The following is a 105,413-nucleotide window of genomic DNA, read 5'->3' as shown; positions in this document are numbered from 1 at the left end:
GAGGCCCGTGTGTCCTGTGGCTCCTCTGACAGGTTCCGCCTGACTCTACCCTGGAAAGTCCTTTTGAGGAAATGGCCCTGGTGAGGGGCGGCTGGCTGTGGAGACAGAGTGAGTGACCCTGGGCCAAGCCCTCATCTGTCCTGCACCTTGTCCAGGGGCAGGGATGAGGAAAGTGGCCTGTTGGACCTGCACAGTGAACCCTTCTCCCAAGAAATCATGCCCTTTTTATCCTCCCCTCCTTTGTCCATACTCTTGTCTCTGTCCGGAATGTCCTTCACATTCCTGACTGCTTGGTAAACTACTTATTTTTCAAGACCCAGCTCAGATGTCCCCTTCTGTGAGGAGCCTTCTCTGCCTTTTCTCTCCTCACCACCCCAGCCCCTGCTGTAGCACCAAGCTGGGTTAGTGGCCCCCTTCTTCGTGCCCAGTGCCTCATACATACCCCTGTTATAGCCCTGATAAATATATAACCATCTTTACCTGTGGGCCTCACCACTCCCCCACCTCATACTGGCTTCAGACTGTGAGCACCTCAAGTGCAGGGACTGGGTTTAATTCTCTGTGTGTCCATAGCACCCATACCCAGGGCTGGCCACAGAACAAGGTGCAGAACAAAATGAAAAATGCCTCTGTGCTTTGGAATTTGTAAAGCTCTAGGAAGATCTCTTATGTCTTTACCCTTTTCTGTAAAGATTTCCAGTCACAAAATGTCTAAAGCTAGGGCTCAGGTTTCCAGACCCACCTCTGACCAGAGTCATGATCTGAATCAGAGCTGTCCCGGGCTAGGAGCTCCCCACACCCTATGACCCGTACTCGCTCCATTCAGTTCAGCAAACACCGAGTCTAGGTCCTGCTGGGTGCCGGGACAGGTGAGGTGAGCTATGGCCAATCCCTCTGCTCCCCATTTGGTGGAAGAGGCAGACACTACACAAATGACTGTCACCTGGGGCTTGGCCTTTTTTTCAAGTATGCTCACAATTATAAGCAATAATTGTACACCCCTCAGCAGAATGGATGCAATGGAAATTAAGTGTTTCCTTAAGGCAAGCACTTGATGACTAATTGTTTTCTGTTAATTCTTGCATAAACCATATTCTGCATTCATACAAAAACAACGCTTTTTCTCCGACAAACTGTACATATAGAAACATGTTCAATTGGACATGAATTTAAATTTGTGGAGGTGCTCCATGTCTTGTGACACTTAAAAAAAAAAAAAAAAAAGATTTCCAGCTTCCCCCCAGGAAAGAATCTGATCATTTATTTACCATTCAGCACATTTATGGAGCCCTGACTATGTGTCAGGCCCAGTGGGAGGCAATGGGTGAGCAAGACAGAGAGAGGCCCTGCCATCATTTCAGGGAGTAGACGGGCAAGGACGGGGTGGTTATGACACTGGGGGCTGGGGGTAAGGGGACTCTGGGAACCCACCCAGGGCTCCTGCCCCCCCAGCAGGCTCTGTGATCAGCCTGCCTGGCGGGTCTGGAATATCGCACAGGCTCCATCCTCCGCCGCTGGAAGCGGAATTGGTTCGCCCTGTGGCTGGATGGAACCCTGGGCTACTACCACGACGAGACTGCGCAGGATGAGGAGGACCGCGTGCTCATCCGCTTCAACGTCCGAGACATAAAGATAGGCCAGGAGTGCCACGGTGAGCAGAGCCCCTTTCTCTCTGGCACTGTGACTATGCCCGCCCCCCCAACAGTGTCTGTCTGAGAACACCTGCTGTTCTCAGGTGGAAGGCTCTTTGTGGCTTTCAGAGGCCTTCCATAGACATTGCTTCTGGGCCTCTATCACCTCCAATTCATGTGGGTGTGAATTAAGAAATCAGTTCCTTATTGAGTTCCTACTCTGTGCTGGACCTGGGCCCTATGCTGGGTCCACAGAGGTGAGTCAGACACCATTCCTGCCCTCTCCAGTGCTAGGAATGGAAAAAGATGAAATGAAATAAGGAGGCTCAGAGAAATTAAGTGACTGGCCCAAAGTCACACAGCAAAATCTCCTTGATCAAGGCTCAGGCCATAATTATATAGGGAAACTGGGAGATAGATATACCTAACTAGAGAAGCAGGCAATGTGGAAAGGTGGAAAGGTCTAAAGAGTTGAGCAGAATCCCAAGGAAAGTGTGTGGGATCAGACGAGGTTGGCAGTGGCCAGTAAAAAGGACTCAGAGAAGTCAGTTCCTATTCTTGTTTCTGGTTTACTGGGGAAACCTGGGGCCTGTGCCCTGTGGAAACCCCATATATGTGTGTCTGCCTTTAGATGTGCAGCCCCCAGAGGGCAAGAGCCGAGATGGCCTGCTGATCGTGAACCTACGAGAGGGCGGCCGCCTGCACCTGTGTGCAGAGACCCGGGATGATGCCATGTGAGTGGTTCCCAGGAGAGGATGGGGTGGGATCTTGGGGAATATGACCAGACGCCTCCTCCTCATTGGGCCTCTAGTTCCCTAAAGGTAGGTAAAGGGGACAAAGACCAGTGAGCATGGTAGTCTCAGTGGAAGCTGGGCAGAGTGGATTTGAATGGCACATGGTGATTGGTATGGTATCCAGTAAACTGATATGGTTAGGGATGAATTCAGGACTGTTGGGGGAGGGGTGTGCACCCCTACCTCAGGTGTGTGGTCCCTGATCACTTAGAGTTGGGTATCTAGCAACCTCTGAGGTGAGCCCTCGCTTGGGGGTGATACAAAGGAACAGGCAGCCCCATGGCATCCTCAGAGGCCCTCCTTCTCACTCCCTTCCTAGAAGATGGCCTGGGGCAGGGGGTACTCTGATCTGAGGGATAGACCCTAACCTGCCTAACAGAGGCAGCCCGTGGGCCCCCCATGTGAGATGCAGATCCACACTGAGAGACTGGGCGTGTCTTCCTCACTCACATTCTTGCCCTTCCCACTCTGGCGGAGGGTCAGTTGGCCTTTGTGCTATAGGAGAGTGAAAGAGATGGGATGTGTGGGAGTAGGGGAGGCTGAGCTCCGGGTAGACAAAGCACAGAGCCGCCTTGTCCACCCCAGCCAGGTGCCATGGCAACCAACAAAGGCTCAATTGTCCGGTGTCCACTGGGTGTTCCCGGGGCTCTGGGGTCAGAGCACTGGGGAACTGAGTTTGTAGGTTTGGGATGTGGAGGTGGCTGCAGCCAGAGAACCAGCCTAGGCATGTCAGAATCTGAACTCCTAAGGGACCACCCAAGCCCAGCTGTCTTTTGTCTAGATGGGGAAACTGGAATTTCTAGAGGGAAAAAGACTGGGGACTAAGAATGCATTAGGAGGCTGCAGCTCAACTGAGGGCTTGTCTATGTGACAGGAGCAGCAGAGGGGGTCACCTTTGTCTACCCAAGGGAGTCACGAGGATCTCCCCCTTCGCAAGAGACTAGGGCTAGAGGCTGGGTTGGGGAGGAAAGTCTAAAATGTGGGGCCCAATCTCCTTTCTCTTGAACTCCCTCTTCATGGTCTGGTGGGTTTGCATTGCAGAGCATGGAAGACGGCACTGCTGGAGGCGAACTCCACCCCGGTGAGCCCCCTTCCCCACCTGTCTCCTCCCCACCCCTACCTGCCATGGAATCATGGGTGACTCAGATTCGGTCTCTGCCAGCCAGCAGTTCTCAATTTCCATATATGTAGGTGACTGAGTCCCGAGTGGAAAAGGACAGAAGACATCCAACTGGTGCTTGGAGGAGGGAGAGGCCTCCAAGAAGCCTTGTTGAAGGGGGTGGCATGTGAGCAGGGGGAAAGGAACTATCTTTAATCCAGCAACATCAGGTGTGATGTAGTTACAATACCAGCTACTCCCCTCAACCGTCCTGTGAGGTTGGGATTATTGTTCTCTCTCTGCAGATGATAAGATTGAGTTTTATTCATCCACACAACAAATATTTACTGAGTTCCTACTATGTGCCAGGCACTGTGCCAAGGACCAGGGATCAGAGGGTAGCTAAGGAGATGTGGGCCCTGCTTTCCTGGACTCAGCCTAATGGGGAGCTAGACGTGAAGTCACAAATTACAGAGTTAGTGATTCCATTGCAGTGGTGGTAACTTCTCTGACAGAGACAGGCAAGGCGCATTCAATGTGCATCCACCTTGATGGCCTGATCCAGGTGGGAGTCCAGACAAGGCTTAAGATGAGACCTGAAGGATAACAGAAATCAACTGGGTGAAAGGGCTGGGGTGGGGTGAAGGGAAGAGCTTTCCAGGCAGAGGGAACTGCAGGTGCAAATGCCCTGAGAGGGGTTATGATGCTGGCAAGTTGAAGAACAGAAGGAAGGTTGGGGTGGCTGGATCTCAGGGAGAGAGAGAGCCGTGGGGGAAGGAGGGTTAGCAGAGCCAGGCATTAAAAGCTCTGTTAAGGATAGTGGTTTCTGCTAAGAACACTGGGAAGTCATTGAAAGTTTTTAAGCAGAGGAACGGCATGAGCAGATCAGACCAGACTTGTAGTTTTAAAAAGATAGTCTGGCTGGTAGGTAGGGAATGGATTGTAGAGGGTAAGAGTGGATGCCCGGAGACCTGTTAGAAGGCTGGGACAGTGTGCAGGTGACCGCCTGGGGGTCTGGACTAAGGCCTTGCTGGTAGAGACAAGCTGATGAGGATAAGACACACTTAAGAGGTAGAATCAACAGAACTTAGTGATTGATGGAGGTATGGTTTTGAGGAGCTGCCCAAAGGCGTGGCCAAGCTTGGCCTCAACCCCCATCTGCCTGACCCCAGATTCTGTGCTTGCTCCTTCTACCTGTGGCACGGTGGAGCTCCTTCTCATCTAGAAAAAAAAAGTCCGCTGGGAAGTAGCAGGGAAGACTGGGATGCATTTAGAAACTCCCTCAGGCATTCACCTGCTGAGGGCCAGGCATTGTGCTTGACCACCTGGCATTGGTTGTATCATTTAATCTTCAATAAGAAGGGGTAGGGGTTGGTATTTTTAGTTCCATTTTATAGCTGGGGAGCTGAGGTTCAGAGGGGAATTGACTCATCCAAAGTCTCATCATCTTAAGTCAGTGGAAGAGCCTGCACTGAAACCTAGGTCAGTGTGTCTAAAGGCCAGGAGTCTGGCCTGGCTGGAGGGTAAGGTGTGGAGGGAAAGAAGTAGGAGACATGACCTCTGAGGAGCCATGTCACAAACGGCCTTTAAGTCCAGGTGAAGGAACTGAACTTTATCCTGAGGGTTGTGGGGAGCAATAAAGGGCATTAAGCAGGGGGGCTGTGGTCAGGCTTTGGAGCAGACTCAGGCTTCTGGGTGGAGGCTGTGTAAGAGGAGGCTGGGGCAGTGGTCAGCAGGGTGGAGGAACCTGGCTCTGAGCTCCAAACACACTTATGCAGGGCAGATCAGTCCCACCCAAGAGGGGCAGGAGGAAGGAGGTGAGGGCTGACCGTTCTGCACTCTGTGACTCTATGAAGCTGCCTTGTGTCTTCTCTGCCTATCCACCTTCCTGCTGCTCTGCTTCCTAAATCTCTCTACTCTGACCCTCCACTCCACCTCCCCCTGCTCTACACACACACACACACACACACACACACATGCATACACATACGCGCATCCCTCTGGTCCCTAGGCTGGCTCGAACTGGGTGTGTTTGTACTTCTGTGTCTTTGTACTAGTGTCTGCCCATCTCTGAGTGTTCATGCCTGTGTCTGTCTGTCCTGTGCCTAATAGGAGTGACCTGTGCTTTGTCCCTCCACATCCTGCAGGTTTATACCCCACTCTGGGTGGAGGCTCCAGGAGGAGCCCCTGACCCTGGCTGTTCCAGGGAACACAGGGCCGGGGGCACAGTCAGGAGCAAGGCTGTGGGGCCAGTGATGGGTGCAGGTGGGTGGGCAGGCAGATCAGAGCTGTACTGTCCTCCCTGGAGACTGGGAGCCTCAGCAGCCTGAAACAGGCAAAGGTGGGCTAATTCTGGAGAGACACTACTGATCCGTCTTCTCTGTGTAACTTCGGCAAAATCACCACCCCTTCTGAGCTTCCCACCATTACCATGGGCTGAGGAAGAAGAGGATACCCCCTTCCCTTGCCCAGCTGGCAGAGGGCTCTGCTAGGGCCTGTGAAGAGCTCCGAGTCTCTCCAGATGTAGAGGGCTTCTGACACCCCCCTCCCTCCCCTTCTTGGGTTTCTGTGGCTTGAGCAGGCCCCAGCTGGAGCCACCGTCCCTCCCAGGAGCCGCCGGGTTTGCCCCAAGGTCAGGTGTGTGACCCGCTCGTGGAGCCCCTGTAAGTTTGAGAGGCGGATCTGGGTAAGTGCTGGCTCAGCCCTCCCGGCCTCCATTCTGGCACCAGGATGTGCCTCCAACAGTGGGCCCAGTCACATCCCTTCCCTGCTCACAAACATTCCATGGCTCCCGATCGTTCATAGGACACCAACCACAGCCCTGCTTTCAAGGTCTTCGGAATCTGGCCTGGGCCAGACTTGCCCACCTCATCCCCCTCATCCCCTGCGCTCCAACGGCTCTGCTCAACCCCCTGCTCCCAGCTATGCCCAACCTTTTCTGTCTCTCCAGCCTTTGCATGTGCTGCTCTATCTGCTGCAAAGACCCTTAATTTCCTTACTCACCTGACAAAATGATGCTTATCCTCTAAGATGCACCTCAAAGGCTGCCACCTCCTCAGGGAGGACTTCCCAGACCTCCAGGCATTGTCACTCCCTCCCACAACCCACTGCATTAGTGCTTAGTCCTGTCTTCATTCTGCCTGATTTCTAGTTCCTTTATTTTTTTGTTTTGTTTTGTTTTGTTTTTTTCCGTACGCGGGCCTCTCACTGTTGTGGCCTCTCCCGCTGCGGAGCACAGGCTCCGGACGCGCAGGCTCAGCGGCCATGGCTCACGGGCCCAGCCGCTCCGCGGCATATGGGATCCTCCCAGACCGGGGCACGAACCCGTATCCCCTGCATCGGCAGGCGGACTCCCAACCACCGCGCCACCAGGGAGGCCCTAGTTCCTTTATTTTTGTCTCTATTCTCCCAGGAGACCTGGAACTTCCTTCAAGGCAAGGATCAGGTTAGGTCAGCTCTGCCCCTGTGGAACCCCCTTTTATTTCCTGGCCAAGGCCCAGGCCGCCCTCTCCATAACCAGGAGAGTAGAGAAGTCCATTGGGTTTCTCCAAGTGTCATCACTGGAGAGCTGCTAGCAAATATTAGACTATCTATCAAAGGAAGTAGGGAGCCATGGAGAAGTTTTGATCAGGGGAGTGCTAGGTAGGAAGCCAGGGCAGGAAAATGGCATCGTTGGGAGCTGGATGGAGGGGCTCAAGTATTAGAGGACAAGGGCCTTGTGGGGAGGTAGGGTCTTTCTTCAGGAGCTTGCTGGTATCTGGGGACCCATTTGTAAACTTGGTGTGGTGGCTCTGTGGGCCCAGAAGGGCCTGAACCAGGTGTTGGGGGGAGGGGACAAAATCCGGGCCCAGCTCTCCGGCAGCTGACCAGGCAGGGCTCCCCAGGTGCGCATCTACAGCCCGTACCAGGACTACTATGAGGTGGTGCCCCCCAATGCTCATGAGGCCACATATGTCCGCAGCTACTATGGACCGACATATGGTAAGTCTCCGGCCCACCCCTCCCCCTGCCTCAATTCCCGCCCCTGGTCTATCAGTAGGGGCCAGGCCCCACCCTTTTAGTGACCATGGATTTTCCCAGGTGGGACCCTCCGCAAGGCCCCCTCCCCATCCCATGACTCAGAACGGTTCTTGAACCAGAGCCCCTCCCCACTCCAGAGCTGACCTCTTCTCTAGGCCGGCCCAGCAATACCCATTCTTGAGCTGGTAGCGACCCCTGGTGGCTAATGCGGGAAAGGCTACCTCCTCTCACTCCAGGGTCTGGCGGTTGGGAAGGCCCATCCATCATCAGGTGCAGTCTGGAGTTTCTTAGAGACCCCGGGGTTTCCTTGCCAGTCCATCCTAGCCCCACGGTCCCAGAACGTCCGTAGCAGATCCAGGGCATAGAAGCCGTGGGAACAGAGCGCGCGTCCTTCCCGCATCAAGCCCTCAGTGTCTCCCACTGAGGAGCGGGAGAGTGGGCTCAGCGCCTTATCATGGTTTGGGCTGGAGTCTAGCAGAAGGAGGCAGAGGATCTCTTTGCTCCCTCCTCTTAAGTCCCTGGCCCTCACGGGCTCTCTCTCCGCAGGCCCTGGCGTGACGCACGTAGTGGTCCGGGAGGATCCTTGCTACAGCGCGGGCGCCCCCCTGGCCATGAGCATGCTTGCGGGAGCCGCCACAGGTGCAGCACTCGGCTCGCTCATGTGGTCGCCCTGCTGGTTCTGAGCCCTGGATCCTGCGCGTAGACCAGAAAGACCCCTTTCCTGCTTGGTCCCACCCTCCACCATCCAAGCCCTGTCCCACTTGGCCCCTTAGTTTCCATTAGCCCCTTCTGGGCTCGGATCGTTCCTCCCACTCCCCACCCTCACCTTGCACATCAGAAGAAGCTATCATCCCAGGCACAAACATAGCTCAAAATTCTTTTGTCTACTGCTAGACACCCCAGAAATCCGTTATAGACACATATGGGTATGTTTCGCCCAAACACGCCAGGACACAGAAAATGCAACTCATGGGTCTTCAAGTTGCCCAGGCACTGGAGACACAGGAATCAGGTTCTTTCCTCTGGCAGCTCCAAGCTTGGTGGGGCAGACTGGAGTAAACAAACACTTTACAAGGTGGAATTATCAGTCTTTTGACGGTATGATGGCAAAGAGTGAGGAAGGTAGGCTAGGAGTAAAGTTGTTGGCAAGAGTGCAGAGCCGTGAACATAACGGCACATCCAAAGAATTGAATGGGAGTTCATTTGGGCTGTGGTGTGGGCAGGGGTCAGCTCATGATGGCCCTCCAGGCTAAGGAGGTTGCTGGCTAAGGGGGAGGTGTGAGCTTTTTGGAGGGACGTTTCATGATTGCACCATAATGAATATATTGCCTGTTTTAATACCCAAACACAAAACACTCCCTGAGTTTAGCCCCATCCTTCCCAGCTACCAGATTCCTGGGTCCTTTGTTCCTTCAGTGTTCAGAAAGCACCTGTTTTCCATGTCAAGATGCCTGGGGCAGCAATTGAGCTGAACCTGGGGTCCTCTTCCTGGGGGGCAGGTGAGCTCTCTTTGTGACTCGCCCTAGGTTGGTGCCTCCATCAAGAAATGCATTTCTGTTCCCCAAAAGCTTGGCCCTCTATCCATAGCTGTGGCTATCACCATCTCCATCACCATCAAAGAGGCTTTGTCTCTTCCTTCACTCTGGGGGAGATGGCAGTGTTCACCTCTGGGACCTGGTCCACCTTTGTCTCAGTCCTGAAGGCCCCACATGTGCCTCCCTGCAGGAGGGAGGCCCAGCAGTCTCCCCATTTGGTCCCCTTCTAGTCTCCTCCCCCATCCTGTCCCAATCACTAGTAGAAATGCTAACATCCCTGCCCAGTAGCCAGAGTAGCCTGCTAAAGTTCCCTTGTAGATAGGGGCTCCAGTTGCCCTGCTGCAGAGACTAATAAAGGTGTGGTTGGCTCTAGCCCTGACTCTGGCTTTGTTTGTTCCCCCAGGGGGGCCCTGTTTCCCTGGAACACCTCTATGACTCAGCACCTGCTAGTGCCTTCTCTGGTATAGTGAGAAGAGTGTGGATTCTGAGGTCAGGTAGAATTGGTGGCAGCATGTTAGCTGAGCAATTTAGGGCAAGTCACTTAACATTTCTGTATCTTGCTTTCCCCACCCATAAACTGGCAGGTTGAAGTTGGCTGTCCCTGAGGGCTTGAGAGGACAGGCTGCATCAGAATCTCTGTCATCTGAGCTGATGGATGATCCAGGTCATGCCCTGCCTGCTTTCTGAGAGCCCTGTGGTGTTGGGTGGGGTCTTTTCCAGTAGGTTCCCATCCTTCTAGAGTTGAATCAATGAGTTGGACTTGAGACAAAGGTGGCCAGGGAAGGAAACAACCATCTTACTTCAGGCCTTTTGAGGCTGCAAGTAACAGGAACCCCCATGCTCAAACTGATTTAATCCCAAGAAGGGAAAATATTGGGCCACATACCTGAGAAGTCCAGAAACTGCTTGGTCCAGGGACTCAAATATTATCACTTAGACTTTGCTTTGTTTCCATCTTTACAGCCACTGGGCTGGCTCATTCAGAGGTTGCAGTGATATTCAGCAGCTCTAGACTAATGCCCTCCTTGGTTCAAGTCTAGCCAAGAGAGCTTCTCTTCCTCCAATAGTATGAATGAAAGTCCTGGCATGAACTTTTATTCAAACTGTTGCACATTAGCCTGAATTGGGTCTTGTGGCCATCTCTGAATCTACTGTGATCTGGAAAAGATGGTCTAAAATAACAGAGCTTAGAGCAGGGGTGGGGTGGTGTCCCAAAAGAAATTTAGGGCACTGTTCCCAGAAGTAGGATGACTAGGTGAGAGCTGGGTGGCAAAGATATCAGGTATCCACCTCAGCCACATCCCCAGACACCAACTTAGAGGGATACATAAACAAAAAGCAATGATTCAATGAAGTTCGATAGGAACATGGTGCAGTGAGAGCTCTGAGGAAGAGGTATCCAACTGTGCCAAGGGGACTGAGGAAAGCTTTGGGACCGGAAGTGAAAATTTAGGGTGAGCCTCGAAGGATGAGTAGGAGTTTATCAAACAGAGAAAGGAGAAAGAACAGATGGAAGAAATGGCATGAACAGGCCTAAAAACATTTTGGTCTTGAGAGCACTGTGAAGTTCAGGAAACAGTCTGATGTCACAGCAAGTTGCATGGTGAGGAGTGGTAGTGGATGGACCAGTTTATAGAGAACCTCCCACAGCTGGGTTAAGGGCTCTTTTCTCTGGGCATCTATGGTCTTAAGGCTACATTTATCATGGTCCTGATGGTACCATGGTTATTTCCATTCACCCCACCAAACAGGGCAAGAAAGATGCAAATGGATGCTCCAGGTGCAGTTTGCTTTAAAATCTCTCCACTGATGGTTGTAGCATGAATTTTTTATCTTCCAGCTGTTCACTAGACAATTATTAAATTATTCACACACATATTAAGACAAACATTAATTCTCACAGACAACACAGTTTAATCTGGAGGTGGCCTATGGACCACATCTGGCCCACATATTGTGTTGTCTGGTCAGCACAGTGGTTTTTAAAAGTTTTGAATTAAAATGTGATATCACTACACACCCAACTAAATGGCTAAAGATAAAATAGATAACATTAAGTACTGATGTGAAACAACTGGAAATCTCATTTAAGTGTAAACTGGTACAACTGCTGAAAAGAATTAAGATATAAATAAATGCAAAGTTCTATGGTCTGAATGTTTGTATTCCCCAAATTTCATACATTAAAATCCCACGAGTGACTTCCCTGGTAGCGCAGTGGTTAAGACTCCGTGCTCCCAATGCAGGGGGCCCAGGTTCAATCCCTGGTCAGGGAACTAGATCCCACATGCATGCCACAACTAAGAGTTTGCATGCCACAACTAAGGAGCCTGCCTACTTCAACTAAGACCCGGTGCAATGAAATAAATAAACAAATATATAAAAGAAATAATCATTTAAAAAATAAATTAAAAAATAAAATCCCATGAGAAACTAACACAACATTGAAAATCAACTATACTTCAATTAAAAAAGTAAACTATAAAAATTGTTTAATAGTTAAAAAAATAAAGAAATCCTAATCCCCTAAAGGTGATGGTATTAATAGATGGGGCTTTGGGAGGTACTTAAATCATGAGGGTAGAACCCTTATGAATGGTATTAGTGCCTTGATAAAAGACACTCCAGAGAGATCTCTAGCCCCTTCTGCCATGTGAAGATACTACAAGAAGTCTGTGACCCAAAAGAGGACCCTCATCCCACCAACTATGCTGGCACCCTGATCTTGTCAGACTTCCAGTCTCCAGAACTGTGAGCAATAAATTTCTGCTGTTTATAAGCTACCCAGTCTGTGATATCTTTTTATAGCAGCCTAAACAGACTAAGAGAAATTAATACCGCGATGTGGGATTGCTGTCATAACAAATACCTAGAAATATGGAAGCAGCTTTGGAATTGGGTATGGGCAGAGGTTGGAGGAATTTGGAGGTACATGCTAGAAAAAGCCTATATTGTCATGAATGACTGTTAAGGGCAATTCTCATGAGGGCTCAGAAGGAGAAGAGCAGAGCTGTAAAGAGGGCCTCAATCTTTTTAGAGAATACTTAAGTGGTTGTGACCAGAATATTGGTAGAAATATGGATGGGAAAGACCATTCTAATGAGGTCTCAGTTGGAAATAAGGAATGTGTTACTGGAAACAGGAGAAAAGGCAATCCTTAATATGAAGTGGCAAAGAGCTTGGATGAACTGTGTTCGTGTCCTAGTTTTTGTAAAAGGTAGCACTTGTAAGTGATGAAATTGTTGTCTGGCTGAAGAAATTTCTAAAGCAAAATGTTGAAGGAGCAGCCTGGCTTCTCTTGAATGCTTATGGTAAAATGTGTATTAAGAAACAAAATTCAACTGAGTAAATTTGAAAATCTAATTGGCTTGGGAATTCCTTGGTGGTCCAGTGGTTAGGACTTGGCACTTTTACTGCTAGGGCCCAGGTTTAATCCCTGGTCAGGGAACTAAGGTCTGGCAAGCCACGTGGCATGGCCAAAAAAAACCACACAAAAAACCAAAAAATGAATTGGCTTTATTCAACAACTCATAAATTGGGCAGCATCTCACCTAGCAGATAGAAAGGACCTCTGAGCTATACAAAATGGAAGGCTTTTTTACAGACAGAAGAGGGCAGGAAAAGAAGTTTCTAGCAAAAAATGGATTGTTTCAGGCAAGGTGACTTTCCTGCGGGGGACAGATGGGGTCTATTGGGTGGATTACCTTACTAGTGCTGGCCAGGTAATTCCAGATTGACTGGTTAAAGGTCATATTCCAGGGAGAGGCTGAAACTCCAATTAGGTTAGGTATTAAGTCTTGGTTTGCTGACACAGGGCTTAGCACAAGTGACTCCATTTTGGATCTGCTGTTTCTTTTTTAACAATTCATCCTTTTTGATCAGACTTTTAGCCTGAGAGATACGATCAAAATTTAAGGTATTAGCATCATTCCTAGCTACTGTTCTGTAGTCTTGTAGCTTTTATTGAGCCTTTGTGTATATTCACAGGTCTTTTTTTTTTTTTTTTTTTTTGGCCATGCTGCACAGCATGCAGGATCTTAGTTCCCCAACCAGGGATCGAACCCATGCCCCCTGCAGTGGAAGCACAGAGTCTTAATCTCTGGACCACTAGGGAAGTCACCAGGCTCAGTTTTTAGCCAGTCATTTTCTTCATTCTTTTTCTGGCATTCCAGTCTTAGGGAGATCATTTGCTTGGTTGTAGGTGGCTGCAAACATGCATTTAAAGCTTTTGAGAGAATACAGCACACCAGGAGGACTCCTATGATTATTATATTCAGGATAATTCCCAATGTTTGGAGTGCACTTTGGAGCCATCGTCCCCAAGACCCAAACAAATCGAAATTTAAAAGTCAAAGAAAGATCACTTGGGGCTTCCCTGGTGGCGCACTGGTTGGGAGTCCGCCTGCTGATGCAGGGGACGTGGGTTCGTGCCCTGGTCTGGGAAGATCCCACATGCCGCGGAGCGGCTGGGCCCGTGAGCCATGGCCGCTGAGCCTGCGCATCCAGAGCCTATGCTCCGCAATGGGAGAGGCCACAACAGTGAGAGGCCCGCATACAGAAAAAAAAAAAAAAAAAAAGAAAGATCGCTTGAAGAAATCACTTTCTTATGTAGCTGAGTTTCAGCTTCCCCAGAATTGTTAATCCAGGTGCAGCAAGTAGTGCTAACCATAGCACAAACACCTCCTTGTTCAGCGAAGAGATAATCAAAGGCTGTCCTATTATCAAGGACAACTTCAGCCAGAGTTTGATTTTTGTTGGACAGCTATTGTTTTAGCAGCAGATTCTGCAATATGTTCATTGTTAAGGAGAGGTTCCTTATCATAGCCTTATCTGCATGTACCCTTAATTAGGAATTAGGGCTCTGCCAAAGGAAGCAAATCCTGAAACCGAGCGGGGGCGGGGGGGGCCCTGTGGGGCTTCTGGGCATGGAGGCCTTTTTGTCTCCCATTTCTTGTAGGCAAGACTCCGGCTTCCATGACCTTCCCTGAGTTCCAAAGGGCAGATTTGGAACAGTTGCTAATCACGGGAGGAATAGTCATGATCAAACTTGGGCCCTCGACAGTGAAAGTGCCCAGTCCTAACCACTGGACTGCCAGGGAATTCTGTTTGCTTTTTTATATATCAGGAAGATTTCCAGCTTAAATGTAAATCAAAAGATTTCTATGTTCTGGATTAGAGCTCTGTGTCTTTGGAATGTTTTAGTAAATCCTTCCACAAGGCTTTAAAATTTAAGGCTTTTCTTTCCCTCTGTTTACATAGTTTTATTTTAGCTTAAGGGAGAAGGCCTAAAAAACTCTCTTAAATATCTTGTTAGTTTCCAGCTGGGACAAACAGTAAATATTTCTGGTAGTATTGAACAACCCCTCCTTGGATGTAAGCGGAATCAAAAAGGGTACAAAGGATACTACCTTCCCAAGATCCAGAGTCACTCCCAAAAAGCAGCCAAAAGAAGGAAATGACAACCTGTATGTCCGAGGCAGGCAGAAAGCCAGGCCAAGTTCTTAAGACTCAAGACAAGCAAGAAGGCAATAACTATCCCTGGGATGGACTTCCCTGGCAGTTCAGTGGTTAGGACACGGTGTTTTCACTGCCGTGGACCCGGGTTCAATCCCTGGTTGGGGAACTAAGATCTTGCAAGCTGTGTGGCATGGCCAAAAAAAACCAAAAACAGGGCCTCCCTGGTGGCGCAGTGGTTGAGAGTCCGCCTGCCGATGCAGGGGATACGGGTTCGTGCCCCGGTCTGGGAGGATCCCATATGCCGCGGAGCGGCTGGGCCCGTGAGCCATGGCCGCTGGGCCTGCGCATCCGGAGCCTGTGCTCCGCAACGGGGGAGGCCACAACAGTGAGAGGCCCGCATACCGCAAAAAAAAAAAACAAAAAAAAAAACCAAAAACAAACCTATCCCTGGAAGAGAAAGAATCAATAACAAATGGGTCTGGATTTGGAAAGCAAGGGACAGTGTAAAAGTTAATTCTCCTCTCTCAACCGGGCACCACAGACAGAGATTTGGGAGAGCTGATCTGGTAAGAATTCTCACTCTTTGCTGGCTTCTGCCAGTTTTCCCAGGAGCTGCTATGTAGGCTCTGGTATCTATCAAAATTTGGCAAGATTCTTCATTAATTTAACTTTAAATTTTTCGCTGTTTAAGAGATTAATGTAGAAGTTTATCAGAAAAATCCCTCAGAGTCTTGTCAACTCAGGGAGGGGCCCATTTGGGGGCCCTCCTTCGAGGGTAGATATGGGGCCTTCAGCAAGCCTACTAGCTTGGCAGATTTTGTTTACAGTCATGCTTGTTTTTTTGTTTGTTTGTTTGTTTTTAAGGCTGCGCTGTGCATCATGCAGGATCTTAGTTCCCCGACCAGGGATCAAACCCGTGCCCTCTGCAGTGGAAGCAGTGTGGAGTTCTAGCCACTGGACCTCCAGGGAAGTCCCTTAAATGATCTTTTTGAATTGGAACATTTGTAATAATGGACTCGGTAATTCTAGGTTGTTTTCAATAAGATTTTTGCCTTTTTTGTAGATATCTATAGCTTGCGGGACCATAGTTCTTAGACATAAACTAAGCAGTTGTGCTGGAAGGTGGTGTGCTCAACACTTTGGAATTTAAGGATCCCATTTTTATTAAATAATTAATTAGCTAAGATTTGGGGTCTCTTGGACCCAAACTAATACCTTTTTTTAAAAATTTGGTTGTGCCGGGTCTTAGTTGTGGCTCATATGCTCCTTAGTTGTGGTATGTGAACTCTTAGTTGTGGCATGCATGTGGAATCTAGTTCCCTGACCAGGGATTGAACCCGGGCCCCCTGCATTGGGAGCATGGAGTCTTAACCACTGCACCACCTGGGAAGTCCCCCAAACTAATACTTGAAAGGGATGTGCAGCTGACTTGGGAATTGTGTGATGTTTTACAGTGTATCTTGTTGCATGGAAATTTTCTTGAGGTTGGCAGGTGGCCTAGTGTCAATCTAACCTGTTCCATAACCAGCTTATCCTAACAAAGGAGTCTTTGGGTCGGTGGCAAGTGCTCTATTAGCTTTTAAATGCTCAACACATGCCCACCAATTTTGTGGCTGCTTCTAAGATTTCCATTAGCAATAGCCTTTACCTACACAAAACACAATGGACCCAGTCCAGTTTAAGGCTGGATCCAGTCTGGTTTTTAAGTCAGACCCAGTGTGACTCTGGCCAGAAACCACCAATAGTCCCTGATGTGGAATCTGGGAATACAACCAAATCCTGGGGTTTTCCACTCAAAATGGGGAACAGTGGAAAGCCAATTAGATTGGGAGCTCGATGGAAAGAGAGCAGAGCTCAGAACTGAGGGGAACTTACCCACAATCTTTAGAAATGGCGAGAAAGAGACCTCAAAAGGGTTCGTGGGTACACCTGTGTTTCTTTTTGTCCCTAAAGCCATCAGAAGCATCCTTCCTCAGTCCAACGGCTGCCACCACATCTGTTAAAAAAAAAAATTCAGCTGAGTAAATTTGAAGATCTCATTGGTTTTATTCAATGATTCATGAATTGGGTAGCATCCCATCTAGCAGATAGAAAGGAACTCTGAGGAGCTGTATAAAATTGAAGGCTTTTACAGGCAGCAGGGGATGGGAAAAGGAAGTTTCTAGCAAAGAACAATTTTTTAGGCAAGGTGACCTTCCTACGGTGGGGGGGGTGACAGATGGGATCTATTGGGTGGGTTATCTCACTAGTGCTGACCAGGTAATTCAAAGTCAAGTGGTTAAAGGTCACATTCCAGGGACAGGCTGAAACTGCAATTAGGTTAAGTATTAAGTCTTGGTTTGTTGACATGGGGTTTAGCACAAGTGACTCCATTTTGGGTCTCTTGTTTCTTTCTTTTTTTTTTTTTTTGCGGTACGCGGGCCTCTCACTGTTGTGGCCTCTCCCGTTGCGGAGCACAGGCTCCGGATGCGCAGGCTCAGCGGCCATGGCTCACGGGCCCAGCCGCTCCGTGGCATGTGGGATCTTCCCAGACCGGGGCACGAACCCGTGTCCCCTGCATCGGCAGGCGGACTCTCAACCACTGCGCCACCAGGGAAGCCCTCTTGTTTCTTTTTTAACATGTGAGAAGGCAGAAATCATTTAAAGGTAGAATTCTTAATGAAAGGGAAAGCAGAAATTTAAAACTCGAAAAATTCTCAGCCTATCCATATTGAAAGAAATAAGAAAACTCATTTGAGAGAGAATACAAAATGTGTGGCAGGATCTGATAAGAAGATTGGTATGGATCTACCACTCCAACAGAAGCTGGGAGCTTTTCAAGACAATGGGGAGATTGCTTGGTCATCTAAAAGAAGACAGGACCTATTATCCAAGACAATAGAAGAATGACCCATCACAGTCCCAAACTGAAAGGGCATGTGGGGCAGAACAATTTCAAAGGAGGAGCTTCTGCTGCCTGGCACCCTCTCACATCCCAGGTTCTGCTCCCCCCTCCCCAAATTCTGGTACCTAGCACCTCAGCTACCCCAGGTGTAGTGCAGGCCATGGCGATGGTCCTCCCAGAGGGCACAGGTAGTAAATCTTGGCAGTGTCCACAGCACCAGATGTGGCTACCTCCACCCAGATTCCAAAGGATGGACTCTTCTGGAGCCTCTGATGTGCAACACAGAGGGCCGCTTTTGGGTGCAGTAGAGAGCTCCTGTTAGAGCAATGCCCAGCAGAGTTGTGGGGATGGGACTACCCTCAAACCCCCAAAGTGGTAGAGCCACTGGAATGAGATTCCATCTCTAGAGCCACAGGCACAGGACTCCAACCCATGAGAGCTGGGGTGGGGCCACCCGTTAGTCCAAAGTGCAGGTCCCTGCCCCAGCGTGCCTTAAGGTTTTGGACTTGCGTGGGACCTCTTATCCCTTTTTTCTTCTCTATTTCTCCTTTTTGGAATAGGAACATCTATCCTATGCCTGTCCCACCATTGTATTTTGGAAGCACATAACTTGTTTGATGTCATGGATTCATAGCTGGAAACCAACTGCCATAAGCTGAATCTACCCTGAATCTCACCCATGTAAAAAATTAATAGGGGGCTTCCCTGGTGGCGCAGTGGTTGAGAGTCCGCCTGCCAATGCAGGGGACACGGGTTCGTGCCCCGGTCCGGGAAGATCCCACATGCTGCGGAGCGGCTAAGCCCGTGAGCCATGGCCGCTGAGCCTGCGCATCCGGAGCCTGTGCTCCGCAACGGGAGAGGCCACGACAGTGAGAGGCCCGCGTACTGCAAAAAAAAAAAAAATTAATAGGTACTTCCCTGGTGGTCCAGTGGTTAAGACTTCGCCTTCTAACGCGGGGGGTGCAGGTTCCATCCCTGGTCAGGGAGCTAAGATCCCACATACCTCGTGGCCAAAAAAAACCCACATAAAACAGAAGCAATGTTGTAACAAATTCAATAAAGACTTAAAAATAATTAATAAACGGAAGCTTCAATTAAATAGTCAGGAGACCAGAAGAGGGAGCTCTCAAACCATGCAATGACAGCAGAGCCCAAAAAGAAGACAGACTAGTCTTCCTTCCTGGCAAGGACTCAGCCAATGAAAAGTCATGGGCTTTGTTCATAGTCCTCCCAACTTCCTTTTCCCCTCTATAAAAGCAGTCTCCTTCCCTTGCCTTGCAGGGACTTGCCACGGTTGCAGACCCCAAACTGCAATTCTCCACTGATTGTGAATAAACCCATATTTGCTGGAGGAATAACCTGGAGTCTATTTGTTTTAGGTCAACACGCATATGTAATTTAGATGAGAATTTGGACTTAGACTTTTTTTTTTTTTTTTTTGCGGTACGCAGGCCTCTCACTGTTGTGGCCTCTCCCGTTGCGGAGCACAGGCTCCAGACGCACAGGCTCAGCGGCCATGGCTCACGGGCCCAGCCGCTCCGCGGCATGTGGGATCCTCCCGGACCGGGGCACGAACCCGTGTCCCCTGCATCAGCAGGCGGACTCTCAACCACTGGGCCACCAAGGAAGTCCTAGACAGACTTATGAGTTGACACTGGAACAGGTTTAAGACTTTTGGGGTTACTGGGATGGAATGAATGTATTTTTCATGTGAGAAAGACATGAATTTTGAGTGGGCAGGGGCAGAATGCATGGTCTGAATGTTTGTGTCCCCCCAAAATTTACATACTGAATCCTCCAAAAGATGATGGTGTTAGTAGGTAGGCTTTGGGAGGTGCTTAAATCATGAGGTTGAAGCCTTCATGAAAGGGATTAGTGCCTTTATAAAAGGGGCTCCAGAGAGATCCCTCAGCCCTTCCACCCTCTGAGGACACAGCAAGAAGGTGCTCTCAACAAACTGGGAAGAGGGCCCTCACCAGGTGACTGTGCTGGTGTCTTGATCTTGGACTTCGAAGTCTTCAGAACTGTGCAATAAATTTTCTGTTCTTTATAAGTTGCCCAGTCTGTGTTATTTTGTTATAGCAGCCCGAATAGACTAATACAGAAAGACATCCTGTGTTTATGGATTGGAGGACTTAATATTAAGATGACAAACTACCCAAAGTGATCAGAACAAAGCAGCAAGACTCACACTTCCAGACTTCAAAACTTACCACAAAGCTACGGTAATGAAAACAGTGTAGTAATGGCATAAGGACAGACACATAGACAGATGGAACAGAACAGATAATCCAGAAATAAATCCTCACGTATATGGTCAGTTGATTTTCAACAAGAGTGTTAAGACCATTCAGTGAGGAAAGGACAGTCTTCAACAAATGTTGCTAGGAAAACAATATCCATATGCAAAAGAAGTTGGACCCCTACCTTATGCCATTTACAAAAGTAACTCAAAATGGATCAAAGACCCAAGCTTAAGAGCTAAAACTATAAAACTGTTAGAATAAAACACAGGAAAAAATGTTCATGACATCGGATTTGGCAATGATTTCTCCAATATGACACCAAAAGCATAATCAAAAAAGTAAAAAGATAATTGGACTTGATTAAAATTTAAAACTTTTGTGCATCAAAGGACACTCTTGGAGTGAAAAGAAAACCCACAGAATGGAGGAAATATTTGTAAATCCATGTATCTATCAAAGAATTAATAACTAGACTATATGAAGGACTCTTATAACAACAAAAAAGAAACAATCCACTTTAAAAATGGTTAAAGGACTGAACAGACATATCTCCAAAGTTTCTCAGTAAAACAGCCTGCAAGGAACTTAACAAAATAGACATCCTCCAAAGAATATATACAAATGCCAAGTAAAAAAGATGTTCAACATCATTAGTCATTAGGGAAATGTAAATCAAAACCACAATGAGATAGATACCACTACACGCCCATTAGGATGGCTATTATTTAAAAAATCAGAACATAAAAAGTATTGATGAGGACGTTGAGAAGTTAGAACCCTCATGCATTGCTGGTGAGAATGTAAAATGGTGCAGATGCTGTGCAAAGCAGTTTAGCATTTCTTCAAAAAGTTATCACATGATCCAGCAATTCTACTCCTAGGTTATATACTAATAAGTGAAAACAGGAACTCAGATGCTGGTACACTAATGTTCATAACAGCATTATTTAAAATAGCCAAAAGATAGAAACAACACAAGTGTCCATCAACAGATGAATGAATAAACAAAATATTGTATATACATACAATGGAATATTATTCAGCCACAAAAAGGAATCAAATCTGATACATGTTACAACATGAATGAACACTGAAAACATCATGCTGAGTGAAGGAAGTCAGACACAAAAGGACAAATATTGTATGACTCCAGTTATATGTGGTACCTAGAATAGGCAAATTCATAGTGACGGATAGCAGAATAGAGGTTACCAGGGACTGGAGAAAGGGAGAAAAGGAGGGTTATTGTTTAGTTTGCATTTCTTAGAATTTTATATAAATGAAAACATAAAATATATACTTTAGTCTTTTTTGTCCAACTTTTTTCACGAAGGATAATTTTCTAATATTCAGCTATGTTGTTGGTATCAACAGTTCATTCTGATTTATGGCATACTATTCCACAGTAAGCATGTACCATGATTTGTTTACATAGTCACCTTCTGATGGACATTTGGGTTATTTCAAGTTCTTGGCTAATACAAGTAAAACTGCTATGAACATTTGTGTGCAAGTCTTTGTATAGACACATGCTTTCATTTCTTGTGGGTAAATAGTTAGGTGTGGAATGGCTACTACACATAAATGTATATTTAACTTTTAAAGAAACTTCCAAACTGTTTTTCCAAAATCTCATGTAGCTGTGTATGAGAATTCCAAGTTGCTCCTCATCTTCACCACCTACACTTGGTATGGCCAATCTTTTAAATTTTAGCCTTTCTGATATGTATGTAGTAGTATTTCATTGTGGTTTTAATTTGCATTTCTATAATGACTAATGATATCAAGCATTTTCCATGTCTTTTCTATCAAGTTATGAGAGTTCTTCATATATTCTGAATACTTGTCCTTTATCAAGCATGCAATCTACAAATATTTTGTCTGTGACTTGTTTTTTGTTCAGTTCTTTGCAGGCTGTCTTATTAAGAAGAACCTCAGTTCCTCATTGGCTGGAGGCTGCCCTCAGCTCCTTGCTGCTGGGCCTCTCTACAGGCAGCTCAAACGTGGCAGATTGCTGCATAAAAGCAAATGAGTCAGATTGTGTGAACAAGACAAAAGCCACAGTCTTTCATAATCTAACCTTCAAAGTGATGTAACTTTTGCTGTGTCCTATTCCTTAGATGCAAGTCACCAGGTGTAGCTTATATTCAAGGGGAAAGGATAATGCAAACGTATGAGTACCAGGAGGCAGATACCATTTCAGAAACTGCATTCAGAAGATACACAGATGCCTGTCACAAATACTATCTTCAAAATTCTGTTTTCAGTACTTTAATTTTCCTGATTTTCATCTCCCTGGAATTTCTGAATGTTGCTATATATACTATTCTCCTCCTAATCTTTATTTTTCTATTTCTTTGCTTTCTAATGAAAGAGTTCAATTGAACGTTCTCACTAATTCAATGAATAGAATCCAGTCTACTACTTACCTGTGTTTTTTATTTCAACTATTATATTTTTCACTTAATATATTTGATTATTTTATGATTCTTGTTCCATACTGGTAGTATCTTACCTCTTTAATATTTATCATGCCATCTTTAAATTACTGGTTGTCTTTTCAAGTAGTTCTGCTTCAAATGGTATTCACTTTTTCTTTTGAGGCAGTTTTCAAGTATCCAACTGCTCTGACTTATGAGTCCAAATTCTCCTAGGGTATGGGTTATAACTCTGGGATGGTATACTGGGCAAGGGTCAAAGACTAGAATGTCAAGTTTTAAGATGGGGAAAGGACAAACCTTGGGACAGAGTTCTAGGTACCACAAGACCACATGTATTGTTCCCATTCAGTATCATCTCACCAAACCAAACTTTATTTCAGGGCCTTACCTTTAAACCCAGTTTAGGAAGCAGCTCTTGCAGGAGTCAGTCTCCCTAGATCACAGTCCACTAACTGATATTTTGAAAGGGTAAAGAGTGAGTGAAAGGCCTAAGGCAGGCAGGTTATTATTCCCCACCTAGTTTCATCAGCTCCTCACTTCTCAGGGATTTTTAATATTTTTTCTGTGCTGTGCGGCTTGCAGGATCTCAGTTCCCCAACCAGGGATTGAACTTGGGGCAACGGCAGTGAAAGCACAGAATCCTAATCACTAAGCCACCAGGAAATTCCCTCTCAGGGATTTTATACTGCCCTGACATTATGGCTGTGGATACCTGAGCCTATAGTCTGGGCTGTGGCCTCCATTTCTATAGTACAGGGGACAGCTGTGGTTTACCCTAAGGCCTGTTTCTACTACTCAACTCCATCTTTGCAGTGAGAAAGTATGGCTGAGGTCTAACAGAACTTAATTTAAGAACAGGTAGCAGGCTGGATTTGGTGCGAGGGCAGTTTGTCACCCCTGTCCAAAGGCAAAGGTGGAGTTAGGAGTGAGGATGCATAAGCAGAACTTAAACTGCTTTTCTTAACACATCCTATTATTGCCTCCACCAGTGGCCCTACCTTTCAAGTTGCAGCCACTTTCCCTCACCCTCAACAGTTGAAAAGAGTCTTGTGACTCCCCAGGGGTTTCTCAGTTTTGTTGTTGTTTTGCTATTTTTCTGGATTCCACATTCCCTTTATAGTCCTAGGGAGGAAGTAGCACATGGTAGTTCATCACTTTGGCAGGAATGGGAAACCAAATCAATAAGTGTTTTCTTTTGTGTTTATTTATACATTTTTTGGGCAGCAAAACTGTGTTTATTAAAAAAAGAAGTGCACTATGAACACACTTCACTGCTTCGGTTGAAGAACTCCAGCTAAATAAAAAGACCAATATTAAAAGCAGCATTAACTGGTTACTGCCTTAAATATACACTAAAAAGAATCAAATGCTACAGTGTAGGAACACAATCACCCCTATGTCAGAAATCACAACTTCTTCCAAATAAAGAATATGACCCATCGCCATATTGAATTGATATTTATTTCAGGACATGCCATGTCAAAATAAAACGAAAGAGTCAACCCTTGCCTTTAACAATAATATTGTATTATAAAAGCACTTTACAACTCCATCCCGTCTTTGAGTACAAGTTACTGGGGTATGTGGGCTAATGATTATCTGAAAGCATTTATCTATTCAGACCCATAATCCAAGTGCTCTCTGAATATTATAAGGTTGGACAATAAGTGGGGAGTGGAGGAGGAAGAGGAAAGAGAGGGGAAGGAATAAGGTTCTCCCAGTTAAGGGTTTTGTTGCAATGAGGGGATGAGGAAGTATGAAGATATTTTTGTTGTCTTTTCATCCTTATACTGTGTTAAGTAATGCTTACAACATAAATTCAGCAGGCTTTTCCTGAGCTGTAACTCAGAAATTTTCTTCTTGCAAACAATGTATTTACAAGTGTATTTATTAACTTACACAGCAATCTCACAATAACTAGTAAAGATTAAAATGGTGCACTCCTAGTATATTTGTTTGCAGTGTTTTAAGGGAAATACATATTGCCATTGTTATGAAGCTCTAAATAGACTGAATAAAACATCTAAAAATTGAAAGTAGTTTTAAAAAAGGCAAAGAAATAAATATCACCAAAGAAAAAAGATTAATTGTAGCTTAAATATAAAATTAAATCACTAGTTAATTAAGCAAACTATACAGATCTAATAAAAAGCAAAACCGGATTGAGAGAACCAACATAAAAAAATGCTGAAAAATAAGGCATAAATCTGCATAATATTAAGTTTTATTTTCATTCTCTCCTTTCCCTCTTCTATGTATGCTTTTTCAGATCTGCCTCTAGGGCTTATAAGAAAACTGTTTCCATTTTCAATTTGACCTCAACTGTCCTGGGCAAATTATTTGCTATTCTCTTGAGGATTCTTTAGTTGGTAAGCTTTAGATATTATTGTTTCTACTGGTTACAGTAGTTTCGATCAAAGTGCCAAATTTAAACTCTTCCACTGGTTCTTCTTAGAGGAATTTGATTTCTACAGTGCCTTGCCTGCACAACATTTCAAAAAAAAAGTAAGAAAGAAAGTAAGGAAGGAAGAAAGAAGGAAAGAAAGGAAGAAAGAAAAAAGAAAACTCGAGAAATCTATTGCCTAAAAAAGTTTAGTTTTGTTTTTTAAACAAACAGAAGAACTCGATTTTGACAAATTTAAAATCCTGGAAGAAATAGCTCTTAGAAGAATTAAATATTTAAAACCTGTTCTGAAGCACTTTTACTTTTCTCTCCTGGAGTCTAACATGTGAAAGAATCATTTGTTTTGGTCAGAAATATATTTTATGTTCATTTACTTGTAAGTACTCAGTATGTTCATTAGGACTCATTCTGAAGACGCACCAGAACCCTTTCCTTATTCCAGCACTGCCTACCACGACAGTTGAGTTTTGACCTCAATTAAGGTCTAAGTAATTTATGTCAGTGCTTAAGAATAATTTTGGATATCTTGAGAGCAAATGGTGTTGCTAAAACTGAAGGATAATTCCAATGGGCTTGGTCTGACTACTGCTTTGCCCCCTCTTGTTTGTTTTGACGGAGGGAGGATTGGAATAGGAAATGGGGTAAAGAACAGCAAGTAAAGCAGGGAGAGTAGGTAGGTAAGTGCTGCTGTGAACAACTGCTCCTTAACCAAGCCACATACTGTTGAGATTTCCATCATTTTGAAGTACATTCTCATAACATTAAAAAGGAAAAAAAAATGTTAAGAAAATGTATCTAATTTTTAAAGTTACCACTGGAATATGCTGGAATTGTTTGGCTTTTTGTAAAATATAAATAATGAAGACACTGACTTTTTTGTGCTTGTGAAGCTAATAGATCATCTCCAAGAGACAGGCAGCAATGCTGAATTGCAATACGTTATTACTGAAGGGAAAAGGTTCAAGCCAATATTCACACTGCAGTCAATGAAAGAGTAAGGGGGCCAAAGCAGTGAGCTTCTGGAGGAAAGTTGAAGATGCCATGGGGGATTAGCAGGAACAGCCTCCTTCGCTGACTGGTTGCTCCTGAGGCTTTTCCAGTTTTATGTCAATCACTGAAACAAAAGCTAAGGAACTATAAATGGGAAAGTACAATTCCAGTTCTGCTGAACATCGACAATTCTGCTAAGACCCCCTTCCATTCCTATTTGGCTTCAGAGACTACTCAGCCACTATTTTCTATATACCTCGCTCACCATATAAGGTGCTCATATGGAATAAACTTGCTTATATCTTCTATATGCAGCAAGGTTCAGAATAAGGTTAATTCCTACTCATGGAAATCTATCCTAAGGAAATTATTCTACAGGAGTAAGAAATCATATAAAGAAGATGTTCCTTAAAAAATTATCTATAATAAAAATCTGAAAATAGCCTATAAGAGAGTTCCACAACAGGGGGAGAATTTAATAAATAATGGGGCTTCAACTCTATAGATCACATTATGCTGCTAAAATAAAGGCTTACAAAACAAAAAACATTCAGAAGTGGGAAGAGCTGAATACAAAGTGCTATGAATTCTATGGCTTAATAAAACGGTCTGCATATGGAAAAAGACTAGAAGGTAAATATGAGACAAACAAGGAATATATCAAAATTCTTTTAAATAACTAATATTACATGTGCTTCATTCTGTCCCATTTTTGAAAGCAGAGGCCACGATAAAGCTCCAAACTTAGTTATCTCCTGCCTATGCCAAGTAGACAGTTCATATGATAGAAAAAGCAGGGGAAGGAAATATGATATATATTGTGGGGAAAAAGCCCAGAGCCAAGGGATGTCAAAATTAAGAAGCAGGAGGGTGGGATGTTAAGAGTTTCTTGTTCATTAGACATCAAGCAAGCAAACAAACACAAAACCTCTCACCGATTAATCGTAGTGAGCAGCAGCCTGCAAAGAATGCAATTGGATAACCAGATCTCATTTGTTATAGAAAAATTTTTTGCTCCTAAACCATCAATTCTTGGCTGTAAAAGGCAATGGCATAATATTCCTAAGCCAACCAAGTGGGGCTCTAAAGACTTGTAGTAACAATAAAATTTCCTGATGAAACAGAAAGGATACTGTCTTCTCTGCTTCTGTCCTGTGTGCTTTCCATTCCAGGTAGAGCTGCTGCAACACGTCGGAAGAGCTGTGGAAAAAGAGACGTGATAATTGGGAGGGAAAATTTAGCAAAAGGTATTAAGTAAAGGGATGACCACTGGATGGTTGAGTTAAAGGATATGGCTTCTGGGTTATTCCTTAGACCTTAGCACAATGAAAGCACATTAAAATGTCTATTTATTCTAAAAATGAATATCATGTGAAAACCAGCATGTCAAATACAAAGAGGATCCTTGCTTTCCAACGAGTGAGATTAGACATGAACAAACAGCTAAGAACTAAGCAGCAAAAATACCATTTGAGTCATAAAAACAAACTACTACAGAAACTCAGAGTAAGGACAGAATGTTCATTTAGTTACACTGTATAGTGGCATTCCTATCTTTTTAATGAGTTAGGTTCTAAAGTTAGTGTACATATGGAGAAAGTCAATCTAGTCAAAATTGCCCTTGATAACTCCTTAGGAAATCACTATGTTAGAAAGCACCATACCACACTCAATCCTGGTGAGATGTTCACTTTGAGAGGCATGTGGAAACAGAAACTGACTGAAGGAACAACAGATTCATACTCTCTACTTCATGTCCAATCCTAGCTATCCACTTACTGGGAAGAATGGCAGGTAAAACTGCAGATTATTTCAATCATTTCTTTTTGTTAGGCATGCAGTGTAAAATTCCTATAAATTAAAATGCACATATGATGTTAACTACCTTATACTAAGTACCTGCTTACTTGAGGCACTGTCTGAAGTTCTCCAGGGACACAAAAATGAACAAGATGTGCTTTTTAGATTCAAGGAGCTCACAGTTTTGCAAAGGAGATAGACTCAAACCATTCCTTGTGTTACAATGCAATGAGTGCTATGAACTAAGGAAGTAGAAAATGATATGACAATACAGATGTAAGAAGGCCCTACTCAAGAGGCTGAGTAAATTCCTCAGGCAATGACATTTGAGTTGGGATTTAAAGGCAGTTTTAAAGATTTCACATAGTTGAAAAACATACCATACAAAGCACTCAGAGTTTAAGCACTCCATAAATGTTGCTGAATTAAAATGAGAAGAAACAGAAAGAAGGCCAAAGATGAAAGAATGGAACTATATGTAATCTGTCTAGGGAAAGAAGTATAGAAAAGGAGCAAATTTTTATCTGTAGGCAATAAGTATGATGTGGTAGGATTAAGGAAGACCTGAATAAAAGTATAATTGTCTTGGTTCTGTAACGTTTAGTAGCATTTAGAGATGTGCCAAAGTTAGGCATTAGCCTCAATATTCAACCAAAATCAGCTATTAAGACTTAAAATTGCAGAATGCTTACTTGGAACATCAGAAACTGTGCATGATCAAAGATCATGTGGTTGTGTAAATTACCATCAATCAAATCAATGTAACATTAATTGTATAAAGGTGGGTCCATTTGGATTAATATATGAATACTCATTTTCAAATACAGATCAGCACTCTAGATCTAGATACAAGAATAAATGCTGCAATAATTAATGTCTGTGAAAGCTGTTAATTTTATGAACAAAAATAACTTAAAATTTACAAAGGCAAAATGAACACAGAAATAGGTTAATATAGTGCATTAGATAACTTTAGGAAGAATATTATGCCCTTTCAAAACTAGCAAGCGTTTATAATTAATTAATGCATGCAAAGTTGGACAATAATTCTAATCTTTTTGAAGTTTTTATATAATAGTATTAGATAATGAATTAAAAGCAGAATGTCAACTTTGTCAGCTCAAAATTTTATGCATCAGGAAAAGTCTAACACCCATTAAAAATCACTTTTCATCCAGAGATAAAGAATATAGAGTATGAAGGAAAAACATATTTTATAGACAATAAGAAAGCCTGAAAAAAAATGTGTTCCCCCTCCAACATCAACTGACAACAGCCATCTCTTTAGTACTGCAAACCAGCAATGAGTATAGTGACTACTGGAATAATCTAGCAGCTGACAATGTGTCACTAAACCAAATCTTGTATCCCAGAAATTCGTTCTATAATGGTGATATTCAGTTTTGGCTGCAATGATTTTCAAGAATGGTTAGGTAGTCCAGACCGACTGGAGCACACAATATTTAAAAGGATTAGAATGAAGCTACATATATATATTGAAAGCAAGACTAAGAAAGACCTGCAAAGAATATGGACTTCATCTGGCAAAGGAAGGCACTAAAAAAAGCAGTGTGCATAAAGACTTCTTTCAATAATTCCAGTGTATTACTATGACTACAAAGACATACAAATCACATATTGAAAGCAAAAGATATTAAGGTGAGATGGCTAAAACCTAAAAGGTGAAGTGTTTACATTCTGGGTAGGCCACTTATGTGACAGGCCATCTTTCTGTTTTTCAATTTTCTCACCTGTAAAATGGGCTTAAGACAACAGTACACTTAACTGACTAGATTACTGTGAAAATTAAGGGAAATCATTATGTAAACTGCTTAGGGCTGATCTTCTACATAGAAACTCTTTCATATACAGTAGCTCTCTTCCTATCAGAATTGAGTAGCACTCACAATAACCCATGGTCCTGTGGGCTAAGGGAACAGAATGTTTTGAAATTCTGCAAGAATTCTAGGACTACAGCAAAGTACCAATAGGCACAAAATCCTGCTTTAAGAAACTATGTAAAACTGACAGGAAAAATGTGGGGGGGTTGGGAGAGATCATCTGAAAATATTAAAGCAGAAGTGAAATGTTCTTACTTAGGAAAATCCAGAAATCTTCCCCAAGATCTCATAGCTTGCTCGGACATGAAATATTCATTAAACTGCCTACCTGTTCAAGATACATAATCTTTCTGGCTTCTAAGAATATTTTATTATGGGCTAGCTTAGAAATTGAAAATTTTTTTTCGTGGGGGAGGCATAGGGAAGGTCTGTTTACCTTCTGTGAAAATGGAATGAGGTTTACAAGTTTTGAGGCTTTTTAAAAAATTAAAGTAAGTTCTAGTTAGTGAAAAGTACATAACTAATGAGGTCTTTCAGGGAGGGTATTGTTAGAGTTACACCCATCTACCTATTCTCATAATATAACATAGGAATATCCTCCCCTGCTCCCAGCTCAATCTGTCTAGCTGATAGACCCTTCAGGATCCATTCCCTGATAACTCTGAGAAAAACCTCCCTAACCCATTCCCAGATTTCTTCAATCCCATCATCTTCCAATCTAATTAAACACTTCTATATATTCCAAGAGCACCGTGCATTTCTTCTTCTTTTTTTAATATATTTATTTGTTTGTTTGTTTGTTTGTTTGTTTATTTATTTATGGCTGCATTGGGTCTTCGTTGCTGCGTGCGGGCTTTCTCTAGTTGCAGCGAGCAGGGGCTACTCTTCCTTGCAGTGCACGGGCTTCTCATCACGGTGGCTTCTCTTGTAGCAGAGCACAGGCTCCAGGAGCGGGGGCTTCAGTAGTTGTGGCATGTGGACTCAGAAGTTGTGGCTCACAGGCTCTAGAGCGCAGGCTCAGTAGTTGTGGCACACGGGCTTTGCTGCTCTGTGGCATGTGGGATCTTCCTGGATCAGGGCTCGAACCAATGTCACCTGCACTGGCAGGCAGATTCTTAACCACTGCGCCACCAGGGAAGTCCCCTGCATTTCTTCTTTCAGAGCTTTTATTACACTGATTATAATGGTCTATTTACCTCCCAGTCTTTCCCTCTAGACTTTAACCACTGGAGGACAAGGCTCATATTTCATCTTTGTTATCCTAGTACCTGACATGCAGTAGATATTCTTTAAAATGTTAGTTTTAAGAATGGCTAATGCGTGTGAAAACACATCAGAAAGCACACAGTGCAGTACAAATAGTTGATTAGTGCCTTTACCCACTGGCTTTTTTGGGTTCACTTCCATCTGAATTCTCAGATAATTCTTAATTTTTTTTTGGCCGTGCTGCACAGTATATGGGATCTTAGTTCTCCAAAAAGGGATCAAACCTCGCCCCCTACATTGGAAGCATGGAGTCTTAACCACTGGACTTAGGGTCCAGGGAATTATCTAGGGAAGTCCCTCAGATAATTCTTTAGGCATGACTATCCATAATACTATTTAGCAGATGATCACAGATTTGAGAAAGCCTGTTTTTTAAAATCAAGTAAAAGAAAAATTATCAATACTTATGCCCACTGACTCCTCCCGACCCCAGAAAAAAGGAAACAAAAGAAATCAGTGTACTCAGTTTCTTGTAGAAAAAGGAATCATAAAAGGAATTTTAAATTTATATGCAGAGTGACAGTGAAGGAAAATGCTGATAAACTTCAACTAGATGGAAAAACAAATGCCACTGAATCTCTCCAATCAAATATGAAAAAGGATTTTTTAAAAACAAAGATTCAATTAACACAAGCAAATATAATGGGAGGAAATGACAATTAAGAGGGACCAGAACAGGGACTTCCCTGTTGGCGCAGTAGTTAAGAATCCGCCTGCCAGTTCAGAGCACACGGGTTCGATACCTGGTCAGGGAAGATCCCACATGCTGAAGAGCAACTAAGCCCATGCACCACAACTACTGAGTCTGCGCTCAAGAGCCCATGAGCCAAAAAAAAAAACTACTGAGCGCGCGTGCCACAACTACTGAAGCCCATGCGCCTAGAGCCCGTGCTCTGCAACGAGAAGCCACTGCAATGAAAAGCCCACGCACCACAACGAAGAGTAGCCCTGCTCACCACAACTAGAGAAAGTCTGCGTGCAGCAACGAAGACCCAATGCAGCCAAAAAATAAAATAAATACATAAATTAATTTTTAAAAAAAGAGGGACCAGAACATTAACTGGTAGATCTGAGAAATATACATTTTTTTTTTTTTTTTTGGCCACACTGCGTGGCTTGTGGGATCTTAGTTCCCAGACCAGGAATCTAACCAGTGCCTCCTGCAGTGGAAGTGCAGAGTCCTAACCACTGGATGGCCAGGGAATTCCCCAGAGAACTATACACTCAAAGAAAGCAACAGGCCTCCATTATCTACAAAATTAAATATATTCAGCACGGAAGAGTAAATAGGTTAACATGACCCCATAGGTCCTCCCACTCTTTTATTTTTACCTTTGAGAATAATTAGAACTAAATACTTCAGGAAAGCTTTCTTGAAAGGTTATGTGTGAAGTCCTTCCTTCAAGACCAGTTCTCAACACCTATGGTGCATCGGAATTACCTAGGAAACTTAAAACAAGCAAAACACCAGATGCTTGGGTCCCACCCCCAAAGACAGATTCAACTAGTGTGGGTGGGGCTAGGTCCTTAGTACGTTTCATTTAAAGTTCTCCAGATGAGGGGCTTCCCTGGTGGTCCAGTGGTTAAGATTCCGGGCTTCCCTGGTGGCGCAGTGGTTGAGAGTCCGCCTGCCGATGCAGGGGACACGGGTTCGTGCCCCGGTCTGGGAAGATCCCACATGCCGTGGAGCGGCTGGGCCTGTGAGCCATGGCCGCTGAGCCTGCGCGTCCGGAGCACACCGCAACGGGAGAGGCCACAACGGTGAGAGGCCCGCGTACCGCATAAAAAAAAAAAAAAAAAAGATTCCACGCTTCCACTGCAGGGGGCACAGGTCTGATCCCTGGTCGGGGAACTAAGATCCCTCAAGACCCGCGGCATGGCTAAAAACAACAACAAAACCCCCCAAAATCTCCAGATGATTCTAATGTGCTGTGAGGGTGCTGTAAGGCCAATGCTGTAACAATAATCTGTAAGGAGTGTGAAGTAATCAATCAAATTAAGTAGGCAAGAAAAAAGGTAATACTGAGTGCTTAACTTTACAGATTTTCTCATCATAATCCTTGCAGTAACTTGTGAGGAAGGTATTGATATCCCCATTTTATAGAAATCTAAGGCTAAAGAGAGTATTTGCCATCCACCAAATGAATAGCAGAGTCAAGATTCTAAAATTCATATTTTTCCTACTACCTTATGTTGCCTAGTATAAATGGAGGTTCTTTCTATATGGAAAGCACTGTGGAAAGGGCTGTGTGAAGAAACAGCTAACAATCTTGGGAAGAGGAATTTGCTTTGTGAAACACTATTATTATATACAAAAATCACAGACATAAAAATTTAATCAATGTATTTGAAAAATCCGGTGCTACCTCAAAATATTTCAATTAAATTATTGGGTTGGCCAAAGGTTTGTTCGTTTTCTTCCGTAAGATGGCTCTGGTAGAGCTCAGTTGTCTTTAACTCCATTCGAAATAATTTTGTTAGACTGTATATGACAGCTGTTATATCAGCATGAATTTAAAAAAAGACTTATCAAAATTGGTGAATTTTTGTGTAGTCATTTTAATATTGAAGATGGAAGGAAAAGAGCAATATTTTTGGCATGTTATGCTTTATTATTTCAAGAAAGGTAAAAATGCAACTGAAACGCAAAAAAAGATTTGTGCAGTGTATGGAGAAGGTGCTGTGACTGATCAAACATGTCAAAACTGGTTTGCGAAGTTTCGTGATAGAGATTTCTCCCTGGATGATGCTCCATGGTCGGGTAGACCAGTTGAAGTTGATAGCAATCAAATCGAGACATTAATTGAGAACAATCAATGTTACACCATGCAGGAGAGAGCCGACACACTGAAAATATCCAACTAAAGCACTGAAAATCATCTGCACCAGCTTGGTTATGTTCATCGCTTTGATGTTTGGGTTACACATAAGTTAAGCAAAAAAAACCTTCTTGACCGTATTTCTGCATGCAATTCTCTAGTGAAATGTAATGAAAACATTCCGTTTTTAAAATAAATTGTGACAGGCGATGAAAAGTGGATACTGTACAATAATGTGGAAAGGAAGAGATCATGGGGCAAGTGAAATAAACCACCACCAACCACACCAAAGGCTGGTCTTCATCCAAAGAAGGTGACGTTGTGTACATGGTGGGATTGGGAGTCCTCTATTATGAGCTCCTTCCGGAAAACCAAATGATTAATTCCAACGAGTACTGCTCCCAATTAGACCAACTGAAAGCAGCACTTGACGAAAAGTGTCCAGAATTAGTCAACAGAAAACGCATAATCTTCCATCAGGATAATGCAAGACCACATGTTTCTTTAATGACCAGACAAAAACTCTTACAGCTTGGCTGGGAAGTTCGGATTCATCCGCCGTATTTACCAGACATTGCACCTTCAGATTTCTATTTATTTTGGTCTTTCCAGAATTCTCTTAATGGAAAAAAAATCCCTGGAAGACTGTAAAAGGCACCGGGAACAGTTCTTTGCTCAAAAAGATAAAAAGTTTTGGGAAAACAGAATAATGAAGTTGCCTGAAAAATGGCAGAAGGTAGTGGAACAAAACGGTGAATACTTTGTTCAATAAAGTTCTTGGTGAGGGCTTCCCTGGTGGCGCAGTGGTTGAGAGTCCGCCTGCCGATGCAGGGGACACGGGTTCGTGCCCCGGTCCGGGAGGATCCCACATGCCGCGGAGCGGCTGGGCCCGTGAGCCATGGCCGCTGGGCCTGCGCGTCCGGAGCCTGTGCTCCGCAACGGGAGAGGCCACAACAGTGAGAGGCCCGCGTACCGCAAAAAAAAAAAAAAAAAAAAAAAAAAAGAATAAAGTTCTTGGTGAAAATGAAAAATGTGTCTTTTATTTTTACTTAACAACCAAAGGCACTTTTGGCCAACCCAATAAAAGAATCAATGTCACTAACTTATACTAAACTTAGGACATCCCAAAATAGGCCAAGAAAATGCTTTACAAAAGCCAAGTTCTATCCTTACATAAATATATGTAAGACAGGAAGGAGAAAACTCTAGGGGTTTAAGTTGTTTTAAATAATCATTAAAGGAAAATCCATATTTTAAATGCCAATGATATGCTAAAAGAGGCTTCTGCTATATTAGAAATGACAGAGGACTAACTATGGGGCCAGTACAGTTGGTAATGTTTTTTTTTAAATCCTCTCACTTGGATTAACAGAATATCCACTTCCTATAGGCATTCTGGCGCATCCTTCTCAGGATGCTTACCAGAATATTTTCTTTTCCTGGAAAAATGGTATCAATTCCACTCTAACCTCCAGGTGTATGGTATTTTACTTGTAATTTCTAGGGAGAAATGGCATATTTAAGTTGCAGTGACAGCTACAGGAATTAGCTCTGGGGATGATGACAAGCTGAATATTGGCTCTCCACAGAAACTTTCAAGCTGAATATTTTGGGCTATGATTTTAGGTATTTAATTTAAAGGGGTAAAATGAAGATTTCAAAGTAAAATAATTGTTGCTACCAGTTCTTACCTTTATTATAAGACTAACTAAGTACTTTATAAGCAAGAGGATATTCCATTCTTCAAAGAGTAAGCTAAGTTAATCAGTTCCATCAACATACAGAAAATTTTCCTTTATGAAAGTAATCTTTGTACTGTAAGGGCAGGGAGTGTTTTATACACCACAATTCTCATATGATGAGTGCTCAGTATCTGTTAACTTTGATTTTTTTTTTTTTTTTTGCGGTACTCGGGCCCCTCACTGCTGTGGCCTCTCCCGCCGCGGAGCACAGGCTCCGGACGCGCAGGCTCAGCGGCCGTGGCTCACGGGCCTAGCTGCTCCGCGGCATGCGGGATCCTCCCGGACCAGGGCACGAACCCGTGTCCCCTGCATCAGCAGGCGGACTCCCTACCACCGTGCCACCAGGGAAGCCCCTAACTTTGATTTTTTGCTAGATCTCTACTTTAATTTTGGTAGCCTAGCATTTCTTAAATGAAAGGTTATTTTATTACTGGTTTTTTCTTTTTTTTTTCCAATCAGCTCTTAATGGATCTTTTTGCTTTCCACACGTACCACCCTTACCCTTTTACAGTCTATTTTTCACAGAGCAGCCAGTGATTTCTTTTAAATCCTAAATCAGAACATGTCAAATCTCTGATTAAAACCTTCCAACAGCTTCCTATCTTACTCAGAATAAAAGCCTAGAGCCTAAATCGTTGCTACAGCCTACATGGACTTAGACCTCTGTCCCCTAGAACGATCCCTCTGTAAGCTTATTTCCTAACACTTGCCCCCCTCCCTCACTCCACTCTAACTGAACCAGCCGTACTATTCCTTAAACATGCCAAGTACCTTTGAACTTGTTGTTGCACTTGATGCTTGGAATGTTCTTCCCTAGATACATAAACAACTTACTTCCTCAATTCCTTTAGACCTCTGTTCAAATATCACCTTATCAGAAAGGCTTTTCCTGATTACCTTTTACAAAACATCAATATCTTAACCCTTTCACCAGTACTCTTTATCTCCCTGACCTTACTTTTACTTTTCTCCACAGCAGTTATAACCTCATGAAGTATTATATTTATGGCCTAATTTTCCATACTAGAATGTAAACTTCATAATGGTATGGACTTCTGATGAGTGAATTGACTTAATAAGAGCATGGTCAGGGACTTCCCTGGTGGTCCAGTGGGAAAGAATCTGTCTTACAATGCAGGGGATGTGGGTTCGATCCCAGGTCAGGAAACTAAGATCCCATATACCGCGGGGCAACTAAAGCCTGCGTGCCACAAATACTGAGCGTGCATGCCTCAACTAGAGCCTGCGTGCCTTAAACTACAGAGCCCATGCACCCTGGAGCCTGTGCGCCACAACTGGGAAGAGAAAACCCGCATGCCACAACTAGACAGAGGCCTGCGTGCCACAACGAAAAATCCTGCGTGCCTCAACGAAGATCCCGCGTGCTGCAACTAAGACCCGATGCAGCCAAAAATAAATGAGTAAATAAGTAAATAATAAATCTTTAAAAAATAAAATTAAAAAAGAGCGTGGTCAATATAATAATTTCTCATTCAACCAGTTCATGCTCACCATGTATATGGCTTCCTGACATTTAGTGATATTAAAGTCCTACTGTGTTAGGGATATAAAGCACAAAAGGATAAATTAGGGGTATAGATAAACATTACATATTGTATGTAAAGTGCCTGGTAGGAAGACAGCAAAGAAATATCTTAAAGTTAATATTTATGACGTAATATTTATACATTGCATAGTAGGTAGTCTTGTATTATATGTTAATTTCTCTTCTTCCTTGGAGTATCATCTTATCTATACAAATCAAATATACACCTCAAGGGTTTAGCTCTGTTTTTGTGGCTTTTTAAAAAAATAAATAATCTTTATTATTATTATTTTTAAATATTTATTTATTTGGTTGCATGGGGTCTTAGTTGCGGCAGGCAGGCTCCTTAGTTGTGGCTGGTCAGCTCCTTATTTGTGGCTTGCAGGCTCCTTATTTGTGGCATGCGAGCTCCTTAGTCGAGGCATGTGAACTCTTGGTTGCGGCACACATGTGGGATCTAGTTCCCTGACCAGGGATCGAACCCAGGCCTCCCGCACTGGGAGCAGAGAGTCTTATCCACTGCGCCACCAGGGAAGTCCCTTTTGCGGCATTTTTAAACAAAGCCTTCCTTGATCATCCTAACTGTGTATGATCTTCTTCATTTCTGCAACAAATATACCTCCTTGTGCCAGCATTCATTTTACATCTCAGTAATTACCGTGGATCTTACTATCTTGTAGCATTTGCTATGCATTTATCATGTACTACCTTTCACTGCATAGCTTTCATGAGAATGTAATTCTTCTCTTCAACTATAAGTTTTTTCTGAAGTCAAGAACCATATTTTACATAACTTTATGCTCTCCAAAGAACCTACAGTGGTCCTACATATTGTAGGCACTTGATACAGGTGGAATAAGGTATGTGATAAAGTATAAGAGTAAGACCTGCTATGAGCCAAGAACTGTGGTTGACATGGGATTCAGTGGTATAGGAAAGACACCATTCCTACCAATGCTTAAAATAAATATGTTTTCTCAGCAGGTATAAAATAATTTTCATTCACGCGCGTGCACATACACACACGACTCCACTGTGAATGGTACACAAGTTTTCACTGACTTGTTAGTGCTGATGCCCATCAGCTACCATTAATTTCTCACAAAGTCCTCCCTTCTCTTTCAAACGAATCTTTTTCTTCTGATAAGCACGGATGAGTCTAGAAGTTACAGATCAAGGAGTGTTTCAGTTCCTATTCCATTTTCCAGTACTGTAAAATTAGAGAATATAATAAGGAGGGTGACACCCACACACTAAATACTTCATTAAAAGAATGTACTAATTCTCAGATGAAAAATGAGGTGGAGCCTTAAATAATCACCTTATCATTACAATTTCCTTCAGCAATTTAAACACCAGACAACTTTCATAAAGAAAGCAATATTATTGCTTTTTTAAAAACAAATTTAGAAAAATAAAGGGTAAATTTTTCTTAGGCTGTCTTTTTATGAAATATTGAAAGGATAAAAATCACTATTTAAATATCCTATATACTACAAGTGATCATGTTAGATTATTATTATATATTCTAGTTCTAACCCTGATAGTTTTTATTTAAAAACTACAAAATATTCTTTAAGACAGAAACAAGGTGTTAGGGTTAAATGCTTAAACCAGACTAAAGGGCAAAAGGTTTTAAGCAAAGAACATCTTTAAATAAGAAGAAAAAGTAGCCATATTGGGTAGGAATAAATTTGTTTTATTTTAAGCCAAAGTTCTCAGGCATTAAGGTCCAATTACTTGAACCATGGTTAGACATTAAATGATGCATTAGTGAAATCTCTCCTAGAATTGTTTAAGAAGGAAAAAGAGCAATAGAGAAAGCCCATTTTAAGCTTTTATTATATATATTATAATCTAGTACATGAGTGAGTGGGGAGGAGGAATCCAATTAGCAGAAAATTAAAAAGACATTTCTGTACATGTAAAGTACAACTAGATGGTACCTTCGGTACTGATATACATGTCTTATATACAGAAAGACTTCTGTGTACCTCTTGGTGAACAGGCATGATTTTGTCAAATAAAATAAGTACAATGCACAATCATCAAAAGTAACTGCATTTTGCAAACACATGGCTGAACAAACATACACAATGCTTACTTAACAGCTCGTAAGACTGTGACTCTCAATGTTTTCCAAGAGTGTGACTGGACTGTAAATTTTACCTGGTAAATTTTTGAATACCAGCACCATTTCTGAATTATGACTGACCTACAATAAAAACTCAGAAGGAATTTGAGATTATTTCTTCATAGTCACTTCTGTTGATATGTGTTACTCACTGACCAAATAATTTAATTCAAAAACCTACTTACATTAACCTTAGATAAGCAATAACATACAGAATTCAGGAATTCTGTATGGAATTGTGGAACAAACTGGTCTTCTATATTAAATAAAACTAAGTATGTACATGCTAAATAGTCTCAGTTATTTCATTTATCAGATATTTTAATTTTTACCCCATAATTTCAATACAGACTCCAGTTTTGGTAACAGCAGAGTAGCTTATATAGGACTAACTCTCATGCAGATAGCATTTACTAACTGTGGACAACAACTATTTGAAGGCTCTCAAGAGCAACAAAAAGCAGATACAAACTAGGAGGAATTCACACTAGAAGGGAACCCACACTCACTGGGTGAGAGTCACCTTTATACAGGTTTTCTCAAGAGCCAATCCTAGTTTGAACAATATGGGGTGGTCAGAACTCAAGCAGAAAACTAGAGTTTTACAGGTTTGAGGTGTCAACTGACTACCAGAGTGGCTGTATTAAGGAAGAAAATAACAAAAAGGAGGGAGCCAAGAGTAGGAGCCCTAATATCTACACATAAAATTCCTGCAAATCATCAGTTAACTCTTTAACGGTACATATGTACGAGAGATTCCAAGGAGCTCACCTGAAAGCAGAAGGCTGAAAGAAACGAGCAGAGATTTCAGCTACTGCCTGCTCCAGGGATACAGTTTAGAGTTTCAATCCCACCAAGATAGAAAAGCTTGATAAACATCTCAGCCTTTCTATAGATCCACCCAAACAATGCATAACTTCAAGACTCCGCAAGTTCATGGTGATCAGCCAGCAATATAACAACCTGCTATAATACAACCCAGAATTTAGCAGAGAGAAATAACAGAAACCAGAGTTTCTACGCACACACAATGCCAACCATACAACCAAAAATTACTAGATACACATAAAAAAACAAAACAAAAAAACGCAGAAAAATCTAACCTAGAGGCAAGAGAAAAAGTAAATAGCCAATAGAAATAGACTCTGAATTGACCCAGATGTTGGAATTAGCAGACAAGAATTTCAAAGCAATTACTATAAATATGTTCAAGAACTCGAAGGTAACAATGACCATAATGATTGAACAGATGGGGAATTCCAACAGAGAAATGGAAGTTTTAAGAAATAAATGAAAAAAATGTAGGACTGAATTACAATATCTGAAATAATAAATTTACTGGATGGACTTAACAGTTTAAATATGGCAGAAAAAGGATCAGTGAACTTGAAGACACATCAATAATAATACCTAATCTGAAAAAAAAAAAAAGAGGGAAAAAATATCAAAATTAATGAGCAAAAGCCTCAGTGACCAGGGGGCGTGGGTAATATCAAGCCATCTAACAGATGTGCCACTGGTATTCCAGGAGAGAAAAGAAGAAAATGGGGCAGAAAAAATACTTTAAAACAACACATTACAGGGACTTCCCTGGTGGCGCAGTAGTTAAGAATCTGCCTGTCAATGCAGGGGACATGGGTTTGAGCCCTGGTCCAGGAAGATCGCACATGCCACGGAGCAACTAAGCCCGGGCGCCACAACTACCGAGCCTGCGCTTTAGAGCCCGCGACCCACAACTACTGAGCCTGCGTGCCACAGCTACTGAAGCCTGTGAGCCTAGAGCCTGTGCTCTGCAACAAGAGAAGCCACCGTGATGAGACGTCCACGCACCACAACAAAGATTAGCCCCCACTTGCCACAACTAGAGAAAGCCCATGCGCAACGAAGACCCAACGCAGCCAAAAATAAATAAATAAATTTATTTTAAAAAACCACAAAAAAACAAAAAACCACAACACATTACAAACAGAGAATGATATAAATTAGAGTTCCCTTCTCATTAAAATCAATGGAAGCCAGAAGACAATCGAAAGGCATCTTTAAAGTATTGGAAGAAAAAAATCTGTCAACCCCAAATTCAAAAACTAGCAAAATGTTCTTCAAGATTATTCTTCAAATGGCCTTATGGAGTATGTGAAAGCAGAGAGAATTTATCACCAGGATACCCCTATAAGAAACAGTAAAGAAAGTTATTTTGGCTAAAGAAAAATACCAGGTGAAACTCAGATCTATAATTAGGAATGAAGAGCACTGGAAATGATAAATATATGGATAAATAGAAAATATTATCTTTTTTCTTCTCTTAGTTACTGTTTAAAGGAAAAATTTAAACGTTTATTATGGAGGTTTATAATATATGTAAATATAAAATGTGACAATAACACGAAGGACAGTGTGCATAATTTCACATGAAATGGTATAATATTAACGCTAGTTTAACCCCTAAGCATCCACTAAAAAGGTTATGAAAAAATTTAGCTAAAGATCAAAAGAGGAATTAAAACACAATATAAAAATATTTGATTAAAACAAAAATGAAAGAGGGACAAGCAGAAAACAAAGAACAAATGGTAGACATAAGTCCTACTACATTAAATCTAAATAAACCAAACACTCCAAGTAAAAGGCAGAGATTTTCAGACTGGAGAAAAAAAAAGGGAGGTCCAACCGTATGCCATCTACAAGAGACCCACTTTACAAAGAAAAAGATATATCAAATGAACAATAAGCAATTAGAGAGCTGGTGCGGCCATATTAAGATCAGATAAAGAAAAGGAATATTATTAGAGATAAAGAGCAGTATTTCTTAACATTAAAAAAGTCAACACATTAGGAGGACAGTTAACAATGCTAATATATATGCACCCCAAAACAGAACTTCAAAACACATGAAGTAAAAGCTGACAGAACTAGGGAATTCCCTGGCGACCAGTGGTTAGGACTCCGTGCTCTCACTGCCAAGGCCCTGGGTTCAATCCCTGGTCCGGGAACTAAAATCCCGCATGGCGAAGGAAAAAAAGAAGAAAGCTGACTGAACTATATACAAAACACATGATACAAATATTGCTGTTGTAGATTTTAATAGCCCCTTCTCACTACCCTCCAAAATTACTAAGGCTATCTAAGATTTGAACAAGCCTATTAACTGTGCTATCTAAGATTTGACCTCATTTATATTATTTATGGAACGCTGTATCTGACAACTGCAGAAAGACATTCTTTTCCAGTGTACATGGAACATTCACCAAGACAGGCCACGTGTTAGGCCATAAAACAAGTCTCAATAAATTACAAATGACTAAAATGTTACAGAGTATATTCTCTGATCACAACAGAATTAAATTAGAAGCCATAACAATAAAATATCTAGAAATGTCCCAAATATTAAACAACATATTTAATTAAAAAAATTAAACAACATATTTCTATATCTTCATTAGTGTGGTCATTATATTTATATATACTTTTAACAAAATTCATCTAATTGTAAACTCAAGATGTGTGCATTTCACTATACATAAATGTTTATCTCAATAAACTAATGGAAAAAAAAGTTCAATAAAAGTATAGCTGAATTAAAAGAAACTCAATGTATCTATACCTAAGTTGCAGTCAAAATACTGAATGAAGCACAATTCCCCATGTAACCTAGATTCTCTAAGCTTGTTCAGTCCAGCTTAGAAAATTCTTAAGACAGACTCAAGCTCATTAAATAAATACAGTATATTATTCTTTCATTCAATGAACGTTTACTGAGTTCAGTCTGGGAGGCAGAATTGACAAAAAACTTCAATATTAAAAGTAAAAAAGGGTGCTACTACAACAGATAGGAAAAGCACTTAATCTAAATTTGATTATGTTTAAACTGAGTTTTTAATTACAAATAGCAGATGGAAGAAATAGTGTTTTAGAAAGAAGGACAATCACATACAATGGAAATGTGAGAACACAGTAAACTTGGGGCACTTTAAGAAGTATTGTATGGATATGTAGTGGCCAAAGAACAGGACAGTGATGTATGGAGGGGCCAGATCAAAGATTCTGAACAGCAGGGTGTAGCATACTAAGGAGTTTGCTTAAAATTCAGGATAAAACTCACAGATGTAACCTAAGCAGATCTGAGGCAGGAGATAGATGGGCTCCAGGCTAGGCATTTATAACTGGCCTCCTGTTTACGTTTCTTAGGGCAAGAAAAAGATGGGCTTCAGGCTGGACACTTACAATTAGCCTCCTATGTGCATTTCCTGAGACAGGAGATAGGTGGGCTCCAGGTTAGATATTTACAACCAGCCTCCTGTTTGTACTTCAAAATAGAAATAACAACAGAAACAGGGTAAATAGCCAGGCTTTGTCTCCTGAGGACACTTTAAGATAACAGTCATGGCAGGAACAGAGAGGGGCTAAACTCTGTCTGAGTAAAATTTCAAGAGGTCATATATTTCCCATCCTTGGGGCAAGGGAGACATTGCACATGTGTGGAAAGGCTCCTTGTGGGTCAAAAAGAAGGGGTCACCACTACAGAATAGGTGATGCCAAGGCCCCCCCATAGGCCTCTGGGCTGGAATCCATCTTGGAAAAAAGTTGCACAAACATGTTGGGGAGGGTCCTAGGGCAGGTCAGGTGTTGAAAAAGAAACCAGATAATTGGCCAAAGGTAAACAAAGACCCAGAAGAACTGCCCTATATAAATGACTTAAGCCCCTCTTTACTGCACTCCTTCTCATTAGGGAGGACATGCACATCCTTTCTCTCCGGGTATGTGTGTCTCTGCCCTGTTTCTGTCTTAACTAAACTGTTCCTCTGTGTGCTCTCCCACTTGTTGTGCTCTGCCTTTAATAATAAACTTTGCATCTTTTTTTTTTTAAGGCCTTATACATTTATTGCAAAATAGTTCTTGAGAAAGGCTGCACCAATAACTTAACATGAGGAATTAACTAAAATGAGGAAATTTCCTCATCTTCTTGCCAATTATGGGTTCTTGCAATTTTTATAATTTTTGCCAATTTTTTGGCCCAAATGAATATATCATCAACATTTAACTTGCTTTTGATTATTACAAGGGTACATTTTTTAGTAGATATTTATTGGAGTATAATTGCTTCACAATACTGTGTTAGCTTCTGTTGCACAACAACGCGAATCAGCCATATGCATACACATGTCCCCGTATCCCCTCCCTCTTGAGCCTCCCTCCCATCCTCCCTATCCCACCCCTCTAGGTCATTGCAAAGCACCTTTGCACCTGTTTTTACAGTTTTTGCCTCCTTGAAACATTCTTGCTTTCAAATGGAGGCAAGAACCAGGGGAACTCTGCTTCTAGCCTCTAGCCCCTGGTGGACTAGGATTCCTGGTTTTCACCCAGGTTACCCAGGTTCAATTCTTAGGCAGGGAACTCAGATCTCACTTCAAGACACAGCTCATTACTGCCTCTCCAAGATCAGATCTGCATTTTAAAACAATCACTCTGGTAGCAGGATGGAGAGTAAACTAAAGTAGTGCAAGGTTGGAGGCCGATACCAGTTAATAAGCTATGGTAGCAGGCAAGGCAATAGACAAGGGCCTTAATACAGCAATGGGAAAAGTAGAATCAATAAGACTTGGTATCTAAACGACTAGTTCTAAGTTGTGAATACGAGCAAATCACAAGAGCTTCCGGATTTCACTACATTTGTCCTGCTACTTTATGAAGACAAGAGTTTTTGACACTCAGATACATGACATTTAATTCCCTGTAATCTGAATTTGGCTTCTACAAAAGATTGAGCAGTTTGAGTGTAGTAAGCCTGTCTTCTGTATCTAGCAGGGGTACGGAATCAATACTCGTTCAAACAATTATCAAACTGAATAGATCTGACATACTTGCCAAACCATCTCTACGGCTTCCTGTGTCTTTTTACAAAGTACAGTTTGCATGAGAAATTCCCTGGGATTCTTATTAAAAATGTAGACTTTAGGACACTAGCCTAGACTTACTGATCAATATCCAGGAGTCATGCCTCAGGAACCAGTATATAAACTTTCAGATAACTATGCATACTAAAGTTGAGAACCATTAAACAATTCTCTAATCCTAGGAGATATTCCTAGGTACAATTTGCCATTCTGAAACCTCTATCCTTTCTTATCTTTGTTTGGATATAAGGTACTCTACTCTCTACCAAAGACAGCAAGGTGGAGGAAAAATACATTTAGCCTCAATGGTAAACTGTATGGGTTTCAAAAACATCTGTCTTGGAGAAAACTTGTCACATTTTTTTCCCCTATTGCCAAAGTTTCCAATGGCATGGTAAACATTAGATTTGCAAAATAAGCACTGAACTCCAACCACACAAGGTGCATTGTCCAGAGTCAAGAATTGGGCAATGGTTATTTGGCAGGTTTGATTTAGATTTTACTTAGGAAAATTTGAATTTTTCTATATAGCTAATATATCAAGTGGTATCAAAGGCTTTTTTTTTTTAAACACTGGAGTGATTTGTAGTGCAACTAAAAGAAAAAAGACAAACACTTCTTCCATTTCTGGTCATTTAAATAAGTTTTTTAATGATACTCTAGTTAATTAGTTCTTAAGCTCCTTTATAAAAACTGATTCAAGGAACAGACAATCTATAAAAAATATGATTTATTTCTTAGCTAATACTTAAAATCAGTAATTTTTGCACATGACAGAAATGTATTCACACATGACAGAAATGTATTCTATATGATGAACTATTGACAGTTAAAAGGGGAAGATTTTTAACCTGTTATTTAAATGTGCTTATTAACGTCAGATTTTGATTCTCTTTTGGTTTCATTATCTCATGGGAATGTGGGGGTCCCAGGATTTCTTTCTTCCTTAACTAAATTACATGAGTTGACAAAGCATAATTCTCTAAATATTGAAATAAAATTCGAATATACTGTGGTACTCTCTAGAAAATGAAAAGTAATGGTTTTTGTGAGTTAAGAAGGAAGCTACGGGACTTCCCTGGTGGCGCAGTGGTTAAGAATCTGCCTGCCAATGCAGGGGACACAGGTTTGAGCCCTGGTCCAGGAAGATCCCACATGCTGCGGAGCAACTAAGCCTGTGCGCCACAACTACTGAGCCTGTGCTCTAGAGCCCACATGCCACAACTACTGAAGCCTACGTGCCTAGAGCCCATGCTCCGCAACAAGAGAAGCCACCGCAGTGAGAAGCCCGTGCACCGCAACAAAGAGTAGCCCCTGCTTCCACAACTAGAGAAAGCCTGCGCACAGCAACAAAGACCCAATGCAGCCAAAATTTAAAATATAAATAAATAAATTTATTAAAAAAAAAAAAGAAGGAAACTACAAAAAATTAAAAGGCAGATCTATTCCAAAGTTTGAAAACAGTAATTTTGGTCACATTTATATTTAAAAAATAATAAAATCAAGTCCCAGTAGAATCAGGGACATGTTCAGACATATCATCTAAATAAGGAGAAATTAAAAAGTAGCAAATGGATTTTGAATTCAGGATAAGACTGTTTTGTAAAAGAAGTCTCTCTTCATTACCAATGGCTAGCAATATCTGTCTGTATGGGTCAGGCTTTTAGGAAAAATTACATGCCTAGTGATGAAAATGTTCTAAAATCGAATTATGATGATGGCTGCACAATGATGTAAACTCACTAAAAATAACTGAATCATACACTTAAAACAAGTGAATTTTGTGGTATGTAAATTATACCTCAATAAAGCTGCTAAAAAATTATGTGCTTATAAAATAACAAATGAATGATATACCCGATATTCTTAACATCCTAGGAGTTATCTAAACTTGGAAGCAATTAAATGTCATGAAGATACTGGTGCCTAGTGTATGCTGATGATTTCAGAGCTTCTAAACCTATGAGATTACTTAGGGTCAGGACTAGGGGGCCATAGTAACCCTTTCTTTAGACATTAACCCAGACTGAAAGATATCCTGAAGAAGCCCATATACTAATATATAAGCAACTATTTCATATCCTTATCAAAATGTCTATAATAGAGAAAGCTAGATGAAGCTACCATTGCTTTGTCTTAGAGCAGTGACATATGATAATATTATGGCAACTTCTATTTTTCAAACCCTTTTTTTTTTTTTTTTTTGCGGTATGCAGGCCTCTCACCGCTGTGGCCTCTCCCGTTGCGCAGCACAGGCTCCAGACGCACAGGCTCAGCGGCCATGGCTCACGGGCCCAGCCACTCCGCGGCATGTGGGATTTTCCCAGACCGGGGCACGAACCCGTGTCCCCTGCATCGGCAGGCGGACTCTCAACCACTGCGCTACCAGGGAAGCCCAAATCCTTCTTTTAAAATTAATTTTTATTGGAGTATAGTTGCTTTACAATGTTGTGTTAGTTTCTTGCTGTACAGCAAAGTTAATCAGTCATACATATACATATATCTACTCTTTTAGATTTCCTCCCCATTTAGGTCACAACAGAGCACTGAGTAGAGTTCCCTGTGCTATACAGTAGGTTCTCATTAGTTATCTATATTATACATAGTAGTGTATATATGTCAGTCCCAATCTTCTAATTCATCCTACCCTACTCAAACTCTTTAATAAATTCCAAATACATGGGCAGGTCTGAGAATATATAATTTTGATGGGAGAGCTATTTTCAATATAATGTGGTAAGTTCTATGACAGTGGTTTCACAGGAGTCAAGGATCTATGGAAACACAGAAGAGAGTCATGTATCACTAAATGATAATACCTAGATGATAATAACTGGAGGTATGGTGGAGAATGTCAGAGAAAATTTCTCTAAAGAGCTGACATCTAAACTGACACTTAAAAGGATGACTAGGTATCAGTCAGAAAAGAAGAAAATGAGTATTCTAAGCAAAGAGAACAAAGATATGGAGCCATGAAACAGTATACTAGGAGGAGGGAATTAGTGACAATTCAGTATTACTTACATATGTTTCAAGGCAAAGAGAGATGGGACAATCAAAAATGAAAACAATATAGAGAATTTTTCATAAAGCTCTACTTATTCAGTTTCAAGGATTTTACTTTATCCCTCTACTGATAATGTAGAATTTAAAAAATAATTTATTGGGAGGTAAATCCTATAAATCTGGGACCACTACTCATGACACATAGCCTTGAAGAATTAAGCAGGTAAGTTTTTGGTTACCCCATCTTTTAGAAAACAGTTTGACAATGTGAGATCTCCCCATATTTTCCTATCCCCAAAACACTCCTGTTATAAACTCTGTTAAAACACCAGCAGTTTATTAAGGACAAAGTAACCAGAATGTATTTTTACAACAACAAGCAAAATACCATGCCTGAAAGCAAATACCTGCTTTATCATAATCTTACTATCAAACACTAAAATAAGGAAAATTTACCTTGAAACAATGCAGTTGGGATTTAGTGAGTGTATGGTGAGTTTACAACCTAGCAATCATCTTATAATCATAATCTTGTAATCAAAATGAAATACGTGTCCTATGAACAATCTGAAAAGTTTGGCAAGTCTTTTCTCTTTTTCCCAAACTATGCCACATTTAGATTTTTCACTGTTCATTGTGATATGTCGCTAATTAATGAGGCCTGCTATTGCCAAATGGAAGAATATCTTACACTAGAGAATAGAAAACTCACACAATTATTTTATGTTTTTTCAATTTGATAACCTCAACTCGCCCATAATGAAAAAACACTTACCTGCTTTACATTATATCCTGCTTTTGCACTAGTTTCAATAAACATAACATTCAGCTCTTTGGCTTTCCTCTCTCCTTCCTCAATTGACACTTGCCTGTAGAAAATAAAAAAGATAAACTCATCTTTTTGAAAGATAATGATATAAAGATTATAAACAAGGTTCCGAAAAAAACTTTTCTTGATCTGGTGCTGGTTATACAGGCAAGACTAGTTTGAAAATTTATCAAGCTGCAATACACTTGAAATTTGTGCACTTAGGTCAGAAAGAGAAAGACAAACACCATACAACATCACTTATATGTGGAATTAAAATATGACACAAATGAACTTTTATGAAACAGAAACAGACTCACAGACATAGAGAACTTGTGGTTGCTGCGGGGAGGGAGGGATGAAGTGGGAGTTTGTTAGCAGATGCAAACTAGTATATAGAGAATGGATTAAACAACAAGGTCCTACTGTATGGCATAGGGAACTATATTTAATATTATGATAGACCATAATGGAAAAGAATATATAAAAGAATGTATATATATGTATAACTGAATCACTTTGCTGTACAGCAGAAATTAACACATTGTAAATCAACTATACTTCAATAAAAAAATTTGTGCACTTCTGTGTGTATGTTATATCTGACAAAATGTTTTTATAAAGGCATTTTTTAGTGATTTGCTTTTACCTGCTGAGCTCATCTTGGTTTTTTTTTTTTTTTTTTTTTTTTTTTTGCGATACGCGGGCCTCTCACTGCTGTGGCCTCTCCTGTTGCGGAGCACAGGCTCCAGAAGCGCAGGCTCAGCGGCCATGGCTCACGGGCCCAGCCACTCCGCGGCACGTGGGATCCTCCCAGACCGGGGCACGAACCCGTGTCCCCTGCATCGGCAGGCGGACTCTCAACCACTGCGCCACCAGGGAAGCCCATCTTGCATTTTTTTAATTTTAAAAATCTTAATAGCATGCTATTTTCTCTTAGCTTTAGCATTTAGCTTTGTGATTAAAAACTTTTATGTAAAATAACTTTTTATGGCTAGACAATTTGTCAATTTACTATCGTAATTTATGTAACCAGTCTCAAACTGTTAGAAATGTATGTTGTTTTCAAATTTTATTGGGTTGGCCAAAAAGTTCATTTGGGTTTTCCATAAGATGTTATGGAAAAACCCGAATGAACTTTTGGCCAACCCAATACACTACTGTGAAAAATGTTGCTATGAACATCTTTGTGCTTTGTGACTTTGGATCATTTCTTTAGGTTGGATTTTGTGGATTTCTGTAAGTGGAACAAGTGAGTCAAATTAGTACTTCTTTTACAGGGAATTTTGTAGTACATCATAATTAGCAGTGTCTCTCAAGCTGTGAGCTCTTCAGGTGCAGAACTATCCTGTTTATCTTGGTGTTCCTAGCGCCTAGCAATCACATAGGTGTTTAATAAATATGCAACTATTCTAATTAAATGGATCTAAGCCATCAGCTGATAAATCCTGCTTCCTACAACACAGAACACCAAAGCAATGCACGAGAATTTCTACAAGCTCCCACCATATCTATCTTCCAATCTACCTATGTGTGTGCCTTTTATACTCTATGTCTGTCTAATCCTACTACTATGGAGGAACTGTCCTTATTCCCCAAACTTATACCTACGTACTAGATTCCACTGTCTTCTTGTTTACAAGAAGATGTTATTCTTGAATTTCTCCACTCTCTAAAAATAAAATTATTCTTTTTTTAAAAATTTATTTATTTATTTATTTATTTATTTATTTATGGCTGTGTTGGGTCTTTGTTGCTGTGCACGGGCTTTCTCTAGTTGCGCTGAGCAGGGGCTACTATTTGTTGCGGTGCGCGGGTTTCTAATTGTCGTGGCTTCTCTTGTTGCGGAGCATGGGCTCTAGGCATGCAGGTTTCAGGAGTTGTGGCACGTGGGCTCAGTAGTTGTGACTTGCGGGCTCTAGAGCTCAGGCTCAGTAGTTGTGGCGCCCAGGCTTAGTTGCTCCATGGCACATGGGATCTTCCCGGGCCAGGGCTGGAACCCATGTCCCTTGCATTGGCAGGCAGATTCTTAACCACTGCGCCACCAGGGAAGCCCCCAAATTATTCTTATATAGAACAATGCAACTATTAATGCTTTACTACATCTGTTTGTTTTAGCCACTCATTCTCTATGTATTTGTGTATAAATTTTTTTAAAAAACATATTTTTTCTTAATTTGACAGTAAGTTGACAATCAGCAGCAGACCTTTAGGCCCAAACACAAACACTTCTGAGTGTGAATTTCCTAAAAACAATTATTTCAGATGCCCTAAAACTTACTCCTTGGACCTCTTCTCTATCTACAATTACTCTCTTGGCAACCCCGTGCAGTCTCATGGTTTTAAATACCACCTATATGCTGATGCCTCTCAAGCATATATCTAGCCTGGACTGCTGCTCTGAACTCCAGACTCATATGTCCAACTGCCTACCTGACACCTAATTATTAGGATATCTAATAGCCATTCTATACTTAAAATCACCAAAAGCTCAAGTCATGATATTCCCTCCCAAACTGTCTCTTTATGCAGTCTCTCCTATCTCAGTTAATGACAGTTACTCAGGCCAAAAACCTAGGTGTAATCCTTGACTCCTCCTTCCCCCACATCCCATATTCCACCCATCTGTATGCATTCCATCAATTGCATCAGTATATCCTGACAGTTCTATCTTCAACATAATATCTGAATTTGACTACTGGTCACCACAAAAGCTACCACTATCCTGGTCCAAGTCATCATCATTTCTTGCTTGGAATAAAGTCTAGATTAGCCTCCTCTCTGCTACCCTTATGTATTTTCAACAGAGCAAACAGTGACTTATGAAAAGCTACTTCTCTGCTCAAACCCTCCAATCTCATTCGGAAAGTCTTTACTTTGCCCTACATGACCTGGCCTTCATTATCTTTTCTTGTTTTGTTTTAATTTAACCTCACTGCCTACTACTCTTTCCATCGTCCTGTTTACCAGCTATGTAGGCCTCCTTGCTGTCTCTCAAAAAAGCTGTGTACTCCCAACTCAGTGATTTTGTATTTTCTGAGCCATGTGCCTAGGGCCTTTATCTCCTCAAGATCTCTGCACAGTTAACTCCCTTACTTCCTTAGTGTCTTTACTCAAAGTAACCAATCATCTTCTCAGGGAGGTCTTCTACTGCTATTCTATCTAACATGACAAACTTGCCCTTAACATTTCATACTCCTTTTCCCTGCTTATTTTCACCCTTAGCATGTATTACTACGAAACATACTATGTTTTTTTTTTTGTTTATTTATTTATTGCTGCACTGGGTCTTCGTTGTGCGCAGGCTTTCTCTAGTTGCAGCGAGCGGGGGCTACTCTTTGTCGTGGTGCACAGGATTCTCATTGCGGTGGCTTCTCTTGTTGCAGAGCATGGGCTCTAGGCGCGCGGGCTTTGGTAGTTGTAGCACACGGGCTCAGTAGTTGTGGCTCGTGGGCTCTAGAGCACAGGCTCAGTAGTTGTGGCGCAGGGGCTTAGCTGCTCCACGGCATGTGGGATCTTCCCGGACCAAGGCTCGAACCCGTGTCCCCTGCACTGGCAGACAGATTCTTAACTACTGCGCCACCAGGGAAGCCCCAATACTATGTATTTTTTGACTTATTTATTGTCTGGTTTATTCTTGGAATAAAAGCTCCTTGAAGACTTGTCTTTTTTGTTCACTACTCTATCCTAGAGTGGCATTCTCTGAAACATAAGTGGTACTCAACAAATACCTCCTGAATGAATGATTATTAGTCTGTAAATCCTACATGTGAAGAATTCCAGGCATAAATCCTAACTAGTTTTAGACTATAAGTCACCCCCATAAAATGGTTGAAAGTTAGCTATAGCAATGTTCACAACTGTGGTTTGAGTTTGTCAGAAGCACCTAGAAAGGTTAGTTAAAATAACTGAATCTGGAAGGAGGATCAAAAACATTAAAAATTTTAAGGTTGACCATGATCCTTTATAGCCAGAATCTTAAAAGAGATCTAATAAGCCATGTTTACCAAGTGATTCTCAGGTTTGAAACATCTGGGACTCACTGGGCCACAGGGGACATCAAGAATACTGAGAATCTAGGTGCTGAGACATGGAAACATATATTTTGGTCTTTCCTCCAAGTCTTCATGAAAAAACTATTTATTTATTTAAAGAATAAATTTCATTTATTTATTTATTTATTTTTGGTTGCAGTGGGTCTTTGTTGCTGCACGTGGGCTTTCTCTAGTTGCAGCAAGTGGGGGCTACTCTTCGTTGTGGTGCGCAGGGGCTACTCCTTGTCACGGTGTGCGGGCTTCTCATTGCAGTGGCTTCTCTTGTTGCAGAGCACAAGCTGTAGGAGCACGGGCTTCAGTAGTTGTGGCACGCGGGATCAGTAGTTGTGGCTCGCAGGGTCTAGAGCACAGGCTCAGTAGTTGTGGCACACGGGCTTAGCTGCTCTGAGGCATGTGGGATCTTCCTGGACCAGGGATTGAACCCGTGTCTCCTGCATTGGCAGGCAGATTCTTAACAACTGCGCCACCAGGGAAATCCCGAAAAAAATATTTAATTGTCAGAGAAAGTGGTAAAGTCATTTAACTTTGAACTGCCCTTTTTTTTTTTTTTTTTTTTTTTGGCGGTACGCGGGCCTCTCACTGTTGTGGCCTCTCCCATCGCGGAGCACAGGCTCCGGACGCACAGGCTCAGTGGCCATGGCTCACGGGCCCAGCTGCTCCGCGGCATGTGGGATCTTCCCGGACCGGGGCACAAACCCGTGTCCCCTGCATCGGCAGGCGGACTCGCAACCACTGCGCCACCAGGGAAGCCCCTGAACTGCTTTTATTAAAAAAATTTTTTTTCTGATTACAAAAGTAATTTTTAAAAGACCAATCATTACAATAAACTCCTCTATAATCCCACTTTCTTCCCAAAGATAACTACAGTTAAGTTCATGTATGCTTATGCAGATTTGTTCTAGGCCAAAGGAAAGATGTCTATATATATATATATATATATATATATATATAGGATGGTGTGTGTGTATATATGTATTTTTAAAACAAAAAGGATTCATGTATACACATTGATCAAGTTTTTTTTTTAAGCTTCACATATTAGACAGCAATAAATTCTTCTCATTTTTTCAGTGGCTAGAAGAATTTCATTTATAAAATGCTACTATAACTAGCAGTCATTTAGACTGATTTTAATTATTTAATATTATAAATAATGTAATAATAATTCTTGTATGTTCATCTTTTTACATTTCTGGGGTATATCTGTGGAATAAGTTACTGGAGGTGGATTTGAGTCAATAAGTATTTTAAATACTGATACGTTAAACCATTTCCTCTAAAGATTAGTTACAGTTTCAGTGTTTGTTTATTCAGACTCTTGATGATACTGTGCATTATTAATCTTCCTAATAATGGCTAACCTAATAGGTGAATATGATCTTTATATTTATGTGTTCAAACTTATCAATCTTTCCCTTTATGGCTTTAGGATTCCACGTCATGTTTATAAAAGGCCACCCACTCCCAAAAGATTTTCTTTTAATGCTTTTTAAAAAAATTTAAAGCTTTTACTCATTTAAAAATTATTTGATTGGGAATTAGGGATTAATAGATACACACTACTGTGTGTAAAACAGAAAAATACCAAGGACCTACTATGTAGCACAGGGAACTATATTCAATGTCTTGTAATAGTCTATAATGGAAAAGAATCTGAAAAAGGATAAATACATATATATATGTATAACTGAATCACTTTTCTATATACCTGAAACACTGCAAATCAACTACACTTCAATTTAAAAAAAAATCCTGCAACTATTACATTAAAATTTAAATAATAAAAATAGATGACCCCCCCCAATTATTTTAGTGGAACGAACAAAACTCTAATTCTTTTACTTTTTAAAAGTAAAAAAAGGGCTTCCCTGGTGGCGCAGTGGTTGAGAGTCTGCCTGCCGATGCAGGGGACACAGGTTCGTGCCCCGGTCCGGGAAGATCCCACATGCCGCGGAGCAGTTAGGCCCGTGAGCCATGGCCGCTGAGTCTGCGCGTCCGGAGCCTGTGCTCCGCAATGGGAGAGGCCACAACAGTGAGAGGCCCACGTACCGCAAAAAAATAAATAAATAAATAAAATAAAAGTAAAGTAAAGTAAAAAAAAAATTTTTTTTAAGATTCTTAATTCTTTTAAATGTGAATAACTGAAGGGTGATAGTCTGGCAAAAATTACTGAGAAATATGGTAATTCTAAAGCAATGGACAAATATTTCCTTAAAGAAAAATTATTGTAAACATAATTTAGATGTTTCTAGCATTTGTATACTCAAATATTACGCAGTAAAAGAACAGATGCTTGTAAGCATTCTTTTAGATAACTCTGGCTATAAAGGGAAACAATTCAGATATACAATTTTTCTATTTAACAGTGAAGATATCTAGCGACTCTCCACTAGAAGAATATATACTTATATGATCTTCAAATTCTCATACTGAAGCTAAATAAAATAGTGAAAATTTATGATAGCAATTGATGTCCAAAAAATGATTTTCATAAAGAAAAGTTGAAATCATATGCTGAATTTACTTTTAAATTAGGAAAGACTTTCTTGCCAATTCCAAATGAGGTACCATGGCAGAAATGGGCTTAACATTTCATATGTCTTTGAACATATTGGGTTTCTTTGTAACATTTTAATTAATAGCAAAAGTTCATTACTGGAATTTCAGTATCCAACTAATGAATAAACAAATAATAAATAGTAAAAGCTTCGAATATTAAATAAATGGTCAAGACTATTTAAAGCAGAAAGAATATCCAGTAGATCACTTAGGAATGCTAAAGGCAGATATTCAAGCCACAGGTTCTACAGTGAATGTTAATACATTTTGCATCCTGTGACTTGAATATGTCTTTGCTCATTTGACTAAGGTATCACAATCAAGCTATTCAGTTCAACCTCACAGTCTGGCTCAACCATACAATTAAGAAAAAGAAAAGAAAAGAAAAAACTACACCACTGAATTATAATGAATATTTATAAGAAGACTACCAAAAGAGTGTGCATTTAATCATTACGAATACTTTTTTAAAGATAGGATTTGTAAAACATTTTGTTCTTTAACAGAACACTGCTCATATTTATGAGCCCTAAAAAATGCAAAATAGTTATCAGCTTCATGTGTAAACAATCTTGTACAAGAGTTATTTACACACGAGCTTACACAAACCCAAAAAGTTTAGTTTCCTTTAAGGACTGAGTTTAATGGGTTTTTTTTTTTAATGAATTTACTTATTTTATCTATTTATTTTTGGCTGCGTTGGGTCTTGCTGCACGCGGGCTTTCTCTAGTTGCAGTGAGTGAGGATTTACTCTTGGTTGCAGTGTGCGGGCTTCTCACTGCGGTGGCCTCTCTTGTTGTGGAGCACGGGCTCTAGGCATGCGGGCTTCAGCAGTTGTGGCACGCGGGGCTCTGAAGTACAGGCTCAGTAGTTGTGGGGCATGGGTTTAGTTGCTCTGTGGCATGTGGGATCTTCCCAGACCAGGGCTTGAACCTGTGTCCCCTGCATTGGCAGGCAGATTCTTAACCACTGTGCCACCAGGGAAGCCCTAATGTGTGTTTTATTGTGTGGGGGGCGGGGGAGAGGGCTGGTGGGCCGTGCTGCTCAGCTTGGAGGATCTTAGTACCCTGACCAGGGATTGAACCTGGGTCCTCGGCAGTGAAAGCACAGAGTCCTAACCACTGGACCGCCAGGGAGTTCGCAGGACTGAGTTTAATGTTTACCTTTCTATTTCAGGTCCCCACACTAAAGAAAAGGGGCAGGGGTATAAAATTAAGGATTAAACATGTCTCCTTTTAAAGCTATTTTTCACTAACAAAAATAACAGGCTGCTTAACAAAGAAATCAAACATTCCATACAAATATGAAATCATTCCATACCTCTTGTCAGCAAGATCTGTTTTATTTCCTACTAGCATGATGATAACATCACTTCCTCTTTCTGTTCTGACATCATCAATCCACTTTGTAGTTTGCTGGAATGAGTTAACATCTGGTATATAGGAGGGTGGACAGAGAGATTAGTGTTATTGCAAGTGCCGCCCCAAGTGAAGGACCAAACAAAGAAAAAAAAGGAAAAAAAAAGTACTGGAAGTTGGAAGGGGGTTGGCACATTAGGACCCACTTTTAATGTGCCTGCAACATAACTCCATTTTATCTGAATATAAATATCAATGATCTAAACAAATCACAATAGTAAAGTCCTTAAGGTACCTTTTATAGTAGTTTAAAATTTTTGGACATGACCAAGTGAGTATAATGTACTATATGTAATTGAAAAAAAAATTTTTAAATGTAAGGACAGCTATGGCAGATAATATGGTGTCATGTTGCCACAATGCTTTTTTGATCACTTAAACATACCAAACATGACAAAGAAAGCATCTCCAAAAGTATGTCAGCCAGTAAGTCCCAACACATCCACAAAATTTGTAAAGCCTTTAAATAGCTTTCAACACCACTGTTTGCATTGCTTATTCAGTTTGTGATCACTTTAACTTGAAGTTTATTAGTTTAATGTACCAGAATCACTTATAAAAAAATCCATCTTTTCTAGCCCTGGATTCTAAGTAGAGTACTTCAATACATCTTACAGCAGCTAAAGAAAACAACTTGCTAATATTTTAATGGCATGTGCACAAATTTCAAAGAAAAATATACCAGGTTTTACTTGATTTGGTTAAAGTAAGCACAAACATTTTAAAGCTGCAAAACTTGTGAATGCACAATAATGAACATACATTTTTAAAACAAGTAGCAACCCAAAGAAAAGCTTCAAGAAAAGAAAGACTGCAGTTGGCACCTAACCAAAAAAAAAGAAGTCTCTGAATGCAAACCTCTTATAATTCTGCCATTGTAATTATTGTTAAGTAGGTATGATTTCTGGTTGAGCAAATATGCAAAAATGTATACTAATAATATTACTAGCTCAAATTAGTAGATTGTTTATATAAGATGTTTTTAAAGAAGTCCAAGATGTGGTACTATCCTGGTCTTCCTATAAATTATGGAGCACTATATGGAATGATGCTTAATATTGCCTAATATATCATAAACTGATTCACAAAGACAATTTTAATCAGATAGCATTTCCCTGTCAGTCACCAATGCTCCATTCAAAATTTACAGTCACTTAAAAAGCCAAAGGCATTATTAGTCAGTCTTGAAGGAAAAGAAAAAGGAAGACCATTACTTTTTTTAGTCTCCTATCTAAATTTTTTTCTTGGAGAGAAATGAAAGTATAATTCGTTAGCAACCAAGTAAATAAGTCAGAGAATCCAGATTTCATTCAAATGAAAATGATTAATAGAAAACTGCACATTATGTTTTCTCTGCCTTCCTCTATAGAGAGAGGATGGCTGGAAGGGGAAAGCAGAGAAAAGTTGGCTAGCAGAAGCTTTTAACAGTCTCAACAGAAGCCTTGAAGGATCTGAAGAACTTGGCAAGAGACTTAAATGCAGATTATTTTATTTTAGAGAAATCTGAGATCAAGTTAAATAAAAAAGGAGATATTCTTCCAACCATAATTATGATGTAGGGATAATAGGATACTAAGAAAGCCTTGGAGAGGATTCGTAATTAGACCTAAAGGAAAAATTACAGGGCAAAAAAACCTGGCACAGTAGAAATAAAGCATATTGGTACAAGCACCAAAGCAAATACTCTGACCTAGCTGGCCTGTGATAAGGTTTGCTATGATAAAACTCATTTTTACATGCCAGTATAGAAAACAAGCACAAGACAAGAACATGCATGCAACTAAGCTAAAGGTTGAAAGATTAGAAATGCATAATTCCCCCCCACTCACTTGTGATATCATAAACAACAACTGCCACAGTGGAGTCACGAATGTAGCTAGGAATCAAGCTCCTGAACCGCTCTTGACCTGCTGTGTCCCATAATTGCAATCGTACCTAACAATAAAATCAGTCAAACAAGCAAGAAAAATAAGAAAGGTCAACCCGTTGCAAAATACCTACTTGTGATATCGTAAACTACTACGGCTGCAGCAGAATCACGGATGTAACTGGGAATGAGGCTACGGAAACGTTCCTGACCCGCAGTATCCCATAGCTGCAGCCTGATCTGTGGGATGGGAAAAAATAAATAAAAAAAAAAAAAAAACCAAACTCATACTAAAAAGAAATAATGTTTTTAAAGGGAGGAGGGTGGCAAGGAGGTAAAAAGGAAACTCATGCAAAAGGTTACAGGGATGTGAGGAATGAGAATAACACAAAACTCCTTTCCTTTTTCAAAAGGGAATAATATTTAAATTTGGCTTGCCCTGAAGGTACATAACTGAAAAAAATGGCAATATGAAAGATTTCACAGAATCAGAAGTACAGCTTCCTTTTTTTCCCCCTCCCTGTAACCTCTCTTTGAATCCTATGTGTTCCGGAGAGCAAAAGTAGACTGCTGATGTTCAAATAGTGAGCATAAAAGGGAAAAACAAAGGTAAATGTCAGTGAGCAGCTCAGGCTATCAGAGAAAAGGAATTAATGCTTTTCTGCAAGCCTCTCTGAAACTAAAATAAAATGTCTCTTTTCTCTATTGGATCCAGAACACTTTGAAATTGGATCTCTGACTACTGTGCTTATGCTTCTCCCACACATTTCTTCCTAGAACACTGTCTATAATCTAGCAAAAAGGAGAAATATCTTTTTGCAACCCTACATAAAAATATCTTTACTTTCTTACTTTTTCACATCTACATTCCAGGAAGAAAAGCCTGAAAACAAGCATTAAGTTCTCTTACCATCATAAAGCAGCTTCTGTTTTCAGATTTTAAGAAATAAAATGCTATATGTTAAAACATAAAAGAGAACAACCAAAAGAAAAAAACTCACAAACTTATAAGAAATAGCATTAGAGATAACTTTTTTGGGTATAGATCCCAAAATAATGCATTTAAGAGAGTCACTGTTTAGGTGACAGGAATCTCTTCAAGGGATAGCAGGCTAGAATACAGGATTTATACTGCACTTAAAAGGAGTATTCCAAAAGATGGAAGACAAAAATCTAACAAGTAAATACACATTACTTTTTTCTATTCATAGTCACTTTGGTACATATCATATTCTGACAAATAAAACCTTGAAGTCCACAAATTGTGTGATATTCAAATGAAATCTTTTTGAATGCCTCAAGAGTGGTATTCAAAAGGTCTTTAGCAACTCTAATTTCTTCATGAAAATAGTCTTATCTCAATGCTATTTGTTATAATTTTCCAAATCAAGACAAAATTTTGTTTAACAAGCCTAGGGCCATCAGAGTTTTCCAAATAACAGCTTTCTCTCCCCTTTGGATTCTACTTGGGGATAAAAAACTCAAAGTGCTAAGTACTACTCACTCTATAATAACAGTTTTTCTCAAGGCCTGTAAACTAACTTTGGCAACTTTGCTAAGTACTTCTTATGGTGACAATCATTGATTATAGTTTTGATCATAATTTTCTATCCTGGAGTGTTGCAGAAAATTGCACACTGAAAACATTACTCACTGTTCGATCCTCTAAGTACATTGTTTTTGATAAAAAGTCAATACCAATTGTTGCCTGTAAAACAAAACAAAACAAAACAAAACAAAGAAGTTAAAAATAGTAATAGTTTAATGGCAGTCAGCAGTTTAGGGTTCAAGTGGGAATTATGATTGTGGAAGAAATAATGAATAAACATATAAACATATCATAGCCAAATAAAAATGAACAAAATTTTCAGTGATAATGGCTTCTACCTACTGAGCACTTGCTATGTATTAGAGATTCTTTTAGGCCCTTTACATGATCATCTCTAATGCTAATACATCTCTACAAAGTAGCTAGTAGCATCATTATTTTTCTTATTTTATACATAACAATATTGGGGTTTGGAGAAGTTAAATAACTTGTCTAAAGACACAAAGCTTCTGCTGTGGAGTTGGGAATAAAAGTCCAACTCTTTCTAACATATACTTCTATATTTGCTTTATATTTATATATACTTTAAAAATCTATCTTTATATACATATTTTATACATTTCATATATCATATATATTCACATACATTATATATATATATTTTTTAATTTTAATTTAATTTAATTTAATTTTTTTTGCGGTATGTGGGCCTCTCACTGCTGTGGCCTCTCCCGTTGCGGAGCACAGGCTCTGGACGTGCAGGCCCAGTGGCCATGGCTCATGAGCCCAGCCACTCCGCGGCATGTGGGATCTTCCCGGACCGGGGCACGAACCCGTGTCCCCTGCAACGGGAGGCGGACTCTCAACCACTGCGCCACCAGAGAAGCCCACATTATATATTTTTATATACACTTTATACATACATGTAAAATTTTTTAAATTGTGATAAAATACACGACTGCTCTTTAAAAAAGTCTTTTAAAAAAATGGTTAAGAGGGTTTAAGAGTAGTTTTAGGTTCATAGCAAAACTGAAAGGAAGGTACAGAGATTCCCCTTTTCCCCTTGCCTCCACATATGCATAGCATCTCCTATTGTCAACATCCCCTACTGGAGTGGTAGTACATTTGTTATGACTGATGAACCTACACTGACACTGATGTAATTTTTTAAAGATAGGTTTTGGGACTTCTCTGGTGGTCCAGTGGCTAAGACTCTGCACTCCCAATGCAGGGGGGACGGGTTTGATCCCTGGTCGGGGAATGAGATCCTACATGCCGCAACTAAAGATCCCACATGCCACAACTAAAAAGACCCCGCATGCCACACTGAAGATCCTACACACGGCAACAAAGATTCCGCGTGCTGCAACTAAGACCCGGCACAGCCAAATAAATAAATATTTTTAAAAAAACTTTCTAAAAAAAAAATATATAGGTTTTATTTTTAAATTGTCATAAAATTTGACATTTTAACGAATTTTAGGTGTATAATTTAATGGCATTAATTACATTCACAACTGTACAACTGTCAACACTATTTACAAAACTTTTTCACCACCCCAAACAGAAACTTTGTACCCATTAAGCAATACCAAATTACAATGTATGGATATATGACAATTTGTTTATCCATTCATCTATTGATGGACACTTTTGGCTACTATGAGTTCCTGTTTTCAATTCTTTTTGGTATATACCTAGGAGTAAAATTGCTGGGCCATATGGTAATTCTACTTAACTTTGTGAGGAAAGTTTCTACAGCAGCTGCACTATTTTAAAGTACCACTAGTGATATATTCCTATTTTCCCTTTTCTATATAAATAGCCATCCTAGTGGGTGTGAAGTGAAATGTTACTGTGGTTTTGATTTGCATTTTTCTAATGACTAATGATGCTAAACATCTTTTCATGCTTTCATGTGCTTATTGGTCATCTGTATATCCTCTCTGGAGAAATGTCTATTCAGTCTTTTGCCTATCTTTAAATTGAGTTTGTCATTTTGTTTTTGATTTGTAGGAGTTCTTTATATATTCTGGATATTAAATCTTTATCAGATATGTAACTTTCAAATATTTCCCCCTATTCTGTAGGTTGGGCCTGGTGCCTCTACTGAAAATCAATTGTCAAGAGATATATATATTTATTTATAGGTTCTCCATCCTATTCCATTGGTCTGTATGTCTACCCTATGCCATTACCACACTGTTTTAATTACTGTAGCTTTGTAGGAAATTTTGAAATTGGGAAGTGTGAGTCCTCTAACTTTATTTTTCTTTTTCAATAATACCTCGGCTATTAATATCTTGGTGAATTAGGATCAGGTCTTTCATTTCTACAAAAATGGCAGTAGGGATTGCACTGAATTTGTAGATTGCTTTGGGTGGTTGGTACTGACATCTTAACAATATTAAGTTTTCTGATTTATTTACCTGGGATGTCTCTCCATTTAATTAGGTCTCCTTTATTTTTTTTGAGTAGTTTTGTTGATTTCCATTTCACACAGACTTGTATTTTAAAACAAACAACAACAGAAGATGATGCTTCCTCCTTTATCCCAAACTATGTGACTAATACACAACCTAAGTACTAATTCCACCTTATGACATTCAATCTGAGAATTATATCTGCCATAGGGTGGGACAACGGGCTTATAAACTTGAATTACTATGCAAGAGCATCTAATTGACAAACCTCAGGAGTGTACAGGAGTGGCATAGCTGCTTTTAAGAAATCTCACCAGTAGAACCTCATTTACTCAGACAGTGTGGCAGAGGTAGTTAACTACCTACACAAATATCCATCTACCCCTTCTTCCTTACTAACACAACCAAACATTTACTTAAAACCATACTTTTCCCATGAAAAAAATTACATTTTCCAGGCTTCTTTGAACTTTAAATAAATGGGGTTAACTCAGTTGGGAGGTACATTGTTTTTTCCCCCCTTTCTTCCGTCTTTCTTCCTGAACTGTGGCTACCAAGGCTGGAACTCCAAGAACCATTCAGTAACCATGAGGCAAATTTCAATATGGAAGTCATATATTAGATCAGGTTAAAAAGAAAGAAGGAGTCTTGGTCCTGGATGACCATGGAGCTGCCACACAAGCACTGAAACACACTACCTTTAGACTTCTTTTACATGAAACAAAATTCTCATGTCACTTATCAATGTTATTTTATGTTTGTTATAAACAGCCCAAAATAATTTTTAATGCCTATAAATAGAAACAAGCATTTTCAGATCTCACAGTCAAGACATATAAATGTTTTTACAATTAGTACAAAGTCAGACTTTATGATAAAATGTACAACAGTCCCCTCCTTGCACTGTACTATCCTAGTTTTGGGGCATCACTTATACCACTGAACTCATAAAGATCAAGATTAACCTGGAAAACATCCTGTTGTTACTCTTCTTTTTAGTTAATTTTATTCCAAGCTGAGCTACTACAGCATAGAAGTCGATCAGCTGTAAGAATTAAGCCAACAGCAGGAAGAAAAGAAAGGAGATGGCTGGGAAACTAATCGTTATCAGCTTTTCCAGCATCTTGAATGCTACTGATGAGGAACTAATTCAAATTTTCATAAAAGATGGATGAGACATTAGTGCTGCTTCTTGCTCATCTCCTTAAAAAAATGCAAAAGGCAATAACTGCAGAAGAAACCAAAGGTAAAAGAAAATTCTCCTATGTATCTTAATTTACAACTTCATATTATCTTAAATGTTAACTAATTCATTGGTTTTGAGGGGGCAGGGGTCTGCTTTGTAAAAAAAAACAAATTAAGCTGAGTACTTATAAAAGGAGCTCACAATTCAAGATTGAACAATGGCTTTATCCAAATATATTGGAGCCAAGATAACAGTAACTTTTACTTGTTTAGCTATTTTATTTGGATGCTCTCCACTTAGAATGGTGCTTATTTACCCAAACAGCTATTTTATAAAAGATTCAGATGGAAGCTACTATTCTGTCTGACTCCGTAAATAGTGGTTTGTCACCTGTCCTAATGCCAGAGAAGCCAGAGACCCATAAACATTATGATTTTCCATATGGGACATGATTTTTCCAATACAAAACTAATTAGGTAAGGAAAACAAGTTTTCTTCTGTACAAAGCAATGATAATCAGTTTCCTTCTGTGGTCCAAACAAACGTAAAGCTCTGTTGCCTGGTTGCTGCCTTCTCTAGCAAGAGAAAATAGAGAAATAATGAGTTGAAAGAGGCAATGACCAAAGGAAGAAAAGACTGGGGAAGTTAAAAGAATCTAAAATTGAGTAACAGAGCTAAATAAAAAGAATGAGGAAAGGAAAACGACCCCAGAAAGAAGATGCTGATAAAGAATCCAGTTTAGAAGGGAATCCCATTTAAAAATATGTTTACATATATGTACATATGTGGGAAAAAATATATGTATATACATTTTTCCCCTCTATATCTTTGTGCCATATTATATTTCTGTCGATTAGGACAGAAACTAGGTAGAGTCTGTGAATTTTAAAAATGAGTCATTAAAATGGACATAAAATTTTAGTTATGCAAGGTGAACAAGTTCTAGAGATCTGCTGCACAGCATTGTGCAGATAGATGACAATACTGTATTGTATACACTTAAAAATCTAATAAGAAGGTAAAATCTCATGTAAGTTTCTTACCACAATCATAAAAAAGAACCTCACCCCCACCCCAAATAAAATGACAATACTTCTGGAAAAGGAAAAAAAAAGTCATTAAAAATTAAACAAAAATAAAAAGACAAATCAAACACAGAATCAGCAAAACAGTCCATCTAGTTAAGGATTTTGTTTCTACTGATAAACTAGCATTCTGTATAGAATAATCTAGAGCTTTAACTTAAAGAGATTAAGGATATATTTATTCACCACCGCCATCTTTCTGGACAAGTTCATTAGAGTGTCTAAAACCCACTGTTTGGACTTCTCTGGTGGTGCAGTGGTTAAGAATCCACCTGCCAATGCAGGGGACACAGGTTGGATCCCTGGTCTGGGAAGATCCCACATGCCACAGAGCAACTAAGCCCGTGTGCCACAACTACTGAACCTGCGAGCCACAACTACTGAGCCCGCGTGCCACAACTACCGAAGCCTGTGTGCCCTAGAGCCAACGCGCCCCAACTATTGAAGCCCGCGTGCTCTAGGGCCCATGTGCCACAACTACTGAGCTCACGTGCCACAACTACTGAAGCCTGCACGCCTAGAGCCCATGCTCCGCAACAACAGAAGCCACGGCACTAAGAAGCCCGCACACCGCAACAAAGAGTAGCCCCAGCTCGCCACAACTAGAGAAAGCTTGCGCGCAGCAACGAAGACCCAACACAGCCAAAAGTAAATAAAATTTTTAAAATAAATAAATAAAATAAAACCCACTGTTTTATCTATGCTGTCCTGAACTTAACTGTTGATTTGTAACAGCCTTTGGAATAAGAAGTTCTCTAAGTTCAAAGTAATCTCTAAGGTTACTCTGAGCAATATAATCTTCCTCAAATAAAAGAATTAAACTACTCCAACTGTGGGAATCTTTCCCGAGCTTATTTATATTAAGTTGAGCTATATAAAATGGCCAATATTATACCATTTTTGAATCATAAAAATAGCAATGTAATATGGTTCAAACTGATATAGTTGAAACTGTTAGAAAAATCTGTGGGTTTATAATTGATAAAAGAAAAAGAAGTGGTGAATGCTAGAGCAACTTAAGAGAAACGCTTCCAGACTCTCTAACTAGAAATAAGTTTCCCAGGTAACTTAGATTTTTTGCTTTACTTTGAAATAATGACTAAAATATGGTCAATTAAGGACTCTTCTGGCCAACCAGTTTAGCCTTTTTCAAATGAAATTAATTCAGTGCAAAGGAATCATAAATAGGGCATGAATTATGAATTACATAAAATTTATCTTTTTTGTAAAATAAAACTTCACTAAGTTTCAGATATATATTACATACAGCTCAATAATACATTTCTAGCTATGAGACTAGCTCTTCAATTATTCATTTCAGAAGTCTTTCTCTTGTGTGTATGGTCGGGGTAGGGGTAGGGAATCTTCAAATAATCCACTGAACAACTCTTCACCTGATAACTACGTTTGCAGCTAACGACATATGGTCAATTCTTCATATATCAAGTTAATACTTGATATGCTGTCAAGCTGATTTCCCTAGGTAAGGATGTGGGGTGCTACATTATCCAAATTTTCCTGTTAGAGCTAAACTAAGATAATACCTCGGACTGTACCTAATTCTTACAAAAATGTGTAGTTTACATTGTAAATCAGTATCTCCTATTAATGCCAAAGTACAATGATATTTTGGCTTCACTAGCAACAACTTCTTCACAAAGAATCAAAGTCTTTCCTTATCTCTCAAATTCTATGTAACCCCACCCCATCAACATCACTGCCCTTATAAATGTCTGAATGAACAGCAGCAATAGTCTTAGTGCATAAGTAGCAACAGCACTTTAGGTGTGCCGGAAAGATCTCCTTAATTTCACAGAGAACTTGGGTAAAATGAAATACTTCAGAAATACCCAGAGAACTCCAACTACAGGCTCTAGCTCATAATTCTTTAGCCTAAGACTCTGACTCTAGTTCAAATTTTTTAGCATATGGTATTTGGTTCCACTCCCAAAGACTTGAGCTCAACACTCTCAGGAACTTTCTACATATGGCTCAATGATATCAATACTTTCTTCAGTCCCTAAGACTGGTATTTATAGTTTCTCTGCTGAAGAGAGAGAGAAGCATTGCTCAGAATCAAAATATAGTATGCAAGAGGTCATCTAGGTGAAGCTATAAGCTGTAGAGTTGCAGGGACCTAGAAAATTGAGGATATCCGATATAAATGGGTCCAAAAAAACCCAAAGCACTCTTGCTAATTGTACTATTTTTTCATTTCTAAACTTGCTCTTTTTATAGTGTCTTAAGATGTAACTAAACCATTTCTGAAATATTCAAAAGAATGTAATAAAATTTATACTATACATATTCACTGGCTTTTAAGAAGTGACTTTCCTTAAATGTCATTTTTATGTTTTAGTCATTCCTGTTTCATGATCGTTATGGGTTTTAATAAAAGGCTTAATTAGAAACAAATTCCTTTGGGGGTGAGACGGAAATGTTCTTAATCTTGATTGTAGTAGTAGCTTCATAGGTGTACATATCTGTCAAAATTTATCAAAATGTAAGGAATTAATAATTCTTTACTACTATCTATAAGATCCCACTGAATATTTTAGATAACAGTCTTTTGTCACGTGTGCCTTTTGCAAATCTATGGCTTGTCTTCTCATTCTCTTGACACTGTCTTTGGCAGAGCAGAAGTTTCTAATTTTAATGAAGTCCAGCTTATCAACTGCTTCTTTTATGGATCATGCCTTTGGTATTGTATCTAAAAAGTCACTGCCATATGCAAGATCATCTAGGTTCTCTCCAATGTTACCTTCCAGTAGCTCATTACAGAGTTTTACATTTAGGTCTGTGTTTAGGTCCATTTTGAGAATAACCTCTGTAACTACATTCATTTGCATGCAGATGACCAGCTGTCCCAGCACAATTTGTTGAAGAGACTATCTTTGCTCCATTGTACTGCCTTTGCTCCTTTGTCAAAGATCAATTAGAAAAACCTTTGTTTACATCTTAGTTCTACCATTTAGTAGTTGGATGGTTTTGGACAAACTTTTTCCTAGAAAACAAATGCCCAAGTTTTTCAGTTTTCTTAGTGTTCAAATCAGAAGGCATATCCCTGAAGTAAAATAAATATTTCAAATATGGGAAAATACATACTAAAAAAGGGACAGGATTCAGATTTTATATTTACCCTAAAAGCTTTCTGAAAAATAAAAAATGGTTTAATAATTGAGACAGAGGCAGTTAATTACTATGGAAATTAACCATTCCTTTAACCAGATCAATATTTGATATACTCCTAAGACAAATAATTGAAATCAAGTTTTTATACTAACTACACAGTAATACAGATGTAAAATACTTCAATTAAAGGGGATTTAAAAAAATTTTATTTAATAAGAATATTTCAGAAAGTTGATACAGGGACTTTCCTGGCAGTCCAGTGGTTAGGACTCTGCGCTTCCACTGCAGGGGGCGTGGGTTCGACCCCTGGTTGGGGAACTAAGATCCCACAGGCCGTGCAGCAAAAAAGTTAATACAGAAAAAGATTTATAATGTGCTTAGGGCCTCAGTGAAAGTACCTGGTATGAAGATTACTAATTTATTCGTTTTAGCTTTTTCTTTGATTTTCGTTTCACAATTAAGCATTTTAAACTAAGATACATACACACATATAACTTAGATACGTATGCAACTGAGAGCAGACATCCTTGTCTTGTTCTTGATCTTAAAGAGAACACATTCAGCCTTTAAACATTACATCTGATGTTAGCTGTGGGTCTTTCATAGAGATGCCCCTTATCACATTTAGAAAGTTCCCTTGTATTCCTAATTTGCCAAGTGTTTTTATCATGAAAGGCTACTGGATTTTGTCAAATGCTTTTTCTGTGTCTACTGAAATAATCATGTGATACTGTCTGTCCACATTGCATGGCTTTATTTTTTCTTTTTGGCCGCACTGTGTGGCTTGTAGGATATTAGTTCCCCGACCAGGGACTGAACCCGGGCCCTCAGCAGTGAGAGTGTGGAGCCCTAACCACTGGACTGCCAGGGAATTCCCCTGATTTTGTCCTTTATTCTATTCATATAGCGTATTACATCACTTTCTGTATGTTAAACCAACCTTGCAATCTTGGTACTAACCTACCAATCCTACTTGGTAAATGGTATAGGACCCTTTTTACAAGTTACCAGATTCAGTTCGGTAGTATTTTGCTGAGGACTATTGTGTTTATATTCATAAAGGATATTAGTCTGTAGTTTTATTTTTGATGTCTTTGCCTGGTTTGGGTATGAGAGTCATACTGACCTCATGGGATAAGTTGGGAAGTATTTCTTCTTCTGTTTTTGGAAGTTTACGAAGTATTAGTGTTGTTCTTTAAACATTTCATAGAATTGACCAGTGAAGCCACCTAGGCCTGTGATTTTTTTTGTAAGAAGTTTTTTGATTGCTAACTCTATCTACTTATTATAGGTATAATCAAATTTTCTATTTCTTCTTGAGTTAGTTTCGGGAGTTTGTATCTTTCTTGGAATTATCCATTTCATCTAGGTTATCTAATTTGTTGGCATATAACTGTTCACAGTATTCCCTTATAATCCTGTTTATTTCTGTAAGGTCTTCTCCTTCACTCCTGATTTTAATAATTTGAGCCTTCTTTTTTCTTGATTAGTCTACCTTTAGGTTTGTCATTTTGCTGATCTTCTCTAAGAACCACTTTTGGTTTCACTGAATTTCTTGTTTTTCTGTTCTCTCTTCCATATATTTCTGCTCTAATCTTTATTAGCTTCTGAATTAAGCACGTCTTTATTTTCTGTATTTTTGTTGTCCTGGCACCTGGGGCCTTCCTTATACTGGAGGGACTGGCCATCCCAGGGTTTGCCAATTCCTAGAGAAGTAAAACTTGCCTGTGGAGGGCCTTTCATATGAAAACCAACCAATCCAAACCCATACCCCAACCACCTCCTCTATCACACTCAGGGTCATTACTCCCCTGCCCTAATCACCCTAGGGCCAAGCAGCAGACAACTAGGAACAGGCCCTACAGCCCAGAGACCACTGAAATTACTCAAAGTAGGCAATCCTATATTTCCTTACCTGGTCTTACCCATCCTTCCCACAGAAAACACAATAAAGGCTAGTGCCTACATTTCCTGCCCACCCCCACTTCACCTCCAGACCAATACCAGTACTTCTTCCATGTGCCCCCCTCATATGGCCTGGAGTGTCCCTTCCTCTTGAGATTTGTGAGTATAGTAAACTATCTTTACAATGGCAATCATCTCTTGATCTGTTGGCCTCACCACACCTGAATAATAAAACCTACATTTTAAAGTAGTTTCTTACTTCTGCTTGCTTTAGGTTTACTTTTCTTTTTCTAGTTTCTTAGGATAGAAGATTAAATTACTGATTTAATGTATCTTTTCTTTTCCTTGTAACACTGCTTTAGCTGTATCCCATAAGTTTTGATATGCTGTGGGTTTTTTTTTTTATTTATCTCGAAGTATTTTCTAATTTCCCTTGTGATTGTCTTTGACCCACTGGTTATTTAGGAATGAGTTATTTAATTTTCCACATATGTGTGAACTTCCCAAATCTTCTGTTAATGATTTCTAATTATAGTACTCACTTATTCTTGACTTCAAGTATAGATGAAAATGTCATAGAATCCTGTATTTATACAGAATTTTACAGATTACAGAAAATGCTTTTATATCCATGTCTGAATGTAAATAAATGAATTTTTAAAAGGACCTTGAGTATTACTTGTAACACATAAGAGACAACTAGTAGGTTGGCATAAACAAAATACCTGATAGGTGTTGTCAAAACTGTCATACATGAATCTGGTAATCAGTGATGTCTTTCCAACTGAAATGAAAAGGAAAAAAAAGATTGATTCAGTTAACACATTAAATTGGGTTCTCAAGCAATTTTTCTACAGAGAACTGCGATTCAATTCATTGGGAAATATCTGCAATGGTTCTACTAACAATAATTTACAAACATACAGCCCTGAGTTTGTTGAAATGTCTTTCTTTAATAACAGATAATCTCGGGACTTCCCTGGTGGTCCAGTGGGTAAGACTCTGCGCTCCCAATGCAGGGGGCCTGGGTTCGATCCCTGGTTGGGGAACTAGATCCCACATGCATGCTGCAACTAAGAAGCCCATAGGCCGCAACTAATAAGCCTGCATGCCACAACTATGAGCTCACATGCTGCAACTAAACATGCTGCAATGAAGATCCCGAAGATCCGGTGTGCCGCAACTAAGACTCAGCCCAGGCAAAACAACTAAATAAGTTCTTCTTCCCCACCCCCTTCCTCTTCCTCTCCTCCTCCTTATAAAAAAAACCCAAACAAACAAACAAAAGATAATCTCTCAAACTGAGAGCACAGGTAAAAGAATATTTATTTAGTTAAGAGATGAGGAAAATTAAGAGAAAAGATGGAGGAAAACAATCAGTTATGCTGACATCTCTAATTCACAAAAGGCAAGCAGATATTTACTTGAGCCCTAACAAAAAGAACTTGGATTACACTGGGAAGAAATTATAGTTAACTTCCTGGACAGTAACCTGGGGAATATGAAGGTCAGGTCCACTTCATTCAGTGAATCAAAGCTTAATCTCGGGAAGCATAAAAACTAAATATGAAGAGTTCTAGGAGGGGTATGAGGGCTGCAAGAACTTGACTGTTTAAGAGTAAGAATGAAATGACAATGGAAAATTGTTTTGAAACTCATTTCAGGATCAGATCTCTATTCTTTGGCAGGGCAATCCCAAAGATTCATAATACTACTTTGTATTGGTATTTTTAAGTTAATCCACATGAAAGTGCCACTAGGTAAAAAATAGTGGTATACTGCCAATATCCTTACCAATGGGCACAGTGTTCAAGGGCAAGAACCATATCTAATTTTCCTATATCTCCAGTAGCTTGGCATAGATTCAATAAATACTAAATGAAAACAAGAAACTATATCAATTAGAAAAGAACTGAACAAATAAATATCTCAAATGCTCTCCCAAATGTAAATACTTTGGGGAGAAAAAAAAACAATACCATGTCACTCATATTTTTGTATGAATTTAAGTAACTTTTGATTTCAACTTTTGCTTTTTAGAGACCTGATCCTGGCCTCTTAAAATGTCCTCCCATCCATGTGCCATAGGAAAACCTGAGGAAAAAACTGAGCCAAAGAAGGAAGAATCCCATAAAATCACCTACTCCCAAACGTCTTATTTTAAAGAATCTAAAGTAGCAGGTTGAACAGCTAAAGCTAGTTTCCCTACACCCTGGTCAAAAGCAAACTGATGTTTGGGAAGAAGTCTCTTTTTGGAGCAATGAGTAGACCTACGCATTTCTTCATTAGTAAATAGTACATACAGTTTTTATTTTGTTTTGAAAAATGTCCCTCCTTTTCTATATAAAAGAGCAAAATGCATGTTATAAAGCGGGCAACACAGAAAAGACCAAGAACAAAGTGAAAATTACGTATATCCTACCACCTATACATAACTAACATTAAAACTTTGGTATATGTTTTTCCAAAATATTTTTTATATATAAGAATACATATGTACTTAAAGGCAAAACCCTAGAACCAATCATAGTAAAGTCAGGAACAATACACATACTACTATTATTTTATTTATTTATTTTTTTGTGGTACGCGGGCCTATCACTGTCGTGGCCTCTCCCGTTGCGGAGCACAGGCTCCGGACGCTCAGGCTCAGCGGCCATGGCTCACGGGCCCAGCCGCTCTGCGGCATGTGGGATCTTCCCGGACCAGGGCACGAACCCGTGTCTCCTGCATCGGCAGGCAGACTCTCAACCACTGCGCCACCAGGGAAGCCCAATACTACTATTATTTAACACTGATCAGAATCTATAAAAAGTAAATCTAAAAATCTGAAGAGATAAAAGGCAAAATAGTGGTGGGGGAAACAGTGGTGGAGAAAAGCAAAGGAGCTTCATTATAAATAAAATATATAATGAAGAAATACAAAATAGCTTGTTTGTTGAAACGGTTTTTATTCAAAAGATTAAATTTTCATTATTAAGCATTTTAAATATGATTCTTCAATATGGGATCCTTGTAAATTTATTGTTGTTTACCCCTAAACCTTCTGTAAAATGGTATGTAAACTTATAATGATTTGCTTAATGCTTGTTTTCCCTGATCATAAGCTCTATAATTGTCCTGTTTAGTCCACATCATCAGAGTTTGACACTGCTTGTCACATCACACTAAGCAAACAACACCTTTGCTGAACTGATACTCAACTCTTTTTCAGACGATAAAAAATAGGTATCTAGGGGCTTCCCTGGTGGCGCAGTGGTTGAGAGTCTGCCTGCTAATGCAGGGGACACAGGTTCGAGCCCTGGTCTGGGAGGATCTCACATGCCGTGGAGCAACTGGGCCCGTGAGCCACAACTACTGAGCCTGCATGTCTGGAGCCTGTGCTCCGCAACAAGAGAGGCCGTGATAGTGAGAAGCCCGCACACCGCGATGAAGAGTGGCCCCCACTTGCCACAACTAGAGAAAGCCCTCGCACAGAAACGAGGACCCAACACAGCAAAAATAAATAAATTAATTAATAAACTCCTACCCCAACATCTTAAAAAAAAAAAGATCATTAAAAATAGGTATCTAGGGCCTCCCTGGTGGCGCAGTGGTTGAGAGTCCGCCTGCCGATGCAGGGGATACGGGTTCGTGCCCCGGTCTGGGAGGATCCCATATGCCGCGGAGCGGCTGGGCCCGTGAGCCATGGCCGCTGGGCCTGTGCATCCGGAGCCTGTGCTCCACAACGGGAGAGGCCACAACAGTGAGAGGCCCACAAACCGCAAAAAAAAAAAGAAAAAAAAAAAAAAAAGGTATCTAGGGGGGCTTCCCTGGTGGCGCAGTGGTTGAGAGTCCGCCTGCCAATGCAGGGGACACGGGTTCGTGCCTTGGTCCAGGAGGATCCCACGTGCCGCGGAGCAGCTGGGCCCGTGAGCCATGGCCGCTGGGCCTGTGCGTCCGGAGCCCGTGCTCCGCAGCGGGAGAGGCCGCAGTGGTGAGAGGCCCGCGTACCGCAAAAAAAAAAAAAAAAAAAAAAGGTATCTAGGGTTATTAAAAAAAAAATCTTTTTTTTTTTTTTTTGTCTGTGTTGGGTCTTCGTTGCTGTGTGCAGGCTTTCCCTAGTTGTGACGAGCAGGGGCTACTTTTTGTTGCGGTGCACGGGATTCTCACTGCAGTGGCTTCTCTTGCTGTGGATCACAGGCTCTAGGCACATGGGCTTCAGCAGTTGTAGCATGCAGGCTCAGTAGTTGTAGCACGCGGGCCCTAGAGTGGGTGGGCTTCAACAGTTGTGGCTCAGTAGTTGTGGTGCACAGGCTTAGTTGCTCCGTGACATGTGGGATCTTCCCGGACCAGGGATTGAACCTGTGTCCCCTGCATTGGCTGGCGGATTCTTAACCACTGCACCACCAGGGAAGTCCCTCACTGTAGTTTTGATTTGCATTTCTCTAATAATTAGCGATGTTGAGCATCTTTTCATGTACCTGTTGGCCATCTGTATGTCTTCATTGGAGAAAGGTCTATTTAGGTCTTATGCCCATTTTTTGATCGGATTGTTTTTTTGATATTGAGCCATATGAGCTGTTTGTAAATTTTGGAGATTAATCCCTTGTCGGTCAGGATGCATCGTTTGCAAATACCTTCTTCCATTCTCTGGGTTGCCTTTTTGTTTTGTTTATAGTTTGCTGTGCAAAAGCTTTTGCGTTTAATTAGGTCCCATTTGTTTGTTTTTATTTCCATTACTCTAGGACATGGGTTGAAAAAGATATAGCTGCAATTTATGTCAAACAGTGTTCTGCCTATATTTTCCTCCAAGAATTTTATAGTATCTGGTCTTTCACTTAGGTCTTTAATCCATTTTGAGTTTATTATGGTGTTAAAAAAGTTCTAATTTTTTTTTTTTTTACCTGTAGCTGTCCAGTTTTCCCAGCACCATTCACTGAAGAACTGTCTTTTCTCCATCGTATAGTCTTGCCTCCTTTGTCATAGATTAATTGACCACAGGTTCGTGGGTTTATTTCTGGGCTTTCTATACTGTTCCATTGATCTATAGCTCTATTTTTGTGCAAGTACCATACTGTTTTGAGGACTGTAGCTTTGTAGTATAGTCTGAAGTTAGGAGCCTGATTCCTCCAGTTCCGTTTTTCTTTCTCAAGATTGCTTTGGCTATTCAACGTCTTTTGTGTTGCCATACAAATTTTAAGATTTTTTTGTTCTAGTTCTGTGAAAAATGCCATTGGTAATTTGATAGGGATTGCAATGAATCTGTAGATTGCCTTGGGTAGTACTGTCATTTTGACAATACTGATTCTTCCAATCCAAGAACATGGTATATCTCTCCAACTGTTGTGTTGTCTTTGATTTCTTTCATCAGCGTTTTATAGTTTTTGGAGAGGTCTTTTTCCTCCTTAGGTAGGTTTATTCCTAGGTATTTTATTCTCTTTGATGTAATGGTAAATGGGATTTTTTTCTTTAATTTCTCTTTCTGATCTTTCATTGTTAGTGTTTGGAAATGCAATAGATTTCTCTGAATTTATTTTGTATCCTGCAACTTTACCAAATTCACTGATGAGCTCTAGTAGTTTTCTAGTAGCATCTTTAGGATTTTCTATGTATAGTATCATGTCATCTGCAAAAAGTGACAGTTTACTTCTTCTCCAATTTGGATTCCCTTTATTTTTTCTTCTCTGACTGCTGTGGCTGGGACTTCCAAAACTATGTTGAATAAAAGTGGCAGACATCCTTGTTCCTTGTCTTGTTCCTGATCTCAGAGGAAATGCTTTCAGCTTTTCACTGTTGAGAATGATGTCAGCTGTAGATCTGTCATACATGGTCTTTATTATGTTGAGGTATGTTCTCTCTATACCCACTTTCTGGAGATTTTTATCATAAATGGGTGTTGAATTTTGTCAAAAGCCTTTTCTGCATGTATTGAGATGATCATATGGCTTATATTCTTCAATCTGTTGATGTGGTGAATCACACTGATTGATTTGAGGATACTGAAAAATCCTTGTATCCCTAGGATAAATCACACTTGATCATGGTTACGATCCTTTTAATGCATTGTTGGATTTCTTTTGCTAGTATTTTGTTGAGGATTTTTGCATCTCTCTCTGTTCATCAGTGATATTGGTGATGGTTGCACAACTCTGTGAATATACTAAAAACTACTGAATTGTACACTTTAAATGAGTGAATTGTATATGATTATTTAAAAAAAATTTTAATTTCCTCTAGAATTTATTGCAGTTACCATGTTATAACAAAAGCAGATCATTCTTAATGTGTTAATTTCATTTATAAATTTAAATAAAAATATATGATCCCCATCACATAAACAGATAATTCTAAATCTACTTTGAAGTTTAATCAATCAATAAGTATTTATTTGGAAATTGTACCTAGTATCATATTATACCAAATATAAGGCTGCTGTCCTCAGAATATATGGATCATTGGTAATCAATCTTTAAACTAGTGAATGTCATTAATACATTGGGAAATATTGGAAAACTAACAAATTTATCTAGACATTGTTTATCTTGCCCTTCTGAGAGACTTGTAGATCTAGATGAGAGTAGTTTGGAAATGGGGTCTCGTTTAGTCCAGAAAATCTTCAAAGTCAAATATAGTTCTCGGCTAATCAGAGACTAAAGAATCTTTATAAGGTGAAGTAGGCTTGGAAATCAACCAGTCTTATTTTGAATTAGCATGTTTTAGTCAAAGTATGGAATTAATGATCAAGTATCAGTTAGGAATTTCTGTAATATACTCCAATGCCAAGTGACCACTAACATTCTATTTCCTACTATAATAATTCTTTGATGAGAGGTAGAAGGCAATATTCTTTATTGCCAGCTATAAAATAAATTGCACTCCAATGCCTATGAGCTCTAAAGATAAATCTTTTTTTTAATATAAGAAACTCACTGAATCAAATGAATACTAATTAAAGCAAATGTAGTGTACATAAAACTGAGGTAAGAGATCTCTAATTCCATAGGAAATCTATGAAATGATTAATCATTTTAAGAGAAGAATTATTTTTCCAGTAGCCCCACTGCTTTGAATATCATCTTCATGGGCCACCTTCTCCAGTGGAATCTGAAGACCTAATACTGGTCTCAACCAACCAATTTCCATTCCAGCTTGAAGGGCTGCTGCAAACTGCTGAAATTCCTCCTTGGTGGATGAATAGAGAGCAACTCCTATTATGCTAGATTCCTTTGCCATGATGTCTCCTGTGGGTTTATTTCAACAGGACCTCTGCTGCCAACAACTACTACTCGTCCTCCATGTGACAAAGATTCAAATCATTGCTAAGATTTACATTAGCTAACATTTCAATAATCACATCAACTCCTTTTCACCAACAGATTTCTTAATTTTATCAATATAATTAGCTTCTTTGTGATTAAACACTTCGTGGCCCCCATTTTGCAAAACAGTGTTTTGTCCTTCCTCAGTACCAGCTGTGCCCAAAACCTTTAAGCCATAAGCTCTAGCAGTCTGGCATGCTGCTATCCCAACTCCTCCACTAGCTCCATGAACCAGAACACTTTCTCCAGGTTTCACACAGGCACTGTGGAGCAGAGCTCAATAAGCAGTAAAATATGGGATACTGATGGCAGCTCCTTGTTTAAAGTCCATTTTTTCCGGCAGTGTGTAAACAGGGTAATTGGCTGCCAGAGCATACTCTGCGTAGCCCCCAGAGATCGTGCTGGTAGTGAAAACTCTGTCACCTTTCCTGAAAGCAGATACACATTCTCCAACAGCTTCTATTATCCCAGCCATATCTAATCCAAGAGTATAAGGTGGAAGTGGTTTTCTACTGTAGGTACCAGAGTGAATTTGTGTGTCCACTGGGTTTACACTACACGCTTGGACTTTGATTAGAACCTGATGGTCTTTCAGAATTGGTATGGCAACATCCGACTGGAGTTTCATCACTTCTGGTCCACAAATTAAAAAACTCTAATAGCTCTCATCAACCTCTGTTCAGTCACCATGGTGATCTAGATACGAGTTCAAGAGTGGGAAATCAAAATCTGCAAGAGCTCCCTCAGATTCCATGGAAAAAAGGGCTGTGTGATGTATGATTTCATCTCAATAAAGCTGTTATTAAAAATCTATCGTGGGCTTCCCTGGTGGCGCAGTGGTTGAGAGTCCGCCTGCCGATGCAGGGGACACAGGTTCGTGCCCCGGTCCGGGAAGATCCCACGTGCCGCAGAGCGGCTGGGCCCGTGAGCCATGGCTGCTGAGCCTGTGCGTCCAGAGCCTGTGCTCCGCAACGGGAGAGGCCACAACGGTAAGAGGCCCACATAACGCAAAAAAAAAAAAAAAAAAAAAAAATCTATTGTGGATTTCCCTGGTGACTCAGGGGTTACGAATCCTCCTGCCAGTGCAAGGGACGCCTACAGCCCGTGCTCCACAACAACAGAAGCCACTGCAATGAGAAGCCTGCACACCACAATGAAGAGTAACCCCCGCTCGCCACAACTAGAGAAAGCCCACGCACATCAACGAAGACCCAACACAGCCATAAATAAATAAATAAATAGATAGATAGATAGATAAATAAAATCCATCGTGGTGATTATTGTACAATGTGAAATACTTAATGCCACTGAACTGTACACATAGAAATAAGTTAAAATGGTAAATTTTACTATGTATAATAATTTTAATACTGGAGCACCAAAGATAACTAAAAAAAAGGGCTGATTATTAAAGATTAGAGGAACTAATTATTGGGCCTCTAGAAGACCAAGGTATACTAATTTAAGAGATAACTTCTGTAAGTGGTAAAGTAATTCCTCACATAATACACTCTTCAAGAATACTTAGGATTCAAAGATTATAAGACTAATGTTTGCATAAAAGGAGAAGTCTCAATTATTCTACACCTATATAAATGAACATTTATGAACTGCTTCATAATCTGGTCAGTTATATTGGTCAGATAATACTGAAACAGACAACAAGATATTTATATTTTCTAATTTTTCCCCACAAAAATAAGCCATTATAAAAGATTAACAGGCTATGATAATAACAGTATCTTAAATCAGATGCTATGATTTTAGTTAGGAGTTATGCATAAAAATACAACAAACAAACACACAAAAACAACACTATCTGTAGTCCATCATGGTAACGAAGACACCTGAAAAAGGTACCTAGGGACCACAGCAAAAAAGCTCAGCTTCAAGCAAAACTCACTGCAATATCACAGACAAGATGTCTCACCTAGGTGATGCAATTCTACAGCAAAACAGAAAATCAATTAAACCAAGCTAACACTACTCCAATGTAGCAAACCTAGTCAACAACACTGAAGTTCAATAAAGCTAGTAGCCTTTCTCTAAAGACCTAAATTGAATAAAGATTTCATTTTTCCTAAAACTTAAAAAAAAAACAAAGGAAGAAATGGAATATTACTCAGCCATAAAAAGAAATGAAGTTGAGTTATTTGTAGTGAGGTGGATGGACCTAGATTCTGTCATACAGAATGAAGTAAGTCAGAAAGAGAAAAACAAATACTATATGCTAACACATATATATGGAATCTAGAAAAAAAAAAAGGTTCTGAGGAACCTAGGGGTAGGACAGAAATAAAGAAGCAGACGTAGAGAATGGACTTGAAGACACGTGGAGGGGGAAGGGTAAGCTGGGATGAAGTGAGAGAGTGACATGGACATATATACACTACCAAATGTAAAATAGATAGCTAGTGGGAAGCAGCCGCATAGCACAGGAGATCAGCCCGGTGCTTTGTCACTACCGAGAAGGGTGGGATAGGGAGGATGGGAGGGAGATGCAAGAGGGAGAAGATATGGAGATATATGTATATGTAGAGCTGATTCACTTTGCTATAAAGCAGAAACTAACACACCATTGTAAAGCAATCATACTCCAATAAAGATGATAAAAAAAAGAGAACTACAACTAAACTTGTACAATAACATTCAAAAACAGGGAGAATGAATTTGGTTGTATAAAATATTTGCTGAATAAGTAATTTCACATTTATGGTTCAAAAGTTGTTTTTTAATAAATATGCTTTATTTCTTTATAATAATATTTATGTTAAAGGCACTAGACCTATGATATGAGTTTCCAGGATGATGAAATGGAGACATCCAAAGTAAAAACAAAAAATATTTGACTACACAAAACGTGAAGACAGAAAAGATATTCACATAAAGGTAATGACCCACTGGCTACTCCTATCAAAGATGAATAAAACATAAACAAATATATTAATGCTTGGATGGCTACTATTTCTCACTTCATTCCAAAACTTCCAAGTGCTAGGAAACAAGGAGGTTGGAGGATGAGAATGTAAAACAAATGTAAGTAAGGCCTTGAACGCAAAGGAGTTTACAACCACTGAAAGAGGGTGAACAAGAGAATAAAGCACTGTGCAAACAAAGTGTCCATCCTCTATACTGCCAGAGGTATCTTTCAACAATTTATAAACATTCCAAAGCTCCCCAGTCTCCATAAGCTAAAGATCCTTAGCAGGCATTCAAACTTGAGCTGAGCCTTTCTAGTCTCATCTCCTAACCTTGCCAAACACAAATACCATCTGACAATGATGGAAAGCCACTGGTTATTCTTCAAGCGTAACAGGTTCCTTGGAGCCTCTGAGATTTTCCTCGTGTAAACCAGTTTCGTGGAACTTTTCTTTCCTGGTTACATTATGAACGTATGAATTCAGTATCAGATGTGGTTCTGCCTGGAGGAGAGAAAAACTAAATTACCTCTCAAAACTACTTTCAGCCAAGCTCCCTGGTGGCCTAGTGGTTAGGATTCCAGGCTTTCACTGCCATGGCCCAGGTTCAATCCCTGTTTGGGGAACTGAGATTCCCGCAAGGCATGCAGGGCGACCAAAAAAAAAAAAATTACTTTCAGCCTAAGATTGTATTTCTAGAAGTATTTTAGATGGCAGCAGGGCTTTTATTTTATTCCTACAACAAAGTTAACATTCATCTATGAATGTATCTTAAGGATAAAATGACGAGTTGGACTAATTAAAAAAGATACATGCATCCCAATGTTCATAGCAGCACTAGCCAAGACATGGAAGCAACCTAAATGTCCATCAACAGATGAATGGATAAAGAAGATATGGTATATATATACACAATGGAATACTACTCAGTCATCAAAAAGAATGAAATAATGCCATTTACAGCAACATGGATGGACCTATCATACTAAGTAAGTGAAGTTAAGTCAGAAAGAGAAAGACAAATACCAAATGATATCACTTATATGTAGAATATAAAATATGATACAAATGAACTTATTTACAAAACAGAAACAGACTCAAAGACTTAGAAGACAAGCTTATGGTTATCAAAGGGGAAAGGGGGCTGGGGGAGGGATAAATTAGGAGTTTTGGATTAGCAGATACAAATTACTATATATAAAATAAACACAAAGGTCCTAGGGACTTCCCTGGTGGCGCAGTGGTTAAGAATCCACGTACCAATGCAGGGGACATAGGTTCGATCCCTGGTCCAGGAAGATCCCACATGCCGCGAAGCAACTAATAAGCCCGTGCGCCACAAATACTGAGCCTGTGCTCTAGAGCCCACAAGCCACAACTACTGAGCCCGCAAGCCACAACTACTCAAGCCCGCATGCCTAGAGCCCGTGCTCTGCAACAAGAGAAGCCACCTCAATGCGAAGCCCACACACCGCAACAAAGAGTAGCCCCCACTCACCCCAACTAGAGAAAGCCCGCGTGCAGCAACAAACACCCAATGCAACCATAAATAAATAAGTAAGTAGGTCCTATTGTATAGCACAGGGAACTATATTCAATATCCTGTAATAAACCATAATGGAAAAGAATATAGGGGCTTCCCTGGTGGCTCAGTGGTTGAGAGTCCACCTGCCGATGCAGGGGACATGGGTTCATGCCCTGGTCTGGGAGGATTGATCCCACATGCCGCGGAGCAGCTGGGCCCGTGAGCCATGGCTGCTAAGCCTGCACGTCCGGAGCCTGTGCTCCGCAATGGTAGAGGCCACAATGGTGAGAGGCCCGCATATCACAAAAAAAAAAAAAAAAAAAAAAAGAATATACATACATACATGCATACATATATATAACTGAATCACTTTGCTATACACAAATCAACTATACTTCAATAAAAAAAAAGGTTTTTAAAAAGATGACTTGGAAATAATCTGTACCCTCAAAGAACAGTTCAGTGGGAAGTTCAAAATAAGTACTAGCATAAGACTAGCTTTTCCAGCATTAACCTTACTCAAAAACTTTTTAGGTCTAAGTGTAGAAAAGTATGATCCACTTCTTCTTACGGGGAAAAATAAGAAAAAAATGGCAATATAAGGAACTTAACTCATATTATCTTGTTTGTGCATTTATTTACTAGTTTACCTCTCCCAACTTACAAATGATAAGCTGTAGAACAGGAATCTCATCTATCTGGTTCATGGCTACACTCAATGTTGGTCCCTGCCTAGTGCTAAATGAAATAATCAATGAAAGAAACCATCAAGTAGACAGCATTCACTAAGTTTGTCCAGAGTCTGCATTCTTGGAAAAATGAAAGTAGATACAGCTCACAGGGGCACACTTATGATAAAACTCAGTGAACTGAGGTTTAAGAACCAGAAGGCCAAATTTATTAATTAATGTAAGAAATAATTTTGTAAGGATGGGAATATTCAGGTCAATATAACTAGCAATTTTTCTCATCCAAGCTGTACACTTAAGATTCATATGCTTTTCTATACGTTACACTTCAATAAAAAGTTTTCCTTGTAAAAAAAAATCTAAATAATCACTGTCTGAAATAATAACATCTTATGGGGTTTTACACACACACACACACACACACACACACTTAAAGTACACATAGTAAGTCAAGTCAGAAGGAAGAATGGTAAGTAGAATTAGACTGCCAAGGTCCCTGCACTGCCCAGAAGGGTAAAGGAATTAATTACCTGTAAACTTTTGTAAGTCATGGCTGCATGCTACAACTTCTGGGCTAATCACAAAAAGAAAAAGAAAAAAAAAATTGTATAACTTTCCAATTAATAAAGAATATGGAATAATTTTTTAAAAGACTACAAATTCAAATAACACAAGAAGAGAAAAAGAAACACTGAGGACAAAAAGAAAGCACATTGAGAAGGTGGTAGATTTATTTTAAATCCAAATATATAATTATATTAAATGTAAATGTACTAATGTTCCAATTTTAAAAACAATTATCAGACTGGACAAACACAAAACTTAACTAGATGACTACTAAGCCACATCTGAAACATAAGAATACAAAAATGTTGAAAGTAAAAAGATAGAGGGACTTCCCTGGTGGCACAGTGGTTAAGAATCTGCCTGCCAATGCAGGGGACACGGGTTCGAGCCCTGGTAGGTCAGGGAACTAAGATCCCCCATATGCGGGGCAGGGCAGCCAAAATAAATAAATTAATTAAAAAGGATAGAAAAATATAAATACTATGAAAACATTAGCCAAAAGAAAGATGGTATACCTATACTAACATCAAAGTAAACTTTGGGCTTCCCTGGTGGTGCAGTGGTTGAGAGCCCACCTGCCGATGCAGGGGACACGGGTTCGTGCCCTGGTCCGGGAAGATCCCACATGCCACAGAGCGGCTGGGCCCGTGAGCCATGGCCGCTGAGCCTGTGCGTCCAGAGCCTGTGCTCTGCAACAGGAGAGGCCGCAACAATGAGAGGCCCACGTACCGCAAAAGGAAAAAAAAAAAGTAAACGTTAGGGCAAAAAGCATTACTAGAAATAGTGGAACACTTGATGATGACAAAAGGTTGAAGTCACCAAGAACACAATAACAATTCCAGGGACTTCCCTGGACGTCCAGTGGCTAAGAATCTGCGCTTCCACTGCAGGGGGCACGGGTTTGATCCCTGGTTGGGGAACTAAGATAGTGCATGCCGCGTGGTGTGGCCAGAAAAAAAGTCTCAAAAACCTGTAAGTTAAAAATGGAAAAACTACAAGGATACATATACAGAGCCACAATCACCATGGGAAATTTTAACATACCTCTCTCAATAACAAAATAGACAAAAATTTGATAAAGACACATTATATTTGAACCACTTGATTAACAAAACTGATCTAGTGATCATATATTGAATTCTGCACCTAACAAATTCATTCTTTTCAGGCACAAAGGGAATATTTATTAAAACTGACATAACATATGGACCATAAAGAAAAGTCTCAAGAAAATTAAAAACAGTGAAAATATATTCTCTGACCACAGTACGATTAAAGTAGAAATCAAAAATATAAAGAAAACTAGAAAGTCTCCAAGTGTTTTGAAATAATATACTTCTAATAACCAATGAGTCAAAGGAGAAATCAAAATAGAAATTAGAAAGCATTTTGTACTGAATGACAAAAATACTGCAGAGCAAATCTCCAAAACACTACTATAATAGTACTTAAAGGGAAATTTATACAATTACACACACACACACACACACACACTTATATGAGCATATATTAGGGGGAAAAAAAAACTAAACATGAGCTATGTATCCCTCTCTCAAGAAGTTGGAAAAGACCAGCAAAATAAACCAAAGAAACTATAAGAAAGGAAATAAAGAGCAGAAATAAAACAGAAAACACACAATTGAGAGTCAACAAGGCTGACCAAGGCTGTTTAAGTTCTTTGAACAAAAAACTATTAAATTTATAAACCTCCAGTAAGTCTTACCAAGAAGAAATGAAAGGTACAGATAACTAGTATTAGAAATTAATGAAGCATGATTACAGATCCTGCAGACTTAAAAACATGAGTAATATGAGTAATTTGCACTAATAAATTTGAAACAGTAGATGAAATGTACAAAGTCCTAGAAAAAGAAGAAAGAAAAAAGAAAATCTTAAAGAAATTGAAGCTCTATTTTAAAAACCTTCCCCAGGGTTGCAAAAGGCCAGAATTGCCAAGCCACTCTTAAATAAAAAGAATAAGGTGGGAAGGGCTTCCCCGGTGGCGCAGTGGTTGAGAGTCCGCCTGCCGATGCAGGGGACACGGGTTCATGCCCCGGTCCGGGAAGATCCCACATGCCGCAAAGCAGCTTGGCCCGCCTGCCGATGCAGGGGACACGGATTCATGCCCCGGTCCGGGAAGATCCCACATGCCGCAAAGCAGCTTGGCCCGTGAGCCATGACCACTGAGCCTGCGCGTCCGGAGCCTGTGCTCCGCAGCGGGAGAGGCCACAACAGTGAGAGGCCCGCGTACCCCCCCCCCAAAAAAAAAGAATAAGGTGGGAGGATTTGCTCTCTGGTAAATCAGTAATTTTTATATTAAGTTATAGTGAGTAAGTTTTGTATTGTTGCAAGGGTAGACAAAGCAATTAGCAGAATAGAAATTCTAGAACCAGGTCAATGAATTTATAGACAGTTGGTCATTATAAAACCGACATGGCAGAGCACTGAGGAAAAGAAATGTTTTTAAATACATGATGTTGGGATAATTACATATCCATACTGAAAAAAATTAAACCTGACATCTATTTCATAGTACACATAAAGATCAATTTCAGTTGGATTATAAACCTAAATGTGAAAGGCAATGCAAAACAAAACACAAAAAACAAAACAAAATTTCTAAAATATAATAGGGGAGACTATCTTCATTACTCAGGCTATGGAAAAACTTCTTAAAATGGGACACAAAAATCACAGATTTTTATAGATTGGGTACATCTATCTACATTAAAACTAACATTTTCTGGGGCTTCCCTGGTGGCGCAGTGGTTGAGAGTCCGCCTGCCGATGCAGGGGACACGGGTTCGTGCCCCGATCCCGGAAGATCCCACATGCCGCGGAGCGGCTGGGCCCGCGAGCCATGGCCGCGGAGCCTGTGTGTCCGGAGCCTGTGCTCCGCAACGGGAGAGGCCACAGCAGTGAGAGGCCCGCGTACAGCAAAAAAAAAAAAAAAAAAAAAAAAAAAAAAAAAAAAAACTAACATTTTCTGTTCATTAAAAATTGTCACTAAGAGTGAAAAAAGCAAGCAATCATAGGTTGGTCTGTTAAAAAAAAAATACACCTTTTGTTTTTCTTTATGGAGAATAAAGGACATGCTTTGAAGGAGGATGAAGCAACAGTTTAAGACTATCACAGTGTCTGTGTTACCGATTAAAAGTCTTTCTCTAAACTGTGAGTGTAGTTTCTTTAATATGCACCTTAACTTTTCTACAGCAAAAGTTAAGCAAATAAGTTTTGACTCTGGAAAAACATTGCTCAATAATAATGAAGTAATCAAAACTAAAAACCCAAGAAAGAAAAACAAAGCTCGAAAATACCCTCCCTTCAACTCTAGTAAAACACACATTTTTCCAGCATACCAATTTTTTAAAAAATTACAATAAATAAAGTCTTTGCTCTCATTGGGTTTAAAACTGTCAATACATATACCTTACAATACAAGTATGTATCATTTAGGTATAGAGGATAAATTCTTTAATATTTTAGTTCAAGGTAGTTTTTTGTTTTTTGGGTTTTGCGGTACGCGGGCCTCTCATTGTTGTGGCCTCTCCCGTTGTGGAGCACAGGCTCCAGACCCGCAGGCTCAGCGGCCATGGCTCACGGGCCCAGCCACTCCGCAGCATGTGGGATCTTCCCGGACCGGGGCACAAACCCGTGTCCCCTGTATCGGCAGGCGGACTCTCAACCACTGCACCACCAGGGAAGCCCTGTTTTGTTTTAAAGACTGAATCCCCAGGGACTTCCCTGGTGGTCCAGTGAGTAAGACTTTGCACTCCCAATGCAGGGGGCCAGGGTTCGATCCCTGGTTGGGGAACTAGATCCCGCATGTGTGCCGCAAAGTCCACATGCCACAACTAAAAAAAAAAAAAAAAAAGATCCCACAGGCCGCAACTAAGACCCACAGCATACATGCATGCATGCATCCATGAATTTAAAAAAAAAAGACAATCTCCAAATACTAGATCAGGATCTCAATGTCTCTCTCACCTGGTCAGCATTCAAGTTGTTATATCTTCCTTGTATTGAGGGTAACCCAAAACTCCAGAGAAAGAGTATAGTCCACTTATAGTCCACTTAGGTGGCTCTTTTACATTGTCCAAAGACATATTTTAGCACCCTTTCAGATATTCCTACCCATTTATGATCAATAGCTTCTGGAAGCTATTTAGTTTCTGGAAATTAAAATAGCTCCTTTTCATAGAAAGATTAGACATATCTAATTTTAAAACAGCATTCCTTCTGTATTTGCATTTCTTCTGTATTCATTCAAATCTCTTCAGCTAAGCTTATTTCTCCAAAATAGTTTTCAAAATCCCTAATAGTACATTCTTTATATCCTCCTATATAAAGGCAATTTAAATGACCATTTCAATCAAAGCCTAACTAATCTTATCCTGAACACTGTGGCTATTCATTTTTCTTCCAACAATATTATAACATTTGTACTTAATACTCCTGTGTCACCATACACACCAAACTTCATACAGCATTATGTTCTAATACTTTTCTTCCTATCCCACTCCCAACCCATGCCATATAGTTTATTCTGTATTATATAAATTTATTCAGTCAGTCATCAAGAAGTTCTGATAAAAGAAAGCATATATTGAGGCAAGGAAGACCAACTAAAACTAACAAGAATATTTAGTTATCAACAAATATGGTTCTATACAACACAAAATAGAAATCTGTTAAGTATTGTAGGTATACTCCTGGTTCTGTCTGAGTATGCCTAGCTCTTCCAAGAAATCATTTCTCTGTTTAAAAAAGGAAATATCTCCAGGTGATTTCATAACCCACTCTTAATATTTCTACAACCTTTTCAGTCAGGAGATTCTTCCATATATATGACTTAAATTCACTATGTTTCATAGCACAGGGAGATCAGCTCAGTGCTTTGTGTCCATCTAGAGGGATGGGATAGGGAGGGTGGGAGGGAGACGCAAGAGGGAGGAGATATGGGGATATATGTATACGTATAGCTGATTCACTTTGTTATACAGCAGAAACTAACACACCATTGTAAAGCAATTATACTCCAATAAAGATATTTAAAAAAATTGACTATGTTTCAGCTTAAGCCTCTCTTATTGTTCAGATCTTAGAATTGCAAGTTAACAAGCTATTATCTTTTCTGTAAGATATTACAAATACAAAGACTTTTTTCAGTTGTACTTTTGCCTTCTTGATGTGACTGGACAATTCTCATTTGAATGTCACATTTTAATTCCATGATTAAACAAACCTATGATTTTCCTTGTGTATAAGCAACATGTGAAGTGATTCTTATTACTTCTTATTCAGTGTCAGTCAGTAACACAATCAACAAAGCAAATTTTATCAAAGCCACTGAAGTTTTAAACTTTCTTTTTTGTAATTAATTTATTTATTTTTGGCTGCATAGGGTCTTCGTTGCTGCACACAGCTTTTCTCTAGTTGTGGCGAGCAAGGGCTACTCTTCGTTGTGGTGTGCGGGTTTCTCATTGTGGTGGCTTCTCTTGTTGCAGAGCACGGGCTCTAGGAGCGCGGGCTTCTGAAGTTGTGGCACACGGGCTCAGTAGTTGTGGCTCACAGGCTCTAGAGCGCAGGCTCAGTAGCTGTGGCGCACAGGCTTAGCTGCTCCACGGCATGTGGGATCTTCCTGGACCAGGGATCGAACCTGTGCCCCTGCATTGGTAGGTGGATTCTTAACCACTGAGCCACCAGGGAAGTCCTCAAAGCCACTGAATTTTAAAACTAATTTGTTTACCTTACTCTCTACTTAACTGTAAGTTACATGTATTAAGAATTTTGTCATATAAATTACAGAAGTCCAGTACAGCAAAATACCTGAGAAAAAACACTTAATCTTATCTAACATTTAGTTCATGTAGCTCAACTTTCCAGAGATGATTACAGTTTTTTCACTCTTATGGTTCTGGGAACACCAAAGTATCCTGTACTTTCTGCACACCTTCTACCTATACAAAATTTATCAAGGAAAGGTTGTATAGTTTAGTGTCTTAGTAGTGGAGCTCTAGAACCAGGCTGTTGAGCTGAAACCCAAGTTTGGCCAGTTACTAACTGTATATACTACTGAGACAAGTTATTTAACCTATCTGTGCCTGAATTTCCTCATGGTAAAATAAGAATAACAGTAGTACCTATCTTATAGAAATATTTCAACTTTTTTTCATTGAAATATATTTGATTTCAATGTTGTGTTAGTTTCTGGTATACAGCAAAGTGACTGTCTTTTTAATATATATATATATTTATTTATTTTGTTGTTGTTATATTCTTTTCCATTATAGCTTATTACAAGATATTGAATATAGTTCCCTGTGCTATACCGTAGGACCTTGTTGTTTATCTATTTTATATATAGTAGTCTGTGTCTGCTATTCCCAAACTCCTAATTGATCCCTCCCCACCTATCCCCCTTGGTAACCATAAGTTTGTTTTCTATGTCAACTTTTTATTTTACAGAAAAGTTACAAACCTTAGTCTCCTCTCATCGGTGACATTTCCTGTCTTTCCTGTTTTTATGACCTTGACACTTGTAAAGCAAACTGGTCAGTTATTTTGTGTAATGTCCCTCAATTTAGATTTGTCTTATGTTTTCTCATTAGAATGAGGTCATACATTTTTGACAAGACCACCACAGAACTGATGTGCCTTTCTCAGTGCATCATAAAAGAAATACATGATGTCATAGTAATGTCTTATTCCTAGTGATGTTAACCTTGATGGCTTGATTATGGCAATCTCCACAGAGTTTCTCTACCATAAGTTACTGTTTTTCCCCTCGTAAATAATAAATATCTTGAGGAAGATACTTTGAGATTATTCAAATATCCTGCCTTTGCAAAATTTCGCCCTCTAATTTTAGCATTCATCAAATGGATCTTGCCTGTAGCAATTAGCACTGTGGTATTCCAATGGTGATTTTCTATTTCCCTCATTCTATCTACTATAAGAGCAGTCCTTTCTTATCTATTTATTTATTTAAATAAGTATTCATAAATATCTTAATTATGTGGGTTATAGTCCAATATCACCATTATTTATTTTGTTGCTCAAAAATTTCCAGCTTTCCCTATTGGGCGCTCTTTCACATTGGCTCCTGTGCCCTTTCAACATGTCCCCATCCTTTCATAAACACTTCCTTATTTTCTGGCACCAGAATACTCTCCAGCTTATTTTGTATTTTCCCTGCCCCAGCCCTGAAACCAACCACTTCTCCAAAGATCTCACGGAGTTGGTTTTAAGGGTTAAACTAGTTAAGACTGTAAAGTATTTACAACAGGGTCTGATCTGTAGTAAGTAATCAAATGTCAGTTGATATTTAGTATTGATAGTTTGACAGGAAATACACATTAACCATTACAGCTGTCAGGAGGTGCTATATTTCTGTATTTGGTTGCAAAGCGATATTAAGCACTGTATTAGTTTGCTAGGGCTGCTATAACAAAGTACCACAAACTGGTTTAAACAACAGATATTTATTGTCTCACAGTTCTGGAGGCTACAAATCCAAAATCAAGGTGTTGGCAGAGTCAGTTCCTTCTGAGGGCTGTGAAAAGAATCTGTTCCAAGCCTCTTCCCTAGCTTCTGGTGGTTTGCTGGCAGTCCTTGGCATCCCTTGGTGTACAGAAGCATCACCCTGATCTCTGCCTTCACCTTCAGATGGCATTCTCTCTGTGTATATCTGTGTCCAAATTTCCCCTTTTTATAAGGACACAAGTCATACTGTATAGCGGCCCATCCTACCCCAGGAGGACCTCACCTTAACCAGTTGCATCTGAGGTACTAGAGGTTAAACTTCAACATACGAATTTGGGAAGAACACACTTCAAGCCATAACCAGGCACAAATGAAAAAATTCTGAAAAATAAAAATAAATCATCACAGTATTTAGAATAATATCAATCAGACTGAGGTTGAAAAAACTATTTAGATTGTTTTTACATAGAAGACTAATTATTGCAGTATCAGAGATTTTGAAAACAAATGTACAATATTTTGGAGAGGAAAGTTCAACTAAAGAATTTTGAAAGAACAAAAGGAATGCTTTATTTAAAACTAAACGTTCCAATGCAGCCAAAAATAAATAAATGAAATAAATAATTTTTTTTTAAAAATGGGGGGGCTTCTCTGGTAGTGCACTGGTTAAGAATCCACCTGCCAATGCAGGGGACACGGGTTCGATCCCTGGTCTGGGAAGATCCCACATGCCACGGAGCAACTAACTAAGCCCGTGCGCCACAACTACTGAGCCTGTGCTCTAGAGCCCGTGAGCCACAACTACTGAGCCCTTGTGCCACAACTACTGAAGCCCACGTGCGTAGAGCCTGTGCTCTGCAACAACAGAAGCCACCACAATGAGAAGGCCGTGCACCGCAATGAAGAGTAGCCCCCGCTCACTGCAACTAGAGAAAGCCCGTGAGCAGCGATGAAGACCCAACACAGCCAAAAATAAATAAATAAAATAAAAAATTTTTTAAATAAAACTAAACGTACTCAGTCTTTCTGTGAAGAGGAACTACTTTCAATTTCTGAAAGCTCTGAGAGCATTAAATAGGTAGGAATATATGAGAGAGTGCTGACAGTAAGTCCCTGGGTGGAGCCTACAGAGGACCATCTATGCAGGCCATGTTATTTGGGTAGATTCTCCTCATTTTACCTAGAGAGGTTAAAATGAATGCTTTAAGAGCTCATAATGTATAAGGTCACGGAGCAAAGACCACAGTTCAGTATCCCTAACTCCTGCCCCACAACTTTTCCCCCATATCACATTAACTATAGAAGTTTCACAGGCCAAAGGAAAGAAACATTCCATATTAAACAACTTGATAAACAAACATAAAAGGTTTGCAGGGCCTCCCTGGTGGTGCAGTGGTTGAGAGTCCGCCTGCCGATGCAGGGGATACGGGTTCGTGCCCTGGTCCGAGAGGATCCCATATGCCGCGGAGCGGCTGGGCCCGTGAGCCATGGCCGCTGAGCCTGCGCATCCGGAGCCTGTGCTCCGCAACGGGAGAGGCCACAACAGTGAGAGGCCCACGTACCGCAAAAAAAAAAAAAAAAAAAAAAAAAAAGGTTTGCAAATTATTAACTTCAACAGCCATCTAGTTTTGTCCTATTTACTTAATGTCAATATGTTGGTGCTTCCCCCACCTGCTTAAAGAAGAAAGAAAGACCTGTTTACTCAGATTCCTAATGACTGGACAGATTCAATATTTTATGGTTGCCTGTATGAAGGACATTATGCTAGACACCAAGGACAGAGATTTAAAAGATCTAAGAATGGATTTTATGCAGCCTTTAGTACTACAGATCAAAATATCTTTAGTCCAGAGGTGGCCTAAAATCTGTCTAAATTCATGAGTCATCACATTCTCTATTTCCCTATTTTTTTTTTTTGCGATACGCGGGCCTCTCACTGTTGTGGCCTCTCCCGTTGCGGAGCACAGGCTCCGGACGCGCAGGCTCAGCGGCCGTGGCTTACGGGCCTAGCCGCTCCGCAGCATGTGGGATCTTCCCGGACCGGGGCACGAACCCGTGTACCCTGCATCGGCAGGCGGATTCTTAACCACTGCACCACCAGGGAAGCCTTCTATTTCCCTATTATAATCAACTTAACTCACCTTGATTATGTAGATAATTTAAAGTACACATGCACAGATTTCTGAAAGGGATATCCTTCAGTTTTAAGAGGAGGGTTAAAGCCAGATAAAGGGTTAATTAGCCACATGAGACAACTGAAATTAAAGTGAAGTAAAATTTTGAAATCAGTTCTTAGTCACTGTAGCCACCGCCATATTAAACAGCACAAATATGGGACAATTCCTCCATCACAGAAAGTTCAATTGGATAGCAAAGATTTAAAGATCCTAAAATGTTAAGTCTCAAAGCATGTAATGCAAAGTATCCCAAAAATAAAGACCTCTGTGGGCAACTATATCCATGAATGTCAAGAATATACCAATAAGAAAGTTCTCATCTTTTAGCAATCATACCAAAATATTTGCAACGATAGGATAGGATATACGGGATTTTCTTCAACTCACTCTGGTATGTGGGGGCAGGGGGGATAATTGTTGAAGCTGACTACGAGTTTATGGGGGTTCATGACACTATTCTCTGTACCTTTTTATATGTTTAAATTTTCCCATAATAAAGGGGTTAAATAATACTTTAAGAACCCAGAAACGTATTTGGTTAAATCACAAACTCACTCTTCAAATATGCCATTTACAACGACTGACTTCTTGACTCTCCAAAACTCTACTGAGACCACTTTTTAAAAATTATCAATTAGTTCTTGATAAATCCAATAGCCTTTTCCGAGTCATCATTTTCCTCATCTTGAGCCACTGACTCTTCAGATTCATACCAGATACTTGGCATATCAAACCTTTCTCCTCCTACGTTAGGTTTTTATGTCTTATTCTGTTTTTCTTTTAATTATCCTCTTTTATGTGTATTTTTGAGGTAGCAACCTACCTCAAAGCCTGAAACTAAGTATGGTAAAAATCATAAATCATTCACTTATTTGAAAATATTTAGTGAGCTCCCGCTATATGCCAAACACTATGCAATGTGCTTAGAATACAGCAATGAACAATAAATTCATGAACGCTACCTCTGTGGAACTTACAGAACAAATGGAAAACAGAAATTTTAACAGACAAATAATTACAGTTGTATTAAAGGCAGCAAGGAGAAGGACAGTGTTGACAGTCTATAAAGGATGGGAAAATAAACTACTCTGAGGAAGTCAGCAAAGGCTTGAAGAAATTTCTTGAAGCTAAAGGATAAACTGGAGTTAATCTGACAAAGGGGAAGAGGGAATATATCACAAGATGGAGATCGGTTAAGAGTTATAACTTAAAAAAGGTCAGTATGGCTGAAACAGAGAGAGATGGTGGGAGATATGCTCAAGAATGGACGGATGGGGAGGAGCCAAAATATTCAGTGTGAGCAATGTAGATCATTTGGAAAGATTTTAGACCTTATTCTAAGAGTGATTTAAACAAAAGCAAAAAAACCCAAAAAACAAAAAACTACAAAGGTGGGTTTTTTTTGAGTTATTACAATTTTAAAAAAATTTTATTGTGATAAACTATACTATAAGATTTACCATTTTAACCATTTTTAAGTGTACTATTCTGTGGCATTAAGCACAGTCAAAATGTTTTTGTTTTTAGTAAGAAGTTACTCTGATTTACATTTTTATAAAGTTCACTCTGATATCAATGTGGAGGATGGATTGGAGGGGAGGTCCAAGAACAGAGGTTGGAAGGTACAAATATAAAGATTTAAATCTACTTTACTGCTCCCTGCTAGACCATAAACAAGAAGAGAACAGAGATTATACCTGATCTGTTAAAAACTACATCCCCCGGGACCTAGCTCTATGGTTGGCACACAGTGGACATCTGTTAAATAGATAAATGACCTATAAGATTCTATGATTCTTAGAACAGAAAACTTAAAATGCAAAGATGTGTGTTCTGTACAGCACGTAACACCTTGATGATGATTTTTTAACTTAAAAAAAAACAAAAACAAAAACCTGTCTAACAGTAATAGGTAAAGATGAGTTCTAGCAATAAGGTTAGAGATAGGAAGGTAGAATCCAGACTCTGAAAGGGTCTAACTAGGGCAGAAGAGCTTGGACTTCATCTCAAAGAGACGTCTATGCGGGGTGTCTGGGCAAGGTTTTATGCAATCTCACAATGGCAGGTTGAGATAACAGTAATGCTTATTATCAGTTAATTTAAAAAATTATACAGTATTTGTCCTTTTGTGATTGGCTTATTTCACTTAGCATAACATCATCAAGGTTCATCCATGTTAAAGCATGTGTCAGAATTTTCTTCCTTTATAAGGCTGAATATTTCATTGTATGTATACACAGTACCATGTGAACACTTGGATTGCTTCTACCTTTTGGCTACTGTGAATAATGCTGCTATAAACATGGATATAAATGAGTTGGTTTTAATTTTATAAAATGTACTTTTAAAAAAGAAGAGGAGGGACTTCCCTGGTGGTGCAGCAGTTAAGAATCCGCCTGCCAATGCAGGGGACACGGGTTCGAGCCCTGGTCCAGGAAGATCCCACGTGCCGTGGAGCAACTCAGCCCGTGCGCTACAACTACTGAGCCTGTGCTCTAGAGCCCGCAAGCCACAACTACTGAGCCCGCGTGCCACAACTACTGAAGCCCACGCACCTAGAGCCCGTGCTCTGCAACAAGAGAAGCCACTGCAATGAGAAGCACGTGCACCACAACGATGAGTAGCCCCCGCTCGCCGCAACTAGAGAACGCCCTCATGCAGCAACGGAGACCCAATGCAGACAAAAATAAATTTATTTTTAAAAAAAGAGAAAAATAAAGAACAGAAACTGAAAACCCTAAGCAACTCTAAATGTTGAAATGTGTTGATTCTCAGAAAATCAGTTAGAAGCTAGAAAGCAAATGCAAAGTGGTACCTGATCTAATAGATTCTATAAAGATCAATTTTAAACTGACAATGGGGAAAGCTGAGAAACAATCTAATTTGTGCCAGAGAACCCCCCCAATGTAGGTACCAAGTACATCTAGAAATAAGGGTAAAGATGGTGCTCAAAATGAAAGGAATGGGGCCTCCCTGGTGGCGCAGTGGTTGAGAGTCCGCCTGCCGATGCAGGGGATACGGGTTCGTGCCCCGGTCTGGGAGGATCCCATATGCCGCGGAGCGGCTGGGCCCGTGAGCCATGGCCGCTGGGCCTGCGCATCCGGAGCCTGTGCTCCGCAACGGGAGAGGCCACAACAGTGAGAGGCCCGCATACCGAAAAAAAAAAAAAAAAAAAAAAAAAAAAAAAAATGAAAGGAATGGATGAAAATCTGTTTAAAAGGGAGACTGACACCCTCACATCCCCTCCTCTATTCCACACAGCCAGGTTCCTCTCCCGCTTCATCAGAAGATTATAGATTATGCTATGAGAAAGGAAAATAGAGGGTTTCTGGACTGGTGAATACAAGATTTAAGAGAAGGCTGAAGTACAAACAGTATTAAAAACAAAGTAAATTAAATTCATATACTCTAATGTTATCTTCAAACCCTGTCTCCATTCAGCTCCAAGAAAGCTGGCAACCAATCTTATCCTCTCCAGCAGGACACTGGACAACTCTTCTTTAAGAAATGTGACTGGCGGGACTTCCCTGGTGGTGCAGTGGTTAAGAATCCGCCTGCCGGGCTTCCCTGGTGGCACAGTGGTTGAGAGTCCGCCTACACGGGTTCGTGCCCCGGTCCGGGAAGATCCCACATGCCGCGGAGCGGCTGGGCCCGTGAGCCATGGCCGCTGAGCCTGCGCGTCCGGAGCCTGTGCGTCCGGAGCCTGTGCTCCGCAACGCGAGAGGTCACAACAGTGAGAGGCCCGTGTACCGCTAAAAAAAACAAAAAAACAAAACAAAACAAAGAATCCGCCTGCCAATGCAGGGCACATGGGTTCAAGCCCTGGTCTGGGAAGATCCTACATGCCGCGGAGCAACTAAGCCCCTGCGCCACAACTCCTGAGCCTGAGCTCTAGAGCCTGCAAGCCACAACTACTGAAGCCTGCGTGCTACAACTACTGAAGCCCACGCGCCTAGAGCCCGTGCTCTGCAACAAGAGAAGCCACCGCAATGAGAAACCCGCACACTGCAACAAAGAGTAGCCCCCACTCCCTGCAACTAGAGAAAGCCTGCGTACAGCAACAAAGACCCAAAGCAGCCAAAAATTAAAATTAATTAATTTTAAAAAAAGAAATGTGACTGGCAAAAAGACTTAAAAGAGCTAACATCAGACTTCTTCCCCCAAAAAGAACTCAGCCAGATTGTCCTACAGAGAAGCCCAATAAACCCACAATAGAGCTTAAAATCAAATTTTTAGTGCTCAACTCTTAAAAGGAGACAGTCAAGAATACTAGTTCTTTGAGGACCACATCAAACAAGAAATAGAGAAACTAGAATAAACATAAGTGAAAAGCAATTTATAAAAAACTGAGTATTGAAAAGAAGGCCATATATCTCTTTAATATCCTCAAAATGACAAGAGATACAGCAGAAATTAACACAATGTTGAAAATCAACTATACTTCAATTTAAAAAAATTTTTAACAAAAGAAGATACTAGAATCAAAAAGATGTTACAGACAGAAACAATCAGAAAACAAAGAGCTCTTTGAAATTAAAACGATAGCAGAAATAAAATGTAATAGGGTAAAAGAAAGTTGAGAAAATTTTTTAAGAATTAAAACAGAAACAAATAAATGAAAAAGGGGCAAGATAAGATACAACTAGAGGATCAATCCAGGAGGTCTAATAAGAAGTCCAGAGAGAACTGAAAATGGAGAGGAGAATATCATACTAGTTAAGTCAAGAAAATTTCCTGAAATAAACTTAAGTTTCCAGTTTGAAAATATTTATACCTATTACTCAGCACATAAAATGAAAATAAACACATCATTATGAAAAATCAAAATACCAAGAGTCATAATGGCAATACTAGACTCTACAAGGCAATATATTTGTCTTCAAATTTCTAAAGGAAGAATATATCCAACCCAAATTTCTAAACTCCACCAAACTTCAGTGTAAAGGTTGTACAAACACATTTTCAGACATACAAGGTCTCAAAAAACTTCCTCCCATGTTCCCTTTATTAGGAAGCTACCTACTGGTGGATACATTCAACGTAATGAGTAAAACAAAGAAGAAAAAAGTAATCTGAGAAACAAGGGATCCATCCAACACAAGAGAGAAGGAAATCCTCAAAATGAAAGTAAAGGAGATGACACGTTGACAGTTGTACATCAATTCTGGAGGGTAACTATTATACAATAGTATAAATTAGAAGAGGTCAGAAGGTTCTGGGAGAGATGTCCCAGGCAAACCTGATGCATTCAAACAACTGAGATCTACGCTACTGGTAAAGAGTTTGGGGATAATTAAGAAAAAAGCAAGTCAAATAGTGACACAAACGAAAACAAAAAAAAATGCGGAATATAGTACAAGTAATCAGTATACTACACAGCTCAGCTGTGAATACCATTACCTATTAACAATAATGTGAAGATTAAATACTGATCTAACCAAAATGTATAGTATCTATATTTAGAGGATGGGGAAAACAACACTGCCAGGTTAGTACTGCATATCAGAAATGAAAAGAATTTAGAAAGGTTAAATAAACTGTCCAAGATCACACTGTAAACACGGGGTTCAAGATTAGAACCAAAGTATAACTGTCTCTAGAGCTGTCTTTATCACTATATAGTGCCTCCCTAAGAAGAAAAAACTTAACTACAATAGTAAGGGAATAGATTTGAGAATTTCAGAACAGGGAAGTTTAATACTAAAAATTACAAAATATGTTCTCCTGGAGATCTCTTAGAGTGAAGTAACTTAAGAGTGGTCCAGGGCTTCCCTGGTGGCGCAGTGGTTGAGAGTCTGCCTGCCGATGCAGGGGATACGGGTTCGTGCCCCGGTCCAGGAAGATCCCACATGCCGCGGAGCGGCTGGGCCCATGAGCCATGGCCGCTGAGCCTGCGTGTCCAGAGCCTGTGCTCCGCAACGGGAGAGGCCACACAACAGTGAGAGGCCCGCGTATCGCAAAAAAAAAAAGAGTGGTCCAGTTTAACTGTCACAGACAAGAACAGCCTAAGGAGATCTAACAACTAAATCAAATGTAGTATCCTAGATGGGATCCTGGAACAGAAAAAAGACATTAGGAAAAAAACTAAAGAAATCAAAATAAAATATGGTCTTTGGTTAATAATGTATCAATATTGGTACATTAGTTGTGGAAAATGTACACATGAGCTGTTAATTACAGAGGAAACTGGTGTAGAGTATACAGGAATTCCATATTATCTCTGCAATTTTTCTGTATATCTAAAACTATCCTAAATCAAAAAAATTGTATTTAGAAACAAAACAACAGAATGGGAAAGTACTCTAAGTACTAATGTGAAAACATCTCTAGGAATTATTGTTAAGTGAAAAAAAGCAAGATGCAGAATAAAATCTGATACCTCGTATGTAAGGAAGAATAAAAAATTTAATTCATATTTGCTTGTGTCTGCATAAAGAAATCCCAGAATATACATAAGAAAATAGTATATATATATATATAATTACTAATAGAGGAGGGGGTGGGGAATGAGGTCACAGGAACAGGGGTAGCAGTAAGTTTTCTGAAAGTACATCGTTTTACATAATTTTGATTTATGAACTACGTGATTGTGTTAACTGTTAAAAATGAAGTTAGGGCTTCCCTGGTGGCGCAGTGGTTGAGAGTCCGCCTGCCAATGCAGGGGACACAGGTTCGTGCCCCGGTCCGGGAAGATCCCACATGCCGCGGAACGGCTGGGCCCGTGAGCCATGGCCGCTGAGCCTGCGCGTCCGGAGCCTGTGCTCCGCAACGGGAGAGGCCACAACAGTGAGAGGCCCGTGTACAGCAAATAAATAAATAAATAAATAAAATAAAGTTAGAGGGCAAAAATAGCAATCCAGTTTAAAGCCCTACGAGAAATGGATTGGGTGACTTCTCCAAGTCTCCTCCAACTTTGGAATGCTCTAATTCAACAATTTCAACTAGAAGATCCTTAAACTTTTAGTCAGTCATATTTATAATGTATCAATACCTTCCCTGAAACTCCATGCTCCCCTGTCACTTCTCTGTATCTTTTAACTCTACTTTTCAAAGCAGCTGCACTCATTGCACTATATTGTATTAGGTATTATATGTTTCTTCCATGATGAAATGTATATTTCTTAAGAGTAGGCTCTATCAAACTATTGATAATTGACAGAGTAGCAGTTTTCAGTAAACATGTGCCAGGCACTCTTCTAAATGCTTTACACTTATTAACTAATTTAATCTTCACAATAATGCTGTATGATAGGTCCTATTATCTTCATTTTATAGATAAGGAAGTTAAAGCATAAAGAAGTCAATAATCTGCCCAAGGTCAGTGAGCAGGGCTAAAATATAAAACCCAGACTCTGTGCTCGTAATCACTAGCTGTACTGATTAGTTTTAAGACTTCAAAACAAGATATGGAAAAAACTCCTTTTGACTGTTCTAAATGCAATATGGGGACTTCCCTGGTGGTCCAGTGGTTAAGAATCCACCTTCCAATGCTGGGGACGTGGGTTCAAACCCCGGTTGGGGAACTAAGATCCCACAGGCAACTAAGCCCATGCACCACAATGAAGAGCCCGAGCACCGCAACTAACCCAACGCAGCCAAAAATAATAAATAAATGTTAAAAATAAATAAATAAATGCAATATGAAGCTACAAGATACAAATGGCTTAATATCATCTAGAAACTAGCAGATCTCAAAACGCAGCCCACCAACTCCCAGGATCCCCAGGACCCTTTGGCTGGGCCACTACTCTCCTGAAGGTCAAAACCACTTTCATAATAACAAGATGTTATTTGGTTTTTTTCACTTTTGTTCTCTCATGAGTATATAGTGGAGTTTCCAGAGCCTATGTGATGTGGGATATTACAAGAGACTGAATGCAGAAGCAGCTGTGAGAAGCAGATGACTTTTAATACATCAGACATTACAGAGATTTGCAAATATGTAAAACAATGCCACTCCCTCACTAAATTATTGTTTGAAAAATAGTTCTCTTTCATTAAAATTATGTCAACATGTAATGGATTTAACACTATTCTTTTAAAATGAATTAAATATTAAACAATTTTCTCAGTTAACTTTTGACACAGTAAATAGTGATATAAACCACATAACAGCTCTTTAGAAGCCTCAACAATTTGTAAGAACATCTTGAGAGGCTCTTGAGAAGAAAAAGTTTAAGATCACTGATCTAGCCAATCTAAACTGTTCAGTGTTCCTAGTCTCTGACATTAAGACAATTTTTCCCAACACAGCATGTTATAATTCAAAAGAACTGATGTAAAAAAGGTAATAAAAAGTGAAAAAATAAGTAGTACTAGGCCAGGTATGTGTTTCTTTTTGAAATTACATTTCCTAATTTGTAACTCATAACATTTGTTTGTAAGTATTACCTTCTACTCTAAACCATTCCTAAAATTGCCTTTGTATTTCAAGACAATAGCCAAAGGTGGTAACAAAAGAGGTTCCTCAAAGAAACTTCAGGTTCAAGCTATGTATTTCAACATTGCTTTATTTAACCATGTATACTACTGAAATATAAAGAAACTGTAAGAATTCACACGAAGATTACCAAGACTGATATAATTAATTCAATATGAGGCTTCATATACTGAAACACTTCATCTTCATTATAGAATACAGAACCTTATTTTTTTTGGCTGTGTCATGCAGCATTCAGGATCTTATTTCCCCGACCAGGGATCGAACCGGTACCCACTGCAGTGGAACCGTGGAGTCGTAACCACTGGACCGCCAGGGAGGTCCCAGAACCTTAAGTTTTTGAAAAGCTAAATAAAAGTCTACCTAACTTCAAATCTGTTCCATGAACATGTCTTTAATAATCATTTGACATACTTTTAGATGTTATACTAATAGCAAATAATTTAACAATAACTTTAACAAAACTAATTTTGTTCAACTCAAAAAAAAAAGTATAAAATTCTGCTCAGTTGTTTTTCTGGGTTTTTTTTAGTTACACCATAAAGGTTATATATAAATTATTGGAATCCCTGCTCTCGAGCATCTGGATTATCCCTATATACAATCAAATAATGTAAGTATAAAATGTTATTGTTGGGAATTCCCTGGCAGTCCAGTGGTTAGTACTCAGTGCTTTCACTGCCGGGGCCCAGGTTCAATCCCTAGTGGGGGAACTAAGATCCCACAAGCTGCATGTGGGGCCAATAAAAAGTTATTGTTAAACTATTAAATGTGCAAGGAAAAAATGTAGACTTCACCATAACAGAGATGACTACTAGCTTTGGTTACTATTAGATTCTACCATCATTCACTCTGAGTACCCACTACAAGTCTGGCACTATTCTAGGCACTAGGGATACAATGAACAAAAAAATTAATAATTTTTAATCTTCATGGGACCTGCATTCTGCTGTGGGAAACAGACAAAAATAAACACAAGTAAGAATTAGAAATGTGGTCAATGCCATTAAGGAAACAAACAAGGCTTTGCCACAGATTATTCTTTGAAAGCTGAATTGTGGAATTCTAAAACCTAAAAATAAAAAATTCATTAAGAGTTAAATCAAGATGACATGGACTGGGCTTCCCTGGTGGCACAGTGGTTAAGAATCCGCCTGCCAATGCAGGGGACAAGGGTTCAAGCCCTGGTCTGGGAAGATCTCACATGCCACGGAGCAACAAAGCCCATGCACCACAACTACTTAGCCTGTGCTCTAGAGCCCGTGAGCCACAACTACTGAAGCCCGCGCGCCTAGAGCCAGTGCTCCGCATCAAGAGAAGACACTGCAATGAGAAGCCTGCGCACCACAATGAAGAGTAGCCCCTGCTCACCACAACTAGAGAAAGCCCATGTGCAGCAACAAAGACCCAACTCAGCCAAAAATAAATTAATTAATTAATTTAAAAAAAGAAAAAAAGATGACATTGACTCTGACAGACCTTTGCTAATGCATAAGAAAACTACACTGCCTGTGAAAACAGAGATCCGTCTTTCCAAAGCTACTGGATGGTATTACTTAGCAATGTAGTAGCCTCAAAAGATTATTAACCTCACAGTTCCACCTAGTTAAAAAGCATGTAAACACAATACTAAAAAAACTAAGAGGAGCCTAAGGAGACAGGACAACCAAATGTAGTGTGGTATCCTGAACTGAATGCTGAAACAGAAAAAGATAAAAATTACGGAAATCTGAATAAACTATAGACTTTAGTTAATAATGTATCAATATTGGTTCATTAATGGTAACAAATGTACCTTACTAATATGTTAATAATATAGGATATTGGGTGGGGCTATATGGGAAACCTCTGCATGATCTTCTTAATTTTTCTGTAAATCTAAAACTGTTCTAAAAAATCAAGTCTACTTAAAAAAAATCTAAGATGGCTTCAGGAATTACGCTGGAAGGAAGGGGAGTTAGTAAAGACTTGAAGAAACTAAGAAATGAGAAGCCATAAAACTCTGCAATGTGAATTAGAATATAAATACCCAAGAAATTCAAAGGAAACCTGCAGATACTTAAGTTATGATTTCTATTCATACTAAAAACTTCCTAGGACAGAGAGTAATGGATTTTTCATGCAAACTAAATAGCTCTGCATTACAATGTAAGGCAGGCAATAACATCCCTGAGTGCACAATAGGCACTTTAGATCCTATTTATCAATAATGACCAATAGGCTGTATTTTATGTATGTCACTGTCCTGAAACTGTCATAAAATACCTGGACAGGGATCAGTCTCATAAGTCTTACTAAGTCACTTGAAGAAACAAGTTTATATTTGCATAGCAAAAAAAAGCAAAGAGGAGACTGGTAAGAGGGCAGGGAGAAAAGATTATGTATGAAAGGAGAAAAACAATTTATCAGGTCTAACTGGAAGCAATTTTGCAACTATTATTAACCTACTTTAACGCCACACAAATTAGTATAAATAGTTCGGAGCAGTAATAAGAGCTCTGAATTTATACCAGTTATCTTCTTTCCAATCAAAAGAAATAAATGTCTTCTATAGCCTAACCTGAAACACCTATCATGTAACTCAATGTCTGATGACTCGGGAGGAACTAATCTCTTAATGTCTCAATTTTAAAAATAGGAAAAGTGTGAGAAAAATAATGGAGGATGATAATCTCTAAACTGCAGAGTGTGAAGTTTGCATAATACAGCATAAAATTGGAATTACCACAAGAAATAATTTTTAGAGACAACCATCAGAAAATTAGAACCTTATACCCAACACAAAGTACAATGACAGCAGGAGCCTGACCAAGTAAATGAGATAATAATTTCACTCATTAGATATTATGGAATATTAACCATAAAAGAATCATTTAGCCAAAATGGTATTACATATTCGAATCGAATCTAGATAACTGGATGATGAATCTATCCCTTCTCTACTCTGTTACTCCCTATCCCCGAAGGAAACCCTACAAAACAAAGATGTTCGTTATTCTAAAGTCTTCTCTCCCTAAGGAATCCTGAATATATAATTGGAAAATACTCAAGAAGAAATGGAATAATTAACATTTCTCCAGTAATTCCTGTTTGCACCACCGTGAGAAGAATCAGACACTGCGCTTCGTGTTGAAGCAGAAAAAGGAGAGGTGAGATGTGAAAAATTCCAAGTAAAACGATCATGACATAGCATCTGGCAGAGATTGGAAAAGCATGAACACAACCAAAAGAATCGCCAGGGATGAAAGTCAAGAGAAGAAAACGAGGTTTTCCAACAGGCCACAGCCTAACCCAAGGGGCAAAAACCGCTACTGCCGCCGCCACTCCCTCACTCCCCAACCATTCCATCAAGTCGCCTCCAATTCAGATATATATCCTCTATAACCCAGACCCATTCCCCACTCAGGTGAAAACAATCCAAGAATTTCCTAGGAGCCCCCCCCCCACTTCCATAATATCCGCACTTCTCGGGGCCAAGCCTCTGGGGAAAACAACGCCCAGATCCCACCCTCCCGGCACAAGGTTGAAGAGGGCCCGTTCCCCGGAGTGGGGCTTCCCAGGTGGGCCTCATCGAGCTGAGCAACTGGGATCAGAGCAAGGAACAAGGGTGGGGCTCAAGGAAGGGAGCTGGCGTCGGTGAGACGACGGAGACCGGAGGAAGAAAGGGATGGACAGGAGGCTGGGGCTGGGCGGGGTGAGGAGTGGGGAGGGCAGATCCACGGGAGAGGGCCGGGCTGCGGGGAAAGAAGCGGGCGGAGTGGGGGGCGGAAGGGTCAGAATCCGATCGACAGATCATGGCGAAGAGGAATGCGTGACTAACAGGGATCGGCGAACAGGCTCAAGGGCTAGGGGGTGGAAGGAAGCGCGACCGCGAGGCCCGCAGGGAGCGTCCGCGGACGGAAGGGCCGCACTGGGGGCGGTGCGGGGAAGCCACTTCCAGCTGCCAGGAGTGGGGGAGCCGCGCACTCACCGCTCTGCTCCCCCAGGAACACCAGCTTGAATTTCCTCAGCGGATTCCCGAAGTCTCCGCCCGCGGACATGATGGAGCCGGAGGAGCTGCCGCCGCCTCAGCCCAGAGACCTCCGAGACCGACGCCGCTCCAACCGGTTCACGGGAAGGCTAGAGGAAGGGTCGGCGCCGAGCTCTCTCGGCCCCTGCAGGGCCCGGCAGCGGAGCAAGGCTGGAGAACAAGGCTCCTCTCACAGACAGGCAGCCGTCGCCGCCGCCTCTCCTCGGAGTCACCTAGCACCGAGCGAGGCCCGCGGCTGGGAAAGGAAGGAGGGCGGTGTCGGAAGCAGCCAGCAGTGTGCTCGGGGGTCCCGAGGCTAGAGCTGTTCCCTTCTCAGCACCCGGCACCGAGACTGAGGCGAGGGTGGCGGAGCCGGAGCCGCAGACGCGTCTGGGACCTCTCACACGCAGCGTCCCAGCTCCACAGCTGCCGCCACTGCAGCCCAACCTGCTGAGTGCGCGAGCCTGTGGCGCGGCGCGGCACGGGGCGAGCCCGGGCGCGAGCCTGCCGCCCAGCCAGACACGGCGTGCGTGCGTGCGTGCGTGAGCGCGCGCGCGTGCGCGCCACAGCCAGCGCCTTCCTGGTTTAGCCTGCTTTCCCGGCTCCGCCCAGGCAGAGAAGACGTGGGGAGGTTAGGTTTCCCCTCGCGTCGGGAGAAGCCGGGAGATGGTGGGGTGGAGCCTGGGGGAGCTGACGGGGTAGAATAAGGAGCACTTATGTCACTTACGGGATGAGCCAATCGGAAGAGGTTAAGGGCGGGCAGAGATGT

General features: G+C 40.3%; 2 protein-coding genes and 1 pseudogene across 5 annotated transcripts in view; 1 reads left to right on the top strand and 2 right to left on the bottom strand.

Annotated features, from left to right (window-relative positions):
- PLEKHB1 (pleckstrin homology domain containing B1) overlaps positions 1-9,451 on the top strand; it is a 10,755-nt gene extending 1,304 nt beyond the window's left edge. The window contains exons 2-8 of one of the 2 annotated variants that reach the window (XM_082627674.1): positions 33-108; positions 1,499-1,651; positions 2,263-2,365; positions 3,467-3,506; positions 6,106-6,210; positions 7,409-7,505; positions 8,091-9,451. In XM_082627674.1, the coding sequence (XP_082483800.1) occupies positions 72-108; positions 1,499-1,651; positions 2,263-2,365; positions 3,467-3,506; positions 6,106-6,210; positions 7,409-7,505; positions 8,091-8,227 (672 nt within the window). In that variant the 5' untranslated portion in view covers positions 33-71 and the 3' untranslated portion in view covers positions 8,228-9,451. The remainder of the gene's footprint in view (positions 1-32; positions 109-1,498; positions 1,652-2,262; positions 2,366-3,466; positions 3,507-6,105; positions 6,211-7,408; positions 7,506-8,090) is intronic. The other variant, XM_082627675.1, reaches the window with a different exon arrangement.
- A 14,099-nt stretch (positions 9,452-23,550) lies between these two features.
- RAB6A (RAB6A, member RAS oncogene family) lies at positions 23,551-105,169 on the bottom strand. 2 transcript variants are annotated; one of them, XM_082629121.1, is made up of 8 exons: positions 104,606-105,169; positions 70,259-70,317; positions 59,908-59,961; positions 58,388-58,493; positions 56,289-56,400; positions 48,322-48,415; positions 26,635-26,701; positions 23,551-25,625 (listed from the first exon to the last, which is right to left on the bottom strand). In XM_082629121.1, the coding sequence occupies exons 1-8, from the start codon at positions 104,673-104,675 to the stop codon at positions 25,561-25,563; spliced, it is 627 nt and encodes a 208-aa protein (XP_082485247.1). In that variant the 5' UTR covers positions 104,676-105,169; the 3' UTR covers positions 23,551-25,560. The 2 variants fall into 2 exon arrangements, with proteins under 2 accessions (XP_082485247.1, XP_082485246.1); XM_082629120.1 differs by lacking the exon at positions 58,388-58,493 and adding an exon at positions 58,216-58,321 and having other exon boundaries at positions 104,606-105,168.
- LOC309807838 (zeta-crystallin-like) lies at positions 76,449-78,042 on the bottom strand (annotated as a pseudogene). Its single transcript has one exon. The product of its transcript is annotated as a zeta-crystallin-like (transcript).
- Positions 105,170-105,413: the final 244 nt, after the last annotated feature.

Source organism: Mesoplodon mirus (assembly GCF_964341445.2).
Source record: "Mesoplodon mirus genome assembly, chromosome: 7".
In the NCBI taxonomy this organism is placed as follows: Eukaryota; Metazoa; Chordata; class Mammalia; order Artiodactyla; family Ziphiidae; genus Mesoplodon; species Mesoplodon mirus.
This window is presented reverse-complemented; position numbering and strand designations above follow the sequence as displayed.

Bases quoted from the DNA above. Each gene is read 5' to 3' on its own strand.
- RAB6A (XM_082629121.1), bottom strand. From the start codon at position 104,675: ATGTCCGCGGGCGGAGACTTCGGGAATCCGCTGAGGAAATTCAAGCTG. The intron at 70,318-104,605 runs GTGAGTGCGCGG...TTTTCATTTCAG, and splicing joins GTTCCTGGGGGAGCAGAGCG to TTGGAAAGACATCACTGATT. The intron at 56,401-58,387 runs GTAGGTATTTTG...CCTATATACCAG, and splicing joins AGTAGTTTACGATATCACAA to ATGTTAACTCATTCCAGCAA.